This window comes from Jaculus jaculus, chromosome 2 (genome assembly GCF_020740685.1).
Source record: "Jaculus jaculus isolate mJacJac1 chromosome 2, mJacJac1.mat.Y.cur, whole genome shotgun sequence".
NCBI lineage: Eukaryota > Metazoa > Chordata > Mammalia > Rodentia > Dipodidae > Jaculus > Jaculus jaculus.
The window spans coordinates 9,025,539-9,160,346 of NC_059103.1; the positions used below are offsets into that span (position 1 = coordinate 9,025,539).

At 49.1% G+C, this 134,808-nt stretch overlaps 12 protein-coding genes and 1 long non-coding RNA gene across 37 annotated transcripts in view; 7 read left to right on the plus strand and 6 right to left on the minus strand.

Annotated features, from left to right (window-relative positions):
* Positions 1-3,902: 3,902 nt before the first annotated feature.
* On the minus strand, positions 3,903-19,486 carry Znf3 (zinc finger protein 3). Of its 7 annotated transcripts, none has more exons than XM_045143792.1 (4): positions 19,367-19,486; positions 12,033-12,123; positions 11,525-11,651; positions 3,903-5,757 (listed from the first exon to the last, which is right to left on the minus strand). In XM_045143792.1, the coding sequence occupies exons 2-4, from the start codon at positions 12,066-12,068 to the stop codon at positions 4,769-4,771; spliced, it is 1,152 nt and encodes a 383-aa protein (XP_044999727.1). In that variant the 5' UTR covers positions 12,069-12,123; positions 19,367-19,486; the 3' UTR covers positions 3,903-4,768. The 7 variants fall into 7 exon arrangements, with proteins under 7 accessions (XP_044999727.1, XP_044999732.1, XP_044999731.1 ...); XM_045143797.1 differs by having other exon boundaries at positions 12,033-12,044; positions 19,367-19,429; XM_045143796.1 differs by lacking the exon at positions 19,367-19,486 and adding an exon at positions 18,753-19,092.
* Positions 19,487-27,557: 8,071 nt separating this feature from the next.
* On the plus strand, positions 27,558-31,634 carry Cops6 (COP9 signalosome subunit 6). Of its 4 annotated transcripts, none has more exons than XM_004666326.2 (10): positions 27,558-27,651; positions 27,856-27,981; positions 28,187-28,318; positions 28,673-28,761; positions 28,855-28,917; positions 30,668-30,715; positions 30,804-30,918; positions 31,005-31,097; positions 31,186-31,286; positions 31,382-31,634. In XM_004666326.2, the coding sequence occupies exons 1-10, from the start codon at positions 27,585-27,587 to the stop codon at positions 31,520-31,522; spliced, it is 975 nt and encodes a 324-aa protein (XP_004666383.1). In that variant the 5' UTR covers positions 27,558-27,584; the 3' UTR covers positions 31,523-31,634. The 4 variants fall into 4 exon arrangements, with proteins under 4 accessions (XP_004666383.1, XP_044999382.1, XP_004666384.1 ...); XM_004666327.3 differs by having other exon boundaries at positions 27,575-27,651; positions 27,859-27,981; XM_045143447.1 differs by lacking the exon at positions 28,187-28,318.
* A 409-nt stretch (positions 31,635-32,043) lies between these two features.
* On the minus strand, positions 32,044-38,990 carry Mcm7 (minichromosome maintenance complex component 7). Of its 2 annotated transcripts, none has more exons than XM_004666325.2 (15): positions 38,843-38,990; positions 37,566-37,645; positions 37,083-37,247; positions 36,858-36,982; positions 36,602-36,782; positions 36,220-36,357; positions 35,765-35,914; positions 35,478-35,592; positions 35,257-35,388; positions 34,937-35,020; positions 34,336-34,729; positions 33,984-34,067; positions 33,411-33,579; positions 32,557-32,666; positions 32,044-32,395 (listed from the first exon to the last, which is right to left on the minus strand). In XM_004666325.2, the coding sequence occupies exons 1-15, from the start codon at positions 38,871-38,873 to the stop codon at positions 32,194-32,196; spliced, it is 2,160 nt and encodes a 719-aa protein (XP_004666382.1). In that variant the 5' UTR covers positions 38,874-38,990; the 3' UTR covers positions 32,044-32,193. The 2 variants fall into 2 exon arrangements, with proteins under 2 accessions (XP_004666382.1, XP_044999761.1); XM_045143826.1 differs by lacking the exon at positions 38,843-38,990 and adding an exon at positions 37,778-38,053.
* Positions 38,991-39,250: 260 nt separating this feature from the next.
* On the plus strand, positions 39,251-46,455 carry Ap4m1 (adaptor related protein complex 4 subunit mu 1). 2 transcript variants are annotated; one of them, XM_004666321.2, is made up of 15 exons: positions 39,251-39,401; positions 39,502-39,590; positions 39,889-39,995; positions 40,080-40,176; positions 40,286-40,396; positions 40,487-40,567; positions 41,548-41,610; positions 41,695-41,761; positions 41,843-41,896; positions 42,035-42,141; positions 42,244-42,338; positions 43,226-43,270; positions 43,734-43,784; positions 43,879-43,990; positions 44,113-46,455. In XM_004666321.2, the coding sequence occupies exons 1-15, from the start codon at positions 39,344-39,346 to the stop codon at positions 44,335-44,337; spliced, it is 1,362 nt and encodes a 453-aa protein (XP_004666378.1). In that variant the 5' UTR covers positions 39,251-39,343; the 3' UTR covers positions 44,338-46,455. The 2 variants fall into 2 exon arrangements, with proteins under 2 accessions (XP_004666378.1, XP_044999763.1); XM_045143828.1 differs by having other exon boundaries at positions 39,300-39,401; positions 39,498-39,590.
* Positions 44,504-53,676, minus strand: Taf6 (TATA-box binding protein associated factor 6). Of its 3 annotated transcripts, none has more exons than XM_045143827.1 (15): positions 53,542-53,676; positions 51,095-51,310; positions 50,905-50,991; positions 50,008-50,161; positions 49,764-49,820; positions 49,551-49,670; positions 49,073-49,218; positions 48,915-48,992; positions 48,722-48,823; positions 48,454-48,636; positions 47,158-47,232; positions 46,917-47,042; positions 45,743-45,916; positions 45,370-45,567; positions 44,504-45,032 (listed from the first exon to the last, which is right to left on the minus strand). In XM_045143827.1, exons 2-15 carry the CDS (start codon positions 51,248-51,250, stop codon positions 44,652-44,654), a joined length of 2,037 nt encoding a protein of 678 aa, XP_044999762.1. In that variant the 5' UTR covers positions 51,251-51,310; positions 53,542-53,676; the 3' UTR covers positions 44,504-44,651. The 3 variants fall into 3 exon arrangements, with proteins under 3 accessions (XP_044999762.1, XP_004666379.2, XP_004666381.2); XM_004666322.2 differs by lacking the exon at positions 53,542-53,676 and adding an exon at positions 53,407-53,456; XM_004666324.2 differs by lacking the exon at positions 53,542-53,676 and adding an exon at positions 53,297-53,374.
* Positions 53,677-53,720: 44 nt separating this feature from the next.
* Cnpy4 (canopy FGF signaling regulator 4) lies at positions 53,721-62,258 on the plus strand. Of its 3 annotated transcripts, none has more exons than XM_004666320.2 (6): positions 53,721-53,968; positions 57,465-57,591; positions 58,342-58,438; positions 58,688-58,810; positions 61,078-61,195; positions 61,289-62,258. In XM_004666320.2, exons 1-6 carry the CDS (start codon positions 53,851-53,853, stop codon positions 61,414-61,416), a joined length of 711 nt encoding a protein of 236 aa, XP_004666377.1. In that variant the 5' UTR covers positions 53,721-53,850; the 3' UTR covers positions 61,417-62,258. The 3 variants fall into 3 exon arrangements, with proteins under 3 accessions (XP_004666377.1, XP_044999452.1, XP_044999453.1); XM_045143517.1 differs by lacking the exon at positions 53,721-53,968 and adding an exon at positions 54,050-54,524; XM_045143518.1 differs by lacking the exon at positions 53,721-53,968 and adding an exon at positions 54,511-54,530.
* A 2,255-nt stretch (positions 62,259-64,513) lies between these two features.
* On the plus strand, positions 64,514-68,836 carry Mblac1 (metallo-beta-lactamase domain containing 1). Its single transcript, XM_004666219.2, has 2 exons — positions 64,514-65,655; positions 68,149-68,836. Exon 1 carries the CDS (start codon positions 64,602-64,604, stop codon positions 65,409-65,411), a length of 810 nt encoding a protein of 269 aa, XP_004666276.2. The 5' UTR covers positions 64,514-64,601; the 3' UTR covers positions 65,412-65,655; positions 68,149-68,836.
* A 28,551-nt stretch (positions 68,837-97,387) lies between these two features.
* On the plus strand, positions 97,388-101,250 carry Lamtor4 (late endosomal/lysosomal adaptor, MAPK and MTOR activator 4). 2 transcript variants are annotated; one of them, XM_004666319.3, is made up of 4 exons: positions 97,388-97,466; positions 97,779-97,859; positions 100,537-100,654; positions 100,922-101,250. In XM_004666319.3, the coding sequence occupies exons 1-4, from the start codon at positions 97,464-97,466 to the stop codon at positions 101,017-101,019; spliced, it is 300 nt and encodes a 99-aa protein (XP_004666376.1). In that variant the 5' UTR covers positions 97,388-97,463; the 3' UTR covers positions 101,020-101,250. The 2 variants fall into 2 exon arrangements, with proteins under 2 accessions (XP_004666376.1, XP_044999705.1); XM_045143770.1 differs by having other exon boundaries at positions 97,463-97,516.
* An 838-nt stretch (positions 101,251-102,088) lies between these two features.
* Positions 102,089-106,356, minus strand: Trappc14 (trafficking protein particle complex subunit 14). Of its 2 annotated transcripts, none has more exons than XM_045142770.1 (11): positions 106,337-106,356; positions 105,474-105,569; positions 105,254-105,383; positions 105,053-105,139; positions 104,777-104,897; positions 104,533-104,680; positions 104,127-104,209; positions 103,879-104,042; positions 103,263-103,417; positions 102,907-103,100; positions 102,089-102,808 (listed from the first exon to the last, which is right to left on the minus strand). In XM_045142770.1, the coding sequence occupies exons 5-11, from the start codon at positions 104,812-104,814 to the stop codon at positions 102,655-102,657; spliced, it is 936 nt and encodes a 311-aa protein (XP_044998705.1). In that variant the 5' UTR covers positions 104,815-104,897; positions 105,053-105,139; positions 105,254-105,383; positions 105,474-105,569; positions 106,337-106,356; the 3' UTR covers positions 102,089-102,654. The 2 variants fall into 2 exon arrangements, with proteins under 2 accessions (XP_044998705.1, XP_004666375.3); XM_004666318.3 differs by lacking the exon at positions 106,337-106,356 and adding an exon at positions 105,759-106,319.
* A 683-nt stretch (positions 106,357-107,039) lies between these two features.
* On the minus strand, positions 107,040-118,233 carry Gal3st4 (galactose-3-O-sulfotransferase 4). 6 transcript variants are annotated; one of them, XM_045142775.1, is made up of 4 exons: positions 118,108-118,233; positions 116,740-117,046; positions 116,215-116,518; positions 107,040-108,452 (listed from the first exon to the last, which is right to left on the minus strand). In XM_045142775.1, exons 2-4 carry the CDS (start codon positions 116,835-116,837, stop codon positions 107,421-107,423), a joined length of 1,434 nt encoding a protein of 477 aa, XP_044998710.1. In that variant the 5' UTR covers positions 116,838-117,046; positions 118,108-118,233; the 3' UTR covers positions 107,040-107,420. The 6 variants fall into 6 exon arrangements, with proteins under 6 accessions (XP_044998710.1, XP_044998707.1, XP_044998711.1 ...); XM_045142772.1 differs by having other exon boundaries at positions 116,215-116,551; XM_045142776.1 differs by having other exon boundaries at positions 116,740-116,841; positions 118,108-118,214.
* A 1,021-nt stretch (positions 118,234-119,254) lies between these two features.
* Positions 119,255-126,381, minus strand: Gpc2 (glypican 2). Of its 2 annotated transcripts, none has more exons than XM_045142771.1 (11): positions 126,320-126,381; positions 125,985-126,183; positions 125,181-125,339; positions 124,539-124,861; positions 123,625-123,705; positions 122,823-122,985; positions 122,461-122,591; positions 122,178-122,324; positions 121,679-121,818; positions 121,407-121,576; positions 119,255-119,989 (listed from the first exon to the last, which is right to left on the minus strand). In XM_045142771.1, exons 2-11 carry the CDS (start codon positions 126,148-126,150, stop codon positions 119,733-119,735), a joined length of 1,737 nt encoding a protein of 578 aa, XP_044998706.1. In that variant the 5' UTR covers positions 126,151-126,183; positions 126,320-126,381; the 3' UTR covers positions 119,255-119,732. The 2 variants fall into 2 exon arrangements, with proteins under 2 accessions (XP_044998706.1, XP_004666374.1); XM_004666317.2 differs by having other exon boundaries at positions 126,296-126,358.
* LOC123458558 lies at positions 121,430-124,139 on the plus strand. 2 transcript variants are annotated; one of them, XR_006635718.1, is made up of 3 exons: positions 121,430-121,572; positions 122,494-122,618; positions 122,827-124,139. It is a non-coding gene; the product is annotated as an uncharacterized LOC123458558 (long non-coding RNA). The 2 variants fall into 2 exon arrangements; XR_006635719.1 differs by having other exon boundaries at positions 122,844-124,139.
* Positions 126,382-129,335: 2,954 nt separating the features above from the next.
* The window catches only part of Stag3 (stromal antigen 3), a 36,008-nt gene continuing 30,535 nt past the window's right edge, over positions 129,336-134,808 (plus strand). The window contains 3 exon segments of the mRNA XM_045143680.1: positions 129,336-129,510; positions 131,528-131,630; positions 133,641-133,763. Coding sequence (XP_044999615.1) covers positions 129,341-129,510; positions 131,528-131,630; positions 133,641-133,763 — 396 coding nt within the window. The 5' untranslated portion in view covers positions 129,336-129,340.

A 134,808-nucleotide genomic window follows, 5' to 3' on the forward strand; every position in this document is an offset into this window, starting at 1 on the left:
ACTTCACAGGCAAGCACCTTAACAGCTAAGCCATGTCTCCAGCCCCAGATTTTTTTTTTTTAATATTTTATTTGCAAGCTGAGAGAATGGGCATACCAATGTAATTAAACTTCAGATGTCCACATCTGGCTTTACATGGGTACTGAGGAATCAAATCCAGGCTGTCAGGACTTGCAAGCAAGCGTCTTTAACCACTGAGCTATCTCTAGCCCCATTTTTTTAAGACAAGCATTATCTTGCAAAGCATTTACCTAGGTTAGATGTTTTCATGGCTTCCAAGAACAGGGAAAGAAGGAAGAAAGCCAAGTGTAGTGGAGCAAGCCTTTGATCCCAGTACTGAGGAGGCAGAGGTAGGATCGCTATGAGTTGAAAGCTACCCTGAGACTACACAGTGAATGCAGGTCAGTCTGGGCTAGAGCAAGACCCTGCCTCAATAAACCAAAAAAAAAAAAAAAAAAAAAAAAAGGAAGAAAAGTAAAAGCTACTCAGGCTGGAAAGATGGCCCATCCATTGGGCTTGCTTGCACAGTCTGATGGTTTGGGTCTAACTCCCCAGTACCCGCATAAGGCCAGATGCACAAAGTAGCGCATGCGTCTGATTTGTTTGCGGTGGCAGGCCGTCCTGATGTGCCCATGCTCAGTCTGTCTCTCGAATATTAAAAATGGAAGCTGCTTCCATCTGGCAAGGGAATGCAGTGCTTTAAGCCACAGGGTTTGATGGAATTGGGGTCACTAATTTTTTTATCTATCCAAAATTGAAACTTAAGATAGTGGACTTAACCGAGACGGCCCTGGTGAAGAGGCAGGACCAGATGGTGTGAGCAGAAAGGAAGAAAAACATGTACGGGGATCAGCAGTAAGGTCATTCAGCTTACAGGTTACAGCAGCAGGCGACTTGAGTCGGTATTCTTGTGTCTGAAGACGTTTGCGGCCACTAAGGAGATAATGTGAAAATGGGCAGACGGGTCTTTCCGGAAGTGGGGTCTTCCAGGCGGGGACCGGAGGCGGAGGCGGAGGCGGCCGGCTGGGCAGAAGGCCCGCGCGCGCACGGCCGCCAGGGGCGCGGATTTTGCAGAGGGGCTCCTCCTGGCCGCGACCCTAGACCCTAGCCCTCTCCCTGCGCAGAAAGCAGCATGCTGGGGGTAGGGCCTCAGTTCCCGCCATTGTAGACTGTGGCTGGAAGAGGCACTTCGCCTTGCTCTGCGCGGAATCCAGCTGTGGGAAGGAAGCATGCTTACCGAGGAGTCTTGCCTCGTTCTGTATTTGACGGAGAGAGAATGGACGCGCCAGGGGCTCCAGCCACTGCAAACGAACCCCAGATGCATGCGCACCACCTTGTGCATCTGGCTAATGTGGGCACTCGGGAATCGAACCTGGTTCCTTTGGCTTTGCAAACCTTAACCTCTAAACCATCCCTCCAGCCTTTGTTGAGTGTTATTTTCATATGTTTATTTGACAGCAACAGACAGCAAAGAGAGAAGGGGCAGATAGAAAGAATGGGCGCCCCAGGGCCTCCAGCCCCTGCAAACGAACTCCAGATGCGTGCGCCCCCTGGTGCATCTGGCTAAGGTGGGTAATGGGGAATCGAGCCTTGAACTGGGGTCCTTAGGTTTCACAGACAAGCACTTAGCCGCTCAGCCCTATCTCCAGCCCTCATTGAACGTTTTTTGAGACAGGTGTTCATGTAGGCCAGGATGGCCTAAAACTCACTGGGTAGCAGATAATGCCCTTGAATTTCTGACCTTCCTGTCTCCACCGCCGATGTCCTGGGATGACAAGCAAGCATCTAAGCCTGTTTTTTTGTTTGTTTTGTTTTTCGAGGTAGGGTCTCGCTCTAGCTCAGGCTGACCTGGAATTCACTCTGTAGTCTCAGGGTGGCCTCGAGCTCACAGTGATTCTCCTACCTCTGCCTTCCCAAGTGCTGGGATTAAAGGCGTGCACCACCTTGCCCAGCTAAGCCTGGATTTATGCAGTGCTGGGGATGGTGAGTTTAGGCAAACATCCCAGCTGAGCTATACCAGGCCCTTGTGCAGTGCTGTTAATGGTCACAAAAGCTGACTCCTGGTTACGTGAGTTCTTAGCTTCATTGCTCCTTTATGAGGGAGGAGTGTGTCAGGGCCTCTTGAGGGTGCAAATGAACACCAGATGCCTATTTGGCGTCAGGCTTAAGTGGGTGGCTTGGGAATTGAATCAGGGCCAACAAGCTTTGCAAGCAAGTGCTTTTAACCACTGGACCTCAGTCTCCCACCATGGTCAACAATTTTCCTATATGTTTTTTTTTTTTTGCTTTCCCTGAGGTAGGGTCGCTGTAGCCCAGGCTAACATGGGATTCACTATACCACAGTATAAGGTTGGCCTCAAACTCACAGCAATCCTACCTCTGCTGGGATTAAAGGCTTGTGCCACCATGCCTGGCAGTATTATCATTTTTTGATGTTGAAGATCAAACCCAAGGCCACATCCACACACAGACTCTGCCACATTTGTTCTGTTTGTACTAGAGGCGAAGGCAGCTCAGAGGAAATGATTTGTGGTGGGCGTAGAACCTGATGTGCAGTGAACTGCAAAGGTAAAGTTTACAGTAAGGTTCTCACGGACAAGCAGGTTGTTAGATGGACAGAAGGATCTATGGGCTACCAATCATTCTGTATGAGACACTTCAGTCCACCCACCAAAACTAGAAGGGTGTTGCTGGGTATGGGTGTCCCTGAATGGAGGGGAGAGTGACTGTACACATGTCAACAGTCCATAGCACCATCCAGCAAAATGACAGAGCACTGAGAATCAGACAAGTCCATATTTGTGACTAAAAGACATGGTTATTTAGTAAAGAAAAAAAAAATTACAGGTTAACTTTTGGATTCTGTTTATGGTCACCGTGTTTTAGGTGAAGCACACACACTTGATCCCCTCTGAAGAGCTGTTTACTAGCTGCAGGACGAGCAGGGCTGGCTGAACACAGTGCTGTCGGCCCAGGACCGAGACCACCCAGAGCGCCGTCCCAACCAGCAAGGCCCATGCAGCCAGTTCAGACCCCGGCCCTCCTTGGGGACGGGGACTTTGCTCTTCCAATCACAAGCTGCTGAAACCAGAAACATCAGGAGAGAGCCAGCTAGTGGTACTGGGGCCAGATGTCAGAGGTGACAAGGTAGGACAAGCAGGCTGAGTGACCTCCTTCACAGCATCCTGTAATCGCAGCTCTCAAGAGGCAAAAGTAGGAGCATCACCATGAGCTCAAGGGCACCCTGAGATTACATAGTGAATTCCAGGTCAGCCTGGGCTAGAGTGAGACCCTACCTTAAGGGGGGGAAAAAAACTAGAGGTTGAGCCCCAATCATTTTTTTTTTAAATTTATTTGCATGTGTATGCATACACGCCTGGTTCTCTTGTGGCTGCAAACAAATGCCAATTTGGCTTTACTTAGGTGACTGAGGAATGGAACCTAGGCCAGCAGGCTTTGCAAACAAGCATCTTTTAACTGTTCAGCCATTTCCCCAGTCCCTCAAATCACTTTTTACCACAGGAATGGGAAGAGGAGGAGGTCAGGAATCAGAGGCTATTGCTAATGCTTCTGCTCGGTCACTCACTGCTCACAGGGACTTCCTTCCCAGCAGTCTCCCAAGGGAGGAAGAGGGGTTTGCCTACAGTCTTGCCAGAGGGCTGGGAAACATGCCCTTACTGTCTTCCAAGAGCTGGGGGTGGGTGGGGTTTTCCCTCCCCTTCTCAACAAAGTAACTCCCTCAGCACCAAATTTCCTTAATTCATAGAATCATGTATCAAAACAGCATGTCCCTTGTCCAATCTTAAAACTGAGTTAGGGCAGTGGCTTTGAAATACAGCCTCTATTCCCCTTCCTAGCACTTAGGAAGACCCAGAACCTTCCTTCCACTGCCTTCTGTGCTCACTACACTGACTCCACCTAGTGAAGTCCTTAGGGTTTTTTTTTCCAACCCTGCTGCCATGCCCACCTTGGAAAGAAAGGCTCCTGTGGTGTGAGAAAGAGTTTAGTGCAAACCCCCTTTCAAAAGGGGTGACTAGTCCCCAAGCTTCCTGCCGTTCCCAGTACTTCCCCTGCCACTTGCCTGTTTTTAAAAGCTGGTGTCATTCCCAGGAAATCCATTCTGTTGCTGATCACTGTGCCAGGATGATTTCCCCCAAACTGTCCTCTCTAAAGTGGAAGGGCTGAGGTGGAAGGGCTGTGTCCTAAGTGGTTCATAATTGTAAAGTAAGTAAGGCAAGAGCGCTTCAGACTGGGAAACTGAGGAAAATGGGTGTGGCTCCTTCACATAGACTCTCGGACACTTAATTCACCAGAAGCGCTGAGAGAACTTGTGCTCACAGCCATTACATTCAAAGGCCTCTGTGATGGTTAGGTTTGTGTCAACTTGATCTCTTTAGGAACCCACAGACATTCCTCAGAAGTGGGACCAGGAAGGATTAACTGAAGGAGGGATCCTTCTCTCAGAGTGGGCCACCCCTCTCGGAGGGGGGCTTTATCTATAGAAGCTCTGGGAAGGAAAGTATCCCCTCCTCCCGCCTGACGGCCAGTGCTGGGTGCTGCCTTCCCGCTGGACTGCAGAGCAGCCGCCCTCCAGGCCTCCAGGGCCGGACTGGGACTGCTGAGGCTTCCAGCCTCGTGGACTGAGCAGCTACCGGGTTCCTAGACTCTCAGGCCTGCACCCTACTATTGTTGAACTGCCATAAACTAATCCAAGAAATTCCCTTTTAATACAGTCCACTCTATGGTCTGTTCCTCTAGAGAACCCTGACTAATACAGCCTCTCTCCAGTGTGAATCCTCTGGTGGCGAACAAGAGCGGAGCTGTACCTGAAGGCTTTCCCACATTCACTACATTCATAGGGGTTCTCCCCAGTGTGGATCCTTTGATGCTGAATAAGGCCTGAGCTATAGGTAAACTTGCCTCCACACTCCCCACATTCGTAGGGCTTCTCTCCAGTGTGGATCCTCTGGTGCTGATACAGGTGCGAGCTCTGGCTGAAGGCCTTCCCACATTCATTACATTCGTAGGGCTTTTCTCCAGTGTGGATTCTCTGGTGATGAATGAGTGTGGAGCTCCTACTGAAGGCCTTCCCACATTCATTACAAGCATAGGGTTTCTCGCCAGTGTGGATTCTCTGGTGATGAGTGAGTGTGGAGCTCCAGCTAAAGGTCTTTCCACACTCATGGCATTCGTAAGGTTTCTCCCCGGTGTGGATCCGCCGATGGAGAATGAGCGCAGAACTACAGCTGAAGGTTTTCCCACAGTCATTACATTCATACGGTTTCTCTCCAGTGTGGATTCTCTGGTGCTGAATAAGATGTGAACTCTGGCTGAAGGCCTTTCCACATTCACTACATTCATAAGGCTTTTCGCCGGTGTGGATTCTCTGATGCTGTATAAGGTCTGAAGTTCGATTAAAGCTCTTGCTACATTCATCACATTTATGGGGTCGGTCTCCCATAGGGAGTCTCTGGGGAGAAGTCAAGTTGGAACTCCCAAACTCATTACACGTCTCATCTCTTTCCCCCATGTGAGTGAGCTTTTCCTCAACTGTCATTTGATCAAGCACTTGCATTTTTCTATTCAATCTTTCGCCAGAGGAGCTCCCTAACTGCCCCTTGAGCCGAACTTCTTGTTCAAAGGCTTCTTCAAACTCAAGACCCTGAGAAATATTCTTCTGGAATGTTTCTAATATCATCTCACGTGATTCTGTCTCATCAGAAATTACTTGATCATTTTCAGTTTTGGATTCACCATCTGGCATAATAAAAATACAGATGTCACAAGTTATTTATGGAAAATAAAGAAATGAAAGTCTGCCAGCATGGTGGTGCACGCCTTTAGTCCCAGCACTCAGGAAGCAGAGGTAGGAGTATCGCCATGAGTTCAAGGCCACCCTGAGAATACAGAGTGAATTCCAGGTCAGCCTGAGCTAGAGTGAAATCCTACCTCAAAAAATAAAAAATAAAAAATAAATAACTGGGCATGGTGGCGCAGGCCTTTAGTTCCAGCACTCGGGAGGCAGAGATAGGAGGATCACTGAGTTCAAGGCCACCCTGAGATTACATAGTGAATTCTAGGTCAGCCTGGGCTAGAGACCCTACCTCAAAAAAAAAAAAAAAAAAAAGAAAGAAAATAAAATGAATAAAAATAAAGTCTGGGCTGGAGAGATGGTTTAGCGGTTAAGCGCTTGCCTGTGAAGCCTAAGGACCCCAGTTCGAGGCTCGATTCCCCAGGACCCACGTTAGCCAGATGCACAAGGGGGCACATGCGTCTGGAGTTCGTCTGCAGTGGCTGGAAGCCCTGGCACGCCCATTCTCTCTCTCTCTGTTGCTCTCAAATAAATAAAAATAAACAAAAAATTTAAAAAATTTTTAAATAAAAGAAAATGTCTGAGAGCAAGATAATTGCATGCCTAACATTTACAGTGCTAAAAGCACATGCCACCTACAGGCCTCAAAAGAGGCCTCCAGCCTATATGTGTACCTCCGGTAAAATAAGATAACCAGGCAAAGGAAAGAGAAAACAAAGTCAAGGAGAAACGGGCTGAACACAGGGAATGTTGAGGATATACAAGGGGGTGGACCCAGGGCAGAGGGAGGAAGGTCATACGCTTTATGAAGTCCTCAGAGAACTACGAGGCTGTACACAGAACTGAGGAGATGGTGACAAGAAGTGAAGGGTGGTGCTGATGCAAGAAGCGCAAGGTGAGAGACGGCTCAGTGGTTAAGGTGTTTACCTTCCAACCCTAAGGACCCAGGTTCAGCTGCCCAGAACCCACATAAGCCATATGCACACAGTGGTTCATGCATCTGGAGTTCATTTATATTGGCTGGAGGCCCTGACACGCCCATTCTCTCTCTTGATCTCTCTCTAATAAATAAATAAAAATAGAGCTGGGCATGGTGGCCCACATCTTTAATCCCAGCACTCAGGAGGCAGAGGTAGGAGGATTGCTATGAGTTCAAGACCACCCTGAGACTATATAGTGAATTCCAGGTCAGCTTGGGCTAGAGCGAGACCCTACCTTGAAAAACCAAAATAATAATAAAATAAATAGAATATTTTTAAAAATTTAAGTTAGGGCTGGAGAGATGGCTTAGCAGTTAAGCGCTTGCCTGTGAAGCCTAAGGACCCCGGTTCGAGGCTCGGCTCCCCAGGTCCCACATTAGCCAGAAGCACAAGGGGGCGCACGCATCTGGAGTTCGTTTGCAGAGGCTGGAAGCCCTGGCGCGCCCATTCTCTCTCTCTCCCTCTTTCTGTCTTTCTATCTGTGTCTGTCGCTCTCAAATAAATAAATTTTTAAAAAAATTTAAATTCTTAAAAAAAATTTTAAGTTAAAAAAAAAAGAGAGTTTCAGCAGTTAATGTACTTGCCTAACGACCTGGGATCAATTGCCCGGTACCCACATAAAGTCAGATGCACAGGGTGACACATATATCTGTAGTTTATTTGCAGTGGCTGGAGGCTCTGGTGTACCTATTTTCTCTTCACACAAATAAATAAATAAAAATATTTAAAGCTGGGTGTGATGGCACATGCCTTTACTCCCAGCACTCAGGAGGCAGAGATAGGAGGATCACCATAAGTTCAAGGCCACCCTGAGACCACATAGTGAATTCCAGGTCAGCCTGAGCTAGAGTGAGACCCTACTCAAAAAAAGTAAAAACTAAAAGAATAAAGAAGACAACGAAAGTTTCTACAATGAACAAGACATGTGGATTCCTAGACAAAACAAGTGATCCTACGAATAGCACAATGGAAAGAGAAGACAGAGTCCTAGAACATTCGTTCGGGCACAGAGCAGCACCTCACGTGTTAAGAAATCCCAACACACTAATCCTTCTTAAAAGTCCTTGGTTTTCTTTTATAACTTCTTTTTATTTTTATTTATTTATTTATTAGAGACAGAGAGAGAACCAGGGCCTCTAGCCATTGCAGATGAACTGCAGATATATGTGCCTCTAGCTTACGTGGGACCTTAGGCTTCATAGGTAAGCACCTTAACAGCTAAGCCATCTCTCCAGGCCCTCTGGGTTACGCTTTTAAGTCCTGAGAATACAAGGAACGAGTACTAGATTCGGTGTTTAAAGAGTGGGCGCTCATGTCTGTAATCTCAGAACCTGAGAGGCTGAGGTGGAGGATTAGAGAGCATTCGGAGGAGGCAGAGGTAGGACTGTGAGTTCCAGGCAATCCTAAGACTACATAGTGACTTCCGGTCAACCCGGGCTGGAGTGAGACCCTCCCTCAAAAAAAAAAAAAAAAAAAAAAAAAAAACCATGAATAGGGGAACAGGCCACAGACTGAGCTTTGCGAAGAAGAGCACCAGGAGTCCCACAACAAATGACTCGCTCCAGGGCAAAGCCATGAGGAATCCAAAGAGAAACAAAGGAAGAAGAGAGAAGAAAGAGCTGGGCTGGTTGCAGTGGCGCAGCTGGTAGGAAACTGCTGAAGGAGTGCAGGCAAGAGGATACGCAGTTCGAGGCCAGCCCGGCTACACATAAAACATAATGTAAGACAGGGCTGAACCCTAGAAACAGCCTGAAGCTGAGACCAGGCAGGGCTGAGTCCCACTTCCAGGGCACCCCTCTTCAAGACACACCAGGGCTCCGGAACAGAGAGAACAGCTTGTTGCCCAGACAGGGTGCTGGCCTGGGTGAACCTATGGAATCTAGCGAGAGCTACTGAAGGACTAGCACCCTTGCTCAGACTCCCAAGGGAGGGCCTCCTCATTGTCTCTGGGCTTCTCACCACCTTCATCTGGGTGAAACCCAGGGACTCACACACATACACACAGGTAAGAGCTCTACCCTGAGCCACACCCCAATCCCTCTCACCACCAGGACAGAAGCATCAAGCTCCCCTAGACTGTACCAAGCCAAGTGCTAAGCTGACCCTAGATGGGCCACCCTGCCTACTTCTTCTCACCTCAGCTGCACTTCCTGAACACCAAAGGCTCATGGGGCTGCTTCCCTAACTCCCCCCACCCCCACTGTCACCCCATGCCCACATGCGTCACAGCACGTGGGCTGATGTTTCTCAGGATGGAATCCCTCAGTGGGTTCTAACCTTTGAAATTTACCCCTAGAATCTCTTCAAACAAAATCACATAAGAAGGGCTGGAGAGATGGCTTAGTGGTTAAGGCACTTGCCTGCAAAGCCTAAGGACCCAGGTTCAATTCCCCAGTACCTACGTAAGCCAGACGCACAAGGTATGCATGGGTCTGGAGTTTGTTTGCAGTGGCTAGAGGCCTTGGCACACCCATTCTATCTGCCTCTTCCTCTCTGTCGTTCCTTTTCTCTCTCAAATTAAATAAATAAATGAAATATGGTAAACAGTGAAGATACTCAACAGTGGGTACTGCAAGCCTTGTATCTTGCCAGCCAGGCCAAATGAGCAACAGTGGAACGTTAGTCATGGTGGAAACCAACTGTCCTCTAACTGGACTGCAGGCCATGGGAGGGAACACATCCCTGATACCAAACACCTGAAACAGAGTAACGTCTGCTGTTGTCTGGATAAATGTATATACTATGCTCATTAAACTGCCCAGTAAACGCTTTTCTTAATGTTCACACCTATATATTAATGCTACCCTCACTTTTGGTTGAGAACCTTCTCTTTTCAGAGGGCAGTGACTTTGGGATGACTCAGAAGGCATCTTGGTGCTGGGAAAAAGTGACAGGAGTGCTCAGCACTGCAATATCTCTATCACACCTCCCAAGGCTCAGGGTCCATTGTGGAAAAGTAGAAAGAAAGTAAGAGCCAAAGGAAAGGTAGGGCTCCTTACAACATGCTCCCCACAGACACAAAATGGCCTGGATATCCATGACCTCTCAGTGCCCGCCACTACCTACACAAGACCATCTTAAGAGGAGGAAAAGACCATGACATCAAAATAAAAGAGAGACTGAGTGAGAGGGGAGGGAATATGATGGAGAATGGAGTTTCAAAGGGGAAAGTTGGGGGAGGGAGGGCATTACCATGGGATATTGTTTATAATCATGGAAGTTGTTAATTAAAAAAATAAACTTAAACAAAAATATGGTAAAAAAAATTACATAAGGAAACTTAGGTCTGTAGGGGCATAAGGGTGAAACAGCGGTGATGGAGTGAGGGCCAGGAAGTGGCCCCAGCTCTGCCTGCTGCCCACTGCAGGCCCTTGAAGGGCTCAGTGGAGACCACGTATGTCTCATAAGGTTGTTGGGATACTCCTGGCCAAAAAGGCCTTCCAGCTTGCTGGCCTCATGGTTGACCTGGACAGGAAGTCCCCACTTCTCACACGCTCTAACACAGCTGACAATTAATGAGAGCACACAGCAGGCTCCCAGCCCATGCAGCTGAGTCTCCAAATGCTCAGAGCCAGGACATTTCCGCCTGGAAGACTAGCGTCCCCACCCCACCCCCAGGCAAGAGGACTGGCCTGGCCTGTGAATTTGCTATGTGAGAGGCAAATGTTCTTGGCTTGCCAAGGAAACTTGAAATAGACTCAGAGCTGAAAGAAGTTTATCCATTATTTAGTTCACTCCTACTGCAGCCAAAAAAGAAAAAAAAGAACAAATAAACCACCACAAGACTGGGGCTCAAGCTCAGCCACTCACCAGCTCCATGAACATGCACAAAGCACTGGAGATTGGTGGGGGCTGGAGCAAGATCTCATTTAGCACTAAACTGGCCTTGAATCCACTGTGTAACCAAAGGTGATGTGCCCATGCTCCTCCTGTCTCAAGTGCTGGGATTACAGGCATGCAACCACCACCACCACGCCCAGTGGCATTTGAGAGTCCCTTCCTGCCTCCCTCCTTCCTTCCTTCCTTTGTTTTGTTTTGTTTTTTTCCAAGGTAGGATATCACTGTAGCCCAAGCAACCTGGAACTCACTCTGTAGGCTGGCCTTGAACTCTCAGTGATCCTACCACCCCTGCTTCCAGAGTGCTGGAATTAAAGGTGTATGCTACCATGCCTGGGGAACTTGAGATTTCTGACCGCATTTTGTTCACCCACAAAATGAGGGTAAGGTCTGGAGAAATGGCTCAGCGGTTAAAGGTGTTTGTTTGCAAAGCCTAAAGCTCTGGGTTTGGTTCCCCAGTACCCATGTGAAACCAGATGCACAAAGTGGCCATGCATCTGGAGCTCGACTGCAGCAACTAAAGGCCCTGGCACGCCCATTCTGCGTGTGTGTGTGTGTGTGTGTGTCTCTGATTGCAAATAATAATTTTTCTTTTTCTTTTTTGAGGTAGGGTTTCACACTAGCCCAAGCTAACCTGGAATTCACTATGTAGTTTCAGGGTGGCCTCGAACTCACAGCCATCCTCCTACCTCTGCCTCCCCAGTGCTGGGATTAAAGGCAAGCGCCACCATGCCCAACTTAAAAATATATATTTAAAAATGAGGATAATACAACCACCTCAATCATCATGTTACTGTAAGAGCTACATGAAAGGATATAGAGTTTTCTGAGACTGAGTCAACTGCTAGTTACTTGTTCTCAGGGCCTAAGCATTCTGCTGAGAGTGCCTCCTTACCCAGCGAGAACACATTCCCGTAATTCTCCAGCATCACATCTCTGTAGAGATCCCTCTGGGCAGGTTCCAAACGCTTCCACTCTTTCCGGATGAAGTATGCTGCTACATCCTCAAATGTTACCAACTCCTGAAACAACATGGTCATGCGTACACTTTCAGTGTGAGGGTCGGGACTGGCAACTGGGATGGGGTCACTAATGCCTCTTGGGAAGTTACAGCAAAGGATGTATGATGAGTCCACAATCGAAGTAAAGGTCCACTGCTCAGGAGGAAAGAATGATGGTCTTGATGCACAGAATTGGGATTTAGCATACTGTTACTGCACAAAAAATATCCAGAAAATGGGAAGGAAAAGCATGAAGGGAGGGCCAGGCATGATGGGGCACATCTTTAGTCCCAGCACTCAGGAGGTTAAGGCAGGAGGACCGCCATTAGTTCAAGGCCAGACTGGGCCAAAGAGAGACCCTGCCTCAGAAAAAAAAAAAAGAATGACAAGAACACAGCTCACCTGGGACTTGGCCTTTAAGAGAGCAGCAGCCAACATCGTGACCCCCGGGTGTCCTTGTTGGAAAAGGAAGAAACTTCTGAAGAAGGGAGTGCTGGAGGACAAATCCAGGGCCAGCAGTGAGTGGTCTGCCTGCTCTCGTCACTTCCCAGAGAAGTTGCCAGGCCCTGCGTCCCTGCTGCCATGACTGGTGACTACTGTCATTCCCTCTCTTTCCTGGCAGTGCTAAGGGAACAAGCTAAGGGCTTCGTGCATGCCAAGCGAGTATTCTACCGTCAAGCTACTTTACCAGTCCCTAGAAGGAACATATTCCCGTCCTGTCTCCCAAGTGGAGCCAGGAACAGGCTACATTCTCATGTCCTTTCCATGTCCCCAAACTCCTCCTGGAACCTCGGGCAGAGGAAAATGAACAGGCTACCCAGACCCGGTCCTGACAGAATGTGTAACCCCTACTGCTCTGTTCCATCCCCAGAGCAAATCTATGCACTACAAATATCTTGTAGTTTTGCACTTGACCGTGTAACTTCCTCTGTGATTTGTAAGTTCACATATATATCTCAAAGAATAAGCCACGTGAAGGGCTGGAAAGATGGCTCAGCAGTTAAGGCACTTGCCTAAACCACTCAACATAGTACATCTAACAAAAGGGCCTAAATGCTTCTTCCTGGAAAGCATGGGAACAGTATTCATCACGTTGAAACTAGGAGTCCATAATTACCATGTATAAGGCCTTGGGTTCCACCCCTAGTGCCACAAAAGCCACCTTTCCTATACAGCACTCCACTCTACCCTTTAAGAGGTTAGAGGGGCTGGAAGATGGCTCAGCAGTTAAAAGTGCTTTTCTGCAAAGCCTGTTGGCCTGGGTTGAATTCCAGAGCCACCCATGTGGAGCAAATGTTTGGTGTTCATTTGTAGTACCAAGAGGCCCTACTGTGTCCATACATACATGTGCAAAAAGATAAGTAAGTTTTGGACTGGAGGGATGGCTTACCAGTTAAGGCACTTGCCTGTGAAGCTTAAGTAAGAACCAGAGTTCAGTTCCCCAGTACCCATGAAAAGCCAGATGCACAAGGTGGTGCATGTACATGGAGTTCATTTGCAGTGGCCAGATGTCCTGGTGTACCCATTCTCTCCCTCTAATAAATATAAAGTAAGGGGTAGAGAGATGGCTCAGTGGTTAAGGCACTTGCCAGTGAAATAAACACAAACATACATACATACATATATATATATACATACACACATATACATATATATATTATACATACACACACACATACATGCATACATACATACATATAGTACCATCTCACTCTATCCCAGGCTGACCTGTAATTCACTATGTAGTCTCAAGGTGGCCTCAAACTCATGACAATCATTCTACTTTTGCCTCCCAAGTACTGGGATAAAAGGCGTGCACCACCACACACAGTTATATATATATATATATATATATATATATATATATATATATATATGTATGTATGTATGTATGTATGTATGTATGTATTTTTTAATTTTTAAAAAGATAAGTAGGGCTGGAGCCAGGCATGGTGGTGCACGCCTTTAATCCCAGCACTCAGGAGGCATAGGTAGGAGGATCACCATGACTGTAAGGCCACCCTGAGACTACAGAGTGAATTCCAGGTCAGCCTGAGCTAGAGTGAGACCCTACCTTGAACAACCAAAAAATAAAATAAAATCAAAAGTCAGCCTGAGTGTCCACAGGGAGGGCTAATGCAGTCTGGTATCTGCAGGTGCAGCAGGAAGCAGTTTTGAATGAGCTCCAGGAAGCACTGCAGAAACAAAAACCTCAACATAAGTTACAGAGCACCTCAGTTAAGAAGTACTCTCTTAGAGCCTGGAGAACAAGGGCCAGGACTCCCTGCAAGGAGACCACAAAGAGGGCCTACTGTCCCACAGTGTCCCACTGTCTCCTCCTACCTGCCAACACTCTGAGGAAGAATAGTAACAATGTGTAATTCACCGGAATGAAAAGACTAACCCAGGGTGCACCTGAAATCCCAGCACTTGGTCGGGAAGTGGAGATAGGATGATCAGGGGTTCAAGGCCAGCCTGGGCTACAAGAGACCCGGTCTCAAAAAAATAAACAACAGACTGGAGAGATGGCTTAGCAGTTAAGGCACTTGTCTGTGAAGCCTAAGGACCCAGGTTCAATTCCCCAGTACACACATAAACCAGATGCACAAGGTGGCACCTGCATCTGGAGTTCATCGGCAGAGGCCCTGGAGTGCCCATTCTCTATCTGCCTTTCTCTCTCTCAAATAAATAAATAAATAAAACGTTAAAAAAAAAAAAAGATTAGGGGGCTGGAGAGATGGCTTAGCAGTTAAGGCATTTGCCTGCAAAGCAAAGATCCCAGTTCAATTCTCCAGGACCCACGTGAGTCAGATGCACAAGGAGGCACATGCATCTGGAGTGTGTTTGGAGTGGCTGAAGGCCCTGGCACGCCCATTCTCTCTCTCTCTCTCTCTCAAATAAATAAAGTTAAAAAAATAGAATTCTCTTAAACATTACAATGAAAAAGATTAGCCCCAATTGTGCCTCCTATTCCCCAGAAAGCCATAGGGGAACACATGTGCAGGTCAAGGACAACCCTGGGATGTTGGCCCTATCCTCCCACCTTGTTTGAGACACGTTCTCTCGCTGTTGTCGGACTAGATGGCCTCAAGGGCTTCAGGATTCTCCGGACTCTGCCTCCCGTTGCTGTAGGTGTGTTGGGATTACAAATATGCACCGCTTTTGCATCTGGCTTCCCATGGGTGCTGGGGTCCTGAACTCTGGTTGGGAGATTTGCCACACAAGTGCGTTTTAACTGAGCCATCTCCCCAACCTCTATCAAGATGTTTTTGGGGCTGATTCTTTCATTTGTTTGTTTGATTCTTTTTTTTGAGGTAGGGTCTCACTTTAGCCTAGGCTGACCAGGAGCTCATTCTATGGCCCCAGGCTGGCCTCAACAAACAGTGACCCTTCTACCTCTGCTGGGATTCGAGGCCTGAGCCACCATGCCTGGCTGATTCTTTTTTTAATGTAAGAGTCTGCTTTTATCCCTGCAAATGTCTTCATTCCCCAGTTGATAACACAAATCAAAAAGGTCTGTTCTCCTATGGCTGTGGTAGATAGAGTGTAACTTCAGTACCTACAGTAGGCTTGAATCTCAAGTCCAAGTTGCTACTCGAGATGTGAACGTTTGGTAAAAATGATACACCTAGAACAGATCCAGACTACCAGAGAGCATCCAAACACATGGGAGAGGAAAAAAAAAAAAAGACCCCTGGGTCTTATCTACCACCTTCTGTGTATGGAGTCATCTGTTCACACAAACGTTTGTAAAATGCCAACTGAATTGCAAGGCATAACTGCAAGGCCAACCTGGGTTTCATAAGACCTTGTCTCAAAAAAAATGCAAAAAGCTGGAGATGGCTTAGCAGTTAAAGTACATGCCTGCAAAGCCAAAGGACCCAGGTTCAATTCCCCAGGACCCATGTAAGCCAGATGCACAAGGTAGCACATGTGTCTGGAATTTGTTTGCAGTGGCTAGAAGCCCGGGCACGGCCATTCTCTCTGTCTCCCTCTCTATCTGCCCCTTTCTCTCAAATAAAAAGATATATATTTTTTATTAAAAAATAAAAAAAAAGCTGGGCATGGTGTCACACACCTTTAATCCCAGCACTTGGGAGGCAGAGAGAGGTGGATTGCCTTGAGTTCAAGGCCACCCTGAGATTACATAGTGAAAATTTCAGGTCAGCCTGGGCTACAGTGAGATCCTACCTCGAAAAAAAAAAAGTGCTTGTTTGCAAAATGTGCTAGCCCAGATTTGATTTCACAGTACCCACATAAAGCCAGATGCACAAAGTAGCATATGCATCTGCACAGACCTGGAGACACACCCTTTAATCCCAGCACCACACCGGAGACGGTGAGGCAGAAGGATCACTGTAAATTTCAGGCCCAACCTGAACAAGAAAGTGAGTTACAGGTCACCAGCACTGGAGCTGAGAGCCTGCTTCAAAAACCACCCTGGTGCTAGAGAGACCTTAGCAGGTACGCGCTTGCCTGCTAAGCCTGAGGACCCGTGTGCAACTCTCCAGGTCCCACATGGTGACGCAAGTGTGCAAGGTTGCACGTGTACACAAGATGGAGCTTGTGTCTGGAATTCAACTGTGGTGGCTGAAGGCCCTGGTGTGCCAATTTTCTCTCTCCCTCCCTTTCTCCTTCTCATTCAAAAAACAAGGGAGGGCTGGAGATATGGCTTAGCAGTTAAGAAGCTTGCTTACAAAGCCTGAGGACCCAGGTCCTACTCCCCAGTACCCACGTAAACCAGATGCGTATGGTGGTGCATCTGGAGTTTATCTGCAGTGGCTGGAAGCCCAGGTATGTCCATTATCTCTATCTGCCTCTTTCTCTCTCTAATAAACATATTTAAAAAAAAATACCTTGGAGCCAGGCATGGTGGCACACGCCTTTAATCCCAGTACTCGGGAGGCACAGGTAGGAGCATCTCTGTAAGTTCAAGGTCACCCCGAGACTACACAGTGAATTCCAGGTCATCCTAGGCTAGAGTGAGACTCTACCTCAAAAAAAAAAAAAAAAAAAAAAAAAAAACTTGGGGCTAAGAAGATGGCTTTACAGTAAAGGCGCTTTGCCTGCACAGCCCAAGGACCCAGATTCAATTCTCCAGTACCCACATAAGCCATATGCGCATGCATCTGGAGTTTGTTTGCAGTGGCTGGAGGACCTGGTGTGCTCTCCCTCACTCAAATAAATAAATAAAAATAAAAATAAAAAATTTTTAAAACTACCCCACTTAAAAAAGCCAAAAGTGGGCTGGAGAGATGGCTTAGCGGTTAAGCGCTCGCCTGTGAAGCCTAAGGACCCCGGTTCGAGGCTCGGTTCCCCAGGTCCCACGTTAGCCAGATGCACAAGGGGGCGCACGCGTCTGGAGTTCGTTTGCAGAGGCTGGAAGCCCTGGCGCGCCCATTCTCTCTCTCTCCCTCTATCTGTCTTTCTCTCTGTCTCTGTCACTCTCAAATAAATAAATAAAATATTTAAAAAAAAAAAGAAAAAAAGAAAAAAAAGCCAAAAGCAAGCAAAAGCAAAACACGATTATCTAGGCAACATCTTGAAGAGAATTCAAGAGTAAAAACACCCAAAACCAAAAACCAATAAGCAAAAAAAAAAAAAAAAAAAAACCTTCTCTTTGGAAAGGCAAGTCAACAGGTAGGCATGGTGTTACAAGCCTGAAACTCTAACACTGAGGCTGAGTAAGGAAGACTGTGAGTTCCAAGATAGCCAGGGCTACATGGGAGGACCCTATTTCAAAAATAAGTAAAAAAGGTCAAATAGCCAGGCATGGTGGCACACGGCTTTAATCCCAGCACTCAGCACTGGGAAGGCAGCGGTAGGAGGATCGCCATGAGTTTGAGGCCACCCTGAGACTACATAGTGAATTTCAGGTCAGCCTGGGCTAGAGTGAAACCTTACCTCAAAAAAAAAAAAAAGGCTCTTTAAAGGCTGACTCCTGAGAAAAAGGAGGTCCCTCTTCACAGCTAGGTTAAGCAGAGCTAGAATTCAAAGGCACGTTGTTGAGAACAAGTGCTCAGTGTCTGGATCAGTAAACAATGTGTCTCAGAGAAACAAAGTGCATGGTGCCCCATAGCTCTGGGTCCAGGCAGGACCCTTCCCTTGTCCTGCTGCCAGCCCCACACCCTGGGCTGGTCCTCTGCACTGAGGACCAGATGACAGAGGGGCCCCGGGAAGCTTTGCCTCCACACGCTTTCTTTCCGTCTTCGTTAATCCCTAGAAAGCCAGAGTAGTGATTCCTGGGACTTCTGACTAGCTGACGCCAGTGCTATATGATTAGATGAACAGCAGGTGTGGGAGGGGCAATACTTATGTAAGCTTTATGTCTAACCTAGCTGGGGAGATGCCTAAGCAGGTAAAGTGCTCACTAAGCAAGCATGAGGATCTGAGTTCGGATCCCCCAGTACTCACATAAAATGCTGGATGTGATGACGCGCACTGAAATCCCTGGGGTCATTAGTCTAGCTAGTCTAACCATATTGGTAAATTCTTGGTTGAGAGAGCCTGTCTCAAAGAATTAAGGTGGAGGCCGAGCGTGGTGGCGCACGTCTTTAATCCCAACACTCGGGAGGCAGGGGTAGGAGGATAGCTGTGCGTTCAAGGCCACCCTGAGTCTACATAGTGAATTCCAGGTCAGCCTGGGCCACAGTGAGACACTACCTCAGGGGAAAAAAAATAAGAAGGTGGAGAAGAGTAATTAAGGAAGATCCTCCTCAATCGACGTCTGGCCTCCATACACATACTAACACTGGTGCAGGCTGGCCTCACACGCCAAAAAAAAAGGTGGACATATGATAGCAATATGGACCGTCGCAACTGATCACTTCATTGCACCCTAGAGAGCTAAAAGAGAAGTTCAAGGGCCTGTGACTCCATCTACCCCAGGGTAAAAAGTTCTAGTTGTTTGGTCAGCTAACTTGCTGTCTATATGCTCAGCACCTGGTGCTGGAAGTCGACTCTAATGCTGCACAGCCTGGACATGAGAGGGTATCATATGGTTCAGTGAAAGCCGATCCCATAAGACCTTCACCTCACAGAAAGCTAAAGTCGTATGTTACTTCAATAATAGCCCCCTCCTTCCACACGACTGTGCACCGAGCGCTCGAAACCGGACCATACCCACTCTCCAGAGACACTTCTAGATGGGGGGGGGGGAGCCTTTAGTTCCCCTCTATGCCACGGGTTGGTTTCAAGTGCATCGCTCCATCACGTTGCTAGACCCGCGTCCTTCACTGCACAGCCTAGGGTCTGCGCTCAACTCCAAACTCGAAAGTAAAATCAAGTGAGGGGATCGACCGACACCACCGCAAAACCCGACGGGCCAGAGGTCAGCGGCCGAGATTCGACTCCGCTGGGCTCCGGCGGGCACCGTTCCTCGGACCAAGCTGGCACCCAACCTTTCCCCCCACTGCCCTGGCTCTAACTGCCAACCCGGACGACCCGCGCTCGGACAACCCAGCCGAGGCACAAGGGGATCGAACAAAACTCCCTCCGCTGCCCGCGGCGCGGGACACGGTTCGGGGCACAACCGCAGCAGGGCGCCGGCGGGGAGGAAGAGCCGCGCCAGGGCCGCCGTACGGGGAGAGACACAGAGAGAGAGAGAGAGAGAGAGGCGGAGGCTCGCGCCGGCTGCGCGGGGAGGCAGGGACGCCCCCCGCGCACCGCTCCGGGCGGGCCCGGGACCCCGCGACACCACCCCTTCCCCGGCGAGCCCCGGGCGCGGCCTGACTCACCCTAAGGGCAGGGACGGGAGATTTAGGGAGGGGGCCGGATACGGATCAACTCCCCCCCCCCCCGTTGGACCCTGTCATGGACTCACACACCGGGGACAGAACAAAGAACGGAAGTTCTCGTCCCCCCCACCACCACGCGCCCATTTCGTTTCCGGGTCGTCGTTTTTTTTCCGCCGCGCGCCCGAAGCCCACTTGCTCTCTCTAGGAAAGCGGGAGGTCTTCACCTCTCGGTGGTCGGTGGACGCCCGGATGCCGAGGGGCGGGGCGGGGCGGGAATCAGAGGCTCGCAGGCGGCGCCCCCTGCTGGCTGGGTCGGGAAGGGGCGGCGGGCTGGCAGGCAAGAAGAGGCGCTTGCCAGAACCCCGGGTGCAGTCCGGTAGGAGGGACTCACGGGGTGTCACATTGGGCCCCCCAAGGTCAGTAGCAAATAAGCAATTTGAAGAATTCCTTAATGTGACAGCTGTGCACTTCTGAGCTGGGCATGGTGACACACGCCTACTTGGGAGCCTGAGGCAGGAGGATTCCCAGGATTTCCATAACTAGAATGGCCTACACAGTGAGCAAGGTCAACCTGGCTGTAGAGTCATGAGATCTTGTCTTCAAAGTCCAAAAAATCCAGGAAAAACTGAAGTTGGGGAAGCTGGGCGAATGGCATCACGGTTAAAGGCGCTTGCTTGCAAAGCTTGTTGGAGGCTGGCCCACGCCTTTAATGCCAGCAGAGGTAGGAGGATCGCTGTGAGTTCAAGGCCACCTTTGAAAATACATAGAGGATTCCAGGACAGCCTGGGCTAGAGTGAGACCCTACCTAGGGGGGAAAAAAAACTGGCACAGCATCTCTCATATTTGTTGGCAGCAGCAAGAGGCCCTGGCGCATCTATACACGCACACACACGCACGCATGCAAATAAATAACTTTAAAAATTAGGGAATTAGAGCCAGGCGTGATGGCGCACACCTTTAATCCCAGCAGAGGTAGGAGGCAGAGGTAGGAGGATCACAGTAAATTCGAGGCCACTCTGAGATTACAGAGTGAATTCCAGGTCAGCCTGGGCTAGAGTGAGACCCTACCTCAAAAAACCAAAAATAAAAATAAACAGGTATTTAGGGCTGGAGAGATGGCTTAGCAGTTTAGGCGCTTGCCTGAGAAGGCTATGGACCTACTTCAACTCTCCAGAATCACGTAAGCCAGACGCACAAGGTGACGCATGCCTAAAGTCGCACATTTGCACAAAGTTATGCATGTGCCTAGAGTTTGATGACAATGGCTGGAGGCCCTGGTGTGCCAATTCTCCCTCTCTATTTAAAAATATCTTGTGCTTAACCATTCAGCCATCTCTCAAAAATAGTATTTTTTTTTAAAATATATCTTGTGCCAAGCGTAGTGGCACACACCTTTAATCCCAGCACTCAGGAGGCAGAGGTAGGAGGATCACTGTGAGTTTGAGGCCACCCTAAAACTACATAATGAATTCCAGGTCAGCTTGGACTAGAGTGAGACCCTACCTCAAAAAAGAAAATCAGGGCTGGAGAGATGGCTTAGCAATTAAGGCGTTTGTTTACAAAGCCAAAGGACCCAGGTTTGATTCCCCAGGACCTACATAAGCCAGATGGACAAGGTGGTGCACGCATCTGGAATTCGTTAGTAGTTGCAAGAGGACCTGGTATGTCTATACACAATTTCTCTCTCTCTTAAATAAGTAAATTATGTTTTCTTCTTTATTCTTTCTTTCTTTATTTATTTAATTTATTTATTTTTTTGGTAGGGTCTTGCTCTCTAGCCCAGGCTGTCCTGGAATTCACTATGTAGTCTGAGGTGGTTTCAAACTCAAGGTGATGGTGATCCTCCTACCTCTGCCTCCCAAGTGCTGGGATTAAAGGCATGCACCTCCATGCCTGCCTTCTTTTTTAACTCTTAATTTTTTCATTTTGTCCCATTCCAGTTTAAGTCTATCAGAACTACACCAAGCAGCCTCATCTGAAAGTAACAGTTGCAAGATTTAAAATACACAAATAAATTAAAATGACATTATAATATTACCACTTTTTTTGTTTGTTTGTTTTTGTTTTTCAAGGTAGGGTCTCAGTCTAGCCCAGGCTGACCTGGAATTCATTATGGAGTCTTAGGGTGGCCTTGAACTCACGACGATCCTTCTACCTCTGCCTTCCAAATGCTGGGATTAAAGGCATGTGCCACCATACCTGGTCCAATATTACCACTCTCTGTGACACCTGGGTATCATATAATAGATTCCAACATAACTGGGAACTTTTCAACAATCATTTATTGGGACTAAATCCTTTTCATAATGCTTCATTAGATATTTTTTAAATTTTATTTACTTATCTATTTGAGAGACAGAGAGAATGGGCATGCCTGGGCTTCCAGAAACTGCAAACGAACTCCAGATGCACATGCCCCCTTGGGCATCTGGTATACATAGGTCCCGGAGACTCAATCCGGGATCCTTTGACTTTGCAGGCCTTAACCGCTAAGCCATCTCTCCAGACCCATTCATTAGCTATTTTAACACTTCAAGCACAAATGTTAGCAACAAGTCATGCAAGTTTGCCTGTAGTGAATGGAACAGGGGTCCAGGGTGCAGCTGATAGCATAGTTCCATTAAATCCCTTTAGATAGCTCAAAAATCACATGTACGTCCTTATTGGAGCCATAGTAATGATTTTTTTAAATCTTTGTGCAGTCAATCAAATTGGAATGACACAAGAGAAAGATAGCTTAGTGGTTAAGGTGCTTGTCTGGGAAGTGTGAGGACCCAGATTGATTCCCTAGAACCCACGTAAGGCAGATGCACATGGCGACACATGTGTCAACTTCATTTGCAGTGGCTACAGGCCCTGGCACACTCATTTTCGCTCTCTCTTTCTCTCTCTCAAACAAACAAGCAAACAGTTTGGGCCTAGGCTTATTATTATTTTTTGTTTTTCAAGGTAGGGTCTCCCTCTAGCCCAGGCTGACCTGGAATTTACTACAAAGTCTCAGGATGGTCTTGAACTCATGTTGATCCTCCTACCTCTGCCTCCTGAGTGCTGGGATTAAAGGTGTGCACCACCATGCCCGGCTTAAGTTTATTATTTTATCCATGCTTACAAAAAAAAAAAAAAAAGAGGGTGGTGGGCTGGAGAGATGGCTTAGCAGTTAAGACACTTGCCTGGGAAGCCTAAGGACACGTGTTCTACTCTTCAGATCCCACATGCCCACTAGGTGGTGAAAGCATCTGGAGTTTGATTGCAGTGGCTGAGGTACTGGCACACCAATTCTCTATCCCTTCTCCCTCTCTCTCTGAAAAGAAAATAAAAGAGCCAGGTATGGTCGTTCATGCCTTTAATCCCAGCACTCAGGAGGCAGAGGTAGGAGGACTGCCATGAGTTTGAGGCCACCCTGAGACTACATAGTGATTCCAGGTCAGCCTGAGCTAGAGTGAGACCCTACCTCGAAAAACCAAAAGAGAGAGGGAGAGCCAGGTGTGGTGGCGCATGCCATTAATACCAGCACTCAGGAGGCAGAGGTAGGAGGATTGGTGTGAGTTTGAGTCCACCTTGAGACGACATAGTGAATTCCAGGTCAGCCTGGGCTAGAGTGAGACCCTATCTTGAAGGATCAAAAAGAGAGAAGCCGGGCGTGGTGCTGCATGCCTTTAATCCCAGCACTTGGGAGGCAGACTATAGAGTGAATTCCAGGTCAGCCTGGTCTTCTACAGTGAGACCCTACCTCAAAAAATAAATAAATAAATAAATAAATAAAGGAGAGAGATGTTGGAGTCTGTACAGCTGGAGGAGTTGTGACCTCATATCTACATAGCCTGCAGATTCTAAGAACACAAAGGAAATGCAGACATCTTTCATCTGACACATAGTGACTGAAGCTATGAGCTCATTGCATGCTAGGACACAGAAGAGATCAAAGAATAATATTTTGCTTAAACCTAACACACAACTTTTGGATACACTGCCAATGGCTGTTTTTCCATATCTGATAATACTGCAATGAAACAAAAATTCACAGCTCCTTGGGGGTCTCAGTCTTGACTCACTCCCTCTGTCCTACAGAGCTTAAGTAAACTGCAGTTTAGATTGAATCTTCCTGCATGTGGCTCCAAATATCAGGGAAAGGTATATGCTTCAGATGCTAGCCAGTAGCAGGCATCTGTGTCATATCATGTCATTTCTTTCTGCTGCCTCAAAGGTTTTGAGACGTTACTCAGCTCTGCCTATAGACCTGGTGATCATTTGAAAAATTATTTATTTGCATGCATGTGTGTGGGGGTGCGCCACCAGGGTTTCTTGCCACTTTGTATCTGGTTTTATGTGAGTGCTAGGGAATCAAACCTGTGCCAGTAGGCTTTGCAAACAAGTTCCTTTAACTGCTGAACCATATCCCCAGCCCAGACTTGTTGATTTTTTTTCTTTTTTGTTTGTCTTTTTTTTTTTTTTTTTGAAATAGGGTTTCACTCTAGCCCAGGCTGACCTGGAATTCATTATGTAGTCTCAGGGTGGCCTCAAACTCACAGGGATACTCATACCCCTGCCTCCCGAATGTGCACCACCACACCCAGCAATCTCTTTTTCTTTCCTTTTTTTTTTTTTTTTTTTGTTTGTTTTGGTTTTTTCTAAGTAGGGTCTCACTTTAGCCCAGGCTGACCTCAGGGTGGATTCAAACTTGTGGAGATCCTATCTCTGCCTCCCGAGTGCTGGAATTAAAGGTGCCACCACACGCAGCTGTTGATCATTTGAGGAACATTTTTTGCCCAAGCCTATAACACAGTTAGAACTTGGCCTGTTGCCTGCTGGATCAGATGTTTCTTGTACCCCAGCCCTTATGCTTTCTCAGCAAATCAAAAGGCAAGGATGTTAATGCAAGGTGATGATGCCACCTGAACCTGCTAGCACCAGGCCCGTTATTTCAGCTGCTCAGAAAGCAAAGACAGGAGGATCATGAGTCCAAGATATCCCCGGGCCATGGGAGTGAGCTCAGGGGAGCCTGGAGAGAACAGAGGTGGAAAAAGACGAAAGCCAGCATCTGTGCACAAGCTCCGCTCTTCCTTAGTGCATGTTCGGACATTGTAGATGCTGCTGTCTCCTACAGACATCAGACTCCGGTTTCTTTAGCCTCCAACACCCACAGAAGTGACTCTCTAAGGAGTTCCCAGACCTTGAGCCTCAGACTCAGCACTGGGTTTCTCTTGTTCAGAGGCTTCTAGTTTCTAGGATTAAGCAGATACCAGGTTCTTTGTCTCTCCTACATGCAGGCAGCCATTGTTAAGACTATCTAGCTTCCAACTGCTTAAAGAAACCCTTTTCTATAAATATATATTCCATTGGATTTATTCCTCTGGAGAGCCCTGACTAATGCATTGGGAGTATAATGGGTTTTTGTTGAATTTGAAAAAACAAAAAAAGTGTCTTTGTCTCACTCACACTTGACCAAAGTCTAGACAAAAGGTTCAGGGAAAAATAGGAGGTAACTAACTGGAGAAAAGATGAAGTTATAGCTACTGGGATGTGATGACCTAATTTTGAGGTCATAGGGGAGCAACAAGCAGGTGTGGTAAAGCACACCTGTAGTCACAACACTTCAGAAGTGGAGGCAGGAGGATCAGGAATTCAAGGTCATCATTGGTTAACTAACAAGTTCAAAGCCAGCCTGGAATACATGAAACCCTATCTCAAAACAAAAATAAGGGCTGAGCTGGGCGTAGTGGTGAAAAAAATGACAACAAAAAAATGATAATCAAATAAATAGCAGCCGGGCATGGTGGCACATGCCTTTAATCCCAGCACTCAGAGGCAGAGGTGGGAGGATAGCCATGAGTTCAACCACCCTGAGAGTACATAGTGAATTCCAGGTCAGCCTGGGCTAGAAGGAGACCCTACCTCAAAAAACAAAATAAATAAATAAATAGGGCTGGAGAGATGGCTCGGCGATTAAGGCACTTGCCGGCAAAACCTAACAACTTCAGTTCCATTCCCCAGTACCCATGTAAGCTAGATGCATGTAAAAAGTGGTGCATACATCTGGAGTTCTTTGCAGTAGCTGGAGGCCCTAATGCACCCATTCTTGGCCTGTCACTCTCTTCTTGCAAATAAAAAAATTAATTAATAAAAAATTTAAAAGCTGGGCTGGAGAGATGGCTTAGTGGTTAAGCGCTTGCCTATGAGCCGAAGGATCCCGTTTGGGGCTTTATTCCCCAGGACCCACGTTAGCCAGATGCACAAGGGGGTGCACGCGTCTGGAGTTTGTTTGCAGTGGCTGGAAGCTCTGGTGTGCCCACTCTCCTCTCTCTCTCTCTATGGCTCTCAAATAAACAAGATAAAAACAAATATATATAAATATATAAAGCTATTTAAAATGGGGGAGGAGCAGGGAGATGGCTAGTGGTTAAGTGGTTAAAGGAGGTTGCTTGCAAAGCCTACTCGTCAGAGTTCTTATTACCCATCACCCATGTAAAACCAGATGATAAAAATTGGCGCATGTGTTTGGCTTTTGTTTAAAATGGCAAGATGGGCTGGAGAGATGGCTTAGCGGTTAAGCGTTTGCCTGTGAAGCCTAAGGACCCCGGTTCGAGGCTCGGTTCCCCAGGTCCCACGTTAGCCAGATGCACAAGGGGGCGCACGCGTCGCGTCTACAGTTCGTTTGCAGAGGCTGGAGGCCCTGGCGCGCCCATTCTCTCCCTCTCCTTCTATCTGTCTTTCTCTCTGTGTCTGTCGCTCTCAAATAAATAAATAAAAAATGGACAAAAAATATTAAAAATAAAATAAAATGGGAAGTAACCAAAGTATACTCATACACACAGAACTTGAAAATAAAGATTTAAAAATAAAAGGCTCTCTGCCTTTCTTTTCTTTCTTTTTTTGACTTTTCACCTTTCCTGAACTTTCAGGTCCCTGTTCTGATAGAGCCCCCTCATCTCAGCCCTACTGAGCAGAGATGGTGGGGGTAGGAGACCCCTACTCCCACTTGGGCTCTCTATTCCTTCCTGCCTTTCATATGGCAGGAGCTCTCTGTACTTTTTCTTCTGTCCTTCTCCTTATTTAATAGTCTGTTTAAGTCTTAATAAAAAAGGAGAGTAACAACTCCAGTCCCTAGTGGAAAATCACTTGCCCCTCCATTTAGAGGGCCTTGAACAATACACATTTCTTTCTAACAGTTCTGGAAGCTAGGAAGTTCAAGGTTAGGTGCCCTCGTCCTTGTTCGTAATTGGCAGTCCTCAAATGGCAAAAAAGAACTCTCGCCTGTCTCTTCTCATGAGGTCGCTGTTATGGTTGAATGAGAAATCCCCCACAGCCTCATGTGTTTGAACACTTGATCAGTGCTTTCTTTGAGTCCTGGTACGGCCAGGATAGGAGGAGAAAGAGGCCGATAGAGAGAATGGGCACACCAGGGCCTCCCGCCGCTGCAAATGAATTCCAGACACATGCACCACCTTGTGCACCTGGCTTTTTGTGTGTTCTGGAGAACTGAACCTGGGTCTGCTGGCTTTGCAGGCTCGTGCCTTAACAGCTAAGCCATCTCTCCAGTCTTATTTACATCTTCTTTTCAGACACAGTATGTAGCCCAGGCTGGCCTGGGACTCGTGATCGTTGTGCCTTAGTTCTGCTCTTCTGTTTTTTTGTTGTTTTTTTTTTGAGGTAGGGTCTCACTCTGGCTCAGGCTGACCTGGAATTCACTATGTAGTCTCAGGATGGCCTTGAACTCTTGGCGATCCTCCTACCTCTGCCTCCCGAGTGCTAGGATTAAAGGCGTGCGCCACCACGCCCGGCTAGTTCTGCTCTTCTGTGTAAAACAACATTCCTCAGTCTCCACCACGTTCACTTTTTTTCTTTTTTACACCCCCCCCCCCGCAGTGTTTCAGCCCTCTGCAGAACCACATCCCCAGCTCATCTATAGTTGATTCTAAACAGTTGCATAAGCCTGTAACTCCATCTCTTGGGAGAAACAGACAGAAAGAGAGGAAGGAAGGAAGGAAGGAAAGAGGAGGGAGGAAGGGAAGAAAGAAAAGAAGGAAGGAAAGAAAAAGAAAGAGAAAGAAAGCAAGCTGTGGGATTCCCGGAACCTAGAAGCCTCGCGCTACCCAAGGTGTTCAGGGACTGGCAGCCGCCAGTGGCCCAATCAGCGTCTAAAGGATACTGAGCATGCGCAGCGCGCCAACGGAAGCCGAGAAGGAAAGGGGCGGGGCCGAAGACGGCGGGCGCGGGGAAAATGGCGGCGGCAGCGGCTGCAGCGAACGGAACTGGTGGGAGCAGCGGGATGGAAGTGGATGCAGCAGGTAACAGGCCGTAGCGAGGAGGCTTCTGGAAACACCTTTGCCGGTTATCATTGGGCCTCTTGTACTCCTGGGAGAAGCGACATCTCTCCCAGGGTAGCTTGCGGGAGGGATGTACGTCCCGGACTCGGCCGTCCTCTAATCCTGTCTCCAGGGCGGAATGAGGAGCCTGAGCTCTCACCAGCGGCCTTTTCCCTCTGCCTCTAGTAGTCCCCAGCGTGATGGCCTCCGGGGTGACTGGGAGTGTTTCAGTCGCTCTGCATCCCCTTGTCATTCTCAACATCTCTGACCACTGGATCCGCATGCGCTCCCAGGAGGGGCGGCCTATGCAGGGTGAGTGTGGAGCGTAAATCCCCAGACCTTCTCTTGGGGACCTCTCCCCCCAACCCCGAAGAATGGTCTTTGCACCCTCGTCCTCCACCCCTGAAGCACCGTTTCCTCAGTCCTTGGTCAATGCTGACCTCAGACCCCCTCAGGTGGTTAAGGGAATATTTTGGATGCTTTATTCTCACCTATTCCGTGTGGTTCTCTCCCCCAGTGATTGGGGCTCTGATCGGGAAGCAGGAGGGCCGAAATATCGAGGTGATGAACTCCTTTGAGCTGCTGTCCCACACCGTGGAAGAGAAGATTATCATTGACAAGGAATATTATTATACCAAGGAGGAGCAGTGTGAGAGGGGAATAGATGGGAAAGAGGAGGGGGAGGTTTTTTGAAAAAGAAAGTAAATGTTGGGGATGTAGCTCAGTTGATAGGATGTTTGCCTAGCATGCTTCTTGAAGCCCTCGGTTTGGGCATAAACCGGGTGTGGTGGCACTCAACTGTAATCTCAGCACTCTGAAAGTGGAGGCAGGAGGATCAAAAGTTCAAGGTCATCCTTGGCAAGTAAAAGATGAGCGATGACAAGATGAAAAAAAAAAATCTAGGATGTGAGGAGGGAAGAGCTGATATAAATACACCAGGTATATCAAATTAAGAATGAATGGCTTAAAGAAATACTGTGCGCTCTGGTCTCTCTCTCTCCAGTTAAACAGGTGTTCAAAGAGCTGGAGTTTCTGGGTTGGTATACCACAGGCGGGCCGCCTGACCCTTCTGACATCCACGTCCATAAGCAGGTATACAGATTCATTCACACATGTGCATGCTGGGTGGGGTAGAGAACAGGATAGGGGAAGAAGAGACACTCACTCGTTCTTGTCCTCTTTCAGGTGTGCGAGATAATTGAAAGCCCCCTCTTTCTTAAGTTGAACCCTATGACCAAGCACACAGATGTGAGTATTACTGACCCTGAGTCCCTTTGTCATGTGGGCATGCTCATCTATTGCTATGCCTGCTGCCTTTTTTTTTTTTTTTTTTTTTTTTCTTTATTTGCTTGCAAAGGCAAGAGGGAGAATGGATGTGCCAGTGCCTCTTGACAATGCACTTCAGATGCATGACACATGTGCCACTTAGTGTATCTGGCTTTACATGGGTACTGGGGATGTGAACAAGAATTGAACCCAGGCCACAGGCTTTTTAGGTCCCCCCTCCCAGCTCAGGCTGACCTAGAATTTACTATGTATTCTCAGGCTGGCCTTGAACTCAGTGATCCTCCTACCTCTGCTTACTGAGTGCTGGGACTAAAGGCATGTTCCAGCATGCCCAGTGCCAGCAGGCTTTGTAAACAAGTGTCTCAGCCCTTGTTTTGTTGTGAACCAGGGTCTCAACTCCTAGCCTAGGTTGACCTGGAAATCACTTTGTAAGCCCAGGCTGGCTTCCAACTCAACTGGCTTTTCCCCTATTTTAGCCTCCAATTGCTGGGATTAAAAGCATGAGCTACCATGCCTGGCTCATTTATTTCATTTTGTAGACACTTTTATTTATTAGACCAGAAGGGTTAGGGGGGGAAGAAGAAAGGGTGTATTAGAGCCACTTACCACTGCAAGCAACTCCAGATGTGTGCATTGCATCTGGCTTTACCTGGGTACTGGGAAATTGAACCTGGGGTGTCTGGCTTTGCAAACAAGTGTCTAACTGCTGAGCCATCTCTTTAGCCCCTATTTTTAAAAATTTATTTGCAAGAGCACAAGTGAGTGTGTGTGCATAGGTGTGCTAGGGTCTTTCTGCTGTAGACAGTTGCCCATCCAGTGTTACGTGGGGTGGCTGGGGGATTGAACCCAGGCAGGCTAGCATGCATTTTGCAAGTTCCCTGGCTAGTCTTTTTTCTTTTTTTTTAACTTTATTTTTGTGTTTTTGAGGTAGCTCCGGTTGACTTGGAATTCACTGTAGCTTCAGGGTGGCCTTGAATTCACGGTGATCCTCCTACCTCTGCCTCCCAAGTGCTGAGATTAAAGGCATGTGCCCACCACGCCTGGCTTTTTGAATTTTTGAAAATATTTGAAAGAATGAATGAGCATGCCAGGGCCTCCAACCACTGCAAAGGAACTTGAGATGTTTGTGCCACCCTATGTATCTGGCTTATGTGGGTTCTGAGGAATTGAACCTGGGTCCTAAGGCAAAGCAAGCCCCTTAACCACAAAGCTGTCTCTCCAGCCCATGGTTTTTTTTGAGGCAGGGTCTTGTGTAACCTTGACTGGCCTCAAGTTCACTAAATAGCAGAGGATGACCTTGTAATTCTGGTCCTCTTGCTCCTGCTTCCCGAGTGCTGGGATTCACTGCCCTGAAACCACCACACCTGGGGCTTCATGCTAGCTGGACAAGTTTCTGCCAACCTGGTCATCTTCGCAGCCCTGCTCCCCCCGTTTTTACTGTGACAGCTACTGGGGAGTGCCTGAATTAGACCTCCTTGCTGTCAGTCACAGCTGTGACTGGGGCTCGTCAGTGTCTCAGGGGCACTTCATATGTGCAGTGGGTGGGTATAGTTCTACTCCACTGGGGTTTTGGGAAAATTAGATGATGAAAAGTAAAGTACTCAGGAGGCTGAGGCAGGAAGATTGCAGGTTTGAGGCCAGCCTGGCATAGAATATAGGTTCAGAGTGTGTTTGCACTTGGTAAGAGCTTATCTCCACCTGTTCTTCACAGCTTCCCGTCAGCGTTTTTGAGTCGGTCATTGATATAATCAATGGAGAGGTAATAGCCTGCCCTTCAACCTTCAGCTCCTGCTCCTGGCCCGTTTCCTGCTTCTGACTCTCCCTGTGTGGGGTCCTCTGCCCTGCAGGCCACAATGCTGTTTGCTGAACTGACTTACACTCTGGCCACTGAGGAAGCTGAACGCATTGGTGTAGACCACGTGGCCCGAATGACAGCTACAGGCAGTGGAGAGAACTCCACTGGTAAGGGAGGAAGGTGCTATTTTGGCAGTGAGGGTAGAAGGTGTGGCCATGTTGTCTTCCTACTCCTGGTGTCCCTGTCTCTGCAGTGGCTGAACACCTGATAGCACAGCACAGTGCCATCAAGATGCTGCATAGCCGCGTGAAGCTCATCCTGGAGTACGTCAAGGCCTCTGAAGCAGGTAGGACAGGTCCCTGTCACTCATAACATCTTCCACTTCCCAGAGAAGTAACAGCATCCATATCACAGTATCCTCATTATGCTCTTAGGAGAAGTCCCCTTCAACCATGAGATCCTGCGGGAGGCCTATGCTCTGTGCCACTGCCTCCCAGTCCTCAGCACAGACAAGTTCAAGACAGACTTTTATGATGTGAGTGCAAGACCCGTGGGGAGGTGGGGCTCAATGGTCCTTAGCTGCTCTGTGAGGGAACCCCTTGGGAACTGGTTCTTTGTGTTCCCTCCCAGCAATGCAATGACGTGGGGCTCATGGCCTACCTTGGCACCATCACCAAAACTTGCAACACCATGAATCAATTTGTGAACAAGTTCAACGTCCTCTACGATCGACAAGGCATTGGCAGGCGAATGCGGGGACTGTTCTTCTGATGAGGGCATTTGAAGGGATGATGCCCAGAGTTGACAACTGTCCCATGGAACTGGGCACTACACTCCCCTCTAGAGAAACTGTTGTCACTAATAAAAGAGGAACAGCCCCTCAGCACCTCCTCCAGTGGCTCTGTCCTCTGTCAGGCATTACACTATTTTTTCAACTTGGAATCTTTATGGGTTCAGGTCTAGCTTTGCTCAGAGGCAGAATCTATCAGGTCTTCCTGACACTTCAGTAAATGCAAGCTCACCTCTACTTGAGGTCACTTATGTTCTTAGGTGGACTGTCATAAGGGAGTCAAAAGCTGTTTGCTTCCATCTACCTTCACTGTTTTATCCATGACATCACTTTACACAGGCCACCCTTACTAGGGTGCTAGCCAGTATTTCAAACTAAACGGGAAGAACCTGCCCAACACGACCTCTACAGGCTTGAGTCCTTGCTGAGCCCCCAAAATCTTGCTGCTCAGCAGGTGGATTGCAGGGGAGACAGGAACCTACAAATCTTACAATATCAAATGTCAGAATCAAAAAACACTTTATTAGCAAAAAGAGTAAGTGCAACAAGTGCAGCAGGGGAAAGGGAGGTCCTTCCTTCCATCCAGGGCATCTTTACCCTTCTGAAGGGGCAGGTCACACTGCAGGGAGCCCCAGGCTCAAGCTGAATGCTATCAGACAAAGGTGATCCTTGTGCGGGAAGTATTGACCTGCCAGACATTTAACTCCTCGTACTCATCTAGAGCTGCCTGGAACTGGGCAGGTGTGAAGCCTCGCGATATGCAGCGCTGCTCTGCCTCAGAAAAGCGGACACTTCGGCCCCCTGAGACCAATTCACGGACAGTGGCAAATATCACATCCGCTGGCCTCTGGGTCCTGAAACATGGGTACAAAAAGATCAGGGGACAAAGCTAACCACCATCAACAGTAACAGAAATAAGTGTCAGAATTCTGAGGCCAAACTTTTTTATGGGATAGAAACAAAAGATAGTGACATTTCAAGAAAGCCCAGCTTCGTCTCTCACCAAGCAGCTCACCTGGCTGTTTGCCCCTTGTCACCCAGAAGTGAGTCTTTTGACATCTCCATTAGCCTTATGGCTTCATTCACGTCTTCCTTCTCCACAGTGTCCACCATCCGCAGGCGTGCCTAAGGGGAGGCAGGGGAGAGGCGGACAGAGGGATGAAGCAGTCAGGGATCCTCTCTTTGGTTAAGCTTTCAGGCTAGGCAAGCCATGTCTGCCTACTTAGGGAACAAGATGGGGGCCCTCCCTTTCTCCAACATCTGCAGCGTTGGGCCGGCACTGTCAGACCGAGACAAGTGCAATGCCCAGGGCAGCGTCCAGCAATTGCCCAAGTCTCCGCCTCTCAACACTGGCCAGTCCCGGTGTTCAGCGGTCCTGTGAGGGAGACTAGACCCTTCTCAATTCTGGTGGGCTCCCCACTGTGACAGATGGAGCCTGGGGAGCTCAGCCATGGTGACAGCTGCCAGAGAGGTTGTGTCCTGGGGGCTCGGGAAGTGCTAGCTCAGCAGTAGGTCAGGTAATCACACTACCTGCACGAACAGCACTTTGGAGCCCCCATGACTAAGGTCCAAGATGGAAGGACAGAACAAATGTTTCTAACACCAGGGCTAGACATGAACTCAAGGAACCCTTCTACCCCTCTTGGGTTGAAGCAGCGAGTAGGCCGTTCCCTCCACATGCGCTGTGCATGCCCTGCTGGAGCAGCAAGTACCCACAGTGCGGTAGCACGGAGAGGACCACTATCTGCACTGTCAGCACTTTAGCCTCAGCAAGGCAGAGAAGGGATGGAGGAGGCAGTGAGAAGATGGTGCTAAGGTGAGGTGCCAGGCAAGGGTCAGCCCTCTAGCCGACAGGGGCCCAGCACTCACCAGAGCGGTAGAAAGTCGGAGAATGGCCAGCAGGGTCCGGGCAGAAGTATAGGTGGCATCCTTACTGGCCCAGGCCTCTCGCCTCATCTCCACATAGGCTGCTGTGATGTAGTCAGCCAGAGACTCAGGCACTGTGGGCTGCCTCTCGCGGCACATAGCTATGTACCGTCTGTGGGAGACAAGGCTCGTGGGAAAGCAGCAAGAGGAGAAATACAGTACACAGACCTGCTTCTAAGGGATCCCCACTGAGAAAGGCCTATGTAGGAAGACAGTGGGTGACTGTGTACTTGGCTTGAGTGTTTATTTCAGGACTCTAGAGCTACCACTCCATTTCAAATGACTTCTACCTTTTCATGACAATAACCTTTTGAAGAACAAGATAAACCCACCTGTCAAAGGGATGAGCCAGTTCCTGAGTTTATGACAGAAGGGAACAGACTTTGTTGAGTATTATTTACTTCAAGAGAATTAGTGAAAAGGACTTTTGAAAGCTTTTCAGGAGACACTAAGCCCAGTACAATGTCACATTGGACCCTTCCCTGAGGTAAGCCCATCTCTACCCAGCTCTCCTACCTCATAAGTTTCATGTCCAAAGGTTCAAACTGGGCAGGAGGCTGCCGGCTATGCTGGTGCACATAGGTGATGTGCTGGGCCAACCTGAGAAGAGCATAGGAGGAACATTCTTTAGGAGCACCCCCCCCCCACGTCGTTATCCCTTAGCTAAATACACTTCTTACACCATAGAAAGGACAGACCTCCCAGGAAACCCTCAACCATGTCTCAGCCCTAGTACCATCACCTCACACACTGGAAATGCCCAGCTGTGTAAGGAAAAGGGTCTGCATTTCCAAGTAAAGAAGTTGTGGGGCTTTCTGACTTCAGCTCCCCTCTTCCCTCCAGACCGTCAGGGAAGAGCTGTGTTCACCGGAGGTCATTGTCTCGGTCAGGCCGGTCCTGAATCAGCCAGAGAAGGTCAAACCGGGAGAGCAGTGCAGCAGGAAGCTGTATATTCTGTTCCAGGCTCCGACGGGGATTGTAGCGCCCATAGGCAGGGTTGGCAGCCGCCAGGATGGAGCAGCGGGCATTGAGTGTGGTAAGAATGCCTGCTTTGGCGATGGAGATGGTCTGCTGTTCCATGACCTCATGGATAGCTGTGCGGTCAGCCTCAGCCATCTTGTCAAACTCATCAATGCAGCATACGCCCTGGTCGGCCAGCACAAGGGCCCCACCCTCTAAAGTCAGCTCTCCACTTACAGAGTCTCTCAGCACAGCTGCTGTGAGCCCCACTCCAGAGGAGCCACGGCCTGTGGTGTACTGGCCTGGGGAGAAAAAAGCAGGTGGGTTTAAAGAAACATGGAAGGGAGCAAGCGTATGACAAAGCACAAACAGGGATAGGACGGCCTGGGCTGCAGAACAGCTGCTCTCCACAGCCCGAGCCTACCTTCCTGAGGTAGTTCAAGTCCTCACAGATGCAACGTTGTGACCCCCATCTCTGTAAGATGAGTCCTACCCTAATCTCTACTCACTTCGGGGGGCCAGGCGATCAATGAAAGACAGGAGCTGAGACTTGGCCACACCAGGATCCCCCATCAGGCAGATATTGATGTTTCCTGGAAGGAAGCCCCCGAGGGACCATTCTCAATCACAGTTACCCACCAACAGAGAAAATAACTTCTGAAGTGCAGCTCTGCTTCCAAATTCCCCATTATTCTACTCCCCCATGCAACATGAAGCCTGGATCCAAACTATTTTTACTTTGTGGTCCTGAGTGATACTAACCCATAACATGCTTGTTCCCCTCTCCAAACAACTTTGACCTTACAACTGTCTCCCTGTTCCTTCTTACCCCTGATTTTCATGCCTCGGGGAGACTGATCCACACCGCCCACCAGCAGCAGCAACAGAGCCTTCTTCACATCTTCATGCCCATATATCTCTGGGGCAATAGAAGCAGCCAGCTTTTCATAGAAATCCTCCTCTGCAAAGAAGTACGAATGGAACATTCTTTTGGGGGGTACAAAAGGCTGAAATGTAATTCAGCATCTACATGGTCGGCTGGGCCCTCACCTGCAATCTGCCTCAGTTCTTCTCTGGTCAGCTCTCCAGCCCCAGCTTCATCATCCTCACTCTTATTCATCTTCACAATTCGGTGGGCTTCCAGGTAAGTTTCTGAGAGTAAACCCTTGGGCAGGAGAATGCCAAGATGTGAATCAAAAGTCTGTAACCTAGTCATCACCTGATTCTCTGATGGCTACTTGGCAAAACCAGCACTTCTACAGTGCTTGGCGCATTTTGTTACTTGTAGTTTTCTGAGGGGGAAAAGGAATTGTTTCCTCATCCAAATTCCCTCTTACCTGTGCCACCTGTTGGAAGCCTGTACGTAGCATTGGCAAGAAGATGCCTGTGACGCTGACATGATCCCCAGGCTGGGCAATCCTTGTGTTCTCTCCTTCTACCAGCACCGTAATGCCTCGAGGGATGTTTCCTACAGGCACTTGGTCACTCTAAGGGAGGAGAGAATACATGAGGCAAGGACTCCTTGAACCCAAGGCCTGCAGGGACCTGACTCTCCCTCCTAGGAACCCCAGCAATGACTTCTCACCTGCCCAACCTCAGAAGACTAGAGAGGAGGGAAGGTGAAGCCCTCCCAACTCAACCAGAAGATTCTTACTAAACCTCCCTCAGCCTCTAGGCAACTTCTTTGCCTTAGCTCTTTCCTCTCATTCTTTTTTCGTGCCACTGTGGAAGTGACTTCAGCATTCAGGTGGACCCCCTTCCACTGCCTCAGACCACATTGCCCCAAACTCACATGTTCTTGCATCTTCATCTCCTGGAATTTGATAAACTTGGAGCCACGTGTCTGCAGATATAGCCGCCCTCCAGAGCGGTTGGTTTGGCACTCCTGGCTGGGACACATAATCAGAGGCATGAAAGTAGGAGACTGGATCTAGGATATGAGGAAAGAAACACCAAAGGAAATCAGAAGATGCCCTTTATAACCACCCCAGAAATCATTTGCTTCCCACAGCAGATATCTTGGAAATTAAGAACAGAATAGATGCAAAGGCCACTACCAACCAGAAAATACTCAAGTACCTTTTATAATAACCAGAAAACAATAGCTGGTCATCACTGGCTAAAATGGTTTTTCAAAGCCAATCAAGAGCTTTCCTGTTCTGTGTCACACATACCGGCTGGTAAGTTTCTGCCCCACACTGATCACAAGTGTATGTGGCCACCATCATCCTGGGCTTGACTTCAGAGACACGAGTGACAATTCCACGCACAGTTACTAATTTCCCCACAGAGTCAGCCCGCACTTCTCGGATTACACGAGGCTTATTGCTGCTTGGGCCTTGAAAGTACAGTTCACTAAGGGAAGAAAACTATCATCAGCAAGGTCCTGGGAACAAGTCTCTGACCCTGGCCACCCCCCCCCAAACTCACAATCTGCGCATGAGCTCGGGAGGGTACTGGTTCTGGGGGCTTCTGGCTGCACTTGGGTCCCGGCTTCGTTGTTCCATCATCAGCCGATGCTCAATGTAAACATCCAAGACATCTTTATTGACCACCTAAAGACAACAGGTAAGTGAGGGGCAGGCAACATCTTTCTGCTAGCCCAGAAAGCACTGGGATCTGAGATGATGGCCCACTATGCCCTCCAGTGTTTACCTCCCTTTCTTTGTACTGAGGGAGAAGCTCTTGTACAACATCAGCAAACAGTCTCGCATAGCGCTTGGCATTCTCACAAATTGAGTCCACCAATTCAGGATCATCCTCAGCTACGTCATCCAGGTCCACATACAATGCCACTTGTTCTCGATGAGCCAGCTGTACCTGAGAAAACAAAGAAGCAGTAAAAGCCCCGGGCCGTTTACTCCAGTCACCCACAGGGGAGAAAAGAGCAACACAGCCCAGCAGAGCATTTCCTACTCGTCAGCTCCCAACTTAATCCCAGCACTTGGGAGATAAAGGCAGGAGTTCAAGACCAATCTCAGCTATATAGCGAAGTCTTAAAACCAGCTTAGGTCTACAAGAGACCTTGTCTCAAAATAAACAGTCACCTGCAAGTAAACATCCTTGCTGGAACAAGACAGGCCACCCTATATAACCCTTAAGTGTCATCCCATTTTCCACTGCCAATCTCAGACTTACCAACTGGTTCCCATACTTGAACTGCTTCTTTCCAAGTTCATCATCCTGATAAAACTCCTGAAGGAACTTCTTAACCTTTTCTACAAAACAGAAAGAAAACCCTTCTTCTTTTTTGGACTCCTTACTTTAAATCCCTAATGGAAGCCAAGACGCTTGCTTTCATTTAAAACAGAATCTAAACTTAACTACCCAAACATTTAAAACAAGCCTACCTAGTTCTCCCCAAAGTAGGCAGGACTCCTTCTCTCAAGTCCGTTTTTACCTGGGGAAGAATACAGGTCCCCCGACAGTTAAAGTATCCCCCAGCCCTCCCCCAGGGGAATTCCCGGCTCTGCCGCGGTTGGGAAGCTCAGTCCCACAGCCCTCGACTGAGTCAAGAGCTCGCCTGTTCACGACGCTCGGCTCTTCCACACTCACGCCTCCCACTTCTCATCGGGGTCCACGAAGACCCCGCTCCGGCCAGGACCTCGGCCCAGCAGGCCTCCCTGGCACCCCACCCCACCCCCGCTCCCGCCACTGCTTCCGCTCTTAGTAAACAAAGAAGCACATGGGCCCGGACTTCAACCGCCTCACCGCCCGGGATTCCTCCGCCCGGGGCGGGAGCCCGCCCGGCGATTGGCCAGCGCGCCCAAGGCGCTCCGTCCGGTCGCGTCCCGCCTGACCGCCGCCTGAGGCGGCGCCGAGCTCAGCCTCCCCAAGTTCCAGGCGCGCCTCCACCCTCCGCAGGGGCCTTCGAGGCTCGCGCGCGGAAGAACACTGTTTACACGCCACACTCCCTCCGACCGCGCCGCGCCACTTCCGCCCGCCTCCACTTCCGTTTGGAGGGCGACGGACAACAGCCAATCGCGGCGCGCAGCGGCCCTCCGCGGCCCGCCCGCTACCCGGGGCTTCGGCGTGGGCGCGCGCCAGGGCCGGACGCGGGAATTCGCGAGTGACCCAAGGAGCGAAGGCGGGTCCGGGATTCCCCATGTCAACGACCCAGAGCCCTAGGTGCCCCGAGAGAGCCGCAATTCTCCAGGGTGCGACCGTCCTTCCCTTCTCCCTGGCAGCACCCCCAAATGCGTCCAACGACCCCAACACCCTTCTCGGGCTAGTTCAGCACTCCGATCTCGATGCCTCCCGGAGACCCTCTGAGGCACCGCCGGGCTCGAGCTCGGCCTCCGTCCTCCAGCGGCCCAGAGCCGGCCGACCTCAGGACCCCACTTCAGTCACGGGCTCCCGCCACCAAGGTGTGCGCCGCGAAGCTCCCCGGAGCAGAACGCCTCCCCGGGTCTCACCTTTCTCGGCCGCGTAGTCCTTGAGTGCCATCTCGGCCGGGGGCCGCACGGCGGCGGCTGGCGGGCTCAGGAGGGGGTCTCGCCTCGGGGAGGCAAAGGAAGAACGCGCGGCCAGCGGGACAGCACACCAACCGAAATTGGCGCGAAACGTCGTGCCCCACGTGACCGGCTCCGCTGAGTGCCGGCCAATGGGAGAGTGCGGCTTCATGCCCCGCCCGCTCGCCTGTGGCCCTAGCCTTATCCAATCACTGAGCGATTCTGAGATGAGTGACGGGCAGGCGACTGGCGGGTTGAGGCGGGGTGGCCGGCGAGGCTAGGTTGGGCGCGGAGTTTCCCGCGGTTGTAGTGGCCGTGGGCGCGTCGGTGGAGGGCGGGAGAAGCAGTGGGTGGGGGTGGAGTCACCCTTAAAGGGCCAGTGTCTGCGCGTCCTTTTGTTCTAGGACTGCAGGGCGCAGCAGGCTCTCATTTCGCCGTCTTCTCGGTTGGCTCTCTAGAACGGCCATGATCTCCCAATTCTTCATCTTGTCCTCCAAGGGTGACCCACTCATCTACAAAGACTGTATCCTTGACCCGAGCTCGGGTGGGGTGGAGTGGCTGGGTGGACGTCGAGTCCAGGGCCGTTCCGTGTGTCCTCCTTGACTGTCCTCCCACCCGGCCAGTCCGCGGGGACTGTGGTGGTCGAGACATACCCGAGCTCTTCTACCGGAAGCTGATGGGACTGCCGGGAGGCGAGTCCCCGGTTGTCATGGTAACCACGGGCAGGCGAGGGCTTGGGGTCTTGTCTCAAGGCTGCGTTCTTGGAAACTTCCAGGGCCAGGGACACATTTCTCTTCGAGCTAAAAACACCTTGCATCTTCTTACTGTCAACAGTTCTGGGGTAGATAACTATCATTTTACTCTCTTTACACATTAGGAAGCCGTGCTCTAAAGAGGTTTTCAGCAATCGCCCCAAATCACACTGCTACTTTGACATCTTGTCAGCCTTTCATCAGTCTTTCATCAACTTGTCCTTTTACTAATAATGCCTTTTCCTCCCCTCTGCTCAGCACCACGATGACCGCCATTTCATTCACATCAGACACAGTGGTCTCTATCTGGTGGCCACAACTTCAGAAAATGTCTCTCCGTTTAGCCTGCTGGAGCTGCTCTCCCGGTGAGTGGGGAGGACCGGGGCCTGCGCTTTGGAGGGAGGGTCTGGGAGGAAGCTTATCCACGCACAGTGGCCCTTCTCCCTTAGGTTAGCCACTCTCCTGGGTGATTACTGCGGTTCCCTTAGTGAAGGCACCATCTCACGCAACGTGGCTCTTGTCTACGAACTCCTGGATGAAGTCTTGGTAAAGACCAAGGACTTGCCTTTCTCGTCTCCTGCTCCCCTGAAGAAACGTCCTCGGGGTCTAAAAGAGAGGCTAAATGCACTCCTTTTTCACCCTCCCTTTCTGCTAGGATTATGGCTATGTACAGACTACATCCACAGAGATGTTGCGGAACTTCATCCAGACAGAGCCCGTGGTCAGCAAGCCCTTCAGCCTCTTTGACCTGAGCAGCGTTGGCTTGGTCAGTAGTCGGGGAAAGATGGTGGCCAGAAGGGAGGAGGGCCGATCAGCAGCATTAAAGCTGAGGATGACTGCTTTGGGTACTTTACAGTTTGGGGCAGAAACACAGCAGAGCAAAGTGGCCCCAAGCAGTGCAGCCAGCCGCCCCGTCTTGTCCAGTCGCTCTGACCAGGTAAGGCACGCATCAGCCAGGTCAGATGTTAGCCCCCGCCCCGTGGCTGCAGTGTCCGGGATCCTGGGATATCTTTTCACTCCTTCACATTAGCATCTTTTGCCTCCACTCCTCTGGGCTTTATGGTATTGTATCCCTTCTACCTGTCCACTTCATTTATTTATTTATGTTTAACTTGAATTTGTATTTTTTAAACATATTACTACTTACTTATTAAGAGAGAGAATGGGTGCACCAGGGTCTCTAGTCACTACAAACAAACTCCAGACGCATGCACCACTATGTGCATCTGCCTTATGTGAGGTTTGGGGAACTGAACCTGACTCCTTAGGCTTCACCAGCATCTCTAAGCCATCTCTCCAGCCCATTGAATTTGTTTTTTTTGTGTGTGTTTTGTTTTTTGTTTTTTCGAGATAGGGTCTCACTTTAGCCCAGGCTGACCTGGAATTCACTATGGAGTCTCAGGGTGGCCTTGAACTCACGGCAGTCCTCCTACCTCTGCCTCCCGAGTGCTGGGATTAAAGGCATGTGCCACCACACCCGGCTTGAATTTGTACTTTTAAAAATATTATTTATTTGACAGAGAAAGAGGGAGAGGAAGGGAGAGAGAGAGAGTGAGAGAATGGGCACCCCAGGGTCTCCAGCCACTGCAGACAAACTCCAGACGTGTGCGCCCCCTTGTGCATCTGGCTAAAGTGGGTCCTGGAAAATCGAACCTGGATCCCTTGGCTTTGCAGGCAAACGCCCTAACCGCTAAGCCATCCCTCTAGCCCTGTATTTTTTTTGAGACAAAGTCTCACTTTATCCTAGGCTGGCCTGGAACTCTTTATAGCCCAGGCTGACTTCAAACGCAGATATTCTCCAGTCTTGGCTTCCCAAGTGCTGGGATTACGGGCTTTCATCACCACACCCAGTGTTGCCTATCCATTTCAGAAAACAGGCCTTCAGCCTCCACAACCCAAATCCCTTCTCTTCCTCAGAGCCAAAAGAATGAAGTGTTTTTGGATGTGGTGGAAAGATTGTCTGTACTGATCGCATCTAACGTAAGTTTGGGCTCCCATCCCTGGAGGTGAAAAAGAGTGGTCCATGGGAAACAGGTGGGGATCTTAGTTCCTCTGCCTCTTCAGGGCTCACTGTTGAAGGTGGATGTCCAGGGAGAGATCCGGCTCAAGAGCTTCCTTCCCAATGGCTCTGGTGAGGACCAGGGTTGCATATGAGGCAGGCTCCTTGGCAGCATCAATTGCTGCCCTTCCCTGATGGCCTTCCCTCCCACAGAGATGCGCATTGGTTTGACAGAGGAGTTTTGTGTGGGGAAGTCAGAACTGAGAGGTAAGGAGAACATGAGTTTGTTTTCCATGGGGGAGGTCACTGCCAAACGCTTCATGGAGAGAAGTTAAGAGAAGGCATTTCTCCCCACTCCCCACCAAGGCATATGTCAGGAGAGCAAGCAGTCTTCCTCTCTTGCAGGGTATGGGCCAGGAATTCGAGTTGACGAGGTCTCATTCCATAGCTCCGTCAACCTGGATGAGTTTGAGTCTCATCGAATCCTGCGCTTGCAGCCACCTCAGGGCGAGGTCAGGTTCAAGGAGGCCCAGTGTCCTCCACCCACCATAGTGGGGAGCGGGGAGGTGCTTCAAGTGTGACACCAAGCTGACCTCGTTCTTCTCTGGTTCCAGCTGACTGTGATGCGGTACCAACTCTCTGATGACCTCTCCTCCCCACTCCCCTTCCGGCTCTTTCCCACTGTGCAGTGGGACCGAGGCTCAGGCCGGTGAGACCATTTCCTGTATTTTACATCTACTCTGTAAGCCAAACCAAGACTTACTATGGAAGGGTAGTGGTAGAGGTAATAGGGTGCACCTTGGAAAAGGTTTGGCTAGTGGCTTTGCTCTCAATTTTAGTTCTCCTTCTTGGGGTACAACCAACAGCCTCTCTTGGAGGCTCTGAGTGAGCAATAAGAATATCCACTAGGGCTGGGTGTGGTGGCGCATGCCTTTAGTCCCAGCGCTCAGGAGGCAGAGGTAGGAGGATTGCTGTAAGTTCAAGACCACCCTGAGACTATATAGTGAATTCCAGGTCAGCCTGGGCTAGAACAAAACCCTATCTCAAAAACAAAACAAACAAACAAAAAAAATCACCTCCTACCAAACCAGATATCCAGAGATAGAGGCTCCCAAGACCTCATCACTGAAGACCTAAAACGAACAGATCATGGCTCAGGGAAATTTGCACAAGAGAAGGCAGAAAGATTATTAGAGCCACATGTTGGGACATTATGCAGAGACATTGTCTCTTAGCCATCACTGATGGCTACCCCACAAAGCATGACCCACATTCTCCAACGAGGGTACCTGCGGAGGGGGGAGGGCAGGAAGGAGGCTAACGATTTTACAACATGGCTGTATACACACTTGTACATAACTAATAAAAAAAAGAGAGAGAAAGAAGCCGGGTATGGGCGCACACCTTTAATCCCAGCATTCAGGAGGCAGAGGTAGGAGGATCACCACGAGTTTGAGGCCACCCTGAGACTCCATAGTGAATTCCAGGTTAGCCTGGACTAGAGTGAAACTCTACTTTGAAACCCCCCCCCCCCAAAAAAAAGAGGAAAAAAATATCTACTAGGGTGTGATCTGAGTGATGTGTCACCTTCTCCAGGCTCCAGATTTACCTGAAGCTACGGTGTGACCTACCCCCAAAAAGGTAAGAATGGAGACTGGCCAACCAGGGTGTACAGCACACACCTGTAACCCCTAGCATTTGGTCAGGTGGAAGTAGGAGAACCAGGAGTTCAAAGCTTGCTTCAGCTACATAGCGAGTTCAAAGCTAGCATAGACTACATGAGATCTTGTCTTAAACAGAGTGGGGGCTGGTGAGGCCTAGTTCAGCAATATAGACCAGGAAACAGTCAACAACTTGCTAATTCTTCCATGTGCGTCCTCCAAGATTGGGTGTGGTGGCAAAGGCCTGTAATCCCAGCAGTTTCTCCTGGGCTACAGTGAGACCTTGTGTCATATAAACAAACAAATGGATGTGTCTACGAGCGTCATGCTGGCATCCAGGAAAGGGGTGGGGCAGTATGGTCCGCACGCCGAGCTCCTGTGACAGTGAAGAGGAGCAAGGCACTTCCTCCCTGCTTCTGACTCCACACCTTCCCCCTGTGCAGCCAAGCTCTCAACATCCGCCTGCACCTTCCCCTGCCACGAGGAGTGGTCAGGTCAGCATGTGCTTCCTGGGAAGCCTGGGGTGGAGGGTGTGTGGTACCTCAGAAAGAGCCTCTTAGCCCAGAACCTTCTCTGTCAACTCCACAGCCTATCTCAGGAGCTGAGCAGCCCAGATCAGAAAGCAGAGCTGGGTGAGGGAGCTCTCCGCTGGGACTTGCCCCGGGTACAAGGAGGCTCTCTACTCTCAGGCCTCTTCCAGGTATCTACCGTGGACCCTTGCTCATCCTCTGCTACGCCTCAGTCCTGATGCAGTTGCTACCCTGTTCTTGCCATCATGGGCAGCTGCCTAGCCTCACAGTTTCCTTTCCTCTCTGCTCATAGATGGATGTTCCTGGCTTGCAGGGGCCTGCCAGTCATGGATCTTCCACTTCAGCACCCCCGCTGGGGCTGGGCCCTGCCAGCCTCTCCTTTGAACTTCCCCGCCACACGTGCTCTGGTCTCCAGGTTCGCTTCCTCAGGCTGTCCTTCAGGCCCTGCGGCAATGCCAACCCGCACAAGTGGGTGCGACACCTAAGCCACAGCGATGCCTATGTCATTCGGATCTGAGGTTCTTCAAACAAGAACATGGGCAGCAAGGCCAGCACACAGCTGTACAGGAAGAGGACATTTTCTTCCCTGTGGCTTTGGATCTGGGCAGGAAAAAATCCTGAGACCTGGAGGGATCCGTAGACTTATTCCTTCCATGTTATGCGATGCAGGAAGGCTCACAATGTACAAACCCAACTTTTATTCTGAGGAATTCACTGTACAGTATCTAAAAAGAAAGTCACATGGGGGAGGCAGCCTGCTACTCCTTCCTCTGCCACAAGCCTGTCTATATAGGAATCCACAGGAGGAAGAGGTCAACAGAAGTGACGTTATCATGGAGCAGGCTGAGGGGAGCCAGATCCAGTGGGCTGGGAGCCATTAGCCTTTGGAGTCCCTGGCGCTGGAGGTGGGCTGTCCCCAGCCTCCTGCTTCCCCCCACAGAGGGCACTGCCCCCAAGTGGGGAAGGAGAAGTGGATGGGGGAGGGACTGGAGAAGGATGAGAAGGGGGACCTCCTTTGCCCTCTCCTGTTGGTGGAAGTGAGACCACAATGTACTTCTGAACACTGCCAGGGCCAGCAGGGGCCGTGCTAGGGGGTGCCGTGGTGGCAGTAGAAACCAGTTTAACGATGGGCTGCACACTGGGGACCGTGGTGGTGACGGGAGAGGTAGTGGTGGAGCCTGAGCCAGGGGCTGAGGTGCTGAGGGACAGGACCTGGGGGAGAAAGAAAGGACAGTTTAATAATCTGGTGCCCTCCCCATTCCCACCCTGAAGGCCTAGGGGAATATACTTGCTCCTGCCCCACATCCTCTGGTCCCACCTTCCCTTGTATCCCCCCCCCAAAAAAAAAAAACATGCATGGTTAGTTTCCATCCTCAGGACCCTGGAGACTGCTGCCAGCTTGAAGCCCACAAGATCCTGGCAAGTAGCCCTTGTATCTCCTGATCTGGGCCTGGAGGAGATGGCTCCACTCCAAGGAGCTGCCCAGTGGCTCTGAGGAGACTCAGGCCCATCGGGGCTACTCACATCCCTTGCTCCAGGCTCCACATACCTGCTGGGTGGAAGAGGCACTAGAGGAGGACGACATTACGATAAACTTGGTTGGAGGAGGAGAAGGCTGAGGTGGGGCTGCAGCTCTGGCAGACATAAGTGTCTGGACAGGCAGTGTGATGGAGCCAGGGACTTTCAGTAAGCCAGGAGTCCTAGGGCCTGGCTGAGGGGCCTGTGAGAGGGTCAGCGTGGGCCGGGGCTGTTGGGAGAAAGGCAGGAAGAAAACAAATATGGGAGGGAGATTCAGTGGACTGCTCTAGCTCTCAGTGGTCTCCCTCACTAAGAAGGTTCAGACTCCCTGGCAAGTTACCTTCCCAGAGCATCACAACTCTGTCCCTTTTTCCTCTCACCCCCCTCCACCCTCAGCAGCTGACCTGCGTGATGGTGAGTGTGGTCCTGTTGACTTGCTGGGCCTGCAGAGCAGCCTGGGCCCGGGCCTTGACCACATGGGAGCAGAGGAGAGGTCCAAGGGACCCAAATTCTGCTCGATAGGCATCCTGATTGTCAGGTGGCGGGCGCAGCTTCGCCAGCACGGGGGCACAGTGTTTCTGCAGACAGAAGGCAGGGAGGAAGGGCTGGTACTTGGATGGATAAGGGAGAAGAGGAGAAAGGAACGCTCCCCCCAATCACTTCTGTGACTCTGTTGAGGGTAAGACTGGTCTATGTGTAAAGAATGCTCTGGGGGATAGAGAAAAGGCTTAGTGGTTAAAGTGCTTGCCTACAAAGCCAAAGGACCTAGGTTCAATTCCCCAGGACCCACCATGTAAGCCAGATGCACAAGGTGGCACATGCATCTGGAGTTCATATGCAGTGGCTGGAGACCCTGGTGCACCCATTCTACCTGTCTCTCCCTCCCCCCTTAAATAAATAAAAATGATAAAATATTTTTTAAGAAAATGAGCAGGGCTAAGGCATGAGGGTTACGAGTTCAAGGTTAGGCTGGGTGGATAACATGTCTCAAAGAGCCACAAAGGGCTGGAGAGATGGCTTACTGGTTAAAGCGCTTGCCTGCAAAGCCAAAGGACCCATGTTCAACTCTCCAGATCCCACATAAGACAGATGCACATGCACACCAGGTGGCACAGGTGTCTGGAGTAGGACTGCAGTGACTGAGGCCCTGGCATGCCAATCTCTCCCTCTAAAATAATGTTTAAAGGAAAAAGGGGGGAAGGGAGGGTATTACCATGGATATTTTTTATAATCATGGAAAATGCTCAAGAAATTGAGAAAAAATAAAATAATTTTTAAAAGGCCACAAAAAAAGGGCTGTTTTCTTCCCTTAGGACCAACGGGTATAAGACGATTTGCTCATAGCACCTATGGGGTAGCTGGGCCACAGGGTGTGCATGTGCCTTGTGCTCAGTGGTCTGTACAGGGAAATGGAAGCAGGGAAGTCCACATCAGGCTGAGTCTTGGTGCTTACTGAGCCCATCAGTACCTGGCTTCCAACGTGCACAACAGCAATGGCTTCTAAAGAGTGAATAAAATGTGCCCAATGCTTGCTAAACTGTATGTGTGTGTGTGGTGGGGAGGGGGAGCTCTGATCACCAGGAGAAGGCTCTGAACATGGTCTGCGCCAATGCGGTCAATGTTGCTCAGCACAGGTCCATCCAGGACGCTACGAATCCGCTCCCCTTCCTGTTGTAGCCTTGGCAGAATCAGAGTCTTAATCACCTAGTGGAAAGGGAGAAGCAAGGGCTGTGGAGTCACCAATGGAGTTGGGAGTGGAGAGGAGTTACCCTCTGCAACTTCCCCTCTCCCTGTTCCCCCCTTCCCCGGGGGCACTAACATCATGGCCCAGCTCTGCCAGGCCTGCGATAGAGCCATAACGAGTTGTCCACGGAGTCTTCTCGTCCACCCAGCTCTGAAGGGAGAGAAACAAACCCAGATGAGGAGGTTTGAAGGCAATTGTGGGAGGCAACTGGGGAGAGAGCTCAGTGGACAGAGTACTTGACAGGCAATGTGAAAACCCGAGTTCAGATTCTAGGACCCACGCAAATGCTGGGGGGTCATGGTAGCCTGCCTGTAATCCCAGCAGCACTGGTGAGGTAGAGACAGGATCCAAGAGCAAACTAGCCAGCTAGACTAGCTGAATCAGCAAGTTCTGGGTTCAGTTGAGACCCTGCTTCAGTAAATGAAGCAGGAAGCAATTGAGGAAAACATGCAGTCAATCTCTGGCCTTCACATGCACGTATGCATGCACACAGGTATGGCTCACACCTATAATCCTAGCACTTGAGGCTGAGGTAAAATTTAAGGCCAGCTTGGACTAGAGAGAGTTCCAGATAAGCCTGGATAGGTGTGAGATCTTACCTCAAAACATGAAAAAAGAAAAGTACTTGCTAAACACTAATAACTTCAATAAACACTCCTTATATATCATAATGAAGGGGCTGGAGAGATGGCTTAGCAGTTAAGGCACTTGCCTATGAAGCCTAAGGACTCAGGTTCAATTCCCCAGGAGCCACATAAGCCACATACACAAGATGGCACATGTGTCTAAAGCTCATTTGCAGTGGCTAGAAGCCCCAGCATGCCCATTTTCTATCTCTTAAGTAAATAAAGTAAAAATAAATCATGATGCAGTGGCTGGAGAGATGGCTCAGTGGTTAAAGGCATTTGCTTGCAACACCTGCCAGCCCTAGGTATCCATGTAAAGCCAGATGCACAAAGTGGTCCACATGTGTCGAGTTCATTTACATGTACTCAGATCCTAACACACCCATATTGTCTCTCTCCTTCAACCTCTCATATAAATAAATACTAAAAAAATAAATAATTAAGCCAGGTGTGGTGGCACATGCCTTTAATTCCAGCACTCGGGAGGCAGAGGTAGGAAGATTGCCATTGACTTTGAGGCCACCCCGAGACTACAGAGTGAATTCCACGTCAGCATGGACTAGAGTGAAACCCTACCTCAAAAAACAAAAACAAATAGTAATATTAAATAACTATGATGTAGATGAGGCTAAAGTTCCTTATACACTCCCCTTACCCCCCACATGTTCCTGGTGAAGTGTTCACTGTCCTGGTGATAACACGAGAGGTGATGTGCAGGGGCTGCTGACATATTCATGGGGCTCACCTTGGTGAAGGTCTTGGTGATCCGGGACTGGATGTTGTTGGTGGTTGTGCTGAAATGCTTGCAGATCTGGGCCACCAGGCGGGCGGCAAAGTCCCGGAGGGCCCAGTGATTGTCCACATCAGGCCGCAGGCACAGCTGTCTGCTCACGATGCAGGTCATCACAGCCGGAATCAGCTCGTGCACCTGAGGAGACGAGACAGGTCACCATGGACAGCAGCAGCGGCAGGGTCCCTTGACCCCAGGGAGGGGGCTGGGCAGGACCACTCACATATTTTTCCAGATACAGCGTTGGGTTGTCCATCAGGGCCTTCACCATGCGCATCAGGTAGATAAGCAGGGCCAGGTTGTTCTGAACCACATTCACACGGACCTGGGGCCGAGAGTCCCCTCAGGTGAGCTTCCCGGGCAGACTTCCCTCCCTCAGAGCCTCATCCTGGGCTTGGCCTTCCCAGTCCTCTCACCCCCTCTGAGATGAAGGTGCTGAACCGTGGCAGCATCTGATAAAGCCCTGGGTCCGTGGCAATGCTCTGCAGAGCTTCCTGTGGGAAGAAGGGCCGCGAGAAGGGTGAGAGCAGAGGGAGGTAAGGGGCGTGCTGCAGGGAGGGGGGTCGGGTCTTACCGCTCTCTTGGCCTCGCAGGACCCCACGCAGGCTTCGGTGATCTCCTTGTAGTACAGCTGCTGCTCCACAGACAGCTCGTGGATGCTGCGGGGCTTCAGGCGGAGAGGGGCCCCCTCCAGCAAGGGCGGCGCTTTCTTTTCTTTCCCTGCGTGAAATGAACAGGTGGGTTTGAAAAAGAAAGCTCCAGAAGAGGCTGCAGTTACCAGAGGACCCTTCACCACCACGAGACCTGGCCTTCCTCTAGGCTTCTAGATCCTTTCTGCCCCTGACTTCACCCATTTCAGACACACAGTGGCGCATGTGTCTGGAGTTTGTCTGCAGTGGCAGGAGGCCCTATCATGCCTGTTCTCTCTCTCTGCCTCTTTCCTCCTCAATCTCTCTCTCTTACACACATAAAGAAATAATCCTGATGTAGATGAGGTCCAGTTCTGCTGCCATGCGGCTTTGGGTGCGAAGCAGCCAGGTCTGGGCACTGACCTTTGCCATCTGCTGGGGTGGCCCCTTGACCTTTGCCTTTCAGGGGTCCGTCTTCCTCCTGGCCTGGCTTTGCTGACTTCAGGGGTTCTGTGGCCTCAGCCTTCTGCTGCTCTTTGGGGGCTGGTGGGAAAGAAGTCAGAGTGAGAGTGAAGGGGAGCCAGAAAAGAATGGGTAGAGGAGGGGCGGGGGGGATGGGCTCAGTGTGGCAGTTACCTGGCGGTGGATTCTCTGGTATGGCTGGCTGGCAGCCTTCGATGCTCAGCCAATGGGCTGTGAGGAAGATGTCAGGTTGAACTGCTGGAAGGTATGCGCTCCTTCCTCATGCCCTGCTTGCCATTCACCAAGGATCTCAAACTGCAGATTTCTTCAAGGCTACCCATGTGCCCTGCTACAAGACCCTCTCCTCCTTTCTCTCCTCCCTCAACCCTGCTTGTCTCTCCCGCCACCCCCCCTCCACCTTTAAGGCAGACATCCAGGGGCACCCGAGGCAGAGGAGTATTGATGATATCGCTCAGGTCCACTTCCTTTTCTTCATAGAAGTAGAGCTCCCGGCCCCCACCAGAAGCAAAACGAAAGGGGATGAACTCCTGAGCATGGAAGCCATAGAGGGGCTGTATTGGAGAGAGAGATGCATGAGAAGCAGCCCAGAGGAGGCCTGGCTGCCACATCGGAGGATGGCTACCACGCCTCACCCCGCTGTTCCCATCTCAGGCCTCCTGCCCACTTCCTCTCTCAGATCACTTTGACATTTTGACTTTTGGTTGAATGTGTATGTCCCTGTGGCATATATGCATGTATACATGTTCATATGCCTGAGAACACAAGTGTGGGTGTGCATGTAGAGGCCAGGAGTCAACATCAGGGGCCTTCTTTCATCACTTTCCACCTTAGTTTTGAGGCAGGGTGTCTCACCAAACACAAAGCTAGAGCAGGCCCAGGGATCCTGTCTCTATCTCCCCCAGTGCTTGAATCACAGGCAGGCACCACCACACCCAGCATTTACGTCTTACTTTAGTCGAGGCTGACCCGGAATTCACTATGTAGTTTCAGGGTGGCCTTGAACTCATGGCGATCCTCCTACCTCTGCCTCGTGAGTGCCGGAACTAAAGGCGTGCATCACCACCACGCCTGGCCCTGTTTTTGTTTTTAAGACAGGGTCTCTTGTTGTCGACTTGGCCTTAGATCTGCTACCTAGCTGAGGATGACTCTAAAGTGCTCTTCCTCCTGCCTTCACCTCCTAAGGGCTGGATCAGGGACTTGCGCCACTAGCACGTCTGGCTTCTGCAGTGCTGGGGATCAAGCCCAGGGCTTCTAACGAGCTAGGCAAGCACTCCTCCCGCTGGGCAACACCCACCTCGACATTCTTTAGCTTCAGTGCGTAGTCGATGTCACTGGTGGTAAGCTTCTGCCGTTTCCCCATGTGCATAAACTTCAGAGCATCCTAGGGATCGGGCGGCAGAAGTCACGTCAACCGCACACCTGAAGAAGCAGGGCTGGGTAACATCCTGGACACAAAGCTCGGTTGGGCAGAAGGGCCGGGTTACCTGTGCGATCTCCTTGATGCGGTAGCTGACCTCATCTGTCAGCAGCTGGCAGGTCTCCTCCTGAATTTGAGCTATGCCCATTGATTCAGCCACCACCTTCATCGACTCCGAGGGCAGCACAGTATTGCTGAGTTTTAGCTTCTTCTCCTCAGCCATGCTGGAGTGCCAACTCCCCTCCCTGGACGGATGTCTTCCCAGGGCGGAGAGATGGAGGCCCTGCCAGGGAGATGGGGCAGGCAGAAGAGAACTCAGAACCCCCAACTAAAACTAAGTTCTTGGGTTCTCCCTGCCTATTTGCTCCAGCAATTGTCACAGAAGTACCAGGCATCCAGAAAAAAAAAAAAAAAAAACCCAGACTAGCCTCTTACTCAAACCTCCTGCCTCAGTTTCCCAAAGTACTGAGATGATAAGACATGTGCTGCCAAGCCCACGAGGAAGTCACTGTTTTGTTTTGTTGGTTTGTATTGTTGAAATATGTGGCACCACAGGTTTTAGATTTCATGAAGCTCAGGATGGCCTCAAGCAGAGTGTGTATCCAAGGGATGACCTTGAACTCCTGATCCTCCTGCCTCTACTTCACATGCTGGCGTGCGCATGTGTGTGTGTGTGTGTGTGTGTGTGTGTGTGTCTTTCCCCCCACACTACTGAGGATGGAACCCAGGGCCTTGTGATTATGAGGCAAGCGCCCATCCACTGAGCTAAATCCCCAGGCAACTTCACGTACTGGGACTAAAGATGTGTACCACCACTTCTGGTTTATGCAGTGCTGGTGATCAAGAGTTCAAGGTCCTGATCCTTCTGTCCCTAACTCCCGAGTATTGAAGGAATATAGGCATGCACCACTATGCCTAGCTTGACTTTTTATTGCCCATTGTATTTTCTTCTAATAGACTTTTTTTTTTTTTTTTACTAGGGTCTCACTCTAGCCCAGACTTATCTAGAATTCACTATGTAGTCTCAGGCTGCCTCAAACTCACAGGGATCTTCCTACCTCTGCCTTCCCAGTGTTGGGATTAAAGGCGTGCACCACCACGCCCGGACCTATTTTCTTTTTCTTTCCTTTCCTTTTTTTTTTTTTTTTTTTTTGAGGTAGGGTCTCACTCTGGCTCAGGCTGACCTGGAATTCACTATGTACTCTCAGGGTGGCCTCGAACTCTCAGTGATCCTCCTACCTCTGCCTCCTGAGTGCTGGGATTAAAGGCGTGCGCCACCACGCCCGGCTCTTTCCTTTTCTTTTGGTGGTGGTGGTGGTGGTGGGGTTGGGCAGTACTGGGAATTGAATCCAGGGACTCCCACATGCTAGGCAATCCCTCGGTGACAGAGATAGTGTCTCACTAAATTGCCCAGGCTAGCCTGGAACTCTGTGGCCCTGGCTGACCTAGAGTTTGCCATCTGGCCTTTTACAACTACGCACCCCCACCCCCACCCATACACCAAGCCTGACTATCATTTCTTCTGGTTTATTACCCCTTAATCCCATGAGGTAGACAGGGATATGTTATGTTCACTGATGAATTCCACGCCCAGAGTGGTGCCTGAGATACTACAAAATGACAAACACTTGCAGAATGAATGGATTTCAAGGCTCAAAGCTGTAGGCGCTGGATACACTGGATACTTGGTATAACAATGACTAAAATGAGTAAGACTCACTCCCAAGCTTGGAGTTTATACTCTGTGGTCAAAAAGGAAAGTGGTACTCTTGGAGCTTGGGCCTTAGGAGGTTCAACCTCAAGAGTATTCCAAACTGAGTGATGGGCGATGGGAAGATGACGACCGAAAGAAAAGAGAGTTTGGTTCTTTTCAAACCATCCCATGTCTCCTCCCTGACTTTTATAACTCTTATCTATAGAAAATACAATTGTTTAGCACATGATCTGTGCCCAGGGCCAGGTATACAAGAAGCAGTCAGGTCCCCTGCTTGGCCTGGCGAACTCCTACTAATCCTTCAATGCCCTGCGGTCCCTTCTGCCTCTAAGGACTCATAAAACACGCTACGGTTTCTAGGGCTGCTCACAGCAGCGGAGACGACAGGAGGGATTCTCAGCGGGGAGGTTAACTGGAGCTGGGCTCTCGTTCCACCAGCACAGAACCGGGTCGAAGATTCCCCGGGTAGGATCCGAATCCACTACATCGTCCCAAAATCCCCTCCTAGGTGCAAGCACACCTAAAGGTCCCCACGAGCACAGGCGTACAACCAACCGTCCTCTTCCCCGTCCCCACATGAGCCCTTCCGAGGGTCTTCCTCTCCCGGATACCCTACAGACCCTCCACCACCAGCCAAGCGCCGGGGAGCAGTCAAAGCCTCTCACCGCTGCCAAAGCGCCGCTCACCCGGCGCTCGGCGCCATCTTGGCCCCGCCCCCTCCCAAGGAGCAGGTCCTGGAAGAAGCCGCGGGCTCCCGTCTCTGTCCCTTCCTCGGGCCACGGTAATCCACTTAGACTCACAGCTTTAAATCACACATGAATTACAGTGCACATCCCCCGGTAAGCGCCGTACGCTTCCATCCCAGCCGCTTCAATTGACCGCTTCACTACCTAGCTGCCAGGACCTTCAGGAGGCGCCACAAAACAGAGGCGGAGAAGCCCGGGGCGCCACCCCTTTCTGGATGACTGTGCGCATGCGCCAAACCGGCCTGGCGGGATTTCCCTCCCAGGAGGTGGCGGGCGACCCCGCCTGAATTTAAAGCGCCCGCTTCCTTCGCGGAGTTGGTTTTGAACAGGCAAACGGTGGTTGTTCGTGCACTGCGTGTGGTCATGGGGCCTGTGCGGTTGGAAGTATTGCTGCTTGTTCTGGCGGCGTACGGTGCTTGGGCTGGGGCGCCGAAAGAGGAGGAAGATGATGACACAGAACGTTTGCCTAGTAAATGTGAAGGTATCTAGATGGGGAAGTTTTCTGTTTGCATCTCTCTTCGATCTCCTGCCTCTGGTCTGGACCGAGGGGTCTATGATGGATGGGTCACTCAACCTTCTAGAAACCCCGAGGGATGTTCTGTTGGAGCGTGGCACAAGTGGAACGGGAACGAGGGAGGGAACGCATAAAGCCACCCTGGAACTGGTACTCCATTTCCCAGGACACTTCCAGGGGGAACACGCTTTTTCTTCTTGGCGGCTTGTGCCCCAGTGGATTGTGGGAATTGTAGTTCAAAGGACGTCGACCTTAAACTACCCAACTCTTCTGAGCATCTTCAGGGTAGTTCCCTCCTGTCACCCACCAGACCTAAATCTAGACAGTCTGCAGGGGCGGGGTGTGAGACTCTGATCGAGTGGACATCCTGTGACTCGCCCAAGCAGAGACGCTTGCAAATTACAGGCCCTATGCCCTCCCTTAGGGGGTTTGAGGTTGAGTAACTCAGCACTTGAAGCTCATAAACAAGACGTGGAGAGGCCACCAACTGGAGCTTACCCATCAGTGTGAGGCTTCGCACAGGGTGTGTGTATGTATGCAAGCAGCGTCTTCCCTGACTGCATTAGTGTGTAGCCCCATTGGGAGAGAACCGGGGCATTGAGTGTCTTGTGGTAACCCGTTTTCTTTAAAAATATATATATTTATGAGGGCTAGGCAGATGACTTAGAGGTTAAGGTGCTTGCCTGTGAAGCCGAAGGACCCAGGTTTGATTCCCCAGGTCCCAGGTAAGCCAGATACACAAGGTGGTGCATGTGTCTGGAGTTCGTTTGCAGTGGCTAGAGGCCCTGGTGCTTCCATTTTATCTGCGTCTTTCTCTCGCTAATAAATAAATAAAATATTAAAAAATACATTTATGGCCGGGCGTGGTGGCACCCGCCTTTAATCCCAGCACTCGTGAGGCAGAGGTAGGAGGATCACCGTGAGTTTGAGGCCACCCTGAGACTACATAGTGAATCCCAGGAGAGCCTGAGCTAGAGTGAAATCCTAACTCAAAAAACAATAACAAAAACAAAAAAGAGAGAGAGAGAGAAAGAGAGAGAAAGGAAAGAATTGGCGTGCCCAGGCTGACCAAGAACTCACTCTGTAGTTTCATGGTGGCCTTGAACTCAGTAATCCTCCTACCTCTGCCTCCTAAGTGCTGGGATTAAAGGCAGGTGCCACCACGCCCAGCTTAAAGGTTTCCTCCTTTGGATGTCTTACTCCTCCTTAAAAAAAAAAAAAAAAAAAAAAAAACATTAGTTATTTAAGAGAGAGGGAGAGAGAGAATGGGCACACCAGGGCCTCTAGCCACTGCAAATGAACTTCAGATACATCAGCTACTTTGTGCATCTGGCTTATGTGGGTCCTGGGAAATTGAACCTAGGACCTTTGACTTTGTAGGCAAGTGCCTTAACTGCTAAGCCATCTCTTCAGCCCATCTTCCTTTCCTTTTTGGTGGGGGTAGGGGCGAGTTTGAGGTAGGGTCTCACTCAAGTCCAGGCTGACCTGAAATTCACTCTTTAGTCCCAGGCTGGCCTTGAACTCAGCAATCCTACCTCAGCCTCCTTCCTACCTCAGTCTCCCTCCTACACCAGTCTCCTGAGTGCTGGAATTAAAGGCCTGTGCCTGCACACCCAGCTATTTTTTTTTTTTAGCATATGTAGATGAAAGCTTTAAAAAAAAGTTTTTATGGACAACTTTCGTAAATATAGACAATATACCATGATCATCATCCCCTCCCACAATCCTCCATTTTCCTCTTCCCATCCCTCCTCCACTGAATCCTCTCCTTCCTACTAGTTTGTCTTCTATTTTGATGTTATCATTTTCCCCCCTCCTATTAAGCAGGTCTTGTATAGGTAGCATTAGCCACTGTGAAGTCATGTATGCCTAAGACACTTTGTGTCTTTGATTTCTTCCCTTTGGCTCTCATATTCTTTTTTGTTTGTTTGTTTTTTGCTTTTTGAGGTAGAGTCTCACTCTGGCCCAGGCTGACCTGGAATTCACTATGTAATCTCAGGCTAGCCTTGAACTCACGGCGATCCTCCTACCTCTGCCTCCCGAGTGCTGGGATTAAAGGCGTGCACCACCATACCCGGCCTTGGCTCTCAAATTCTTTCTGCCACCTTTTCTGCAGTGGTCTCTGAGTCTTGGGGGGTGTGATAGAGGTCTTAGTTAGTGCTGAACACTCCACTGTCCCTTATGAGTACTTTAGTGAGTTTTGAGTCACCCCAGTGATTGCCAACATCTGAAAAGAGAAACTTGAAAAAAGTGTGAGCACAGTGCCCGACACTACCTACACAAGACCATCATGAGAGGAGGAAAAGATCATGACATCAAAGTCAAAGAGAGACTGATGGCGAGGGGGAGGGGAGATGAGGGAAAATGGAGTTTCAAAGGGTGTTGCAGTCAGGTTGGCATTGCTGGTAGAAATCACCCAACCATGAGCAGCTTGTGGGGAAAAGGTCTTATTCTGGCTTACAGGCTCAAAGGGGAAGCTCCATGATGGCAGGGGAAACAGTAGCATGAGCAAAGGGTGGACATCACCCCCTGGCCAACATCAACAGCAACAGGAGTGTGTCAAACACTGGCAAGGGGACACTGGCTTTAACACGCATAAGCCCGCCCGCCCCCAACAATACACTCCCTCCAGGAGGCATTAATTCCCAAATTTCCACCAGCTGGGAATCTAGCATTCAGAACCCTTAAGTTTATGGGGGACACCTGAATCAAACCACCACAAAGGGGAAAGTGGGAAGAGGGAGGGGATTGCCATGGGTTATTGCATATAACTATGGAAATTGTCAATAAAAAAAGTAAATAAAAAGTGATGGTAGTACCAGTGTAATGGCATAAGCAGAAGTATTTTGCATGCCCTGCTTTAAAACTTTTTTTTGTTTATTTTTATTTATTTATTTGAGAGTGACAGACAGAAAGAGGCAGAGGGAAAGAAAAAATGGGTACACCAGGGCCTCCAGCCACTGCAGACAAACTCCAGATGCGTGCGCCACCTTGTGCATCTGGCTAATGTGGGTCCTGGGGAATCAAGCCTTGAAGTGGGGTCCTTAGGCTTCACAGGCAAGCGCTTAACTGCTAAGCCACCTCTCCAGCCCATGCCCTGCTTTTTTTAAAGAAAATATTTTTTAATTTTTATTTATTTGAGAGCGACAGAGAGAGAAAGAGGCAGAGAAAGAGAAAATGGGTGCGCCAGGGCCTCCAGCCACTGCAAACAAACGCATATGCCCCCTTGTACATCGGGTTAACGTGGGTCCTGGGGAATCGAGACTCAAACCAGGGTCCTTAGGCTTCTCAGACAAGCGTTTAACTGCTAAGCCATCTCTCCAGCCCTCATGCCTTGCTTTTAAACATGGGTTCTGGGGCTTGCATTCAGGTCCTCATGCTTGCAAGGCAAGCGCTTTACTAAGTGGGTTCCATCTCAGCCCTCACTTGTCTTGTTCATCCCGTTGGACGTCTCTTCTGTCAGTGTGTAAACTGCTGAGCATGGAGCTACAGGAGAAGCTGAGTCAAACTGGCCGGTCACGAGAGGTGCTGGAGCTGGGGCAGGTGCTAGACACAGGCAAGAGGAAGAGGCATGTGCCTTACAGCATTTCGTGAGTATTTTTGTTTGTTTGTTTGTCTTCCATCCCTCCCCCTAAAAGGACCCATAAGAGTTCTTGAAATAGCAAAGAGCCCCCCCCCCTTTTTTTTTAAAGAATTTATTTTATTTGCTTGAGCCGGGTATGGTGGTGCATGCCTTTAATCCCAGCACTCGGGAGGCAGAAGTAGGAGGATCACTGTGAATTCGAGGCCACCCTGAGACTACATAGTGAATTCTAGGTCAGCCTGGGGCTAGAGTGAGACCCTACCTTAAAAAACCAAAAATATTGGGCTGGAGAGATGGCTTAGCGCTTGCCTGTGAAGCCTAAGGACCCTGGTTCGAGGCTCGGTTCCCCAGGTCCCACATTGGCCAGATGCACAAGGGGGCGCACGCGTCTGGAGTTCGTTTGCAGAGGCTGGAAGCCCTGGCGCGCCCATTCTCTCTCTCTCCCTCTATCTGTCTTTCTCTCTGTTTCTGTCGCTCTCAAATAAATAAATTAAAAAAAAACACCCCAAAATATTTTATTTATTTACTTATTAGAGACACAGAGAGGGGGAGAGAGGAAGAGAGTGAGAGTAAGAATGGGCACACTAGGGCCTCCAGCCACTGCAAATGAACTTCAGATACATGTGCCATCATGTGCCTCTGGCTTATGTGGCACCTGGAGAATCGAACCTGGGTTTTTAGGTTCACAGGCATGCACCTTAACCACTAAGCTGTCTTTCCAGTCCTCAAAGAGTCTTTATTTCCACTCTTCCCTCAGTGAGACCAGGCTGGAAGAGGCTATGGAGGACGTGTGTGAGCGGATCCTGGATTACAGTGTCCATGCTGAGCACAAAGGATCACTGAGATATGCCAAGGTCAGATCCTTCCCTAGGAAGGACCCCACTTCTCCTACACAGTGATCCATATACCAGGTCCTCAAGGGATATCTGGCTATCTCCCTGCCAACCCCAAATCTGGAATGTTCCCTTGTTACAGTCAGACTTCTGCATCCTGAGATCGTGGGACTCACCTGAGTCTCCGGCAGTTGTAAAGCTGATGTGGTGGAGTGGAAAAGGAAGAGGGGGGGTGATGGGCTGGGCTAATACCAAATTTCCACCCCTCAGGGTCAGAGTCAGACCATGGCAACACTGAAAGGCCTGGTGCAGAAGGGAGTGAAAGTGGATCTGGGAATCCCCCTGGAGCTGTGGGATGAGCCTAGTGTGGAGGTCTCATTCCTCAAGAAACAGGTAGGCCAAGCTACCACACTGTCCAGGGAGGTGAGAAGGGAACCTGAGGGAAGATGTAGGTGTGTGATTTGATGTAGGGGATGTCCACTTCTGAGCCAGAAGAGCCAGACTAAGGACTGTGCCATTGATTAAAGTAGGCCCCAAAGTATATTTAAAAGTAATATCGGAGGGGTTGGTAAGCTATAGCTTAGTCAGAAAAGGATAAAGTGCTTGCCTTGCAAGCATGAGGACCAGAGTTTGTTCCCCAGAACCCACATAAAAATTCTGGTGGAAGGTACGCATGGTGGCGCACGCCTTTAATCCCAGCACTCGAGAGGCAGAGATAGGAGAATTGCCGTGAGTTCGAGGCCACCCTGAGACTCCATAGTGAATTCCAGGTCACCCTGGGCTAGAGTGAGACCCTACCTCAAAAAAAAAAAAAAAAAAATGTTGGTGGAGGTTAGTACACACTTGTAATCTTAGTGCAGGCAGGGGAAGAGATGGGAAGGTTTTTGGGGCTCAATGCCCAGCAAATCTAGCCTGACCAGTGATCAACCCTATTTCAAAGAAGGTAGATGGGGGCTGGAGAGATGGCTCAGTGGTTAAAGGCACTTGATTCCAAAGCCTGCTAGCCTGGGTTTGATTCCCCAGTACCCATGTAAAACTAAGTACACAAAGTGGCACCTGGGTCTGGAGCTTATTTGCAGTGGCAAGAGGCCGTGGTGTACCCGTGTTCTTTTTTTCTCTCTTCTAATCTCTCAAGTAAATATACATTTATTTTGGGCTGGAGAGATGGCTCAGCGGTTAAGCGCTTGCCTGTGAAGCCTGAGGACCCTGGCTCAAGGCTTGATTCCCCAGGACCCACGTTAGCCATATGCACAAGGGGGCACATGCATCTGGAGTTCGTTTGCAGTGGCTGGAGGCCCTGGCATGCCCATTCTCTCTCTCTCTCTCTCTCTCTCTCTCTCTCTCTCTACCTCTTTCTCTCTCTGTCTGTCGCTCTCAAATAAATAAGTAAAAATAAACAAAAAACTAAAAAAATAAACATTTATTTTATTTTATTTTATCTTGTTTTTTCAAGGTAGGTTCTCACTCTAGCTCAGGCTGACCTGGAATTCACTACGTAGTCTCAGGGTGGCCTCGAACTCACAGTAATCCTCCTGCCTCTGCCTCCCGAGGGCTGGGATTAAAGGCGTGCTCTACCACGCCTGGCTAATCAACAATTTTTTTTTTAAAGGTGGGTGGTGTTCCTGAGGAATGACACTTGTAGTTATCCTCCATATGTACACACACAAATACATATGGATGTGTAAAAACACAAACAAATAGGCTGGAGAGATGGCTTAGTAGTTAAGGCGCTTGTCTGCAAAGCCTGAGGTTCAACTCTCCAGATCCCATGTAAGTCAGATGCACAAGGTGACACATACTTCTGGAATTTGATTCCAGTAGCTGGAGGCCCTGGCACACCAATTCTCTCTCTTGCTCTCTCTCTCTCTCTTTCTCTCTCTCTTTCATGGGGGGGGGAGCCAGTCTGTGGAGCTTGCCTCAAAAAACTAACACTAGATGTGATGGCTCACACCTCTATATTCCCAGCACAAGAGGCTGAGGTAGGTAGGAGGATCACCATGAGTTCAAGACTAGTGCACGCCTTTAATTCCAGCACTCAGGAGGCAGAGGTAGGTGAATCATCTTGAGTTTGAGGCCACCCTGAGACTAGTGAATCCCAGGTCAGCCTGGACTAGAGTGAGATCCTACCTCGAAAAACCAAACAAAACCTGGAAGCGAATACTGTCTCACCAGTGCTTGCTGAGCACCTATGTCCAGGATTGTGGGCCACACGCTTTCCAAGTACTTCCTCATTTTACCTTCACCACAGGCTTAGGTGGTAGGAAGATAACCCAATTCTATTTATTTTATTATTGTTGTTTTCGAGGCAGGGTCCCACTCGAGCCCAAGCTGACCCAGAGCTCACTTTGTAGCCCCAGGTTGGCCTCAAACTCACAGTGATCCTCCTGTCTCAGCTTCCCAAGTGCTAGGACTAAAGGTGTGCACCATTGCCCCAGGCCCAGTTTCTGTTTTGCAAGCAAAGGCATTGAGACTCAGAGTTTACTAAACTATGTAACAGAGTAGACATTAGTCAGTGCTTGTTGAAGAAAAATCACACATCCAACAGTCAAGCTTAATCTATGGCTTCCTGCCTCTCCAAGGTCAGTCAGCTGGACTAGGAAGACAGAGGTCTTTCCTAGCCCAACAGAGCAGGTACTCCTCCTGCCCTTCCTCTCCACCAGTGCGAGATGATGCTGGAGGAATTTGAAGATGTCGTGGGAGACTGGTACTTCCACCACCAGGAGCAGCCCCTACAGCATTTTCTCTGTGAAGGTCATGTGCTCCCAGCCTCTGAAACTTGTAAGTGTGAAGGTCAGACTCCCCTCCTGCCAGGCCACAGCCTCTCCTATGCCCAGAACCAATATTTAAATTGTTTTCTCTCACCCTACCTAGCTTGTCTCCAGGAAACTTGGACTGAACAGGAGAAGATCGGAGGTGGGCAAGAGAAGGAGCAGGAGGAGGAAGAAGAAGGGATGACCAGGACAACAGAAGACCCCAAGCATGACCCAGAAGAGCTGTGACCCTTGCCTTTGAGCCCCCAGCAGGGGTCCCAGAGAACCCCCTTAAAGTCTGAGATCTCCCTGCCCCCACAGCTATAAGGGTACTTGTGAGTGACCTCATCCTAGGGTGTATAACTCCTCTCCATATGGTCTCGGGCAGGATCTTGTAGATACAGGGTTGCGTGACTGCAGCAAGAATTGTGGGAGAGTAGGTGGCTGTCCTGCTTCTATAGGTGAGCCATATCTAGCTTCTTAAGTTGATACGTGTGTGTGTGTGTGTGTGTGTGTGTGTGTGTGTGTGTGTGTGTTGACAGTATTGAAGCTTTCCTCTGCAAATACCTCTAGCTGGTTCTCACCTGTCACCCAGCGGCATGGAGCTGGATGGTGCGATGAAAGAGGTCTATTTTCTTAGACCTTTATGAGAGGTTATGGGGGCCAGGGTGTGAATCAGTTGGTGAGAGCTTGCCTAGCATGCACAAAGCCTTAGATTCAGTCCCCAGCAGAGCATAAAACAGCATGGTGGTGCAGGCCTGTAATCCCAGAATTCGAGGTGGAGGCAGAAGGATCAGGAGTTCAAGGCCATCCTCAGCAACAAAGCAAGATTGAGGCCAGCCGGGGCTACATGACATTCTGTCTCACAAAAGAAAAAGAAAAGGCTAGAACTGACATTTTCAACAGCCTGCAGCCAGGAAGCTGCCTACCAGCAAAGCTCTGTGTGAGGCAGGACACTGGATGTGGGTGATGCGTGGTGGTGAAGCACTGCTCTCAGGTGGGGTAGATACTTGGTTTACTTCATATGAATTTCACAGGTGCCAAATTTTCTATATTGCTATTAAACTTATTTTTTAGTTTTTAAAACCTTAGTTTTTTTTTGTTGTTGTCGTTTTTGCATGTGTATGTATGATGGGTGTGGGTGTGTGGAGGTCAGAGGTCATTGTTGTGTGCTTTCTTCAGTTGCCTTGTTCTCAACCTTATTCATGTATTTATTGGCGTTTTCAAGGTAGGGTCTCTAAGCCCAGGCGGACCTGAAACTCTAGCCCTGCACTGGCCTCAACATCGCATCCTCTTACCCCACACCACGCCCAGTGTTCAACCTTGTGTGCTTTTTAAAACTAAATATTTATTTTTAATTTTTTTGTTTATTTTTATTTATTTATTTGAGAGTGACAGAGACAGAAAGAGGCAGATAGAGAGAATGGGCGCGCCAGGGCCTCTAGCCACTACAAACGAACTCCAGACGCGTGTCCCCTTGTGCATCTGGCTAACGTGGGTCCTGGGGAATCGAGCCTCGAACCAGGGTCCTTAGGCTTCACAGGCAAGCGCTTAACCGCTAAGCCATCTCTCCAGCCCCCCCCCCCCCAAGAAAAAATATTTTATGAATTCTGTGGCCTCACGCGAGCTAACAGGAGCGGGCGGGAGGGGATGTGAAGGCAGAGGGGGCGGGGCCTCCGCAGACCGAGCCCGACCGCGCGGCTCCACCGTGCAAACGCGAGGGAACCGGAAGTGGTCGGGGGGCGGGGTCTTCGCCGCCACCTCCGCAGTGGCATCTTGTTCGGGGACAGCAGAATGGGCAGATGGAGATCGAGTGCCGCAGAGTGATGGTCCCAATCCAGTGGTCCAGTTCCTCTATAGTGAGAAGTGATGAAGCTATTCTGTGTGTGTGTGTGTGTGTGTGTGTGTAATTTTTGAGAGCGACAGACACAGAGAGAAAGACAGATGGAGAGAAAGAGAATGGGCGCGCCAGGGCTTCCAGCCTCTGCAAACATATATATATATATATATATATATATATATATATATATATATATATATATATATATTGTGTGTGTGTGTGTGTGTGTGTGTGTGTGGTAAGATCTCGCTCTGGCCTAGGCTGACCTGGAACTCACTATGTAGTCTCAGGCTGACCCTGAACTCACAGCGATCCTCCTACTTCTGTCTCCCAAGTTCTGGCATAAGCGTAGTAGCCCCAACCTTTAAAAAAAACAAACAAACACGATACCAGCTGGATCTAGTTTTTAAATTATTTTATTTATTTGAAAGTGAGACAGGGAGAGAAGGAGGCAGATATACAGAGAAAATGGGCGCGTCCGGGCCTCCAGCCACTGTAAAGGAACTGCAGATGCGTGCGCCCCCTTGTGCATCTGGCTAACGTGGGGTCCTGGGGAATCGAGCCTCGAACCGAGGTCCTTAGGCTTCACGGGCAAGCGCTTAGCCGCTAAGCCTTCTCTCCAGCCCTGGAACTGGTTTTATACGTGCACATATGGCTGGTAGATGTCGAAGCATCCAGTGGAGCCTTGGCGGCTGTCCTGTTAGTCACTAATGGCTGTCAGGCTCTGGAATCGACATAGGGGAGTAAGATAAACTTTTTTGAGCCCAGAAACTTTTATTTTAGTGCCAGGAGAAACTGGCGGATGCTGAAGCGATGGGGAGAGAGAGGTCCTCGGAAACACCGACTAAAGGGGGGGGGGCAGGGTTACGACTTAAGGGAAACTGCCCCGCAAGGAAAGGGCCTTGGGTGGTGTGATGGAGGTGGCATTCTCCGCCCAGGTGTAATCAATTACCAGAATAGGAGGCGGTTCCAAGAACCTTCTAGACAAGAACAGGTGGGAGGAAGGGGACCGGGAGAGATGAGTCAGGGACATTTACAATGGTCTTCTGCAATTCTGCAGCCCTAGGACTCTGGCAGGAGTCAGCGGAACAGAAATGCAGAGAAGCTCCCCGGCTTCTGTGCAGCTCCCAGCTGCACAGGCTGCTGTATACGCCGGAAGGAAAAAAAAAAAAAAAAAGTTACACTGCGTGGCCTGCTTCGGCCACCATCGTTGGGCTTACGGGATCTCGTAGAGGACAAAACTCACGCCTTCCTGACTTCTGCGGTGTTTCTTCCCCCCCTGAATAAAGAACTAAAGTGGTGACCCGACCTAGGTCCAAGGTGGACAACGGATAAGACGAGAAGGAGGGAAAACGGGAGGGAAAAGGGAAATCTTTGAACGCGCGAGGACGCATCACGATACTAACAGGCCCGGGTCGAAAACGCCGCGGAAGGGCGGGATCGCCACCATCTTGGGCAGGGGGTTGAGGGCGGGAGGGGCGGGACTTCTGGAGAGCGTCCCTTGGGTGACGGCGAGGCGAGCTGTGGGAACGGGAGAGACGCCGCAGGCGCCCACAGCCCTGTTCCTTTTTTGCTCAGCCCAACCGCCCCCGCCATGAGCCGCCCCGCGGTGAGGACCGAGGCTCTGAGCAGGGACGCCCCGCTGCCGACGGCCGGCCGCGCCTACTCCGTGGTGGTGCTGCTGCGCGGCTACTCGGGCCCGGCGGGGCTGGGCGACGCCGTGCGCGCCGACGGCTCGGTGACCCTCGTCCTGCCCCGGGCCTGGGCTCCGGCCTCGCGCGGGCCACGGTCCCTTCCGGCGGACGGCGGCGCCCAGAAGGCCCTGGAGGAGGCGGCCCGTGGCCCCATCCTCGTGGACACCGGGGGGCCCTGGGCTCGCGAGGCGCTGCTGGAGGCTCTGGCCGGGCAGGGCGTGCGCCCCGACGACGTGACGCTGGTGGTGGGGACCCACGGACACTCGGATCACATCGGGAACTTGGGACTTTTCCCGGAGGCTGCCCTGCTGGTCTCCCACGACTTCTGCCTCCCCGGGGGTCTCTACCTATCGCATGGGCTGTGCGAAGAGCAACCTCTGGTCCTGGGAGCCGGGCTGCAGGTGTGGGCCACGCCAGGTCACGGGGGCCAGCGGGACGTGAGCGTGGTGGTGGAGGGCACGAGCCTGGGCACCGTGGTGGTGGCGGGAGATGTGTTCGAGCGGCAAGGAGACGAGGACTCGTGGCAGTCGTTGAGCGAAGATACGGTGGCCCAGCAGCGGAGCCGGATGAGGATTCTGGGCATTGCCGATGTGATCGTGCCGGGTCATGGAGCCCCTTTTCTGGTGATCAGAGAAGGGGAGAAGAGATCTGGGAATAGCCCACCACTGGAATTGGTGTTTGAAGATAAGGAGTCGGCTGTGCACCAGTGAGCCCAGACAGGGACTGGAGACCAAGAGGCCCAGGGGACCCTTTCAATCAGTCAGTGCAGGCAAGGCTTGCCACTTCCAGCTTTCCCAGGACTGGACACAGTGCCTTTGCCATTGCCATTATCCCTGTCTCTGCCACAGAACTGGGACCAAGCATAGCTCAGCTCTGTGCATCCTCCATGGGCCTCAGTAAGATGCAAGAATATTCTTGTTTAGGATCCTGCAAAATAAAAATAGGTTCTGCACGGTAAGCCACACTGTCCTAATGTAAATATAAAACACGAGAGTTTGCTAACCAGAAGCTCCAACAGAGGAACACTCACCAGTGCATTTCTCCTAGCATGTAAATTGCTGAGTAGGTGCAGGGAACAGGTGACCCCTTAATTACCTGGCTTTCATTCATTCACTTTTTTTTTTTTCCCAGAGGTAGGGTCTCACTCTAGCCCAGACTGACCTGGAATTCACTATGTAGTCTCAGGGTGACCTCGAACTCGCAACGATCCTCCTACCTCTGCCTCCCAAGTGCTGGGATTAAAGGTGTGTGCTACAATGCCAGGCCTTGTTTTATGTGTTTGAGACTAGGTCTTACTCTCATTCACTTTTTTTTTTTTTTTTTTTTGAGGTAGAGACTTTCTCTAGCCCTAGCTGATCTGAAATTCACTATGTAGTTTCAGGTTGGCCTCGAACTCACTGCGATCCTCCCACCTCTACCTCCAGAGTGCTGAGTGCTGGGATTAAAGGCGTGTGCCACCGTGCCCAGCTCATTTGTGTATTTATTCAGTGGGTATTCAATAGCTGTCATGTCTCTAGCACTGTACTAAGTCGTGGGATACAACAGTGAGCAAGCTAGACAAACCCCTGTCCTACATGAAGATACGTCCTATGCAAGAGACAGACAAGTAAACACCAATAATAGCAACCTAACAGTTATAAATTTGGTTAAACGGCATGGTGGCTCATGTCTGCAATTCCAGCACTTGGGAGGCTGAGGCAGGCAGAGCACCGTGAGTTCAAGGCCAGCTTGGTCAGGTCAGAATGGGTTACAGTTGAGCCTTTGTCTCAAAAAAAAAAAAAAAAAAAAAAAGTGGCTATAAATTAAGGCTCAGGAAGGGATAAAGACCAGACGTGAGAGAAGTGTTGATTACTTTTGGTCAGGGAAAGTTTCTCAAGATTGTATGCATGGTGTGTGTCAGGTATAGTGGATGCACACCTGTGTGTAGATATACACATACCCATGTTCATGTGAACAGAGGTCCACAGCGTTTCTTTGAGACTGGACATCTCTCTCAATCTGGAGCTGCCATCTTAGGTCAGGCTGGCTGACCAGCAAATCCCAGTGGTTGTCCTGTTTCCAACCCCTGCAGACTAGAGTTACAGGCATGTGTGCCCATGCCTGGCTTTTTATGTATGTGCTGGAGATTGAACTCATGCCCTTATGCTTGAGTAACAAGTGTGCTTACCCACAGAACCATCTCCCCAACTCCTGAAGAAGTTTTTTGTTAAGCTCAAACAGCATAACCTCACTAGTTTTCAAGTAACCATTTTTTTGCTGAAAGTGGTGGCTCACTCAGGAGATAGCCAGAGGATCAGGAATTCAATGTCATTAGCTATATTTTGAATTTGAGGCCGGCCTGAGCTATGTGAGACTCTCAAAACAAGAAGGAGGAGGAAGAGAAGGAGAGGGCTAGAGAGATGGCTTAGCAGTTAAGGCACATGCCTAAAAAGCAAAAGGACCTAGGTTTGATCCTCCAGAACCCACATAAGCCAGATGCACAAGGTGGCACACGCGTCTAGAGTTCATTTGCAGCAGCTGAAAGCTCTGGTGTGTCCATTCTGTTCCTCTCTCAAATAAATAAAAAAGAAGAAAGGCCAGCCTGAGATTACATAGTGAATTCCAGGTCAGCCTTGGTTAGAGTGAGACCCTACCTTGAAAAAACAAAATATTGAGAAAAAAAGAGAAAGAAATAGGGGCTGCAGAGATGGCTTAGTGGTTAAGGCCTTTGGCTGTGAAGCCAAAGGACCTAGGTTCAATTCCCTAGGACTCACAAAAGCTAGTTGCACAAGGTGGCGTATGTGTCTGGAGTTCATTTGTAGTGGCTAAAGCCCCTGACATGTCCATTCTCTCTGCCACTTTCTCTCAAATAAACAAATAAATAATTTTTTGGATTTTTTTTTTTTCAAGGTAGGGTTTCTCTCTAGCTCAGGCTGACCTGGAATTCACTGTGTAGTCTCAGGGTGGCCTCAAACTCACAGCCATCCTACCTCTGCCTCCTGAGTGCTGGGATTAAAGGCATGTGCCACCATGCCCAGCAGTCAATTAGTATATAATATATATGTATATATTTTTGTTTTTCTTATTTTTTTAGTTTTTATTAGCATTTATTTATTTATTTTTTTTTTTTTTTTTTGAGGCAAGGTCTCATTATAGCTCAGGCTGACCTGGAATTCACTGTTTATTCTCAGGATAGCCTAAACTCTCAGTGATCCTCCTACCTCTGCCTCCCAAGTTCTGGGATTAAAGGCGTGCACCACCATGCTCAGCTCAAATAAAATATTTTAAAAAGCGATTATTAGGAAAATTAAGTGACTAGCACATAAACTGGGCCATCAACTGTCATTGCAGAGTGTGTTGAAAAGCTGTATTGTGAAGGACAGGGTAAGAGCTTTATCCCCTGAACCATCTCCCCAACCCTGATAAGTCTTTCCTAACTCTGATTTTTTTTTTTTCCTTTTGCTCAAGTTTGCAGATCAGTTTTGTAGTGCCACTGGAGTGTGGCAACAATGTGGTCCTCCTGCCTCCTTTAGTAACATTCAAACAGCAATCAACAAAGACCAACCAGCCAATCCTAGAGAAGTGAATGCCCAGCTCTTTGCAGCACTGATCGCATGGACAGCAAAGGACACTGATGTTTTGATAGATTCCTTACCCAGTGAGGAGTCTGCAGCTGCTTTACAGGCTGCCAGCTTATACAAGCTGGAAGAGGAAAACCATGAAGCTACCACGTGTCTGGAGGAGACATGCTTCTGGAAAAATTCAAAGTGCACTTGTGGACATTGCCCAGTCACAGCTGAGGATGAGAAGTGGTACCACAGCCAGCCTCTTCCAGACTGGAAGAACTGTTTCAATTCCAGTGAAATGTGCATCACTTACATGCAAGCCTTCCCAAAGTTACAGACAAAGCATAATGTATAATGTTCCCTTTTCTAGTTGTTTTTGTCTTCCAGTTTTGCTCTTCATAAATATGCTTTTAAAATCGTAAAAGAAGAGGAAGGAGAAGAAAGGTGGGCGGGGTGATGGCTCAATGGTGAAAGGGATTTGCTTTCAAAGCCTCCTGTTCCTGGTTTAGTTCCCCAGTACCTCTGTAAAGCCAGATGCACCAAATAGCTCATGTGGCAAGAGGCCCTGGTGAAGTCTCTCTCTTCTTGAAAATAAATAATGAATGCATTAAGAAGAAGAAGACTGCTGGAGAGATGGCTTAGCAGTTCCGTCGCTTGCCTGTGAAGCCCAAGATGCATGGTAGAACCTCCAGGTCCCACATAGCCAGATGACCAGTGCACAATGTTGCACATGCGCCACAAGGCGGGGCATGCATCTGGAGCTCGTTCACAGCCGCTGAAAGAACTGGCACTCCCCCTCTTCCCTCCCTCTTTCTCTGTTTCTCGCATACTAATAACAATAACAAACAATAATAATAGTAGCAGAAAGGGGTGGGGAGGAAGAAGGAAGAAAAGAAAAACTTGTTCTGAGCCAGGAGTGGTGGCACACTCCTTTAATCCTAGCCTTCAGGAGGCAGAGGTAGGAGGATTGCAGTGAGTTCAAGGCCACCCTGAGATTACATAGTGAGTTCCAGGTCCGTCTGGGTGAGAGCAAACCCTACCTTGAAAAATAAAACAAAAAAACCACCTGTTTTGAGTGGAGAAAGGATTGCAAGAATAGGATAGGCTGGATTAATTAATAAACCAATGCAAAGTCAGTTACAGAAGGTGATGACACCTGTCCTTATCAGAGGTTTTATTATACTTATGATTCTCTTCACAATCTTGCCCCAGCCCCCAGGCCCTTTTGTCAACCGTTCTCAGAGGCACTTAGATGGGGCAGACGGAGAAGAGTAAATCAGCCAGGTGTGGTGGCGCACACCTTTATTCCCAGCATTTGGGAGGCAGAGGTAGGAGGATCACTGTGAGTTTCAGGTCAGCCTGGGACTTCAGAGTGAATTCCTGGTCAGCCTGAGCTAGAGTGAGACCCTAACCTCGTAAAAAAAAAAAAAAAGAGTAAGTCCACTTCAGTCCACTTGCAGACAGTGAGCTTTCCTTAGTGGATACTGCCTTGTAGGGCTGGGGTACCTTTAACCACTGAACCGTCTTTCCAGCCACTTCCCTCCCCTTTGCCCACCACCCCTTTTCAAAACAGCTTCATGTAATCCAGGCTGGACTCAAACCCACTATGTAGCTGAGGATGACCTCGAAGCACTGACCCTTCTTCCTGCACCTCCCGAGTGCTGGGATTACAGAAATGCATTGCCATATCAGGCTATTGATGCCCATCTTTTATCAGCAGAAAGTGAGCTGCTACAGACAGAATCCAGCCACTTCTAGTCTCAAAACTCCAGTACCTTGGACAGCGGCTCTCACAGCGCCCAGGGGAGGGGCCCAGCCATCACTAATACTGCAAAGCAAACAGAAGCTGTCCTGAGCCTGTCCTGTTCTAAGCACTTGATACACACTAACTTATTTTCTCCTACCACAGCTCTGTGATATAAGCACAATTACCACATGTTTTTACAAATTAAAAGAAAAGGCGCAGGCCTTTTATTCCAGCACTCCTGAGGCAGAGGTAGGAGTATCACCATGAGTTCGTGGCCACCTTGAGACTACATAGTGAATTCTAGTTCAGCCTGAGCTAAAGTGAGACTCTACCTCGAAAGACAAAACAAAACAAAAAAACACACCAAAACAAACAAACACACAAGCAAACAAAACAACAAAAAACACAAGTGCACAAAGTTGTAAGTAATTTGAGTAATCAGAAATGAACTGAATAGTAATTGGCAAATATTAATAGGAATTCAAATCCATCAACCTTGCTGTTACAGAGCCGCTGGCTGGGCTTCACCTCCACACAACATGCTGAGGCGGCTTACACATTAAGTCATAGTTTTCTTTTTTCTAATATTTATGTGTGTGTGTATGTCACCAGGGTCTCTTGCCACTACAGGCTAATGCCAGATGTTTGCACCACTTTTTGCACATTAAAAAAATTATGTATTTGCAAGCACAGAAAGATAGAGAAAAGAGAGAGAGATAGAGAGAATGGGTATGTCAGGGCCTCCAGCTGCTGTCAACTTCAGATGCATGCACCACTTTGTGCGTCTGGCTTTAAGGGGGTAGCGGGGAATCAAACCCAGGCTATTAGGCTTTGCAGGTAAGTGCCTTAAACACTAAGCCATCTCTCTAGCCCTATTACATCTTGTTAAAATATTTAAAAAATTATTTTCAAGGAGAAAGAGAGAGAATATGGGTACACCAGTGCCACTGCAAACGAACTCCAGATGCATACAGTACTTTGTGCATCTGGCTTTACATGGCACCAAGGGCTGGAGAGATGGCTTAGCGGTTAAGGCACTTGCCTGCAAAGCCAGAGGACCCAGGTTTGATTCCCCAGGACGCACGTTAGCCAGATGCACAAGGGGGCACTTATGTCTGGAGATCATCTGCAGTGGCTGGAGGCCCTGGTGTGTCCATTCTCTCTCTCCCTCTCCCTCTTTCTCTGTCAAATAAATAAATAAATACATATTTTTTAAAAATTCTTGGACTAGAGAGATGGTTTAGCTGTTTAAGGCATTTGCCTGGAAAGCCTAAGGACTCAGGTTCGATTCCCCAGTACTCATGTAAGCCAGATGCACAGGTATGTGTCTGGAGTTCATTTGCAGTAGCTAGAGGCCCTGGCATGCCCATGCTCTCTCTCTCTCTCACTCTCTTTCTTTCTCTCTCTCTCTGTGTCTCCCTGCCTCTCTCAAATAAATACAAAAGAACAACATTAAAATCCTTATTATTTTGTGTGAATGTGCTACATGTGTGGTGCATGCACACGTGTGTGTGCAGAAGAGTGCCAACTGTGCACACATGCAGAGGACAGAGAGAACATCAGGCGTCCTCCTCTATGACACTTCTGTGGTATTTCCTTGAGATGAAGTCTTTCACTGAACCTGGAGTTTCTGGTTTTTTTTTATTGTTCTGTTTTTTTTTTTTTTGAGGGAGGGTCTCACTCTAGCCCATGCTGACCTGGAATTCACTATGTAGTCTTAGGGTGGCCTTGAACTCCCAGCAATTCCCCTTCCTCTACCTCCCGAGTGCTGGGATTAAATGCGTGCGCCACCATGTCCAGCTGCTGCGGCTTGTCTCAGTCAGACTGGCTGAGCAGCAAATCCCAGCGATCCTCCCGTCTCTGCCCACATCAGCATGGGGACTACAGGCGTGCACAGCACCTGTGTGATCGACTACTTCCTCCCTTCCTTTCTTCTCTCCTTCCAACCCTCCTCCCTTCCATCTTTTCTAATTTATTTTATTTTGCTTTTTTGTTATCTTTTTTATTTATTTACTTTTTAAATTTTTATTTATTTATTTGAAAGTGACAGACACAGAGAGAAAGAGCCAGATAGAGAGAGAGAGGGGGGGAGAGAATGGGTGTGCCAGGGCCTCCAGCCACTGCAAACGAACTCCAGACGCATGTGCCCCCTTGTGCATCTGGCTAAACGTGTGTTCTGGGGAATCAAGCCTCGAACTGGGGTCCTTAGGCTTCACAGGCAAGCGCTTAACCGCTAAGCCATCTCTCCATCCCATTGTTATCTTTTTTTAAAAAAATTATTTTTATTTATTTATTTGAGACAGACACAGAGAAAGGAGAGAGAGAGAGAATGGGCGCGCCAGGACCTCCAGCCACTGCAAATGAACTCTGGACACTTGTGCCACCATGTGCATCTGGCTTATGTGGGACCTGGAAAATTGAACTGGGGTCCTTAGGTTTTGCAGGCATGCACCTTAACCGCTAAGCCATCTCCCCAGCCCTTTTTATTTATTTTATTTTATTTGTTATCTTAAGCCAGTGTCTTACTATGTAGCCCAAGTTGGCCTGGAACCCTTGATACTTTTGCCTTCGTCTTCTGAGTACTGGGATTTACAGGCGTGCTGACTTTGGGCTGTTGCTTTCTAAACACTATTCCTCCTTGTCTGGGCTATTGTAAGGCCACAGAGGATACTGGGAATCCTCAACACATCCAGTGGTTCTTCAAGCTTCAGCAAAATTATCTCCTGTCAGGACCATCACAAACAGATGGCTTGAACCACTCCAGGCACAAGATGGCAGAATTCTCATCACATTCCATGGATTTTTTTTTGTGTGTGTGTTTATTTCAAATGGGGTTTCACATTGCAACCCAGGTTAGCCTGGTACTCTCTACATAGCCAGCACTGCTCCTGAACTTGTAATGATCCTCCTGCCTCAGCCTTCAAGTGATGGGATTACGGGACATTGCATGTTTTCATTTATTTATTTACTTGCCAGCAGAGGGAGATAGAAGAGAGAGAGAACATGTATGCAACAGGGCCTCCAGCCTCTCCAAACAAACTCCAGATGCATGCACCACTGGGCACCTGTCTTTACATGGGTCCTGGAGAATCGAGCCTGGATCCTTAGGCTTTGCAGGTAAGCACCTTAACTGCTGAGCTGCCTCTCCAGCCTGGCATTGCATGTTTTAAAAAGAATTGTGCTAGCCGGGCATGGTGGAGCTCGCCTTTAATCCCAGCACTTGGGAGGCAGAGGTAGGAGGATCGCTGTGAGTTCGAGGCCACCCTGAGACTCCGTAGTGAATTCCAGGTCAACCTGTGCTAGAGTGAGACACTACCTCCAAAAACAAAAACAAAATGGAAAATTAAAAAATAAAAAGAATTGTGCTTAAACCAAGGATGCTGTGACATGCCTGTAATCCCAGCATCAAGGAGACAAAGGCAGGAGGATCTTGCGTTCCAGGACAGTGTGGGCTATGTAGTGAGCTCAAGGCCTGCCTGGGCTGTATGGTAAAACCTAGTCTCAAAAACACATAACAGCTGGGCGTGGTGGTGCACGCTTTTAATCCCAGCACTTGGGAGGTAGAGGTTGGAGGATCGCTGACAGTTTGAGGCCACCCTAAGACTACACAGTAAATTCCAAGTCAGCCTGGGCTACAGCGAGACCCTACCTTGAAAAACCAAACACACACACACACACACACACACACGGCTGAGGAGATGGTTCAGTCAGTAAAGTGCTTGCCATGTGAATTTGAGGACCTGATCCCTAGTACCCACTAAATGCCAGGAATGGCAATCCCAGCACTTGAGTGGCAGAGACAAGCTGATTCCTGAGGCAAGCTGGCTAGCTAGTGTAACCGAATCCATGAGCTCTGGGATCAGCGAGAGATCCTATGTCAATAAATAAGGTGGAGAGGGATTGAGGAAAATACTCAATACCATTGGCCTCCACACTCATGCACACACATGTATGAATATGCACACATGCATATGCATACCACACACATGTACATGCAAACAAAAACCCCATCTTGTGCTTCACTGAGAATGTGGGGAAGGCAGGATGCTAACTAGTGGAAGTTGGCTCACACTGTGTGAGAACTGGCATATAACAGGTGCTCAGGACAAATGGTTAGTTGATGTGAAGATATAAATGATATGGGTAGGTATAGTAATTATAAGAAGCCAGATTCAGGGGTTGGGACAGGTTGACACTTCCAGCATTCTTCTATTTCTCTCCTTCCCTCTGGAAATGAATCCTCTTTATCCAAGAACCTGTGTGGGGCTGGAAACATGGCTTAGTGGTTAAGGCACTTCCCTGCAAAGCCTAAGGACTCATGCCTGACTCTCCAGGTCCCACATAAGCCAGACACACAATGACGCAAGGGCAAGGTCACACATGTGCACAAGGTGGCACACGCCTCCAGAGTTCAATTGCAGTGGCTGGAGGCCCTGGCACACCAATTTTCATTCTCTCACTCACTCTTGGCATAAAAAGGCAGTCTATTGGGCTTGCCTCAAGAAAAAAAAAAAAAAAGAATCTGCGTGGGATGACTTGACAAGGTATTTGGCTTGTCATTTTCTCTCGTGTCAGGCTGTGTGGTCTTAGGACACAGAGAAAAGAAACATGCAAAAGTGCTTTGCTGGGGCATTTGCATTGTTTCCCATGAGCACCTTGTGTTCAGGGCCCTGAAGGACAGAGCCTGTGTGCCTGTGTGGTAGAGGTGACTGTGCTTGGTAAAAGGATGCTTTAGTGACTTTGTGACAATGTAATCCATTCTGAATGGAGCCCAGCTGTAATCCCAGCTATTTACAGGAGACTTAGGTAGGGGATAAAAAGTTCAAGGCTTATTAATGCTACAGAGGAAGGTCAACGCCAACCTGGGCAACTTAGCAAGGCCCTGTCTAAAAATAAAAAAGAATTAAAAGGGGCATGGAATATAACTCAGTGACTCGCTTAGTACGTATGGGACCTAGAGCAAACCTCCCTCCCCTGTATCTGGATTTTGCTGCATCTCCCATAGGAAATAGCTTCTGGCCCTGCCACTAGAGGGCAGTCTATGCTTAGCTCTGACCCCTAGTTTCCTCAGGCTCTTAAAATTTTTCTGGACTCCAAAAACCAGATTTTTTTTTTAATGAAAGCATCCTTTTTTTTTTTAACGTTTAAAAATATTTTATTTATTTATTTGAGAAAGAAAGAAGCAGAGAGAGAGAGAGAGAGGGAGAGAAAAGAGACGCACCAGGGCCTCCAGACACTGCAAATGAACTCCAGATGCATGCACCCCTTTGTGCATTTAGGCTTATGTGAGTCCTGGAGAATTGAACAGGATCCTTTGGCTTTGCAAGTAAATGCCTTAACCGCTAAACCATCTCTCCAGCCCCAGAGGATTTTTTGTTGTTGTTGTTTTGAGGTAGGGTCTCACTCTAGCCCAGGCTGACCTGGAATTCACTCTGCATTCTCAGGGTGGCTTCGAACTCACCGCGATCCTCCTACCTCTGCCTCCCCAGTACTGGGATTAAAGGCGTGCGCCACCACGCCTGGAATTTGTTTTAATTTTAATTTATTTATTGGCAAGCAGAGACAGAGAGAATGAGAGTACGTGTGCCAGGTCTCTAGCCACTGCAAACAAGCTGCAGAGACATGTGCCACCCTGTGCATCTGGCTTACATGGATACTTCGCAGGCAAACACCTTAGCCACTGAACCATCTCTCCAGCCCAAAAATCTTTTTTTCCCCCTCCGTGGTGTTTGATTCAGGTGTTCCCCATAAACTTAGGTGTTCTGAATGTTAGGCTCCCAGCTGATGGAGATTTGGGAATTAACGCCTTCTGGAGGGAGTGTATTGTTGGGGGCGGGCTTATGGGTGTTATAGCCAGTTTCCCCATGCCAGTGTTTGGCACACTCTCCTGTTGCTATGGCCCACCTAATGTTGGCCAGGGGGTGATGTCCACCCTCTGCTCATGTCGTCGTTTTGCCTGCCTTCGTGGAGCTTCCCCCTCGAGCCTGTAAGCCAAAATAAACATCTCTTTTTTGCACAAGCTGCTCTTGGTTGGGTGATTTCTACCAGCAATGCGAACCTGACTGCAACACCTTCTTGCTGCTTCCAGCACATCCTAGACTTAGCAGGAGTTTGTTTATATGCTGATGGAGGAAGCCTGACAAACCCCAAAGGAAACCTGTATAAAGGCACAGATAGCAGGGTGTGGTGGCGCACGCCTTTAACCCCAGCACTCAGGAGGCAGAGGTAGGATGATTGCCATGAGTTCCAGGCCACCCTGAGACTACATAGTGAATTCCAGGTCAGCCTGGGCTAGAGCAAGTTGCTACCTTGAAAAAAAAAATCTGATTTGTTAACCCATACTGCAAACCATCCACTTTCTTCACACATGTATAGCATATATAGCATGTGCATGCATGTATGTTTTGATGTTCATATACATGTGGATGCCCATGTGTGTACATGTTGTGCATGTTCAGGTAGAAGCCAGAGGTCTTTTAGGTGTTTCCTTCCCACATTTCCTTTTTTGAGGCAAGGTATCTCACTGAAACTAGAACTCATAGGTTCAACTAGACTATCCAGGTAGCAAGCCCTGGTGGGGGTCCTCTTTCTATCTCCCCAGTGCTGGGATTAAAGGAATGCATCTCCAAGCCCAGCATTTTAGATTTTATTTTAATTTATTTATTTATTAGAGACAGAGATGGGGAAAGAGAGAGAGAAAGAAACAGTGAGAAAAAAAAATGGATATGCTAGGGCCTCCAGACACAAGTGCCCCCTTGTGCATCTGGCTTATGTGGGACCTGGAGAATCAAACCAGGGTCCTTAGGCTTCAGGGCAAATGCCATAACCGCTAAGCCATCTCTCCAGTCTCATTTCAATTTATTATTTATTTATTTAATTTTAGGGAGAGAGAGAGAGAGAGAGAGAATTGGTACACCAGAGCCTCAGCCACTGTAATTGAACTCCAAACGCTTGCGCCACCTAGTGGGCATGAGCAACATTGTGCTTGCTTCACTTTTGTGACTTAACTTGGGATCTGGAGAGTTGGGGTCCTTAGGCTTCACAAGCAAGGGTCTTAACCATCTTAAGCCACCTCTCCTGCCCCGAGCCCAGCGTTTTATGTGAGTGCTGGGGATCTGAACTCAAGTCCTCCTGCTTGCATGGCAGGCACTTCACCCACTAGTCCATCTCCCAGCCTAAATCATCCATGTTTTGAGAAAAGTCAGAAATCGATATTTTCACAAAAAATTGTGAAAATGTTTAAATATCAATAGCACCTTATGTTTGAAATTCCAATTTTGACCATGGATGAACTAGGAAATCCCTCCTCTTGGGAGTGTCACGGCTTTTTGCTCTGCTCACTCAGAGCACTGACATAGCATTGTTCCACCCTATTGCTCATTTTTGATCTAGACAGATGTTTTTCTGCTTTTCTGACTCTAAGCTTAAAAGCAGAACCAATAGCCGGGCGTGGTGGCACATGCCTTTAATCCCAGCACCTGGGAGGCAGAGCTAAGAGGATTGCCATGAGTTCAAGGCCACCCTGAGACTCCATAGTCAATTCCAGGTCCGCCTGAGCTAGAGTGAGACCCTACCTTGAAAAATAAAAAAAAGTAAAAAAAAAGCAGAACCAGATGCCATAAGACCTTAATCTCTCATAGACATGGAAGAAAGTAAAACACTGATTTTCTGAGGTGACAGGACAAAGAGCCATGTGGATTGTTGCTGTGGGACACTCAGAGTAGCTGTGATTACCCACAAGAGACCACAACAAGACCCTGCCTGCATTAATACTCCCTCACAGGAGGGAGTGGGCAAAGCATCATTGGACCCTCACTTGAGATTCCAGGGATTCCCTCCTTTGGCCCCTTCCCGGCCATATTGAGTTCTGGGGAGAGGTGTCTACTCAGAATCTTTAGACTGTGGAAGGGTAATTGAAGAGGGGAGGCACTGCATAGATGCAGCTGTAGGAAAATCGTCATCCATGCTGGGGTGAGACTTTCTGTGGCTGTTTTGGGGTCATCCATACTCCTATAGGGTCATTCCTCATCCATGCTCACATAAGTAAGTCTAATAAATTCATTGGTCCATTTAGACATGGGTGGACTTGCTCCTTAGGCCTATCACTGATGACCTATCATGTCTCACAGAAAAATTCACACAATCGTTTAGTCTTTTCTCTGTTGGAGTTTCCCTGAACAACTTCTCCTGAGTTTATGTTTTAGATTCCTTGAGAGACCTTAATATTCAACCTGCTCGCTCTTGGTAGTGTGGCATTCTACCCTCTGGTTGAGGCTCATAAAAGTCACTTTGGTGGAAATAGGAACATTGAGAGCCTCCCTCAGCCTTTCTCCTTCTCCTAGATAGAAGCATTTAACCCACCCAAACATAGGTAGAGGAGAAATACAGTTGACAATGATGAGCAAAGAAAGTACTCACCCAAACCAGCAAGATCAAACTAACAGTCTGGGTCTTGTAACACTTGAATTGTTCCATGAGTGGCTGGTCCATACAGCTTAACTCCTGAGTTTTCAATATAAATCAGAAATCCAGGCAGACGAGAAGACATCACAAGCTTATCACCCTCTCCTATCATAAAGAGAAAATTTACTGTGGCAACTCTCCAATTTCTGTGAACATGGGCTGAGGTGATGGCTCAGCAGTCAAGGGTGCTTAACACTGTCACATGACATCCATTCTTTATGTTCCATCTGGCACTGGGCAATCAAGTCCAGGCCTTGTTCTTTTTTAAAAAATATTTTTTATTTTTATTTATTTGAGAATGACAGACAGAGAGAAAGAGGCAGAGAAAGAGAGAATGGGTGCGCCAGGGCCTCCAGCCACTGCAAACGAACTCCAGATGCATGCGCCCCCTTGTGCATCTGGCTAACGTGGGTCCTGGGGAATTGAACCTTGAACCAGGGTCCTTAGGCTTCACAGGCAAGCACTTAACCATTAAGCCATCTCTCCAGCCCCAGGCCTTGTTTTTGAATGGGCTGCAAAAGCCACCTTTCTTTCACCATAGCAAGATATGAGAGAGAGAGAGAGAGAGAGAGAGAGAGATAATGGGCGCACCAGGGCCTCTAGTCACTGCAAATAAACCAGATGCATGTGCCACTGTGCATCTGGCTTATGTGTGTGTAGTGGGGAATTGAACCTGAATCCCTAGGCTTTGCAGACAAGTGCCCTAACAGCTAAGCCATCTCTCCAGCCCCAAGATGCACAACTTAAAAACAGGATACGTTTATTTATTTATTTATTTATTTATTTTTGATTTTTAAAGATAGGGTCTCACTCTAGCCCAGGCTGACCTGGAATTCACCCTGTAGTCTCAGGGTGGCCTCGAACTCATGGCCATCCTCCTACCTCTGCCTGCCGAGTGCTGGGAATAAAGGCATGCGCTGGGGGACTTCTGGTTAAGATGGTGGCGTAGGTACCACGCCAAAGCAGCCTAGGGGGGAAAAAGCCAAAATAAAAAACCAACAAAACACACACTTTTGCTAAAAAGTGAGGTGTATAGGAAATTGAAACAGCAGTGGAGAAGTAGGAGAGATCCAGAGCATCCAGAGCCCGCACAGGCCGGCAAAAGTGGCCCCGTTGGGGCAGGCCCGCGCACTAGCACGGGCAGGTTCAGCTTGAGCCACAGGAAAAGCCAGGCGAGGGGATTTTCCACTCACACCGGAGCTCTCCACAAACTCAAGAAACGTTTAAGGAGAGCAGTGGTGAAGAACGGAGGAGCAGATCACAAGGTAGAAGAACATGTGGAACAGCCGGTGAACTGAGTAGCATCGGCTCTCTCCCCTTCCCCACCGCCAATGCCCAGCCCTCCGGAACAGCACAGGGTCCAGGGACCCGGACACACCTACTGAACTGACAGAGCACCAAAGAGGGACCCAATCAAGAACACAGCTGAGACCAAAATCATTCCAAAAGGTAACTAGGATTACACCAGGTCAGTACCCGCCTAATAAACCTGGTATATATGCCTGTACCAGAAGTGCTAATTGCACCTTCCATATCAGGATAAATTATATGTTAAATCAGATGGATGGTTAAATTTGTCATTCTTTTTTTTTTTTTTTAATTTTTTTTGTGCATTATTTATTTATTTATTTGAGAGCGACAGACATAGAGAGAAAGACAGATAGAGGGAGAGAGAGAGAATGGGCGCGCCAGGGCTTCCAGCCTATGCAAATGAACTCCAGACGCGTGCGCCCCCTTGTGCATCTGGCTAACGTGGGACCTGGGGAACCGAGCCTCGAACCGGGGTCCTTAGGCTTCACAGGCAAGCACTTAAACGCTAAGCCATCTCTCCAGCCCAAATTTGTCATTCTTAAATAAGCGGTAGTTTGGGCTTGTTATTTGTTGCTTCTTGAATTATAGTGGCTTTGTTTACTGTTCTGTTATACATTAGGGAAGGGTCTCACCTGGTCACAACCTGACCTGGAACCCTCTACAGACCAGAAATCTTATTTTTTATTATTTACTATTTATTCTCAATTTTTATTAACATTTTCCATGATTATAAAAAAATCCCATGGTAATACTTCTCACTTTCCCCTTTGAAATTCCATTCTCCATCATATCCCCTCCCCATCACAATCAGTCTCTCTTTTATTTTGATGTCATGATCTTTTTCTCCTCTTATGATGTTTGATAAGCATAGTATATACAGTTTTCCAGACATCAGCAGATGTTACACGCCTAGGGCTCATGACTACCCCTGTTTTAAGTTTTCAGTATCAAGGATGTGTTCCCTTCCATGGAGCAGGTCTCTAGTCCAATTGTAGGGCAGTTGGTTTCCACCATAATAGACCTGCCACTATTGCACCCAGTGGCTCATTTGGCCTGGCTAGCCAATTATAAAGCATGCAGTGTCCACTGTTGAGTATCTTCACTGGTGGTATATCTTTCTCCCATTGAACTACATGTAGAATGATGGCTTCTTCCAGCTTTCTGTCAGCTGCAGACCAGAAATCTTAACTGCCTTGTTGTCAGGATTAAGGGAGTGGGTGAGGCACCTCACAGCCTAAGGGATAGATAGAGGATCTGGTTGTCTAAATACCTACTCTTGCATAAATACTCTGTGCTTTTTCATTGACAGTGTACATTGTTTAGTTAAATTTTAGAATCTGCCTGTATTTCGTTCCTCTTAGCCTACTTGAACACTCTCATAGCAGGCACACCCAACACCTACAGTCACTTTTGCAGATACCGTGACAGTCTTCAGACTAGTGCCTTAAGCTCCTACCGTGAGGATATATAAAATCAGATTGATTAATACACCTCATAATACCCAGCTAACTGGAAAATCCAATAATTAAATAATCTAAGATGCAAAAATATTATAACACATTATAACACAAGAAACACCAAAAGTCAAGACCATATAAATCCACCAAAAAGTATTAATGCATCAGAAATGACCTCCAGTGAAACTGAGTTAGAGGAAATGCCTGAGAAAGATTTCAAAAGAATGATTATAAATATGTTCAAAGAACTCAAAGAAGAAATCAAAGGAAGCAAAGAAGACACAAAATGCCAATTTAATGAAATAAAGAGGTCAATACTAGACATAAATAAGGAAATAGAAATAATAAAAAATAACCAGGGCTGGAGAGATGGCTTAGCAGTTAAGCGCTTGCCTGTGAAGCCTAAGGACCCCGGTTCGAGGCTCGATTCCCCAGGTCCCACGTTAGCCAGATGCACAAGGGGGCCCACACGTCTGGAGTTCATTTGCAGAGGCTGGAAGCCCTGGCGGGCCCATTCTCTCTCTCTCCTTCTCTCTGTCTTTCTCTCTGTGTCTGTTGCTCTCAAATAAATAAATAAATAAATAAAAATTAAAAAAAAAAACCAGTTAGAATTACTAGCAATAAAGAACAATTAATGAAATAAAAAACTCTGTAGAAAATCTCACCAATAGAATGGATGAAGGAGAGGACAGAATATCTAAGCTAGAAGACCAGGTGGCAGATCTAATACAGTCCAACAAAGAGAAAGGCAAACTTATAGAAAAGTATGAGTGGGAATTTCAAGATATTTGGGAAACTATGAAAAGATCAAACATAAGAATTCAGGGCATAGTAGAAGAAGAATTTCACTCGAAAGGCATAGTTGACATCTTCAACAAAATCATAGAAGAAAACTTTCCCCAAATTGGGAAAGAGGTGCCAATGCAGATACAGGAATCCTTTAGAACACCAGCCAGACAAAACATGGAAAAAGCCTCTCCTCACCATATTATAATTCAACTACCAAACATACAAACCAAAGAAAAAATATTGACAGCAGTCAGAGAGAAAAATCAAGTTAACTACAAGGGCAAGCCTATAAGAATCACAGCAGGGCTGGAGAGATGGCTTAGCGGTTAAGCACTTGCCTGTGAAGCCTAAGGACCCTGGTTCGAGGCTCGGTTCCCCAGGTCCCACGTTAGCCAGATGCACAAGGGGGCGCACGCGTCTGGAGTTCCTTTGCAGAGGCTGGAAGCCCTGGCGCGCCCATTCTCTCTCTCTCCTTCTGTCTTTCTCTCTGTGTCTGTCGCTCTCAAATAAATAAATAAATAAATAATCACAGCAGATTACTCAACACAAACTTTAAAAGCCAGAAGGGCATGGAGTGATGTATTCCAAGTTCTGAAAGATACAAACTGTCAACCAAGGTTACTTTATCCTGCAAAACTATCCATTCAAATTGACGGAGTAATAAGGACATTCCATGACAAAAGCAGGCTAAAGGACTATTTGAAAGCAAAACCAGCTCTACAGAAAATACTTGAAAGATTCTACCATACTGAAGAAAAAGAAAAGCACACATATAAGGAACCTGGAAAAACAAACAATACTCAAATACTAGTTAACACAAGTGAGCAAAGGTAAACCAGAAGAACTACAAAAAAATGGCAAAAATGAATACACACCTTTCAATAATATCTCTTAATATCAACAGCCTCAATGCCCAACCAAAAGACATAGGTTTGCAGACTGGGTTAAAAAGCAGGATCCTTCAATTTTTTGACTCCAAGAATACCACCTTTTTACAAAGGATGGACACTATCATAGGGTGAAAGGTTGGAAAATGGTGTTTCAAGAAAATGGACCTAGAAAACAAGCAGGGATTGCTATCCTAATATCTGACAAGGTAGACTTCAGTCCAACATTAGTTAGGAAACATAAGGAAGGCCACTTTCTATTGATTAAAGGTACCCTCCAAGAGGAGGACATTACAATCCTAAACATATATGCACCTAACATGGGGGCCCCCAAATTCATCAAACAAATGGTATTAGAAGTAAGGTCACAGATAACACCAAACACAGTGATAGTGGGTGACTTCAACACCCCACTCTCACCAATTGACAGGTCATCCCAGGAAAAATAAACAAAGAGGCATCTGGAATAAATGAGGGCATAGAAGGAATGGACCTAACAGATATATACAGGACATTTCATCCAAAGGCTGAAGAATATACATTCTTTTCAGCAGCATATGGAACATTCTCTAAAATAGACCGTATATTAGGAAAAAAAGCAAATCTTAACAAATACAGGAAAGTTGAAATAATTCCTTGCATTCTATCTGACCACAATGGAATCAAACTACAAATCAATAGCAAGAAAGGCTATAGAGCATACACAAAATTATGGAAATTAAACAACACATTACTAAATGATGAATGGGTCAATAAAGAAATCAAGAGGGAAATCAAAAAATTTCTAGAGTCAAACAATAATGAAAAAACAACATAACAAAATCTCTGGGACACAATGAAGGCAGTCCTAAGAGGTAAATTTATAGCTTTAAGTGCCTATATTAAGAAGTTAGAAAGGTCGCAAGTAAACGACCTAATACTTCACCTTAAAGCCCTGGAAAAAGAAGAACAAGGCAAACCCAAAGTCAGCAGATGGGAAGAAATAATAAAGATTAGGGGAGAAATTAATGAAGTAGAAACTAAAAAAAATCCAAAGAATCAATGAAACAAAGATCTGGTTCTTTGAAAGGATAAACAAGATTGATAACCCTTAGCAATCTGACCAAAAGAAAGAGAGAAGAGACACAAATTAATAAAATTAGAGATGAAAAAGGTAACATCACAACAGATGCCATAGAAATTAAAAAAAATCATAGGGACATATTATAAAAGTATATACTCCACAAAGTATGAAAATCTGAAAGAAATGGATGATTTCTTTGATTTACATGACCTACCTAAATTAAATCAAGATGAGATTAATCATTTAAATAGACCTATAACAAGCATGGATATCCAAACAGTTATCAAAGTCTCCCAACTAAAAAAAGCTCAGGCCCAGATGGATTCACTGCTGAATTTTACCAGACCTTTAAGGGAGAGCTAACACCATTGCTTCTTAAGCTTTTCCAGAAAATAGAAAAAGAAGGAATTCTACCACACTCCTTCTATGAAGCCAGCATCACCCTGATGCCAAAACCAGGCAAAGATAGAACAAAAAAAGAAAATTACAGACCAATCTCCCTCATGAACATAGATGCAAAAATTCTCAACAAAATATTGGCAAACAGAATACAAGAATATATCAGTAAGATCATTCACCCTGACCAAGTAGGCTTTATCCTAGAGATGCAGGGATGGTTCAATATATACAAATCAATAAATGTAATACATTATATAAATGTATTGAAGGACAAAAATCACATGATCATCTCATTAGACGCAGAGAAAGTGCTTGACAAAATCCAACATCCCTTCATGATAAAAGTCTTACAGAGACTGGGAATAGAAGGGACATATCTCAATATAATAAAGGCTATTTATGACAAGCCCACAGCCAACATATTACTAAATGGGGAAAAACTGGAAGTTTTTCCACTAAAATCAGGAACAAGACAAGGGTGTCCACTGTCCCCACTTTTATTTAATATAGTTCTGGAAGTCTTAGCCATAGCAATAAGGCAAGAGACACACATAAAAGGGATACAAATTGGAAAGGAAGAGATCAAGTTATCATTATTTGCAGATGACTTGATTCTATACATAAAGGACCCTAAAGACTCTACTAGCAAACTGTTAGAGCTGATAAAAACCTACAGCCATGTAGCAGGATACAAAATAAATACACAGAAATCAGTAGCCTTCATATATGCTAACAACAAACAAACAGAGGATGAAATCAGAGAATCACTCCCATTCACAATTGCATCAAAGAAAATAAAGTACCTTGGAATAAACCTAACCAAGGAATTAAAGGATCTCTACAATGAAAGCTTTAAAATACTCAAGCGAGAAATTGCAGAAGACACTAGGAAATGGAAAAACATCCCTTGTTTCTGGATTGGAAGAATCAATATTGTGAAAATGGCAATCTTACCAAAAGCAATCTACACATTTAATGCAATCCCTATCAAAATTCCAAAGGCATTCTTCATGGAAATAGAAAACACAATCCAAAATTCATTTGGAATCACAAAAAACCTCAAATATCTAAAATAATACTGAGCAACAAAAATAAGGCTGGCGGTATCACCATACCTGATTTTAATCCATACTACAGAGCCATAGTAACAAAAACAGCGTGGTACTGGCACAAAAACAGACATGTAGATCAGTGGAACAGAACAGAGGACCCAGACGTAAGTATAGGTAGCTATAGCCACCTGATATTTGATAAAAATGCCAAAAATTCTCATTGGAGAAAAGACAGCCTCTTTAGCAAATGGTGTTGGGAAAACTGAATATGTATCTGTAGAAGGATGAAAATAGATTATTCTCTCTGTCCGTGCACAAGAATTAAGTCCTAATGGATTAAAGACTGTTGGGCCCTGAAAGGCCCAGGTGTGAGGCCTAGTGGAACTTCCTGAGCCTAGCTAAAGTTTGGCGACCTGTCTCTGGCCAGCTATGACTCAGCAAGATGCCTAATGGCTTCTGGCCTGCTACCTCCGCGTGGCAATTGTAATTACCATTTCAATAGTTAAAGTTTACTATTGGCCCTTACCTCTTCCCCCATCCTAAAATCCCCGCCTTCGTCCCCAACATGATATAGGCAACTGCTCAGAGTAATAAAGCGAGTTGTTTCTGCGAGTTCCTGCATCAAAAAGACTCCTGACTCAGTGTGGATTTTCTCTGGTGGCCAGGAGAAGTTCTGAGCCATCTGACGCTCATCATCCCCTCAACCCCTAGGGAGGAACCAGCAGGCCTGATCCTTCCCTCGGGACTACCTGAGTGGGAAGGAGCCCTGCATCTGGCGCCCAACGTGGGGCTCTGGGACCCCAACAGACTAGTGCACCCCGTGAGAGGTAGTCATTGAGGAGATAATCGGTGTGTGCGGGTGAGGTAGGGTCTCACTCTAGCCCAGGCTGACCTGGAATTCACTATGGAGTCTCAGGGTGGCCTCGAAGTCATGGCGATCCTCCTACCTCTGCCTCCCAAGTGCTGGGATTAAAGGCGTGCACTACCACACCTGGCTACACTTTTTCATTCTTGTAATTAATGCTCTCTGCTAATCTTTAATCTCCTATTGTTCCTTGAGAATGTCAAAATGGCTGACTGGCCTAAGATTGCTTCCCTTAGGTCTGTTCACCAGAGGTTGTTTTAGTAGGTCTCACTCTAGCTCAAGTTGACCTAGAATTTCTATGTAATCTCAGGCTGGCCTCAAACTCACAGTGCTCCTCCTACTTCTGCCTCCCAAATGCTGGGATTAAAGGTGCGCACCACCACACTTGGCTGAATTAAAAAAAAAATAATTTCAGGTAGTATATTTTATTTTCATTTATTTATTTGAGAGACAGAAAGTGAGAAAGAGAGAGGCAGACAGAGAGACAGTCAGGAGGAATGGGTGTGCCAGGGCCTCCAGCTGCTGCAAACAAACTCCAGGCGCCTGTGCCACCTTGTGCATCTGGCTTATGTGGGTCCTGGGGAATTGAACCTGGGTCCTTAGGCTTTGCAGGCAAAGCTAAACCATCTCTCCATTATCTGTAAACTGACTGCTCCCACTCTTGAGAGTCAGTGCCCCCCCCCCAGGGGGAAAAAGGAGCCTTTGACAGGCTCTACCCTCCCATTGAGGAGCTTACACATTTAAATGTACTTGACACAGATGAGGAGGCTAGCTCCGATTCTGCAGAGGAGGAAGAAAAAAAATTATTTAAAGGGGAAGAGGAAAGACAAAAGGAGGCCACCGCCTGTGATAAAAGGGAACAATATAGGTCCCCGCCTAGTAGCCCTCTGCTAACAAAGGGGCCTCAAGGCCAAGGGTGTGGTCCTTTACAGTCGATAGAGCCTTCCGCACCCCCACCCTATAACTCCCCTGGGGACACATGCCGCTTCATTAAAACAAAAACCTGGTCGCGGCTGGCCTCTGCTAGGAGGGGCCTCTATTATGGCTTCAAGGAAAAAAAAAAAAAACAAAAAAACTCCTTGGGAGCCCGCACTCTCCAATATTTTCCGCAGCTGGTAGCCCGACAGGCTTGTTTGGGGCTTAAATATTGCTTAATACACTTTGCAAAGTTGCCTGACAAGCTTATCATTCCTTATACTAAAGAACAAGTAGAGGTCTTGTCTGGCACTGTGGATGACTGGAGCATTCTCATGTGGGCTTTCCCAAATGTCATAGATAATCATTACCCAAAGAGCCCTATTTTGTCCTTTGTTGAAAATAATCTGGTGTACTTTCCTAAAATCACTGCTCAGGAGCCCATTACATCAGCCCCTGCCATCTTTACTGATGGTTCAAAGTCTGGCCGTGGGGCCTACTTGGTACAGGGCTCGGAGCCTATAGTAAGAATGTTTAGACCCGATTCCCCTCAAATTGTTGAATGCCTAATTGTTTTGGAGGTCTTTCAAACATTCTCTACTTCTTTTAACTTGTTCACGGATTCTCTATATGTAGCTAATGCGGTTGCTGGCCTAGAGATTGCCGCTTCGGTTCGCTCTGCTAGTCTAGTGTCTAATATTCTTTTACAACTTCAGTCTTTAATTTTGCAGCGAACTTGCCCTTTCTATGTAACTCATATTCAGGCACATTCATTACTGCCTGGCCCCTTATCACAGGCTAATGACCTCGTGGACCGGGCCACTAGGCTCGCCATGATTTCTCTGGAAGATACAAAAGCTTCAGCTACTGAATTCCATAGACTATATCATGTTCCTGCAAACACCTTGAGAAAGAAATTTTCTATTTCCAGAAATGAAGCATGAGACATTGTAAAATCTTGTCGGTCTTGTGTCACCTTTTTACCCTCCCCACATGTGGGCGTTAACCCCCGGGGCCTACGTCCTGGAGACCTTTGGCAAATGGATGTAACACATCTTCCAGAGTTTGGGAAAGTAAAATACCTACATGTCTCAGTGGACACATGCTCAGGTATTATTTTTGCCTCCCCATTGGCAGGTGAGAAGGTCTCTCATGTCAAAACTCACTGCCTAGAGGCCTGGGCTGCTTGGGGAAAGCCACACCGCCTAAAAACTGATAATGGCCCAGTGTACTCATCTGGTGGCTTTCGAGCCTTCTGTGCCCAAATGCAGGTTGCTCATACCACTGGCCTTCCTTACAACCCACAAGGTCAAGGTATAGTAGAAAGAGCCAATAAAAGTCTAAAAGCTCTTTTATTTAAACAAAAAGGGGGTATAGCGGAAAATGCAACTCCCAAGGAAAGAGTGTCTTTAGCCCTTTTTACCCTTAATTTTTTAATCTTGGATAATAATAATAAATCTGCAGCTTACAGGCACAGTCAACATGTGATTCAATCATCCAGTGAGATGGTGATGTGGAAGGATGTCTTAGATAATAAATGGAAAGGACCAGATCTTGTTGTAATAAGATCCAGGGGAGCTGTTTGTGTTTTTCCACAGGAACAGGATTCCTCTCATTGGGTTCCAGCCCGGCTGGTGAGGACAGTCAAGCGATCTCCGGAGGAGGGTCCAGGAGACAGTGATGTCCATCAGGGCGGAGATGATGAAGGTCTTGTGGATAATCTTCCTCCTGTGCCTGGAATCCATTGAAGGAGAGCCACGTTGGGGTATTCTGTCAACCTTTCCCAAACCTATGCCGGTGCTCCATTCTGCCATGGTCTTCCCTCGCTTCTTTACAACTCCATTTTCAAAGTGGATTTTGTGTGGGAAAAATGGCGGCTGAACGGACTTTACACCCTTTGTACTGTTACAAGGAGGACTTGTAGCTTGCAATAATGTGTCCGGGACCCTCCATACGGAGAATCAAGTGAAAGAAGAAGAGACACAAGATGAAGGGGCGTCTTGGAAGCGCCTCAATACATCTGGGGGTGTTAATGACATTGGACATGGCTGTGGGAGGAATACTTCCTTTGCCCCTGTGCCGGCGTGTGTTCATCCACCGTTTCTGTTCGTTCTTAGTAACTTCTCTTTTAGTAATTACACCAATGCTTCCTGCTATCTGTCATTTTAAGGAAGGGGTAGGAGTGGGAATGTTCCTAGTGTGCTGCCTGGGAGGATGCGTACTTTGCTGCCTGCGAACCCAGACCAAGAGAGACAAGATGGTCATTTCTCAAGCGCTCGCTGCCTTGGAAAGTGGTTCCTCCCCCCAAATTTGGCTGTCAGCTTTAAAAGGCAAATAGCTCCCCTGGCCCTTGCACCCTCAGGGTCTCAGAGTACCCATTGCACGAGGATGGGCAGGGATCTGGTAGCTTTCGTTTGACCGCCGCCTTTGCACTCTCAGGGGATCTGTCCCATTGCACTGAGGAAGGGGAGGTTGAACTTCTTCCCTTGATCGGTCAACACATCATGAGGTGCGGACCTGATCGGGAAGATGGCTATTTTTCTGAGCTATGCCATAAGTTAATAAAAAAGGGGGAACTGTAGGGAGCCAATGCAAACGCCATTACAAGATGGCGTCTGCATTAGCTCCCTACAGACAGCTCCTGTTTTTCCATGAATAAAACTTCCATCTTTGCCTCAGAGTGCTCTGCGTGGTCCTTGGTCACTCCTGAACCTTAACTCCCATTCGCTGTACGCATGTTGGCGTCACAGACATGTGCACCACTTTGTGTCTGGCTTTATATACAGGCAGGGCAATTGAACTCATGCAGGTAGGCTTGCAAGGAGTGTCTTTAATTGGTGAGCCACCTACCCAGGACCTGCCTTTTATTTTCCAAGTCGTTAAAGCCTTGTGGGATCTAAAAACTAAATTTTGAGTACTTATTTGTACATGTGTGAGGGGGTACACAAGTGCCACAGTGTGCATGTGGGGGTCGGAGGGCAGACTCAAACTCAGGGTAATCCTCATACCTCTGCCTCCAAGTGCTGGGATTAAAGGCGTATGCCATCATGCCTGGCTCACCTTGTTTTGAAAGTGGGTACCTCTTGTTGAGGCTACCCTGCCATCTCTCCAGCTGTGAGACTACATAGTGAATTCCAGGTCAGCCAGGGCTAGAGCAAGACCCTATCTCAAAAAACAAAAACAAAGGAAAAAAAAAAAAACAGGTGAAAGGAGAGAACCAACACACCAAAATTGTCCTCCGACCCCCACACGCACACCGTGGCACTTGTGTACCCCTCACACGTATGCAAATAACTTCTCAAAATTTAGTTTTAGATCCCATAAGGCTTTAAAGAAGGTCCTGGGTAGCTGGCTCATCAATTAAAGACACTTGATGCAAGCCTGCCTGTATGAGCTCAATTCCCCTGCGCATGTCTATGACTCCAACATGAGTACAGCGAATGGGAGTTAAGGTTCCAGAGTGACCAAGGACCACGGAGAGCACTCTGAGGCAAAGATGGAAGTTTTATTCATGGAAAAACAGGAGCTGCCAGGACTCACTCTCAGGACTAGGAGCAGTTTGGGGTTACAGTGGGCTTTAGAGGCTTTCCAATTGGGAGAAGGTGAGAAAGGGAAGGAAATGTTTTGTTAGGGCACCAAGTCTCTGTTCTTTTACATTAGCCATATGGAGAGACCAGGAGTGACCCGGTGAGAAATAAGGGGCCAGTAAATCTCTGATCTTAGGGTGAGACCAGAAATGACCTGGTGAGAGATAAGGGGACATTGTTAATGGTTGGGTAATTTCTTGAGGAATGTAGATGATCCATTTCCTCATATCTCCTTGTAGCCATCCTGTTTTCTTCTGGTGACTCCCTTTTGGGAATCCCATTTAGACCTAACAGGGAGGCTGTGGCAGACAGCTTCAGGTTCGCTGAGATGAACTTCCAAAGCAGGCACAGTTATGGTGAAAGGGATATTTATTGAAGTTTACAGATCCAGGAGAAGTTCCATAATCTAGTAGGAGAATCTGGCCCCCTCTTACAGGACCAGGCAGAGAGGGAAAAAGCTAAAAGCCCAAAGCCACACAGCACAGCACACTTCAGGAACTCCAATGAGACACACTTTGCATATCTTTAGATTGAAATCTCAAGCCCACCACCACACCTGAAGATCCACCCAGGGACCCTGCCTCCGGCCAGGTGGCTGCAGATCCAAACTACAAGCTAATAAAACACTGAATATATACTGGGGGCCATCTATTCAAACCAACACAGAGGCAGACCAAGAGCATCTGGAGGCTTGTTGGCCAGTTATACAGGCGCATACAGCAGCAGAAACAACACAGGAGGACTGGAGAGATGGCTCAGTGGTTCAGAGCACTTCCTGTGGAGGCCTGAGAGACAATCCAAGTTCATATCCTGGCACCTACATAAATGGCTGGACAGGGCTCTGCATCTCTATAACCCCGATCTTGTAGGTGGAGCAGAAACCTGAGACATGTGTGGTTCTTGAGAAAATGGCAAACTCTGGGATCAGTAAGACACTCCAGCTTAAATAAAAACGGGCAAAAGAGTGAAGGAGGGGAACATCTGATGTTCACTGCAGACAAGCACATTGGTGCCACATGGTATATACATACATACACCATACATACACCCATTTTGCTTTGAATTAAATTTGTTGCTGCTTTGTAAAAAAAAAAAAAAAAAAAAAAAAAAAAGACGTGTAACTCTGTTTCCAGGTCGCCATGAACTGTACATGTTTCCACTTCTTGCCCAAGTGCAGGGACTATAATGGTGGACTGAACTCTCTGAAACAAGAAGCTAGAAATCCAGACTTTTATGGGAAACCCTCAGTTCTTTAGTGTAGTCCACTCAGTGAGCCAAAAAATTCTTTAAAAATTTTTTTTACTTGGGCTGGAGAGATGGCTTAGTGGTTAAGGCACTTGCCTGTGAAGCCTAAGGACCCAGGTTTGATTCCCCAGGACCCACATAAGCCAGATGTACAAGGTGATGCATGTGGTGGGAGGCTCTCCCTGGTGCACCCATTCTCTCTCTCTCCACCTATTCCTCTCTCTCTCTCAAATAAATAAAATATTAAAAAAATATATTTACCAGGCATGGTGGTGCATGCCTTTAATCCCAGCACTTGGGAGGCAGGGGTAGGAGGATTGTCTTGAGTTCAAAGCCACCTTGAGACTACAGAGTGAATTCCAGGTCAGCCTGGGCTACAGTGAGACCCTACCTCGGGGCGGGGGGGGGGGAACACAAAAAACAAGAAGAAGAATAAAGGAATAAATTCCAGATTTTTTTTTATTATTAGAGAGAGAGAGAGAGAGAGAGAATTGGTGTGCCAGGGCCTTCAGCCACTGTAGTTGAACTCCAGACACATGTGTCACCTTGTTTGCACATGCAACCTTGCACATTTGTGTCACTTTGTGTGTCTGACTTATGTGGGATCTGCAGAGTCAAACATGGGTCCTTAGGCTTCAAAGGCAAGTGCCTTAACCACTAAGTAATCTTTCCCTCCTCAGGTTTATTTTTTGTTTTTATTTATTTAACTTTTATTGACAATCTCCATACATATAGACTATATACCATAATCAAAATCTCCTCATACCACCTTCCTTTGCCACCCCTACCCATGCCCTCTCCACCAAATCCTTTCTTCTTTTCAACTAGTTATTCTATTTTTTTTTTTTGAGGTAGGGTCTCACGCTAGCCCAGGATAACCCAGAATTCAGTATATAGTCTTAGTCTGGCTTTGACCTCACAACAATCCTCCTACCTCTGCCTGAGTTCTGGGATTAAAGGCATGTGCCACCATGCCCAGCGTTAAATGATTTTTTTTGGGGGGGGTGGGGCAAGCCCAACAGACTGGTCTTTCTTTTAATGAGAGAGAGCTAGAGAGGGAGAGAGAAAGAGACAGAGAGAGAAAGAGTGAGAGAGAGAGAGAGAATTGACATGCCAGGGTCTCCTGCCAATGTAATCGAACTCCAGATGTGTGCACCTCATTGTGCACATGTGTAACCTTGTGAATACACCATCTTGTGTGCCTGTCTTACATGGGATCTGGGGGTCAAACATGAGCCCTTAGGCTTCACAGGCAAGTGTCTTAACCACTAAACCAAAGGACCCAGGTTTGATTCCCCAGGACCCATATAAGCCAGATGCACAAAGGGGCACACACATCTGGAGTTTGTTTGCAGCAGCTGGAGGCCCTGATGTGCCTATTCATTCTCTCTCTCTTCTCCTGCCTATTTCCCTCCCTCTCTCCCTCCTTATCCCTCTCTCTCTCCCATAAATAAATTTTAAAAATTAATTAAGAAAAGAATTTTTAGGGTTCAGGAAGTTGAGTCTGCAGAATCACAAGTTGGAAATCAGCCTGGACTATATAGAGTTAGTTTCACAAACCAAACTAGGAGGAAATGATTGCTTCCAGACTAATATCAACTTTAATATGTCATTTATAAAAGGAAAGAAATTGCCTTACAAGATATATATGCATTTATTCATTTTCTCTTTGTTTCAAACATGCAGACTTTAATTTTTTACTTTAAGTGTACTCTGTTCTATGAATATGGGTATGTGTTGCCATCTTTACAAATAAAGATATGTGAATTAACAAAACAAAACAAATCAAAACTAATTAACTAGGGCAGGAGAGATGGCTTAGCAGTTAAGGGGCTTGCATATAAAGCCAAAGGACCCAAGTTTGATTCCCCAGGACCCACATAAGCCCATATGTACAAGGTAGCACATGCATTTGGAGTTCACTTTCAGTGGCTGGAAGCCCTGGCGTGCCCATTCTCTCTCTCTCTCTCTCTCTCTCAAATAAATAAATAAATAAAATAGTTAAAAGAAACTAAACATAAAGAGGAATTGTATTAAATTGGGGTCCATTATTTATTAATTTATTTGAGAGCGACAGACACAGAGAGAAAGACAAATAGAGGGAGAGAGAGAGAATGGGCGCGCCAGGGCTTCTGCCACTGCAAACGAACTCCAGACACATGTGCCCCCTTGTGCATCTGGCTAACGTGGGACCTGGGGAACCGAGCCTCGAACCGGGGTCCTTAGGCTTCACAGGCAAGCGCTTAACCACTAAGCCATCTCTCCAGCCCAAAAAAAAATTAAAAAAAAAATTGGGGTCCAAATAAGACTCACAGATTAGCCCAGTGAGGTGGAACATTCTCCGTGTGTACACAATGGTCCCTGATCATAACTCCTCCCGCCACCCTCCTTAGTTTTCCCTCCCATGTCTCCCTTTTCTAACCCCTTCTTTTCAGCTAATCCCTCATGTACTTTGATGTCATCATTGTTTTTCTTTTTACAGAGGTCTGGTGTAGACAGAATCAGCCACTGTGAGGTCATGAATGTAAAGATCACTTTGTGTCTGGATGACAGCATTGTAAACACTCTTCCCCATCCTTTGGTTCTTATGTACTTTCTGCCACCTCTTCTGCAATGGTCTCTGAGTGTGTGATAGGAGGCTGTGATAGAGATGTCTCACTTAGTGCTGAACACTCCATTGTCACTTCTTCTCAGAGTTTTGAGTCACCCCAGTGGTCACTGCCATTTGAGAAGGAAAGTTTCTCTAACCAAAAGTGAGTGTAGCATTAACATATGGGCATAAGTATTTACAAGGTAGTTTGGTGGACATAATATATCCATGCAAACCAGACAATAGAAGTATCCCCCCCCGGGGGGGCTTATAATCTCCCAAACTATAGGCTTTTCAGGACCAGGAATGAATTCTGTCCTATGGAGTGGGCCTCAGTCCAATCAGGGAGCAGCTGATTTCCCCAGTAACAGACACACCACCATTGCACCAGTTGGCATAAATAATTACTTTTATAAGGCAGGGTCTTACTAGATAGCTCAGGTGGTGTCGGGAGCCATAGAGCAAAAGCCTCTCCATTTTGCCTGGGCCTGCTCATAAACTGACTCATTACTCAGAAAGCTGGTCCATCCAGCTTTCTGTTAGGTACTTCTGGAACCGGTTAGCAGACTGCTTACAGAATCTTATCTTTTGCAAAAGGCCAGTTTATGGTCAGGATGTGAAGCCTGGTGCAGTCAGGATGTTAAGCCAGTGAGGCAAGATTAGATGAACACCTAATTACATCCCCTCTAGGTTTACTGACAACTCCTGCCCTGGCCACGTTCCCTTCCCCCTACAACTCCTTGCCCTGACCACGTCCCCTTTCCCCTACAACCGTATATAAACCTACATGTAAGAATAAACTCTTGAGGCCTTGACAAACATCTAGCATGATCTCCTTCTTGTGTCTGTTTGCCTTTTTTCATTCAGGCTAATTTTCCCCTCATTTCCTTGTTCAACTCCCCGCTGGCCAAATGCAGGGATTACAAGCATGTTCCATCACAGCCAGCTAAACATTTCCTATGGAAGCACACAAACTGTGGCTTGTGTGCCTGTCTTCTTTAACTCTGCTTCATTCATGTTGCAGCAGGTGTCATTCCTCCATTCCTTTGTGTTGGTAATGTTTACTGTATAAATGTACCAAATCATATATATTCATTCACAGTGATGGACATGGGTTGATTCTCATTTTGGCTATTATAAATAATACCACTATAAACACATCCACCTATAAGATTTCCTGTGGACGTATGCTTTCAGTCTTCTTGGATATATACCTATGAGTGGAACTGCCTGGCTATATATGGTGATGTAGGAAAAAAAAAACCCCGCAGGGGGTCCCCACGCTCTGCCCGGATAAGGCGACACCCCAAATCACTTACTCACGAGAAGCGGTCTTGATGCAAACTGCAAGAGGATTTTATTCCAAGCGCGCTGGGGCCCACAGTCATACACCGCACAGGGGTAGAGGACTGCAGAGCCCTGAATGCAGGAACAGGACAGTTTTTATAGGGTTTCTAACAAAGCCTGTGCCTTAGACCAATCATTTTCTAATATTAGGAGCCCCGCAGGGTGTTAGCCAGTCAGTTGGTGCCACCCCATAGTTTCTAAGCCAATTAGTTTATGACCTTGGTGGTCAGCATTTGCACAGGTCCTTGGGTGGGAGTAGCAGAGTGTGGTTCCAGTCTCCTATGACCTTGGAGGTCAGCACTTGTGTAATTCCTTAGGTGGGGGTAGCAGAGTATGGTATCAGCCTCCTATGACCTTGGTGGTCTGAGGCAGGCTGCTACAGCTTATGGTGCGAGCTACTAAGGCTAACAGTGTGGGCTATTAAGGCTTATAGTATAAGGCTTATAGTGCAGGCTATTTACAGAAACCAAATAAGTGGTTCACTTCATTACTCATTTCCCATCCTTGAGGGCTATCTCATGCCCTTTTACCTAGTTTTATATTAGGAGTGGGCTCTGATATAATGAGAAGAGGGATTCTTTACTTGCTTTCAACAGAGAGTAAAGCCTGGAGTTTGAGGTATGCAGGGAGCCCGCTTAAGCTCCCCTTGGAGCGTGATAGTATTTCTGAGCTTCTGAATTCTTGGGCCTTTCAGTGACACTTATCTTGAACTTGCTAAACATCTATGCTGCTCCTATAATAGTTACATCATTCTACAGTCCCAATGGCAATGCATGAGCTCAGTTTCTCTACATCCTTACCAACAAGTACTTATTTCTAGGCTTACTCATTTTGTCTCTTCCATACTATTTCAACTTCGTTAGTATTCCAATGGGTGTGCACACCAAATTAAAACAAACTCTCCCTATGCGTATATATATTTTGTGATATATACATATATATGTATAGTGACACGAAGGTACCGTTTCTAATTTTCCCTGGTGTGAATTAGTATTGTATCTGAGTCACGTGGGTCCTCTGCAAATCCAGGAGTAAAAACCTCTTCGGGGGACCAACGCTTTGTCTTAAACAGAAGTGTCTTGCGTGGTTATGAGTTACACTTGAATAGTTTTTTGTGCTTTTCATTTTTTACATTAGTCTGTGTTAGGATGAAGCAGCATGACACCGAACAAGGGTACCCTTTGCGTAACAACGGGGCAATCCTGCTCTACTGGAGACGTGGTGCGCAGGCGCAAACCCATATCCACGCCCACCTGGGCTCTGCAGCTTCCAAGCCCACGATGAGTGGCGGGTGAAGCGACCAGTCCGTGTGCGCCTCTGGAAAGCGGCGCTTCAGCAGTGGCAGGGTAAATCTAATGACGTACACGCGCTCCAATCCGAACTCTGGGGGCGTGGCCAACGCCGCGGCGAGAAGAGCCCGCCCTGTAGAACCACGTGATCCGGGCCCGGCGCCGGAAGCTACCTATCGGGTAGGGAGCTTCCCCTACACCTAGGGCTGCGATGGTGAGTGAGGACGCATGCGCGGGAGGGTTTCCCACTCTTCGGTGGCCCCGGTACGACTGGCCCTCGGTTCTCCCCTGCGGCCGCCCCGGGGACCGCGGGGGAATGGAGATGCGCAGGGCCGCGACGCCAAGGGCTGGGGTGTTCGGCGGCAGGGGAGGGACCCGAGGGGGTTGGAGAGAGGGCGGCGGTGGCCTGCGGGGTGGGCTAGGCGGGAACTGGAAAAGCCCGGGGACGGAGGATGGCAGCGGGTGGGGGCTCGGGAGGCTCCGGTCTGCGCCGTCCAGCTTCTCACAGCTTGTTCTCCACCCACAGACGTCTGCACTGACCCAGGGGCTGGAGCGAATCCCAGACCAGCTCGGTTACCTGGTGCTGAGCGAAGGGGCAGTGCTGGCGGTGCGTCCTGGGAAGGGAGGGGTCCCCTTTGGGTTCAGGGCCCAGAAACACCTTCCGATACCGCCCGGTTTCGTCTAACTGTATTTTTGTCCTTTACCTTGGATCCTGCTCAGCATGTGACAGCCTTTCAGTGATTAATCTCTGGAATCTTAAAGACACTTGTTTATGGTAAAAGGTTTACCAAAGGGCCTGGGATGTAGCTCACTTGCTAGAAAGCTTGCCTGACATTTTTAAAGCCCTGGGTTTGATTCCCAGCTCTGCTAAACCCAGACTTGTCGGTGCATGCCTGTCGTTCCAGAATTTGGGAAGTGGAGGCAGGAGAAGGAGTGCTTCAAATGACACACCAAGCTCCAGGCCAGCTTGCGCTACAGGCAATCCTGTCCCAAAAATAAAGTTGAATAACTTTACTAAAGTCATACAACTGGTAACAGGTTTATGGATAACTGACAACCTCTAGAATGCCTTTACTTGGTAGTTCTTGAGATGTTTGTTCCCTACTGTATATAATAGTGCTATGTTAACTTTAAAAAATATTTTTATTTGAGAGGCAGAAACAGAGTATGTTAACTTTAAATTTTAACTTTTTGTAAGCCAATGTGATACATGCTTATGTTTTCTGATCTTATTCACCCCCATTACTTTTTATCCCATTCCCACTTTTGCCAAACCCCTTCTTCCCTACTAACGCCCCTTCTACTTTGATGTTTTTGTTTTGCTTTGTGTGTGTTTGTGACCAGTTCATCTGCCCATCAAGGACAGATGGCAGTGATGATGTGGAAGAGTAGTCAGGGCTAACAGCTAGTCATAATTTGCCTGAGTATGTTAATACCTGTCAGAATTGGTGGTGAATTTATGTTGAAAAGATTTGGAGGGGCTCGAGAGAGACTTCAGCAATTAAAGGCATTTGCTTGCAAAGCTTGACGGCCCAGGTTCAATTCCCCAGTAAAATTCCCAGAAAAGCCACATGCACATGTTTACAGTAGTAGGGCTCTGGTGTGTCTATTCTCTGTCTGCTTGCAAATAAATAAATAAAACTGTAAAAAGAAAAGTTTGAGCTGGGAGTGTTGGTGCATGCCTTTAATCTCAGCAGAGGGAGGAGGATCAGGAGGCCAGGCTGAAACTACATAGTGAATTCCAGGTCAGCTTGGGCTAAGGGAGATCCTACCTCAAAAAACTAAAAACAAACAAACAAAAAAAAACCCCAAAAAACTGATAGTGAACTTCCAAGGGCAGCTTGAAATATTTGAACTAATCTTGAGGGGCATAGGAGCTTTGAAGGGTTTTTGAATAGAAATATGACCCACCAAAATGGTTGAGTGAGATTGTTGTGGGGGAGTTAATTTAGGTGGCAGACTGGGCTGGTGTCATTGGAGAACCAGAGAAAAAAATCTTGGTAATGACAAGCTAACCATATTTCTTCAAGATACTTTACGTCCAATATGACTTTGGATTGGGAAATCCGAGAATACCTTAACAAACAGTAAATCAGAAAAGGAAGGTGACTGAGGGGAATTTTGATGGTCTGACTGTAGATAGTTTGAGGTAAAATGATACCAGTTATGTAGTTATTGTGTGTGTGTGTGTAGCTGCATTTGGAAGCCAGAGCTTGGCACCAGGCATCTTTATTGACTGCTCTCTTTATTTTAATGAGGCAGAGCCTCTTAGGACGAGCCCAGTGCACCCCAATTCGGCTTGTCTTAGCTAGCCAGCTTGCCCTGGGGATACCAGCTCTACTTTCCCAGTGCTGGCATTATAGGTGGCCATCACACCACCTGACATTTACATGGATGCTGGGGATTGGAACTCTGGTCTTCAGATTTGCACAGCAAGCACTTTCCCAACTGAGCCATTGCCCAGCCACTGTAGTTACATTTATATGTTGCTGTGAGGATCTCTCTAATGTTGCCTCTCTTAGCCCAAGTCCATAAAATAGGTCCTGCTGACCTAAATGTAGAGTTGAGGAAACTAACAACAAAGGGAACTAAACTAAACTGGGCATGGTGGCGCACTCCTTTAATCCCAGCACTTGGGAGGCAGAGGTAGGAGGATCTGGAGAGTTCAGGCCACCCTGAGATTACATAGTGAATTCCAGGTCAGCCTGGGCTAGAGTGAGACCCTACCTCGACCCCCCCTTCCAAAAAAAAGGGAACTAAACTTAAATCTAGTGGGGAGCCTATTTGAAAGTGGTGGGAAGAGGAAGTTGAAACAGTCCCTAGAAAAGAGGAAGCCAGAACTGTCAAATTACTTACCCAAGGAGTAGCCAGAGGGTGAGCTTCGAAGACAAAGGGGATATTTATATTTCAAATTCACAAACTGGGGCCAAGATGGAGCCTTTAAGGACTGGGCTGTGGTTTCAGCGGTAGAGCCTGTGCCTAGAACCTCCCAGTGAGGGGTGGGTAGAGCACCAGCAGATCCCCAGCATAGGAATCAATTAACTGCTCGGAGCCCCTGCCGAGGGTAAGCCCAGCATTTATGGATGAGAAACTGGAGGGCACTCAGAAAGCGATGTCATCACAGGGAGGTTTTTAGTAGCTTTTTCCAAAACAGTTACCTGGGGCTACTGGGAAAGTAGAGGCACACCTTAAGCCAGTGTGAGAGCCTAAAGGCCTGTGCTTGGAACTCCCTCCCAATCCTATGCCCTCATCTTCTGAACCCTCCCTCTTCCATCTATATGCAGTCATCCGGGGACCTTGAGAATGATGAGCAAGCAGCCAGCGCCATCTCAGAACTGGTCAGCACTGCCTGTGGTTTCCGGCTGCATCATGGCATGAATGTCCCCTTCAAGCGCTTGTCTGGTGAGCCTCTGTCCCTGGTTGGGGTGGGAGTGGGGGCAGTCGCTCAGGGGAATATTTGTCTCTTGACTCCGTCCGTGTCAGGCACTCTTGTTCAGATCTTCCCCAGTATGAGAACTGAGTAAGGAAGGGATGACTTGTATCACCTCGCAGCCTCTCCTCTTCCAGTCTCTACCTTGAGCTATAGAATGCTTTTCCAACCCAGCAAATTTGGGTGTGACACCATGAAAGCTGAGACACCTACCAATTCTGTGCTGCCTCCCCCTCCAGTGGTCTTTGGAGAACACACGCTGCTGGTGACTGTGTCAGGACAGAGGGTGTTTGTGGTGAAGAGGCAGAACCGAGGCCGGGAGCCTATTGACGTCTGAGCCTGCACAGGGCCAGGGCTAGAGAAGTGGACGGGGCGGGGACCGGCCATGAGGATGAAGGCACATGAACTCCGTCCATCTTCCTTGGCTTGCTGCAGAAACCGGGGCTTTGTGCCCCCCACTGCCCCATCTGCACCTGATGGGCATAGCCTTGGAGATTGCTGGTGAGGGAACCTGGGCAACAGAACCCCTTCTTCTCTTCTTCCTAATAAAACACTTCTATCTTCCAGGGCTCAGGATACATGTGTGCTAGGGGCTGCATTTGAGTGTTTGTGGGGTGACTGGACCTTAGTCCACAGGACCACAACCAGAGCCGAGCATAATAGCATGCACCCACCATCCCAGACTTGAGGCCACCTTTCTCTTAAGAGCTGAAGGTGAGGCTGGGCGATGGCTTAGCAGTTCAAGACACTTGCAAAGCTTGCCAGCCTAGGTTCAACTTCCCAGCCCCCCATGTAAAGCCAGACCCCAAAACTGGTGCATTTGACACTGTATGCAATGGCAAAAGGTCTTTGGTGCCTCCCCCACCAAACACATAAATAATTATAAAAACAAGAGTTGAAGGCCATCTGAGCTGTGTTAATGGTCAACCTGGGATGCTTAGCCATATGTCTCAAAAATAAAACAAAAATAGCTGAAGGGTCTGAAGAGATCATGTAGTCTGTAAGGTGCTGCCTTGCAAGCATGAGATCCAGAGTTTGGTCCCCAGAACGTGTGCAAGAAAGTCCAGGTGTGCTGCATACTCATAATGCTAGCTCTGGACAGGTGAGTTCCCCTGACGCTGCCTGCCTGGCTCGTCTAGCCTAATTGGTGATCTCTAAGGCCACTGAAACCCCATCTCAAGAAAGGTGGATGGCATGCCTGAGGATGACACTCAAGAACGTTCTCTGGCCTCCACACCTGTACACAAATGCATACGTACATCTGCAGGCACACTTACACTCACAAAATAATTATGAAACCACGAGTTGAAAAGACCTGGACTTCAGAATAAGTCTGAGGGGAGCTGTTCGCACATGTATTGAAGCTTGTGCTGTGGTTTGCCCTTTCATCGACACACAGACAACCCTTCTCCCTCCTGAACAGGCATTTAATGGTCTCACTTCAGTTGGAGAATAAGTTACAGATACAGACTGAAAAACAAAACAAAAAAAAATGACAACTTAAAGTGCTTCAGGCTGCCAACGTAAACATGAGGGGCAGAAGGAGGCCACCTAACTATGTCCCCAACCCCTGAGACAGGAAAGTCATTGTCGGGTCCCTTTACCACCACCACCCTCTAATCTCAGCCCTGTGGGTGGGTGGGAGGGAATATGAGATGTACTAGGAAATGAGGAGAACACTCTGTAAACTTAGAATGAGGGTGAAGGCAGGGGGCAGGAGCTCTTGCAGCCCTTGCCGTCCTGGGGTGGGACCAGCCCCCCACAGGAACTAGGGGGAACACTGTGGGCCAAGCACTGCAGCCAGCCACACCCCACGTGTCACAGCTTTGCCCTCATCCCTCCTCTCAGCAGACACAGGTAGGCAGCCCTGCCATGCCTCTCTGCCCGCAGTGGGAGGCACAGCCTGGGAGTGGGAAGCCCTCCGGGGGCTTTGGGTTTCTGGAGTATATGGTGTTCAGAGAGTAGCTCAGTCCTACTTGACGGGCTCCACCACGAGGACTTTGCACTCGCGCTTGGCAATCTTGTCCAGAGAGAGCACAGCCTTGTCTGGGGGCAGGTAGAGGGGGCGGCCGACAGGGGAGGCCACTGGGGGTGTGATGGCTCTGCGCTCCATCACGCTGCCCGACCTGGGAGAAGGCAGAAGCTGTGGGCTCTGGTTGGGTGCAGCACCTATCCCCACTCTCAGGTCCAGCTGTAACCAGTGCCACATCTGCCCCGTCCTTACCTCATGAGGTGGCTGCGGGAAGGCTGTTGGTGGGAGAAAGACTGAGAGCGGCCCAGGCTAGCCTGATGCCTCTCCACCAAGTCCCGAACGGCAGGGCTGCTGGGGCTGCTCTTGCGGGACAGGGGCCGGGCCTCAGGTGGAGGGTGGGACACACTGGCCGTGAACTGCAGCTTCAGTTTCATGTGCTGGCTCAGCTGGGGGGAGCATGCAGATCCTCACATCATCTTCCCGCAGACCCAGGTCAGAGCCTGCGTCAGCCTTCCCTCCACCCTGCCTTCACTTACCACCCATCACATTCCCTCCATAGATGCTAGGGTTCCTGGCTGTTCTACCCAGTGTCCTGCATCACTGCTCACCTCAAAGAGCCCTGTCCTCAGGGCCTGGAAGGCCACACTGAAGGTGAGCGCACTGCCCTTCCTAGAGAAGCCGAGGTTGTTGAGGGGCGTGTGGCAGACAATGGAGTCTAGGGCTGCTTGCATGGCCCGACGCTCTTCCTCACACAGCTGCTTTCCTGGGGGCAGAAATGGACCAGTGAACACTGGACAGCCCTCCTCAGTTCCCATGGGCCTTCGGAATGGTTGTCTGATCCTCAAGGCAGTCTGTGAAGTCAACTGAATAAACATTATCCTGTGCTGCAGCTTATTAGCATAATAGCTGACACTGTGTGTTCTAACCATGTGTAACAACCCATGAAGTGTCATTTACCTGATTTTAGAGAGGACAAACTCTGAGAGGTGAGGTAACTTACTCAGGGTCACAGAGCTAATCAATGAGGTAGAACTCCTCATACTAGAGAGCACAGCACCAGTGTCTACCAGGCTCTTCGAGCCATTCAGCTCCCTGTCTGCCTTAATTCTCTTATCTGTGGCCCTAGGGAGACCACCCACTGTGGTGGGTCTGGCACCAGATTTGAGCTGTTCTCTTTTTCCTACCCTCCCAGGGCACAAGGTCTTAGCCTGGCAGGTGACCCACCAGCCTGTGCATGCTCCGGGGTCCACACAAGCCTCACAGCAAGGAAGTCTTGGAGATTGTTGAGCAGCGTGTAGGTGACAGTGAAACGCTCGTAGGTCCGAACAGGGGACTCACAAGAAGCAGTCATCACAAAGCAGGGGCGGTCTAGGCGGACACTGGGCAGGCTAGGAGCAGTGAGAGAGGGAAGCTGGGTGTTGTGTTAGGCAGAGGTGAGCAGGAGGGTGCCTGGCGGGGGCTCTCACACTCACCGGTAGTGGGTATAGATGCTCTGGGTGAAGGGTAGCTTTGGGGTGGACCATTGAACCACAGCAATCAGGGGGACTTCAAGGCCCTGCAGACGGGACAAAGGGAGATTTCCCATTTACCAGAGTTCTCCTGTCTCAGGCCTGTGACCTTCCCCTCCCAATGCTGGTTCTCATCAAGTGTTTTATTTTTGCTGTTTTTGTTTGTTTGTTTAGATGAGGGAGGGAAAGAATTGGTGTGCCAGGGCCTCTAGCCACTGCGTGGGGTGCCATCTTGTGCGCATGAGTCACCTTGTGCACCTGGCTTTCCTGGGTTCTGAGCCTGGGTCCTTAGGCTTCGCAAGCAAGCAATGTAACCGCTACGCCATCTCTCTCCGGCCCTTATCCTGTTATTTTGACCCCACCAGCTCACCTCCTTGGCTGCTGGAGGGGGCTGCTCACCCCCCCTCAGTTGAAACAGGAAGTTGTGTTCCTCCAGGGCACTAAGTGGGCAGGGGAAGCAGCCAGAGGTACTGGGGAGCCGGCAGAAGGAGCCCATGGAGACCTCTCCAGATTGGTGACTAGATCAGAAGAATGGAGGACAGGGCGTGAGCTTCCCCATCTCTGTCTCCACCCTCACCACGTCACAGCCCTGCTGCCCCGCGTCAGGACCTCACCAGACATTGTCCACCAGCAGCACAGAGCCATCGGGCATGACAGGTAGATAGCTAGCATTGAAGTTGGGAAGGATTCGGATATCCCAGATGGAGATCTCCTCCTGGGAGGAGCTGTTCAGCACTGTCAGAGGGAACCAGCCCAGCTCAGAATAGCCAAACCCCTCACACCCTATTTGCCCAGCACAAGTGCCTCCCCCTGCCCCCACTCTGAGTTAACTGCCTTCCACTCAATTCCCCTGCTTGCTACCCAAGACTTCAGCAAGCAGATCTGCTCACCCTTGAGCACGGTCAAGTGTTTTCCAGCCACAGTGAACTGCCGGCATTTCAGAACCGGAGGGGGCAGCAGCGTCAGCAGAGTGCTCACTGCAGAGGACGGGGCCAGACAGCAGACCTCAGCCTCCCACCCACAGAGCCCTCCAATACGCGCCCCCTCAACCCCACTAACTGGCCTCTCCCTTCTGCACTCTCTTCCCCCACCTTGGGCCTTGAATGCGCTCTGCTCGCCCCGGAAGGTCTCCCCAGGAGATCGGGTCTGTAGCAAGCGCAGGTAGCCTTGATCTCTAACTTCCGGTGCCTCAACCTCCCTCTTCCACACGGTCACTACAATCTAGGTACAGGAGACAGACCAGTCAAAAGGAGACCGAGGCTTTAATACAGGGTCTAAATGAGGGCAGCAGCTCCACCCTTGTCATCCTACCTTGGCCTTGGGTGTCCCTGGGGGTAGTCTATCCAGTGAAACGGTGAGTGGGAAGATGACCTCATCTGTGGACACAATCGGTTCCTCCACAGGCAGCTGGAGTAGTGAAGAAAGGGACGGTGAAGTCAGTGAAGAGCGTGCAGGAGGCGGGCGGCCCGTTACCGTCCCCTTCAATCTCTCCCCAAGACTACCGCGCCTCCTGCACTAGCTCCCAGCGTCCATCTCCCAAGCCGCTCCCAGCACCCAGCGCACCCCCCGTCCCGGGCGCCCCGAGCTGCTCCTCACCGTGGTCGCTCCCCCTGAGGTAGCAGGACCCGGGCCGTGGGTGAGGAGGGGGCTGCAGCCTCGGAACAGGCCCCCGCCCCCCGGGTCCCCTCCCCCGGGCGGCTCGGCATCCTGGTCGCCGGCGCCCCCGACCCCCGACAGCCCGCCTCCCGCGCTGACCGAGGCCAGGGCGGCCAGGGCAGTGGCCAGCTCCGCCCAAGCCCCTCGGCAACCCGCACCCGAGCCGCCGCCGGCCCCGCTCCCCGCGCCGCCCCGGCAGCGCAGCACCAGCAGGAAGCGGACCGTCTCCCCCAAGTACAGATGGTTGCGCCGGGGCAGCGCCCGGTACCGGCCCGGGTCCCCCGCCAGCTCGGCGCGAGGCGGCAGCGGCACGGCCGGGAAGTACATCGAGTAGTCGCATTGGGACTCCATGGGGACCGGTACCGGCCCGGGACCGACACGCGAACCGGGACGGGAAACCGGAAGCCCGGCGGGGAGCCAGGGGAACCCGCCGAGGCCGGGCCCGCCAGTCCAGACACCCGAAAGGGCGCTGCGAGGCCCCCCGCGGCCAGCGCAGTCCGGAAACGAGGGAAACAAACCCGGAACCCCGACTCGGCGGCGCCGGAACTGGGCTGTACGGTTGAATGACTGGCGAGAGACCGGAAGCGGAAGGGGCGGGGCGTGCCCCCGGGCCCCCACTGGTGGGGCGGGGCCTGGCACGAGGGCTGCTGCTAGACAGAGAGAGAAGCTTTCACTGGGAAGAATTTCTTTTCTTCTTCTTTTGGTACTAGCATCAAAACCAGGGCATCATGCATGCAGCGTCAACGCTGTACCACTGAACTACATCCCCAGCTTCAAAGATTGAAAGAACCGTTTACAGCCTAGTTTCTACCCAAAAGATTCTTCATCCTTTTTTTTTTACTTAAATTTTTTAAAATTTTATTTGAGTGAGTGAGAGAGAAAGAGGCTGATAGAGAGAATGGGCACCCCAGGGCCTCCAGCCACTGTAAACGAACTCCAGGCACATGCACCACCTTGAGCTTTTGACTTATGTGGATCCTGTAGAATCGAACCTGGCTCCTTTGGCTTTACAGGCAAACGCCTTAACCACTGAGCAATCTCTCCAGCCCTCGTGTGTGTGTGTGTGTGTGTGTGTGTGTGTGTGTGTGTGTGTCTGGCTTATGTGGACAGCTTGGGAATTGAACCTAGGGCCAGCAGGCTTTGCAAGCAAGTGCCTTCAACCACTGAGCCATCTTCCCAGCCTCCGTCCCTTCCTTTTTTAAAGCCCTACACAGATAAAGGACAAGTTTCTTATCATTTATTCATTCAACAAACATTTTCACATAGCCCCATGACAAATCTTTCCTAGAGAAATGGATGTATCTATCATTTCCTAGAGAAATGGATGTATTCTAACTTACCCTTAACACCAAACATTCTCTGGTTCGTTCCCATTTTCTTGTCCCTCAGGGGACGTTGTCTAGAGCCACATGGACCTGCCTTGGGACTGGAAAAGGGAAGGGGGCAAGTGTGGGGCAAGGTGGTGCTGTTGGGATTCCTCAAGCAAAATCCAGAAAAGTTCTTGGTCCATGTTAGGGCAAAGTTCCATCCCTTCCAAGGGAAGCAGAGATGGCTTCTGGTGGCCCGCACTCATCTCATGTGCTCTAGTTTGTATTTTGATGTTTACCGGGACAGTAGCCTCGTAGTCTTGAGAGGCAAGGGGACTGGAGGGGGAAACTGCCTTGCATCCAGTAGGTCCTTATACTGTAGCTCAGGGGTAGCCAAGCGTTCACACTCCTCCTGGTCTTGTGGGCTCAACCCGCTCTGAATTACATAACCCAAAACCTTAGTTGACCCGAACTGGAAAGGACGGAGCCTATGGTTCGTGATGTATTTGGGGTCTAAAGCCTCACCCCCTACTAGGCAATGTTTAGCCAGGGCTGCTCTTCGAGCCCGGAGCTCAGCCACAGCACGCTGCAGCCGTCTGTGGCCAAACTGTTCTATCCGTGCCCACAGACTCCGGTTGAAGTGAATATAGAGAGCCCAGTCGAGGTTGTTCCAAGCTCGGGCCCGAGCGGTCAGCTGCTGGTCTTCAGCCGTGCGTGTGTTGTTGCTGGCAGCACCGAGGCCCTGCCCTCCTCCAGCCTGAGCGTTGTGCATGAAGCCCACCACGTCATCCAGACCCCAGCACAGAGCATCCGCCAGCAGAACCAATGACTCATCAAAGTACTCCGCTACCATGACCAGGTCAAAGATGGAATCCAACCAGGCCAGACCCCACTGGATGAAAGATGAGGACCCCACGTCAAAAGAGGTGAGGCTGGCTGGCTGGCTGTGACCATCAGCAACTGTGGAAACCGGCTGGAAAATATCACTGGGATCTAGGATTTTAGCTCCAGGCCCAGCACCAGAAGGCAAGACATGTCTTTGGAGAGGGTTGAGGTCTTTGGGGAGATGAGAATTCTCCCTCTTGATCTTCGTCTCAGGGGGAAAGGGCAAGCCAAAGTCAAACCACAGTAAGTTGCGGGCATAATGATCACCTTTGGCCCCAGGTCGGTAGAAGGCTCGGGGATTGGACAAGAAGGCAGCCAAGGATGGTGCCTTGCGGAAGGCTGATGAAGTGGATTTATAATAGGAGAAGGCCGAGCGGGCCAGAGCAGCTGGGTCTCGGACAATGGAAAAGAAGAAGCTGTCGGAAGGCATGACCTGAAGCACCTGTAGAAGAGAGACAGCAGACATAGGAGAAAGCACTGCACTGAGGGGAATGTAAATGCAACTTAAGTCCCTGATGATCCCCTATTGTATGCAGAATTCTGCTGGGGAGCTCCACCTTCCCTCACTAGCTGTGTGGCTTTTGGCAAGTCACTTAGCATTGCTGAGACTTGATTTGCATGTCTGCAACATGAGAAACATCAAATGTTCTCAGGTAATTAGGAAAAACACACGAGATAAATGTTTTTCCCCAATGGGCCAATAAATTGCGCAGTGGTTAAAGGCATCTGCTTACAAAGCCTAATGGCCTGGGTTTGATTCCCCAGTACCCATGTAAAGCCATATGCACAAGGTGGCCCATGCCTCTGGAGTTCATCTGCAGCAGCAGGGGGCTCTGGTGCACCTGTTCTGTCAAGTTCTCTCTCTCCTCTCAAATAAATAAATGTCTTTTAAAACTGTTATTCAGAAAACTGGAATATGCAAAACCTCATGGAAAACAATTTCCTTGAACCCCTCTGACTTCTCTATTCAGTTAAACCTAGAGGACCCAAACTTTGTGTTCATTTTTCACTCTCTCTCGCTTTCTTGAGACAGGGTCTCCCTAGATAGGCCAGGCTAGCCTTGAACTCACAATCCTCCTGCTTTGGTCTCTTGAGCATTGTAATTTCAGACAGGGTGTTGGCACGCTTCACACAAAAATTAACTGAATTTTTTTTTTTTTTTTCTGTTAGCTACAGCTTCAAGAAAGGAACTGGTCTTGGGACTCCCTAGGGTAGAAGAAGGGAAGTGTCACTGGCAACAATAGTGCTGTTTCAGCTATTATGTGCTCAACCCTAATGGGACCTCAGCCTCACCTCCCCTAAAGGGAACATCATGGAAGAAGGGTCAGAAAGACTCTAACAGCCAGAGAATGGAGAGGAGTGCTGCCTTCTGGCCATTACGCTCTTGAATTCATAGCAGCTCTGGTTTCCTGCCCAAGACTGAGCCCATCAACATTCCGTCACAGATGGGAGAGAGGTCCATGGGGTCCCACTCCTCCCAGAGGAGTTAGTGGCAATTAGTTGGGCAGAAGGAAAGGTTCAGTGGGAGGGGAAATGAGAGAGGATAATGGGGCAAATAGGATCAAAAAATATACATGTATAAAATTGTCAGAAACGAAACAGTGCTGCCTCAAAGATAAAATTAAGGGCGGGAGAGATTGTTCAGTGGTTAAAGGTGCTTGGTTGCAAAGCCTGCCTGTCCTGGTTCAATTTCCCAACGTCCACGTAAAGCCAGGTGCAAAACTCTGGCATTACGCACTGGCAGGAGACTCTAGTGTGCTCCCCCACACCACCCCATACAAATAAATAAAAGTATTTTTGAAAATTAGCCCAAGATGGCTGTAGGGCAACACAGTTTGGAGGACTCTCAAACATCTTGAAGAGTCAGACACTCCTGGATCAACTGGGGCATTGGAGAGCTCCGGTCACTTGGTAGGCTGCTGCCCTAAAATCTGGGGTTTCTTTACAGAGGCCTGGGAATCAGGCTGAGCCATATCCAATGTAGCTCTGCACACTGAACTGAGGTTTCTGCCATGGAAAATGACTTTAATCATGGAATCTGACTTCTCACAATGTCCTTTGATCTGCTTCGCTAACATGGACATGCCCAGAGGGCACAGCCTCTGAACCATATCTTTGAAAGCTGAATGACTCAGTCTTTGGCATCAGATGGATTTGAAATAGAATCCTGATTCTGACATTTGCTAATTTGTGTGCCTATCAATTTGGGTTAATATGCGCCTGGAACAAAGTGAAAGGGCCTGGAACATGGAGGGTAGTCAATGAATAATAGTGACATTGATCTTAGTCACTGAAGGAACTCAACTCAAAGATCACTGTCATGGCCTCACTGCCAACGGTGGCCTCTCTCTGCTCTTGGGTCACTCCTTAGCTGTCTCCTGTTCACTGTTGACAAGGGTGTCTTTGTGCCACATGTGATGGCACATGCCTGTAATCCAAGTATTTGGGAGGCTGAGGACGCTAAGATTGTTGAGAGTCTGAGGATAACCTGGGCCACATAGCAAGACCCTGTGTCACAATAAAAGGTGGGGAGGTCTCTGAAGGACCTGCAGAAGTTCTACCTACTGCTCTAATCCACGGACACACATATGCACATGCACCTACGTGCACCACGTCTTTGCTGACGCTTTACTTCCCCTAGGAATGCCTGACGGGGGCTGGAGAGATGGCTCAGCAGTTAAGGCACTTGCCTGCAAAGCCAAAGGACCTGGGTTTGATTCTCCAGGACCCACATAAAGCCAGAGGTACAAGGTGGCGCATGTGTCTGGAATTTGTTTTGTAGTGGCTAGAGACTCTAGTGAGTCTTCTCGTTCTCATTCTCTCTGTCTCTCCTTACAAATAAAAGGAATGCCTGGGCTGGAGAGATGGTTTAGCGGTTAAGCGCTTGCCTGTGAAGCCTAAGGACTTTGGTTTAAGGCTAGATTCCCCAAGACCCACATTAGCCAGATGCACAAGGGGGCGCACACATCTGGAGTTCATTTGCAGTGGCTGGAGGCCCTGGCATGCCCATTCTCTCTCTCTATCTGCCTTTTTCTCTCTCTGTCACTCTCAAATACATTTAAAATTAAAATTTATAAAAGGATGCCTGATGGTGGGCTGGGGAGCTGGCTCAGTGGGTAAAGTGCTAGCACCTGAGTTTGGATCTACAGAACCCACATATAACATGCAGGGCAAAGTGGTGTGCACTTGTAATCCCAGCACTGGGGAGGCAGAGACAGGTGGGTTTTCAGGGTTTACCAGCTAGCTTGTCTAGCTGAATTGATGAACTCCAGGTGTGAGCTCCAGCAAGCAAACCTGTCTCAAAAACTAAAGCGGGGCTGGAGAGACGGCTTAGCATTTAAGGTGTTTGTCTGCAAAGCCAAAGGAGCATGGTTCAATTCCCCAATACCCATGTAAGCCAGATGCACAAGGAGATGCATGCATATGAAGTGCATTTTGCAGCAGCTGAAGGCCATGGTGTACCCATTCTCTTCTTCTTCTTCTCTCCCTCAAAAATAAATAGGGGACTGGGGAAATGGCTTAGCAGTTACGACATTTGCCTGAAAAGCCTAAGGACCCAGGTTTGATTCCCCAGGACCCATGTAAGCCAGATGCACAAGGGGGCCCATGTGTCTGGAGTTTGTATGCAGTGGCTAGAGGCCCTGGCATGTCCATTCTCTCTCTTTATCTGTCTCTTTCTCTCTCATAAATAAATAAGTAAAAATAAAGAGTAAAATATTAAAAACTAAGGTGGATCCAGACTTAGTGGTTCACACCTTTAATCCCAACACTAGGGAGGCTGAGGTAGGAGGACTGGTGTGCGTTTAAGGCCAACCTGGACTACAGAGTGAGTGCTAGGCTAGAGTGAGACCCTGCCTCAAAAACAAAAAAGGTGCACAGTGGCTGAGGAGGAAACTGTATGTCAACCTCTGGCCTTAATACCCTTGCACACACATGTACACAAGCACCACACACATGTACATCTGTACAAATACACACACATACATACCACATACATATACAAATGTAAAAAAAAAAAAAGAATACCTGGTATAGCTATGCATAGTGGCTTACACCTATAATTCCAGCACTCTGAGAGGCCAAGGCAGGAGGTTCGCTGTGAGTTCAAGACCAGCCTGATCTATACAGCAAAACACCATCTTCAAAAATAACTTAAAGGGCTGGAGAGATGGCTTAGCGGTTAAGCGCTTGCCTGTGAAGCCTAAGGACCCCGGTTCGAGGCTCCATTCCCCAGGACCCACGTTAGCCAGATGCACAAGGGGGCGCACGCGTCTGGAGTTCGTTTGCAGTGGCTGGAGGCCCTGGCGTGCCCATTCTCACTCTCCCTCTCTCTATCTGCCTCTTTCTCTCTGTCGCTCTCAAATAAATAAAAATAACAAAAAAAATTTAAAAAAATAACTTAAAAAATCCCCAAACAACAAACAAACAAAAAAACCAAGAATGCCTGAGGAGAGCCAGGTGTGATCACGCACACCTTTAATCCCAGCACTCAGGAGGCAGAGGTAGGAGGATCGTGGTGAGTTCGAGGCCAGCCTGAGACTGCATAGTGAATTCCAGGTCAGCTTGGACTAGAGTAAGACCCTATCTTGGAAAACAAGAAAACCACAAAAGAATGCCTGATGATGTCTTTGCTCTATTCTTTCTTTTAATGCCACCTGTCTAGAAAGTTCCACGTCATTTGGTGAAATTTCTTCCTGGTGATTCTAGATACAGAAGTACACAGTGTCATGCTGTGGAAAAGCATCCTTCACTTGAGATTTGATCTTATCTGTGTAATGGTGACATTCTACTTCCCTGTCAAGATTAGTGCCAAGCAATCAGGAAGTATTAAAAAAGAACATCATACTTTTGTTTTCTTTTAGTTGCCAATTTGAGGCAGAATCCTGTATATATCCCAGACTGACTTCAAATTCTCCATCCTCCTACTTCAGCCTCCTGAGTGCTAAGAAAAGAGCTGTGAGCCACCATGACTAGCTTCTGCATGGCTTTGTTTTGTTTTGTTGTTGTGGTTGTTTCCAAGGTAAGGTCTCTCCCTAGCCCAGGCTAATCTGGAAATTACTCTGTAGTCCCCGGTTGTCCTGGAACTCACAGTGACCCTCCTACTTCTGCCTCTAGAGTGCTGGGATTAACTGTGTGTGTACCACAACACTTGGTACAGTTTATTTTGCCTGTTGTCTTCCTGTAAGCGCTTTCTGAGCATACAAGAGCATGTGCTCATCTCTTCCATGAGCAACAGGTCTTCTGAGGAACAAAAATGGGCTTTTCGAGCCAGGTGTGGTGGCGCACGCCTTTAATCTCGAGGTAAGAGGATTGCCATTAGTTTGAGGCCACCCTGAGACTACACAGTGAAATCTAGGTCAGCCTGGGCCAAAGTGAGACCCTACCTTGAAAAGTGAAAAAAAAAAAAAGATGGGGGGGGGCTTTCTTTCTTTCCTCTATTCTTATTTTTAAAGTATTTTTATTTATTCGAGAGAGAGAGAGAGAGAATGGGTGTACTAGGGCCTCTAGCCATTACAAACAAACTCCAGATGCATGTGCCACCATGTACCTCTGGCTTACATGGGTTCTGGGGAATTGAACCTGGGTTCTTAGACTTTGCAGACAAGTGCCATAACTGCTAAGCCATCTTTCCAGCCCTCTCTCTCTCTTTCTTTCTTCAAAATTATTTTATATATTTACTTATTTTCAAGCAGAGAGAGAATAGAGAGAAGAGAGATAGAGAGAGAATGGGCACACAAAGGCCTCCAGCTGTTGCAAGCAAACTCCAGATGCATGTGCCTCTTTGTGCATTTGGTTTTACATGGAGACTGGGAAATTAAACCTGGGTTGTTGAGCTTTGCAGGCAACCACCTTAATCACTGAGCAATTTCTCCAGTCTTTCTTTTTTTAATTATAAAAAAATATTTTTACTGGACTGGAGAGATAGCTCAGCAGTTAAAAGTGCTTGCTTGCAAAGCCTGCCAATCCTGGTTAAATTCCTCAGCACCCACATAAAGCCAAATGCACAAAGTGGCACATGTGTCTGGAGTTTGTCTGCAGAGGCAAGAGTTCCTGGTATGTCTATTCTTTCTTTCACAAATGAATAATATATATATATTACCCCACCACAAATACATACTGGATGATTGTGTTACATTTTATGTCTGGCTTTATATGGTTGCTAAGAAATTTAATCCAGACTAGTCAGCTTTGCATGTAAGTGCATTTAACTACTGAGCCATCTCCCAACCCTATTTGTTTCTGAGACAAAGGTCTCCTTATATAGTCCAGGCAGGCCTCAGTTTTGTTTTGTTTTTTTCTCTTTTGAGACAGGGTTTCCTATACTATTGCAAACTCACTTTTTTTTTTTTTTTTTGAGGTAGGGTCTTGCTCTAACTCAGGCTGACTTGGAATTCACTATGTAGTTTCAGGCTGGCCTCACTCTCACAGTGATCCTCCTACCTCTGCCTCCCAAGTGCTGGGATTAAAGGTGTGCACTATAACGCCTGGCTTAAAACTCACTATTAACTGTGGCTGGTCTTGAACTTTTGATTCTCCTCCCTTCAACTCCTCAGTACTGAATTGATAAGTTTATACCACCATGCCAGGCTTATGTGGTGCTGAGGAGCAATCGCAGGGCTTCCTGCACGCCAGACAAGCATGTTAATAACTGATCTGTATCCCTAGCCTGGCCTTGATCTCTTGATCCTCCTGTCTCCACTTCCTGTGTGCTAGGATTACAGGCCGGCACCATCATGCCCAGTTTTCTGTCTGACTGTCTGGTGTTCAGCTGAGGGCTCCCCACAGAGCCGGCACAAAGCCTTAAAATGTGGCTGACTTAGTGAGCACAGTGACAGGGGGAGTAGCCAGAAGCCCCTCGTGGCAGAGCAGGGACTCTGGTGACCTTAGTAAGAGAGATCTTTGGGGCTGGAGAGATGGCTTAGCGGTTAAGCGCTTGCCTGTGAAGCCTACGGACCCCGGTTCGAGGCTCGGTTCCCCAGGTCCCACGTTAGCCAGATGCACAAGGGGGCGCACGCGTCTGGAGTTCGTTTGCAGAGGCTGGAAGCCCTGGCGCGCCCATTCTCTATCTCTCCCTCTATCTGTCTTTCTCTCTGTGTCTGTCTCTCTCAAATAAATAAATAAATATTTAAAAAAAAAAGAGAGATCTTTGAATGGCAAGGGGCATCTGGAGGGAAAGCTTAGTGGGCAGGGAGTAAGATGACACTCAGGGAATAAGCTGGCCAAAGAGAAGAGTTTGGGGGAGGCTGTGGACATGGCTCAGTGGGTAAAGAACTTGCTGCACAAGCATGGGGGCCTGAGTCGGGAGCCGTAGTGCGCACGTAAAAGCCAGGCATACTGACATGTGCCTGTAATCCCAGGATTAGGAGAAGGCAGGCACAGGAGGATCACTGAGACTTACTGGCTGGTTACTCTAGCCAAATGGGTGAGCTCCAAATAGATCAAAAGACTCTCAAGATAAAAAAAGTTAAGAGAGCTGTGGGTCATGGTGACGCACGCCTTTAATCCCAAAAGAAATAAAGACAACTTCAGGTGTGTGAGGGGGACTCTCACTCCCAAATCCAACCTTAGAGAAAAGAGCCATCATGGGCTGGAGAGATGGCTTAGAGGTTAAGGCGCTTGCCTATGAAGCCTAAGGACTCAGGTTCGACTCTCCAGATGCCACGTAAACCAGATGCACAAGGTGACGCAAGCGCACACGGCAGCCCAAGTATCTGGAATTCAATTGTAGTGGCTGGAGGCTTTGGTGCACCATTTCTCCCTTTTTCTCTCTCATTAAAAAAAAGAGAGAGAGAGATGGGCTGGAGAGATGGCTTAGCGGTTAAGCGCTTGCCTGTGAAGCCTAAGGACCCCGGTTTGAGGCTCAGTTCCCCAGGACCCACATTAGCCAGATGCACAAGGGGGCGCACGTGTCTGGAGTTCATTTGCAGAGGCTGGAAGCCCTGGCGCGCCCATTCTCTCTCTCTCCCTCTATCTGTCTTTCTCTCTGTGTCTGTCGCTCTCAAATAAATAAATAAATAATTAAAAAAAAAAAAAGAGAGAGAGGGAGAGGGAGAACCATCGGAAATCTCACCTTTGTGGCTCCCCTCCCTGGGCCAAACCTCTGATGCCCAGGTATTCATTCCCTCCACGTCTCTTGTTGGCCTTGGCCACAGGCCCGAGTCCACCCATTTCTAGCCCCACTTCGCCGTCACTGTACCCCTCACCTCTTTCAAGTTGAATCTCATATGGTGACAGAGAATATGGAAAGGAGGTCGCGTGCTTCTATCCTGGGGACGATAGCCTTTGACCCGAGAGGCCTGGAAAAGCCTTGGGTAGCCGAACTGGTAGCGGACAGGTAAGGCGAAGCGCAGCCGGTGCCTGTCCCCGTAGCGATGAAGTAGGTTCAGCACGGAGCTGCTCCCAGATTTGTGTGTCTTCAGGAATACGAGTCGCTGTCGGGGAAGGCAAGACTCGACAGCTGTTCCCAGCAACGGGGTCCAGGACGGTCGGAGCTGCAGCATGGAGAACCTGGAAAGAGGTCGGAGGAGAAATGTCCTGCCTCTTGGCAGTAAGGAGAGCAGAGATTTATTAATTAATTAATTAATTATTATTATTATTATTTTTGATGAAAGGACATCAGGTGTGACGGCTCCTCTGAGTCTCCTCATCCCATCCCAGGAGTTACAGTGAGTTGAGAAAGAGCAAGTGATGAGAATGTTACAAGGAGGTATGATAGGAGGAGACCTTACCTCTTCTGGAAGGGTCCCCCCCAGAGCTGGAGGCCAAATCCGATGGTCATGAAGACTCCCAGAGGCACCCACAGACTCCGAGGCCCCCAGTGCCGCATCGTCCTGGCAGGAGACAGAGGGCCCACGTGTCACCAAGAAAGGAGATGCTAGACAGGGCCGGAGCCAGAGCAGAGGCAGAGACAGCTTGAGATGGGCCGTACAGCCACGGAAGGTGCTGTTTGGAGATCGGGGGGTCATTCCCCAAGCCTGCTCGCAGCCTTGGTCGAGTCTGCCCCCTGAGTTAGCAGATTTTTGCCTCTGTCAGCGTCTAGAAGGGAAATGAGGGGGAAGGAGGGGAGGCTAAGTTGCTGCTGAAACCTGAATGCAGAGCTGGGGAGCTGTCAGGGGACCTGCGCTACAGCAGTGCCCGCTCTGTATACAGGCACCCCCTTGCTTGTCTGCAGTCACCACCCCCACCCCCCGCAACTTCAGTTTCCCCAGAGCCTCAAGAATTTAAAAGGAAGAGAAAGGCAGAGTCCTGATGATGAATCAAACAGCTGGCGAGAGATCAGACCTGTTGGTTTATTATGACAGTCACTCTAGAGCATTGTCAGACCAGGTCCCTGGCTGTCCCCTGAGTCCCGCTGTCTGTCACAAGTAGGACGAAGAATATCTCCCCACCTGCACCTTCTATAGCTAGGAGGGGAAAATCTGGTGAGGGAAGGGCATCAGATGGGAACAGGTTGGGTAACTGGGGAGAAGGGAAGGGAGGGAGGACTCACAGGAGTGGTTTTGTAATGAGCACGGGCCATTGATTCCTAGACACGGACAACTCTTGCCCTCAGTCTCTCAGCAGAAGTCAGATCCCAGAGTGCAGTGGGGGCTGGGAACCAGACGTGGGAGGGGGAGGGAGAGGGAGAGAGGGAGAACACAAGCCCTGATTCTCTCACAGGCCCCAAGCTTTCTAATCAACTGGGAGTCGGGCTCCGCCCCTTCAGATCACAACCCACAATCAGACTGTGGCCCTCTCCAACAAGCCTGGACAGATTCCTTCCAGAACAAGCCAAGGGTGAGCCCCCCCCCAGGCGAAAGAATTTACACTTGATACCCAGAGATCCACCTCCTCTGGCATCACACCTAACTCCCTCCTTGAGCACAGCCCCACGACTCCTCTCCCTGAGCTAAACCTTTCCCGTCTTCCGACTCTCGACTCTCTTCGTTATCTTCATCCCAACTCAGTATGCTCCTCAGCTCTGGCGACTGCTTAAGGAGTCCAGTCGGCTAACCCTTTATTAGTGTATTCTGGGGAACTCTGAATTCTCGGTTTCTTTCCATAAATTCAAGGGTCCCTCTACCGAGGCCCCAGCCTCAGCGTCACATGCCACTCACCAAACCGTGAGGGGAGCAGTAGGGAAACCAGGTCGGGCCCTCCTCCAGCCAGCCCCAGCCACCGCCTTCTGCCGCCGGGCTAGCTGGCTCCTCGTTTTCAGCTCAACTTTCCCCACAAACTTTCTCAGCACCCAGGCTCCTCCCCTCCCCTCCCTTTGTCCCGCCAGTCCAAGCAGCTGCTTGCTGGGGCTCTGATCACGTCTTTCTCTGGGTCTCTCCCTCCAGGCCTCTTTCTCCCTCCGCAGTGCAAAGATCGCTCAGCCTGCCTTGGGAAGACACCACTTCTGCCCTCCTTCCACTCAGGAGTCAATTACATCTTTTTCTCTTGGCTTTCCACAAAACAAATGATTTATTCAGTTAAGGAGACTGCCTGCGAAGTCTAAGGAGCCAGGTTTGATTCATCAGTACCCACAAAAGCCAGATGCACCAGGTAGTGCATGCATTTGGAGTTCATTTGCAGTGGCTGGAGGCTCTAGTGCACCCATTCTCTCTCTCTCTCTGCACCTCTTTCTCTCTCAAACAAATAAATAGATAAATAAAACATTTTAAAAAGAGAGAAAGGGAGCAGAAAGTAAATACTGTCAGGGATGAGACAAGGTAGGCAGAGATGCAGTCTGTCACCCTGAAGGCAGGGTGTGCTAGTAATATACGCTTGGTGTTCAGAGAACGTCACAGGTGACAAGGAGCTTCTCCATGCAATTCCTGCCTGGTCTCTACACCTCTCCCTGCTCATGGATGAAGATGCTCAGACATAGAGCGTGGGCACCCTGGATAGTTGGGGGTCATTCCCTGCGGCTGCTTGCTCCCAGAAGCAGGTTCCAAGAGCTGAGAAGCAGCTAGAAACTGGGCCAGTTACAGACACCAGGACTGAAGGCGAGACAGTAAGAATACATAAAGCTACACACAGAGTTCAATAAATTACCATTTATTTACCAATGAGCACTGACTAGAACACTGAGTCATGGAATGGAAGTCTGTGAAGGAGGTGGATGACAGGGGTCATGACATGAGCCCCCCCCCTTGTATTTAATATGTTTGCAACATTTTGTACTTGACATTAAAAAAAAAAAACAATTCAATAGAACCCAGGTCCATCAAACCCCAGTCTACTCATACCCCCCCCCCACCCTGTGAGCCCCTAGTTTTGTGTGTGTGTGTGTGTATGCTGATTTCCAACTCTCCATCCTGCCTCAGCCTCTGGAATACTGGGGTTACAGACACATGGCATTATGCTCAGCTAGGATCTGTTCACTTTTGACATCAGGAACCTCCCCCCATTACAGTTCCACTTCTCCACACTTCCAATATACTTCAATCCTCTCCCCAATGTCAACTGCCCCCGTTCTTGCATCAAACCCCAGCTGTAGAGGGCTGAGACTGCACAGCTCATTCCAAAATAAATACCCTTGGTTCCCAAATGAAAAAATAAATATTGTGAACACCCACCTAACCCCCCTCAACCCACCGATGAGAAACTCTTGGATTTGGGGCCCCAGCCATTCACCCACAAAGTCCCTTTTCTATCCTCTCTGTGGCCCCCCTTCAGCCTTTCCCCAACCTCAGCTAAGGGTGGGTGGAGGGAAAAAGGCCATTAACCTTTCTACTGCTAGGGCGCCCCTCCCCTGTTATCGAGGTCCAAGCAGGCACAGGGCTGAGGGGAAGAGAACTATGACAGGTGGGATGTGGAGACCAACAGCTGTCCCCCGACTCCTGCTCCTGCCCTGATTGTAGCGGGCGCTGCCGCCTCCTCCTTTGCCCCCAGGACCGTCCCTTCGAGGAGGGCGAGGTGGCCTTGGAGGCCGGGCTGGGGGGACCACAGGTGCAGTCCCAGCCTTCCAGTCATCTGCGTATTGTCCCCCTCCAGAACCGCTGGCGTCCTCATCTGTGAGAACAGAAGAAAGGTGGGAAAGACATAAATAGAGGAAGAGAAATTGAGATTAAAACAGAAAAATAAAAGCTAGCAAAAGTGGGTGGGGACTCAATGGTTAAAGGTGCTTGCTTGCAAAGCCCTGGCCAGAATTCAATCCTCCGGTACCCATTAAAAGCCAGATAGATGCACACGTCCGTTTACATGACGGAAGTTCATTTGCAGCGGCAGGAGGCTCTGGCTCACTCATACTCTTTCAAATGAACAAGTAAAAATACTATAAACGGGCTGGAGAGATGGCTTAGCGGTTAAGCGCTTGCCTGTGAAGCCTAAGGACCCCGGTTTGAAGCTCGGTTCCCCAGGTCCCACGTTAGCCAGATGCACAAGGGGCGCACACGTCTGGAGTTCGTTTGCAGAGGCTGGAAGCCCTGGCGCGCCCATTCTCTCTCTCTCCCTCTATCTGTCTTTCTCTCTGTGTCTGTCGCTCTCAAATAAATAAATAAATAAAATACTATAAAGAAACAACACAAATAGTAACGAGCGGGCATCGTGGCGTACACCTTTAATCCCTGCACTCAGGAGGCAGAGGTAGGTAGGAGAATCACCTTGAGTTCAAGGCCACCCTGAGACCACATAGTACATTTCAGGTCAGCCTGAGCTACAGTGAGACCTTACCTCGAAGAACGAAAAAAAAAGTGCATAATATACATACATAAAATCTCATAATGAAATTCTTTTATTTTATTAATATGTGACAAAACCAGAAGGTGATGCAGCAGAAAGATACACAAAGACATTGAGTGGTAAGAATGCAGGGGAGGAGAGCGAGCAATTCAGACAAGGCGATGAGAGGAGGAGATGGGAAACAGGAAAAGACGAGTGAGACAGAGATGGAAAAGAAAGAAGTGGACAGACAGGCGAGAAAAGTAAACAGGACAAGACAGAAAGCAGAGAGTACACAGCAGCAAAGCGGAGGGGAAAGGAGCACGCACGGTTGGGACAAAGGTAAGAGAATAAAACGTGGGGCTGGAGAGATGGCTCAGTGGCTAAGGTGTTTGCCTGCAAAGAATAATGACCCGAGTTCAGTTCCTTAGTACCCATGTCAAGCCAGATGCACAAAGTGGCACATGCATCTGGAGTTCATTTGCAGCAGCTGGAGGCCCTGGCATTCCCATTCTATTTCTCTTTCTGCTACCTCTCTCTGCTTGCCAACAAATAAAAAAAAAAAAAATTAAAAACTCGAAGAGCGACGGGTGGGGTTTGGAGGCAGTGGGTCAGACGCAAGCAGCAGTAGGTGAGGCTGGAAGGTTAACGGGTGGGGCTCAAGAGGCAGTGGGCAGGACTAGAGGGGGTCGGGAGGGGCTGTATGGGCGGTGGGTGGGACGCCGCGGCCAGAGGCGGGGCTCCAGAGCTTTGGGGGAGGCTGCCTCACCCGCATCGCGCATGTCCAAGTCCTGGCCCAGCGCCGCGGCCCGCATCCTGGCCGTAGCCGCCCGGAGGTGCAGTCGCCGCCGCCTGGTCGGAACGTCTGGCCCAGGAGCATCCAACTCGGGGTTGTGGAGCTGCTCGGTGAGGGAGCCCACGACCACGGGCGACAGGTACCTGCGAACACAGCATCCCGGAAGGTGGCTGCCTCCCTCCCACCCGATCCGATCCGATCCGCAGCGGGCCCGCCGCTGCCGCCTCCGGGCGCCCGGTCCTCACCGGCCTCTCCCAACTCCGGTCCAGCAGGGAGCCGACTCCTGCGAGATGTCCGCAGCCATGCGGGAGTCCCCGCACACCGTCAGCGGCAGCCCGGCCCAGAAGCCCCGCACTCGGCCCAGCCGCTCGCGGAGCTCCTGCACCTGTGAGCCGGAGACGGGGGGAGAAAGAGATAAGAGAGGGAGAGAGATACAGATAGAGAAGGAGAGATAGAAAAAGGAGAGAGAGAAAGTGAGGAGAGATGGAGGGAGAGAGGGGAGAGGGAGAGAGAGAAAAAGGTAGAGGGAGAGAGATAAAGATAGAGGAGAGATAGAAAAAGATAGAGGGGGAGAGATAGAGAGGGGAGAATACAGATAGATAGGTAGGTAGGTAGGTAGGTAGATGATTGATAGATAGATAGATAGATAGATAGATAGATAGATAGATAGATAGATAGATAGAGTCAGGAGGTAGAGCAGCCAGTGCAGGCGCCACCCCGCCACGCCCACTCCATTCCGCGCACCAGCCGGTGCATGTTGGTGCCCGCCGCCGTCGTGGGCCGCTCCTCCTCGGCCGCCGCCCTCCACGGCCGGCTCGCCTCCTCCCGGGGCGCAGGTGCTCTGCGGTAGCGGGACTGCCCGGGATGCGGAGTCCCGCATTCCTGAAACACCTGTGCACAGGAAGAGACCGCAGCAATTGTCATTCTGCAAGGAGCCCACACACCGGGTCCCAGCTCCGACCCCACCGGCTTCCCCAGGTGGTCCACAGTTTCCCTGACAGCTAAGGCTGTGTCCCCTCCCTGTTACCCTGGCTGACACTTTGACACTGTTCTCCTGCAGGTGCATCAGACCCTCGGAGATCTTCACCCCGATGGACTCCGCAGCCAGCTCAAAGGAAAAGGGCCCCTGGAGCTTCTCGGCCAGCAGCAGGAGGCCATCTTGAGGGAAGAGAAGGAAGAAAGGAGGTAAGCCCTGAAGTAGGTTGTTCCCACAAATCCTCACTGGGACCTTGGGAAAATACTGTTGGTGTTGGGGGGGGGGTCACGTGAAAAGAGTCGCCTCTTCTGTTCTCCTTTCAGTAAGGTGTCAGAAACCCCACCCCTTATACAGATGACCCCCAGCCTTACTAAGGGCCTTCCTCCATCCCATGCTTTCTTCAACCCCCTCACCTAGATATCCGCCCCATTCAGGCTCCAGTCCCCTGCTGCTGAGACAGCCGTGGGCCACATTGAGGCAGAAGCCCCGGCAGGGCATGAGCGAGGGGACGCCCCGGCAAAGTGGGCAGCCGATCAGCCGCATCAGAGCCTGCCTGCAGCCTTCAGTCATGGGTACCTAGGGGCAGAGAATCATGCTGTGTGCCATCTACAAGCACCTGAGCTGCCTGCTGTCAGCCAAGCCTAGTGCTTGAGCATGAGTCAAATACTCCTGGCCCATCTCCCCAGGCTGTAATATTGGGAGCGCTGGTGACCCAAGCACGTGAGACCACCAGACTGCCCAGGACCTCAGGAGGGAGCTTCCTAGTGGTCAGGTTGCAGACTTCACCTCCTGGGAGGGGTGTTACCGGAGGGGAGGGGGAAGATTCAGGGCCCAGAGTGAGCTGAAGATGGCTGCAGAGGGAGGGTTAACTGGGAGGTCAGGGACACACAGGATGGGTGAGTGGTGGAGGGAAGGGGAAATCATTGAGAGATTCTGAGAGACCCAGCAGGGGCAGTACTCCAATGTCTGACTGCTGTGGAGATGAACAAACCCTCAGACTGGCAGGGGGCATGAGTCATTGGAAGGGTCAGAGGTCACAGGAGAGGTCATGACCCTGCCTGGCCTCCATCTTTCCTGATGTACTTAGAGCCTAGAGGCTAATAACTGAAGGCCCTAGGCTTCTCCCGCCAGCTGGTGCCTGTGGTGTCCTCCCAGAGACTTCCCCCTCTTGCCTCTCCCTCCCTGGACCTTGCCCACATTTGGGCCCCTTCTGACCTTAAGTGCTTCACTGACCACATTTCTTCCAGTCTCCAGACCTTGGACAAAGGCCCGGGCAGCAACCAGGGCCCGGGTTATCTGGAGGAAGGGAAAGAAAATGAGGGGAACAAAACCCACAAAAAGACAAAACCCAAACCCACGAAGTTGTCAGTCAAGGGTCATTCAAGACTGGAGCGGAGAGACCACCAAGGAGATGAGCATTGGAGGGGGTGGGGGTGTTAGATTTGCGGGGTTATCTTGGGATGGGTGTAATGTTGGGTGATATAGGGGGGCAGGTCAATAGGTCCAAAGGAATGATCGTCTAGAAGGATCAGGGGAACTTGGTTTGGTAAGAGCTGGAGGGATTGTGTTGTACAGGGGTTGGAGATAAACTATGCATCAGAACATTGAACTTGAAGCCGGGAGACTGGGGTGTAAGACACAGTACCACCACTTATTGGCTGTAAGACTTGAACCTCTGGGAGCTCCATTTTTCTCCTCTGTAAAATAAAGATATTTCTATCTATCTCAAAGGATTATTCAATGCAGTACTGTCAGTTAAAATGCGTCTTAACTACGGAATACCTAACTGATGCTTATTTGCACCTGAGAAGTTAAGATATTAGGACTAGGGAGGAGTTGCTAGAGAGGTGGCTGGGGGTGGAGAGCAAGTGGTTGTATAAACCTGAGGTAAAGAATTGAGGAGAGGGATATCTAATTAAAGGACACCAAGGAACATTGGGTCAGGCATTGGTGGTGACTGAAGCTCAAGATAGGTAGGAGATGGCCAAGATGCAGAATTGAGGAATCATGAGATCAGGGAGTGTCTTGGGCACAGAAGGGAAGTGATTGGCTTGAAGGTGAGTAGTGCGTAATTCAGAGGACGCTATGTCAGGGGGAGTGGCTGAAGCCGAGGCCATGGGACCTCTCACCTGCAGGCGGAGGCGGCGAGGTGAGTCCCCGAAGGGCTGCAGAGAGCCATCAGTGGTGGAAGAGAGCCGAGTGAGGCAGAGCAGGAAGTCAGGGGGGAAGCTGTACTGTGGGTGCAACAAGGGGAAGGCTCTCTCCAGGAGCTGTGCCCAGAAATCTGCCAAGGTGTCCTCCAACCCCTCACCAGACTTCTCGTAGTAGTCCCGCAGGCGAGAGAACAGGCCATTGAAGATGAGGACATGCTGGGAATACAGTCGACCATAGGAGTGCGAAAAGAGGTGGGCCAAGGAATTCTGGGATATGGAGAGCATCTCCCGAAAAAATTCTAACAAAGGTGGGGGGGGGGGAAGGAAGGGTGTGGCCAAAGAAAGGGAAAACAGAGGAAGGTCAGAGGCCACAGGGAGAGAGAAGTGAAAAGCTGAATTAGATACTGAGTAGATCAAAGACCCGGCTGACTGGGGATGAGGGAGGGGCAGGGTCCTAGAGGGAATCTGGAGTAGGATGAACAGGGTTGGGTAGTGAGGAGGGAAACCTAGGGTGAGTGATGATGATGAACTGCCTTAGGATTGCAACAGGGAGAGAAGACTGGAGGGGGAGGTGTGAAGTACATTTGGGGACCCCGCACACATACACCAGGTCCTCACCATTAAACTTTCTATGCCGGGCAGCCAGTGTGTGAACCAGAAAGGAGCCACTATCTTCCACCAGGCCACGGAAGGTTCCCTCAGCGTCCCTGATCAACTTCTGCTCTGTCTCGCTAGAACAGCAGGTGTACTCTTGGGGGCAGATCTGAAGGTGCTCACCTGGACCGAGGAGACAGGGAGGAAAGGTGGGTGGCAGGAAGGAATATTAGGAAATTCTTTCCATCTCCCACCTTGTTTTGGGAGGGACAAGCTTTTCCACCTGTCTGGTCTCTATTGTCTGCCCCCTCTCCCTACCTGATCCCTTATTGTCTTGTCATTCATCCCAAAGCCCAACCCTATTCGTCATGGGTTCATTTATTTGAGGCTGTTCTATGGGCCAAATTAGTGACCAGTGTCCTCAGGTGACCCTCCCCCATCACAGCATTCCCTACCCCTCTAGTGTTTTGCAGGACTACCAGGTGGGATGAAGAATAGGGTTTGCAGAGGTGAGCAAGAAGACGCGACCATAATAAAAGCAGCTCACAGAAATAGAGAGGGTACCCTGGCTGCAAAGAAAGACACTAGGGATTCCTGGGATGGGGGTGGAGTTAGTGCTATTATGTGAGGCAGGAGGGTTATTGTGATCCTGCGAAGGAAGTTACACAGGAGGAGGAGAGAGATTACTAGGAGATGGAGAAAGAAAAAAAAGGAAAGAAAAACCATGATCACGCTCACTCTGAAAAGGAAGAGAGTTATTGTGAGATGGGGAGGACCCGCCCCCGCCCCTCGCACCGCGGATTCTCTGGTCTTCCTCTTTCTTCTCACCTGAGATGAGGGAGGGAGGGATAAGGTTTAAGCTATATCCCCGGGCTCCCAGCACCTGCCGTGTTTCTGCACAACTCCGGACGACCTTTGCTTCGCTCCCGGGTCCCAGTGCAGGACCGGGACAGAGAGGCAGCAGCAGAAGCAGGAGAGGTCTCAGCGCAGACATCGCTGCAATGTCTCTGGGACAGCAAAGTGGGACCTAAGGAGGAAAGAACTCCACAATTCAGTGTTTTATCGGTCGCGGGACTTTTCTGCAGAACAGAAGGGAAAAAAATTAAAAAAAGAAAAAAAAAAAAAAAGAAAGCCCGTACCCCCTCCCAACCCGAAAACTGAACACCTAGCAGGATAGCTGGGACCAGGCGGCATCTGCGGAGACAATGGGAGCCGGGGAGCCGGACAGGAGGCGGGGAGCGGGGCGGGGCCGCGCCAATGGTAATAAGAAGCCAGCCTCGGGGGCGGGGCCGAGGGAGAAAGTGAGCCAATACGGAGAGAAAACTCGGCACGGGGGCGTGGTCTCTAAGGGGCGTGGCGCTCAGGCTCGAAAGGGGCCTGGACTAAATTCAGCCTATCGCGGTCTAGAAGCCAGGACGCTGGGCCAATGAGGTGAGGGCGAGGGGCGTGGCCAGGGTGGACCGCGGGTAAAGCGGGCGGCCCGCGTTCACGCGCCCTCGCGCACGCGCGTCTGAACCCACGTGACAGGGCCGCACGCCTGCAGGCTGCCGGCTGCACGAGGCCCGCCGGTGCTGCGTGACTGGAACGTGGTGAGCACGAGCTCGCGCTCTTCGCCAAAACCTCGCGACACTTCGCAAAAAAAAAAAAAAAAAAAAGTGAGGCGAGCGTTGGTGCCGCGCCTGCGCACGCTCGGCCTCGTGCCTTCCGCGTGTTTTTTTTTTTTTTTTTTAATACCCCGGACGAGGCCGTCGGTCAGCCGCTGCCGCCGTCGCCGCCGCGGGCGTCCGTCGGCGAGAGGTTGGGATGACCGCTGGGAACTGAAAGACCCGTGGCGGTGAGCTTTTTCCTCAGCGGTGCTCATGCACAAGTCTCCCAAACCCCAGCAAACACCCCCAGAATAGACTGACTCTCCACCGCCCATGATTCCTGGCACAGGCCCGGAAGTGCCGGTGTCATTCCCAGACACATTAACGTTCTCCACAGCCTTAAGGAGCTCTCTTCACCCCCCCCCCCCCCCGAGAGATACATAGAGCTTTCTGGAAAAATATGAGCAGGTGCGCCTGATTTGAGGGACTCCTGGCGTTCCCGGCCCTTCCACCTTCAAATGGTCAAGTTTCCCATTTGGAGCCCGACATGGTGGCGCGCGCCTTCAGTCCTAGCACTCGGGAGGAGGATGGCTGTGAGGTTGAGGCCAGCCTGAGACGACAGGGTGAATTCCAGGTCAGCCTGGGCTAGAGCCAGACCCTATCTGGAAAAAAAACAACCAACAACAACAAAAAGGTTTTCCATTTCATGTGGAATCAGGAACTGGGTTCTAGACATGAGAGTCCAAAGGCGTTGATATTTATTTTTAGGTGTAAGTCTGATTCTCTCACAATAGGAGGCTCACCTCCTCGGAGGCCTCTGAGAAAGTGTGTATGTGTCTGAGGTTCAATGACCAATTTTAAATTATTTTTATTTTTGTTTATTTTTGGTTTCTGGAGGTAGGATCTCATTCTAGCCCACGCTGACCTGGAATTCACTATGTAGTCTCAGGGTGGCCTGGAACTCAGGGTGATCCTCCTGCCCTCTGTCTCCTGAGTGCTGGGATTAGAGGTGTGTACCACCATGCCTGACTAAAATTAATTTTTTTTAAATGTTTGACTTATTCATGTGCAAAAAGAGGGGCTGGAGAGATGGCTTAGTGGTTAAGACACTTGTCAGCAAAGCCTAAGGACCCAGGTTTGATTCCCCTAGTACCCGTGTCAGCCAGATGCGCAAGGTGGCACATGTCTCTGGAGTTCATTTGTAGTGGCTGGAGCCCTTGGTGTGCCTATTCTCTCTATCTGCCTTTTTTTTTTTTTTGGTCTCAAATAAATAAAGAGGAGTGGGCCACCTTGTGCATCTGGCTTACATGGGTTCTGGGGAATTGAAACTGGGTCCTTAGGCTTTTCAGGCAAGTAATTAAAAAAAATTTTTTTTTTCGAAGTAGGGTCTCTAGCCCACGCTGACCTGGAATTCACGACGTCGTCTCAGGGTGACCTGGTGCTCACAATGATCATTCTACCTCTGCCTCCCAAGTGCTGAGATTAAAGGCGTATACCACCACATCTGGCTAAATAATTTTTGCTGTACTGAAAACTGAACTCAGGGTCTTGCACATTTTAGACAAGTGCTCCACCACTGAGTTATAAATCTCCAGTCTTCTTTTTACTGTTTTTTTTTTTTTTTTTGGTTTTTCGAGGTAGGGTCTCACTCTAGCCCAGGCTGACCTGGAATTCACTATGGAGTCTCAGGGTGGCCTCGAACTCATGGCAATCCTCCTACCTCTGCCTCCCGAGTGCTGGGATTAAAGGCGTGTGCCACCACGCCCGGCGTTACGGGTTTTTTGTTTTTTGTTTTGTTTTTGAGGTAGGTTGTCCTGGAATTCACTATGTAGTTCCAGGGTGGCCTTGAACTTACAGCAGTACTCTTCTTACCTTGGCCTCTTGAGTGCTTGGATTAAAGGCATGCACCACAAGTCCAGCTCTTTTTACTGGTTTAAAATTTTTTTTTTTTTGGTTTTTATTTATTTATTTGAGAGCAATAGACAGAGAGAGGCAGATAGATAGAGAATGGGCACACCAGGGTCTCTAGCCACTGCAAAGGACCTCCAGACGCGCCCACCCCTTGTGTATCTGGCTAATGTGGGTCCTGGGGAATCCAGCCTCCAACCGGGGTCCTTAGGTTTGATAGGCAAGCGCTTAACTGCTAAGCCATCTCTCCAGCCCTCTTTTTACTGTTTTGAGACAGAATCTTAGTACATTGCTAAGGCTGGTCTTGGACTCACTTTGTACCCCTGCTGGCCTTGAACTTGCCAGTTTTCCTGCCTTTGCCTTCCAAAGTAGCTGGAGGCATTATAAACTTGTACCACACCCCCTGATGGCTGTGTGTGTGTATTATTATTATTATTTGGTAATAACTGGGGTTGGGATGGGACCCAGGTCATCTTTCCTACTAGGGGATTCCTCTGTCACCTCCAGTCCTTGGGATAGTGTGCCTTTAATATTTTGATGTGGTTATATCAAGCTTTTGGGCTATTTTGATCTCCTAATCTCTAGTTTCACAGTAACTCCCTCGAAGAGAAAGGTAGTGGTCAGGATTGAGGATGGAGAAGTAGTGGGGTAGGAACCCTTTCTTCTCTTTCTTCCCTCAGCTGGATCACCATGCCTACTGTGCGGTCACTCTCCTCCCGTTGTCAAGGCTCATCCCCAAGTAGTGTGTCCTCCCCACCACAACAGGCAGAGGGGGGTGCACGAATGGATTTGCCTGCTTCCTCTTATTCGTCCATCAGTCTGCCCTGTGATGTCAGGGACTCATGTGATACTGCAGAGTGGTGAGTGGATTTGGTAACAGGTTGTTGAATTTTGGGGTCTCCTTCACTATCCCCATTGATTTGTTTTCCTACCCTGGTTGTAATATGTGTGGGACTGTATGAAAACATGAGAAATGGTATACTAGCCATGGTGACAAACACCTGTACTCCTAGCACTTGAGAGGTAGAGGCAGGAGGACCAGTAGTTTAAGGCTACCCTCATCTACAATAGCAAGTTCAAGGTCAGTCTGGACTTCATGAGACCATGTCTCATCCCCTCCTTCCTCCACACACACCAAAAGGAAAGGAAACATCACACTGGCTTAGAACAGTGACTCTCCCTTCAACTGTGCTGGCTGCTGCTCCGTGCTTTGTAAACATCAAGAGTAGCACATTGGGGCCCTGGAGTACAGCTTAGTGGTAAGAGTGCGTGCATAGCAGGCAGGAGGCCCTGGGTTCCCATCCCTAGCAGAAAATAAGAGAAAAGAAGAGAAAGATAATGAGGGAGGGAGGAAGAAGGAAAGATAGAAGGATAGAAAAAGAAAGAGCTAGTAAGTGAACAGCAATGACAAGAGTGAGGTGGGGGAGGCAGCGGTGGAAGGGGCGACAGAGACTGAGACAGAGAGATCAAGACCAAGAGACACTACAAGGTGAAAGGGCGGGACGGATACCCAAAAGTTGTCCTCTGCTCTCCCCATGTATGCTGTGGTATGCGTGCATGTACACACACACACACACACACACACACACACACAGACACAGGAAAAAAGCACATTTTGATTGAAATTTCAAGGCCAACCTGTGTTGCACAGCAAGGCTGGTTTATCTCTCCCTTTCTTCCTCACCATCTTGGTCTCTTACACACAAAAGGAATAGAAGAATTATACAACTTGTTTTGAATCCACCTGAATACATTTGTATGTTTAGCTTGTACAAGTTCTGGTGAAAGGAGCAGTGGGAGACTTTCAAATAGAGTGGCTCATTACTTGAAAGTTTGTAGGTAGGTTTTAGTTGTATCCTATAATTCTATTTGGGATTTTATAAAAAGGTACACCTATCCTTGTCTGTTGTGGTTTTATGGCTTTATTCTGTGAAGATTGCTATAGCATATCTTTTTTTTTTTAATCTTTTCAAGAAAAACCTTAATCTATATGATTATCTTTATCCCATTTATTTTAGTTGTCCTTCTGTGAATCACTTCTGTGTCTGCCAAGTGCTACTGTTGAGGACTAGATTATATCAATGTTATAAATTGTAATTACTTAGACATTTCAAGGGTTGAAATAAAACTCGAAGCACACACTTATGTATGAGTGGTAATGACTTCCTGAACCATGCTAATTTTTCCCCACATAGTGTAATACGTGAATATGTACTGGGAGTATCACTTGATTCTCCTTATTCAGAGGACAACATTGTCCTTCCGTCGTCTCAGTCTTCTATCTCCATGGCTTTCATGCAGAATATTTCTTTTAAGTTTTCCCTTACTTTCTTAGAGCAGTAAGCTTTTCTCATATACATATGGAACAGATAGCTACAAACAGAAACTCGAGTTTATTAGGTAAAAATTGTGTGTCTATGAGAGAGAGCGCATACATGCCATGGTGTACATTTGCAGGTCAGAGTGTCAGCCCTTGTTTCCAGGCAGCATCTCTTTTATTTGCCATTGCATTGACCAGGCTAGCTGGCCCTTGAGCTGCAGGACTCTCCTGTCTCAGCCTTCTTTCCTGCTGTAAGTGCTCTGAAATTACAAATACTTACACTTTTTATTTCAACTGATTGCTTTTAGGCAGGATCTCATTCTAGCCCAGGCTCACCTGGAACTCACTCTGTAGCCCAGGCTGGCCACAAACTCGTTGAGATCCTCCTATCTCTCTTCCCATGTGTGGGATTAAAGGTGTGAGCCACCATGCCTGGCACTAATTATTTATGTGTCTGGCTTCACATGGATTCTGGTGTTCTGAACTCAAGTCATCAAGCTTGCAGAGCAAGTGCTTTACTCACTGACTGAATTTAAAGGGGCCATACTCCTATATAGGGATAGGCACTCTGTGTCGACCATTGAAGACAGTGACTTTGAGGACAGCCCAAAACACAATGTGAAGAAGAGACCAGCCAAACGACCACCCAGAACCACCCCAGTGAGTTGGTTTTATTTTGTTTTGAGCCTAGTTTGAGAATTAGTAAAAGATAAGCTGGGAGAGGCTCAGGTAATGTGGTTAATGAAAAGACAAGACAGAATATCTTAAGAGACAGAAGACAAGAATAAATGAAGAGACCACGAGAAGAGGGAGGTGAGGGCACGAGAAGAGAGGGGAGAGGGCAGGAGGAGACAGAGGGGAGAGGGCAGGAGGAGAGAGGGGAGAGGGCAGGAGGAGAGAGGGGAGAGGGCAGGAGGAGAGAGAGGGGAGAGGGCAGGAGGAGAGAGAGGGGAGAGGGCAGGAGGAGAGAGAGGGGGGAGGGTAGGAGGAGAGAGGGGAGAGGGCAGGAGGGGAGAGGGCAGGAGGAGAGCGAGGGTTGAGGGCAGGAGGAGAGAGGGGAGAGGTCAGGAGGAGAGAGGGGAGAGGTCAGGAGGAGAGCGGGGAGAGGTCAGGAGGAGAGCGAGGGGAGAGGGCAGGAGGAGAGCGAGGGGAGAGGGCAGGAGGAGAGAGGGGAGAGGGCAGGAGGAGAGCGGGGGGAGGGCAGAAGGAGAGAGAGTGGAGAGGGCAGGAGGAGAGCGAGGGTTGAGGACAGGAGGAGAGAGGGGAGAGGGCAGGAGGAGAGAGGGGAGAAGGCAGAAGGAGAGAGAGTGGAGAGGGCAGGAGGAGAGAGGGGAGAGGTCAGGAGGAGAGAGGGGAGAGGTCAGGAGGAGAGAGGGGAGAGGTCAGGAGGAGAGAGGGGAGAGGGCAGGAGGAGAGCGAGGGGAGAGGGCAGGAGGAGAGCGAGGGGAGAGGGCAGGAGGAGAGCGGGGAGAGGGCAGGAGGAGAGCGGGGGGAGGGCAGGAGGAGAGCGGGGGGAGGGCAGGAGGAGAGAGGGGGGAGGGCAGGAGGAGAGAGGGGGGAGGGCAGGAGCAGAGAGGGGAGAGGGCAGGAGGAGAGAGGGGAGAGGGCAGGAGGAGAGAGGGGAGAGGGCAGGAGGAGAGAGGGGAGAGGGCAGGAGGAGAGAGGGGAGAGGGCAGGAGGAGAGCGAGGGGAGAGGGCAGGAGGAGAGAGGGGAGAGGGCAGGAGGAGAGAGGGGAGAGGGCAGGAGGAGAGAGGGGAGAGGGCAGGAGGAGCGAGGGGAGAGGGCAGGAGGAGAGCGAGGGGAGAGGGCAGGAGGAGAGAGGGGAGAGGGCAGGAGGAGAGAGGGGAGAGGGCAGGAGGAGAGAGGGGAGAGGGCAGGAGGAGAGAGGGGAGAGGGCAGGAGGAGAGCGAGGGGAGAGGGCAGGAGGAGAGCGGGGAGAGGGCAGGAGGAGAGCGAGGGGAGAGGGCAGGAGGAGAGAGGGGAGGGGGCAGGAGGAGAGAGGGGAGGGGGCAGGAGGAGTGCGGGGAGAGGGCAGGAGGAGAGCGGGGAGAGGGCAGGAGGAGAGCTGGGAGAGGGCAGGAGGAGAGCGAGGGGAGAGGGCAGGAGGAGAGCGAGGGGAGAGGGCAGAAGGATAGTGGGGATAGGGCAGGAGCAGAGCGAGGGTAGAGGGCAGTAGGAGAGCGAGGGTAGAGGGCAGGAGGAGAGAGGGGAGAGGGCAGGAGGAGAGCGAGGGGAGAGGGCAGGAGGAGAGCGGGGAGAGGTCAGGAGGAGAGCGAGGGGAGAGGGCAGGAGGAGAGGGAGGGGAGTGGGCAGGAGGAGAGAGGGGAGGGGGCAGGAGGAGTGCGGGGAGAGGGCAGGAGGAGAGCGGGGAGAGGGCAGGAGGAGAGCTGGGAGAGGGCAGGAGGAGAGCGAGGGGAGAGGGCAGGAGGAGAGAGAGAGGGGAGGGCAGGAGGAGAGAGGGGAGGCCAGGAGGAGAGAGGAGAGGGCAGGAGGAGAGGAGTTGTCGGGGGGAGGGGAGTGCAGGAGGGGAGGGAGGGGCAGCCGGGAGGGGAGAGAGGTAAGGAAACATTAAAAAGAGAGGATTGGAAGCTTAAGGCTATATGGAAGAAATTAGCATTAATGTCACAGTTGCTCTTTGCTATATGCCTAATCTTCTTTCACTTCACTAGGCAGCAAAACATTCAAAGAAAGGCAACCAAACAGAACATGGAGGTGGTGATGACTGCACAGGGTCAGCACTATCAATCAGTTATCTCTTCGATGCTGTAAAAGCTGCCAGAAGTGACATGCAGGTAAAGTGGTGTCTCACCTCTGTCTCTTGGTACCACCTTACTTTTTATAGCATGGGCATATAAGGAAAAGGGTCTACTGACTTGACTTGTGTGGACATTTTAGTGAACATACCTATATCAAAAAAGATAAGACAAGGGCTGGAGAGATGGCTTAGCGTTTAAGCGCTTGCCTGTGAAGCCTAAGGACCCCGGTTCGAGGCTCGGTTCCCCAGGTCCCACGTTAGCCAGATGCACAAGGGGGCGCTCCGTCTGGAGTTGGTTTGCAGAGGCTGGAAGCCCTGGCGCGCCCATTCTCTCTCTCTCCTCTATCTGTCTTTCTCTCTGTGTCTGTCTCTCTCAAATAAACAAATAAAAAAAAAAATAAGACAATAGAGTGAATCTCTGCAATGGTAAGACAGATCTCAGAAGAGAATGGCCTTTTCCTAAAGGAATCACTGAACAAGACAATTCTGCCTTTTCTGATTGATAAATGAGGAAAAGAGAGGCACTGGCTGACCTAGGATGGAAGCCTGGTCATGTCGCTTTTTATTTCCATCCAGATGATTCTATCTACTCATCTTTTCCTTTCCTCCCTCCTTCCCTCTGCTAGCAGATGGGGGAGGAAATGTATGGGCCAGGGCACCTAGCCAGTACAAATAAATTGCAGATGCATGTGCCACTGTGTGCATCTGGATTTATGTGGGTATTGGGGAATTGAACGTGGGTTGTTATCCTTTATAAGCAAGCGCCTTAACTTCTAAGCTATCTCTCCAGCTCCTTCTCTATCTTCCCTCTTTTTTTTTCTTTTGCTTTGCTTTCCTTTTTTTTTTTTTTTTTTTTTTTTTTTTAGGTAGGGTTTCACTCTAGTTCAGGCTGACCTGGAATTCACTATGTAGTCTCAGGGTGGCCTCGAACTCTCTCTCGGAGATCCTCCTACCTCTGCCTTCCAGGTGCTGGGATTAAAGGTGTGCGCCACCATACTGGCATTTCTTTTTTATTTTTCTTTTTACTGTATAGCTATTACTTAAAATCATATAAAGCTTATGTATGTATAATTTGAAAATCA

Coding starts and splice junctions, on each gene's coding strand:
- Taf6 (XM_045143827.1), bottom strand. CDS start 51,250: ATGGCTGAGGAGAAGAAGCTAAAACTCAGCAATACTGTGCTGCCCTCG. Junction 50,162..50,904: donor TGAAGCTAAAGAATGTCGAG/GTGGGTGTTGCC, acceptor TCTCCAATACAG/CCCCTCTATGGCTTCCATGC. Junction 47,043..47,157: donor TGGCAGAGCTGGGCCATGAT/GTTAGTGCCCCC, acceptor CCTTTCCACTAG/GTGATTAAGACTCTGATTCT.
- Znf3 (XM_004666220.3), bottom strand. CDS start 12,068: ATGTTGGCTGCTGCTCTCTTAAAGGCCAAGTCCCAG. Junction 11,652..12,032: donor TCTTAAAGGCCAAGTCCCAG/GTGAGCTGTGTT, acceptor ATGTTGTTTCAG/GAGTTGGTAACATTTGAGGA. Junction 5,758..11,524: donor CGGGAATGTGTTCTCGCTGG/GTAAGGAGGCAC, acceptor TTATTATGCCAG/ATGGTGAATCCAAAACTGAA.
- Cops6 (XM_004666326.2), top strand. CDS start 27,585: ATGGCGGCGGCAGCGGCTGCAGCGAACGGAACTGGTGGGAGCAGCGGG. Junction 28,918..30,667: donor CTATGACCAAGCACACAGAT/GTGAGTATTACT, acceptor TGTTCTTCACAG/CTTCCCGTCAGCGTTTTTGA. Junction 30,716..30,803: donor TTGATATAATCAATGGAGAG/GTAATAGCCTGC, acceptor TCTGCCCTGCAG/GCCACAATGCTGTTTGCTGA.
- Lamtor4 (XM_045143770.1), top strand. CDS start 97,481: ATGCGCGGGAGGGTTTCCCACTCTTCGGTGGCCCCG. Junction 97,860..100,536: donor GCGAAGGGGCAGTGCTGGCG/GTGCGTCCTGGG, acceptor ATCTATATGCAG/TCATCCGGGGACCTTGAGAA. Junction 100,655..100,921: donor CCCCTTCAAGCGCTTGTCTG/GTGAGCCTCTGT, acceptor CTCCCCCTCCAG/TGGTCTTTGGAGAACACACG.
- Mblac1 (XM_004666219.2), top strand. CDS start 64,602: ATGAGCCGCCCCGCGGTGAGGACCGAGGCTCTGAGCAGGGACGCCCCG.
- Mcm7 (XM_004666325.2), bottom strand. CDS start 38,873: ATGGCACTCAAGGACTACGCGGCCGAGAAAG. Junction 36,358..36,601: donor GGGCAGAAACTTACCAGCCG/GTATGTGTGACA, acceptor CTCATATCCTAG/ATCCAGTCTCCTACTTTCAT. Junction 35,389..35,477: donor AGAACTGAGGCAGATTGCAG/GTGAGGGCCCAG, acceptor ACTTCTTTGCAG/AGGAGGATTTCTATGAAAAG.
- Gal3st4 (XM_045142772.1), bottom strand. CDS start 116,837: ATGCGGCACTGGGGGCCTCGGAGTCTGTGGGTGCCTCTGGGAGTCTTC. Junction 116,552..116,739: donor GGGGGACCCTTCCAGAAGAG/GTAAGGTCTCCT, acceptor CTTACTGCCAAG/AGGCAGGACATTTCTCCTCC. Junction 108,453..116,214: donor TGAGATTCAACTTGAAAGAG/GTGAGGGGTACA, acceptor TCTCTTCTACAG/GTGCTTCAGGTCATGCCTTC.
- Trappc14 (XM_004666318.3), bottom strand. CDS start 106,169: ATGGAGTCCCAATGCGACTACTCGATGTACTTCCCGGCCGTGCCGCTG. Junction 105,140..105,253: donor GAGCGCATTCAAGGCCCAAG/GTGGGGGAAGAG, acceptor CGTCCTCTGCAG/TGAGCACTCTGCTGACGCTG. Junction 104,210..104,532: donor CCCCTCCAGCAGCCAAGGAG/GTGAGCTGGTGG, acceptor TCCCGTCTGCAG/GGCCTTGAAGTCCCCCTGAT.
- Cnpy4 (XM_004666320.2), top strand. CDS start 53,851: ATGGGGCCTGTGCGGTTGGAAGTATTGCTGCTTGTTCTGGCGGCGTAC. Junction 53,969..57,464: donor TTTGCCTAGTAAATGTGAAG/GTATCTAGATGG, acceptor CTCTTCTGTCAG/TGTGTAAACTGCTGAGCATG. Junction 57,592..58,341: donor CATGTGCCTTACAGCATTTC/GTGAGTATTTTT, acceptor CTCTTCCCTCAG/TGAGACCAGGCTGGAAGAGG.
- Ap4m1 (XM_004666321.2), top strand. CDS start 39,344: ATGATCTCCCAATTCTTCATCTTGTCCTCCAAGGGTGACCCACTCATC. Junction 41,762..41,842: donor CTTCCTTCCCAATGGCTCTG/GTGAGGACCAGG, acceptor TCCCTCCCACAG/AGATGCGCATTGGTTTGACA. Junction 42,339..43,225: donor TGGGACCGAGGCTCAGGCCG/GTGAGACCATTT, acceptor CACCTTCTCCAG/GCTCCAGATTTACCTGAAGC.
- Gpc2 (XM_045142771.1), bottom strand. CDS start 126,150: ATGTCTGCGCTGAGACCTCTCCTGCTTCTGCTGCTGCCTCTCTGTCCC. Junction 122,325..122,460: donor GTGTCAAAGTGTCAGCCAGG/GTAACAGGGAGG, acceptor TCCTGTGCACAG/GTGTTTCAGGAATGCGGGAC. Junction 121,577..121,678: donor ACCGGAGTTGGGAGAGGCCG/GTGAGGACCGGG, acceptor CTGTGTTCGCAG/GTACCTGTCGCCCGTGGTCG.